General features: G+C 39.0%; 6 protein-coding genes and 1 pseudogene across 11 annotated transcripts in view; 5 read left to right on the forward strand and 2 right to left on the reverse strand.

Moving 5' to 3' along the window:
* The first annotated feature begins 23,931 nt into the window (after positions 1-23,931).
* Positions 23,932-25,563, forward strand: b3galt1b (UDP-Gal:betaGlcNAc beta 1,3-galactosyltransferase, polypeptide 1b). Its single transcript, XM_060877346.1, has one exon. The coding sequence runs from the start codon at positions 24,160-24,162 to the stop codon at positions 25,150-25,152; it is 993 nt and encodes a 330-aa protein (XP_060733329.1). The 5' UTR covers positions 23,932-24,159; the 3' UTR covers positions 25,153-25,563.
* A 3,120-nt stretch (positions 25,564-28,683) lies between these two features.
* stk39 (serine threonine kinase 39) lies at positions 28,684-61,939 on the reverse strand. 3 transcript variants are annotated; one of them, XM_060876642.1, is made up of 19 exons: positions 61,602-61,938; positions 59,337-59,449; positions 58,717-58,825; positions 57,621-57,762; positions 56,800-56,855; positions 55,196-55,305; positions 54,612-54,713; positions 53,996-54,129; positions 53,505-53,553; positions 53,332-53,397; positions 49,410-49,481; positions 48,148-48,270; positions 47,554-47,583; positions 47,065-47,121; positions 45,512-45,573; positions 36,362-36,414; positions 35,987-36,055; positions 35,829-35,893; positions 28,684-30,029 (listed from the first exon to the last, which is right to left on the reverse strand). In XM_060876642.1, exons 1-19 carry the CDS (start codon positions 61,714-61,716, stop codon positions 29,955-29,957), a joined length of 1,602 nt encoding a protein of 533 aa, XP_060732625.1. In that variant the 5' UTR covers positions 61,717-61,938; the 3' UTR covers positions 28,684-29,954. The 3 variants fall into 3 exon arrangements, with proteins under 3 accessions (XP_060732625.1, XP_060732627.1, XP_060732626.1); XM_060876643.1 differs by lacking the exon at positions 28,684-30,029 and adding an exon at positions 31,319-32,278 and having other exon boundaries at positions 61,602-61,939; XM_060876644.1 differs by lacking the exon at positions 49,410-49,481 and having other exon boundaries at positions 28,685-30,029; positions 61,602-61,935.
* A 2,518-nt stretch (positions 61,940-64,457) lies between these two features.
* On the forward strand, positions 64,458-97,665 carry cers6 (ceramide synthase 6). Of its 2 annotated transcripts, XM_060876645.1 has the most exons (11): positions 64,458-64,781; positions 67,866-67,971; positions 71,708-71,838; positions 76,333-76,390; positions 79,502-79,552; positions 80,394-80,486; positions 89,206-89,334; positions 89,991-90,097; positions 93,924-94,080; positions 94,384-94,407; positions 96,238-97,665. In XM_060876645.1, the coding sequence occupies exons 1-11, from the start codon at positions 64,612-64,614 to the stop codon at positions 96,382-96,384; spliced, it is 1,173 nt and encodes a 390-aa protein (XP_060732628.1). In that variant the 5' UTR covers positions 64,458-64,611; the 3' UTR covers positions 96,385-97,665. The 2 variants fall into 2 exon arrangements, with proteins under 2 accessions (XP_060732628.1, XP_060732629.1); XM_060876646.1 differs by lacking the exon at positions 94,384-94,407 and having other exon boundaries at positions 64,462-64,781.
* An 8,395-nt stretch (positions 97,666-106,060) lies between these two features.
* Positions 106,061-107,937, forward strand: LOC132850554 (uncharacterized; annotated as a pseudogene).
* A 2,863-nt stretch (positions 107,938-110,800) lies between these two features.
* Positions 110,801-118,920, forward strand: nostrin (nitric oxide synthase trafficking). The gene is made up of 16 exons (XM_060876652.1): positions 110,801-111,000; positions 111,176-111,261; positions 111,776-111,859; positions 111,970-112,032; positions 112,132-112,213; positions 112,582-112,644; positions 113,067-113,165; positions 114,289-114,414; positions 114,499-114,597; positions 115,974-116,099; positions 116,291-116,399; positions 116,577-116,659; positions 116,744-116,869; positions 116,979-117,216; positions 117,776-117,868; positions 117,957-118,920. Exons 1-16 carry the CDS (start codon positions 110,935-110,937, stop codon positions 118,091-118,093), a joined length of 1,680 nt encoding a protein of 559 aa, XP_060732635.1. The 5' UTR covers positions 110,801-110,934; the 3' UTR covers positions 118,094-118,920.
* A 150-nt stretch (positions 118,921-119,070) lies between these two features.
* On the reverse strand, positions 119,071-124,137 carry spc25 (SPC25 component of NDC80 kinetochore complex). The gene is made up of 7 exons (XM_060876653.1): positions 124,059-124,137; positions 123,502-123,664; positions 122,069-122,134; positions 121,831-121,977; positions 121,612-121,716; positions 121,419-121,517; positions 119,071-119,412 (listed from the first exon to the last, which is right to left on the reverse strand). The coding sequence occupies exons 2-7, from the start codon at positions 123,656-123,658 to the stop codon at positions 119,276-119,278; spliced, it is 711 nt and encodes a 236-aa protein (XP_060732636.1). The 5' UTR covers positions 123,659-123,664; positions 124,059-124,137; the 3' UTR covers positions 119,071-119,275.
* Positions 124,138-130,231: 6,094 nt separating this feature from the next.
* tanc1b (tetratricopeptide repeat, ankyrin repeat and coiled-coil containing 1b) overlaps positions 130,232-144,179 on the forward strand; it is a 112,374-nt gene continuing 98,426 nt past the window's right edge. For 2 of the 3 annotated variants that reach the window (XM_060876648.1, XM_060876649.1), the window contains exons 1-2: positions 130,234-130,326; positions 141,932-141,994. In XM_060876648.1, coding sequence (XP_060732631.1) covers positions 141,934-141,994 — 61 coding nt within the window. In that variant the 5' untranslated portion in view covers positions 130,234-130,326; positions 141,932-141,933. Of the gene's footprint in view, positions 130,327-141,931; positions 141,995-144,179 lie in introns of all 3 variants that reach the window. The other variant, XM_060876651.1, reaches the window with a different exon arrangement.

A 144,179-nucleotide genomic window follows, 5' to 3' on the forward strand; every position in this document is an offset into this window, starting at 1 on the left:
GTGTCCAGAATGTACAAGAGACAACAGAGCATTCCTCCACAAAAACACTTTTGGTCTCTTGAGGGCAGCATAGAAGGTTCCTAGTTTTGTGATAAACATGTGATCATACCACACATTCATTGCCTTGAAAAATAGTTCCCTGAAGCTGGCTGTTGGGGAAAAAATCAACAACAGGGTGGTGTGAAGCTGATAGGTGTTATAACCCTGAAATTGATTATTTTCTAGTAGCACCACTTTTACGTCATTGTACCATTTTACACCACTTGCCAACATTACAGTTTAATGTTTAGTAACAAACAGCATGTTGTACATTTTAGATAAATGTTCAGTTTATAATAATTTAATGCTGTGAAACCTTTCTTTTATTACTTATGTTGTAACAGCTATAAATAGTCAAAAGCTATTTCCTATCTTCTATTTTCTATATTTAGCTATCTTCTCTTTCATTCTCTCTCTCTCTCTCTCTCTCTCTCTCTCTCTCTCTCTCTCTCTCTCTCTTTCTCTATCGCTCTCTCTCTCCCGTTAAGTTCATTCTGTTAATTATATTATAAGATATTATATATTATCAGATATTGTTGTCTCTGAATATTTTACTGCGTCAGAAAACTACATTTGGAGACTAAGTAAGCAAAAAAAACCCTTGCAGCCAGAATTATTGTCCAAGTTGTGGTGTAAAGTTAATGAAGACTTTCTGACCAATTAGATTTCAACAGCGCTTTGGCGTAAATGATTTAAGTTTATTAAACCACCACTGCTAAAGTAACATTTTCTTCCTGAGATTTATCTGGATGTCTGTAATGGCATGAGGGCTTTTATCCTCTGTATGAATGGAACAATGGAAGCATGTTGATGTCGACTTGTACCTAGCGGTGTATGTAATACTGCATAGATGATTATTTGGTTGTCGCAGTGCGTGCAGTCTGCTTGTCGTGCTGCTTAACATGAAGCTAGTGTAGCGTTCAATATTCAGCTTCTTTTCAATTTCCAAACAAATTAATCGCTTCCTCCTGCTGATTCCATCTTCTGGAAATTATAGTTACTGCAGTACGCTGTTGTTTTATATGGAATGGAATATCACATGGTCTCTGCTAAAGCCTTGTTTTATTGACTTGAAGATGTGGGAGTGCTGTATGTTTTTATACGCGGCAACTCAGCAGAGGACTTTTACTAAATTGTGAGCTGTTCGCAATTTTGCTCAAAAGAAATAATGTGCAGGAAATTGGTTTGAGGCTTTGTCTTATTAAAACCAAGTCACTTGGGGTGAGGTGAGGAAGCCAGGAGGAGAACCACAGAGGAAACACACAATGCTTCACTCATTTTTTTTATTACTTTTTCCTATTTGACAAATATCTGTTGTATCAGTTATAGTCAACATCAGCACAGTCCTCATTAAGAGCAATATTTTTTTTCTCATGGTAATATGTCGAGCAGTTACAGAATTCCAGGTATGAAGACATGCTTTTTGAGCTTCAGTGCTTTGGGCAGGGCAGTGCTTAATGGAAACCAGTGTTCAAGTTTCAATTCTATTTTATTTGTCTAGCGCTTTTAACAAAGGGTCAAATTGTCACAAAGCCGCTTTACAGAAATATACAAATTCCAGATATAAATATTAAGTGTCCATATTTTAGAGCAGAGTGTTTGATGATACTATAATTATTGGATATCACACTGGCTGCTACTGTATATGCAGCCTTATTGATCTGACCGTCATATAAAACTATACTGCTATGGCAGGGTTTTTCAGAGAACAGTGGCTCAGCGGACGATGTTCAGCTGTTCTCTGGTTGTGTTGGAGTGTTCTGTTGAATGTATGGAGGCCACATTGCTCCAGGGCAGTGCCAGGTGAAGACACACTCGCATAGCAATCAGCAGCTACACCATCTGCTCAGTCCTAATGAATACATGCTGCAGATGAGACAGAAACTGAGAGAATTAGACACACAAAGGCAAAGAGGGTGATAGAGGAAGGCAAATGGGGAAAAAGATTGATGCAGAGAAAAAGAAAAGGAACATGGAAAAGGTGTTGAAGATGCACTGAAAACTGGGAAAGGAGAAGCAAGCGGCCATCATGGTGAAAGGGAGCGAGGGATACGCCAAAGGCAATTGGGAAGCCTCCAGACCCTCATTACATGTGCACACTGTGGTAGTTTTATCTTAGACAAATTGTACATTTACTCTAATTAGGTTTACACAGACTTATAAAGCACGTCAGATCAGCTTCTTTGTCCGTTTCCAAGTGAAATAAAAACAAGGTAAAAGCCATAGGTGCTTCAGATTATACACACTTACACACGATACAGTGCTCAGGCTGTTTGCAGTAAGTAGTCATGAGGACACCTCTCACAAAGAAAGTTGCCAGTTATACAATTTGTTCAATGAGAACAATGTTTTCATATAATATAATATAATATTTCTCTTCATTTTATCATTTAGAATAAGTAGATAAAATAGATTGTGTGCCTCAAACGAAACAAATCAGGTTATATCTTTGTTTGCAGTGATACATTTTATTACCAGCTTTTAACATCACATCAGAGTTATACAGAATGATACTTAAAAAATATGGCTAAAGACCTTTTTCTCACTGATAAAATGAAAATGAGCCAATAGAGACATTAACCTGGAATGACTTGCAGTTTTTCTGCTCTTTACTGACCCAACCTGGAAGTCCCATCCCTTTTCTCATTTTCTCAGAGCTTTCAGGACTCACAGAGCCACTCACGTTATGTCAAGGTAAAGGGAGAATGTTTTGAATACTTGAAGTGAATGTTTGAAGTGCTCAACCTAGATAACATTAGTCCCGACTTTCTTTTGCCTTCCTGTGCCAGATTACTGTAGATTTTCCCGTAAAAAAAGAATCCACCATTCAGCAGAGTAGGCAAGCAGTCCCCAGACTGCACAGCTGATAATATTATTACAACCTGCTTTGCTTTTGCTCTTCTTACACCTGAAATGGCAGAAATGCACATTATCAATTTTGGATGATTAAATTGTTTGTCATGCTTTTTAAATGGTAAATAAGTGGCAAGTGGTAAAATAAATTGCACAAGACAAGCCACACCTTTACCTTTGTCTTATGTGTATAGCCCCAAGTGTACAAATTCAGACTTTCCAACATACTCAGTATGCTTCATCAGAAAACCATAAACTTAAAATGCACCACAATCTGGCTGATGTAGCCATAAAGCATTGTAGAGATAATATTGTAGAGAAATATAATAGAGGTAATTAGGATAATTGGTGTCTTTTGTGCTGTGTTGCTAAGAAACCAGTTGGTTAAAGGTTAGGGGTGGGTCAAGGGTGCATTCATTTACTATATTTACTACATTAATAGTGAAATTGTGTACACTGAGTTAATTCTAAAAATAGGTCATGCACTTCAATTTTCTCACCTCGAGCACTCAATAGCGCGGCGGTACCAACTCATATCAGCCCTTCATTAGCAGCCGCGATTAGCACTATAGGCTGTTTTACCGTTCGTGTTTGATGGTTCAGCAGAAGTGAAATATATTTTGGGATTTAACTACGTGATTTGAACGCTGTTCTGAGGCTTAACATGCCACAAAGACTACAGAAGAAAATTAATTAGGAATTATTTTACTCTGTATAGCTACATAAGCAAATTTACAGTAGATAATGGATTAGTGCGGCGATTCTGCTACACACTCATGTGTACTCAAGTGCAAAGCCAAGTATTACAATGCAAACAAGTTAGCATTAGTTTTTATTATTATTTAAGTAAACATAGGAAAACCGCTATATTTTTCATATCTGTAAAATAAAATCCAGGGGAGAAATAATCTTAATGAGTACAGAATCTAAATCTGCATTGTAGGACTCCAGAGACCTCTCACAAGGAAAAACAATATGCAGTCGGTGAACGCAGCCATTCCTATCTGCATCAACACTGATCTTTATTAACTGCAGAGCTGCTTATCGGGATTAGGTCTGGGTGTTACATTGTGCCATATACAGACGAGCAAGAATAGGGCAGGGACACTTCCACAAACTCGAATTTGTCTGAAAGCTGTGTTGCTGAATTAGATTGCTTCTTCCTTCAATGTAATCTAAGTTATAAGTTTGTGTTTGCTTGGCATTTCAATTCTAAATTTCACCCATCTCCAGGGGCATGAGGATTTGAGGATGGTGAAGTCTCGAAGTAGATTATGATTTTATAGTCATATACACGCCATTTCAACAGTGACTCTATATTAATGCAAATATCGCTTGTTTGTTTTTATCAGTTTCATAAAATGACATCAGAAGTTCTTGCCATAAGGTCAAAGCAGGCTACAGATGAAAGCAGGACTGAGTGTAACACTTAATGGCTCAAAGCTGTTTCACTGTGTTGTAAATCTGACTTCTCCGCATTGTAAAGTCTGGAAATTCAATAAACAGACGTTTCATAAACAGCTCTATCCTGCTTCCTCTAATAAGTGTTTATTCCACTCTCGTATCTAGCCCAATGGAGCTGTCTCACTGATAAATGTCCAAAGCTTGTTGAAGTTAGATGCAGCTGGACGGTGTTGTCTCTCTAGTTGACCCTGCCATCACACTGTAGAAAGACTGGGGATCAGACTCTGGCTCTTCAGTGTGTCTATTTAAACACACTCCATCTGGCAGCTGTCTCTAGTGCCAATTATATATCAAAGCAGAATAGATGCTGTTCATTTCAGGGACATCACCACTTGTTTGTGTGTAGTCATCCCCACCTCATTCTCTCCCATCTTTCTCTGTCTGTCACTGTCTCTCTGTCTATTACTGCTGTTTTAAGATAATACTCCATAATTATTCTTATCACGCCGGCTGGTGGCACTGGCTCGATAAACGTCCACCATTCTGATTTCTCTCCAAAGCCTTGACTGCTTTGCCTAGTTTGAGGGAGTGACTGTCAACACTGATTCTTTCCAAAAGTAAAAATCTGCAGTATTTTCACCTTGGTTCAAGTCTATTGAAAATTAGACTTCCCATAGCGCAGTCATATTTTTTTCAGGGAATTTACTGTATTAGAGCTCTAGGGAACTTGTAGCATGGATGGGATCACTTTGTGTGAAATTAATTCATTTCCCCATTACTGTAATTGGAGTCAGGGATCTAGTTAGGCATAAAGTGCACTTGGAGCTCTAATGTTTTTACACAGGATCCTTTAGAATATAAATAATGATGATAAATTGAAAAAAATGAAGCGATAATACAGTGGTCTTTTGTCATTTCAATGGTAGCAGAGAAAAGTATTACAGTTACAGTATGCCATGAATTTTTAGACTCCGGGCTTATGTTTATATTTTTTCTTTTTGGTTTCAGAAATAAGCTCAAAAACTTTAGTGAGGAACCAAGATCTATAAAGAACTAATCACTTTTGCCATCACAAGGCATTAACTCACTAGCCGTCTGGGTTCAGGTGCCTTTTTAAAAATGGCTGAAATGAGATGAGGACATGTTGATATCAGTTCATGATTTAATAATTAATCTTAATTATTGTAGTATGATTTAATATATATTAAAGATGTACAGTGAAGCAAAGAGCTATAGATATTGCTGTAGATATTGCAGTTTAATGATAGAGAGTAAAGTAAAAAAAAAAACTAAAAAGAAGCTAACTGATGAGACTTTTATCTGATGAGATGTGTTTAAGCAGATGTGGCAAACCAGCTCTATGGACAGAAATATGTGAACACTAATTATCAGACCTAGATGTGCTTCTTGAACAACACATTCTAGATTTTGTGCCCCTTTGCTGTAAGATCCACCCTTTTTTGGAAGGCACATCACTAGATTTTGGAGCATGGCTTTGAGGGATTTGCTCGCAGATTCTGGGTGATGAGACCGGGTTCCAGTCCAACGATCACTGGAGTTGTGGTTAAGGCTCTGTGCAGGACACTCCGGTTCTGTTATGTTGTGCACAAGGGCATTGTCATGCTGAGCATTTTTGTTTTTAAAGAAAATCTTTATGCTACAACATACAAAGGCATTCTATACAATTCTGTTTTTTCAGCTTTTTGCCAACATTTTGCGGAAGAACCACAAGTGAGTGTGAAGGTCAGGTGTCCACATACATTTGGACATATACAGTATGTGCATTTTGTTAGCTAAGCCATCTAGAACTTATATTGATATTACATATGAATGCTAATAGGGCTGTTGGTTTAAAAGTTTAGCTTTGCATGCTTCCTATCAAATACAACTTGGTAAACAATCTGTAACACATTCTTAACCCATTATAATTATTTAGCATTGACTTTACTTTTGAATTCTTTACCTCTCCCTGACCACGACCAACACTAACTAACACTGTCCCCATGTCATGTGTGTCTGTCTCTATTACTGAACACAGGCAATAAAAATTTCTCATTGGTTAAAATTCATAACCATGCAGCTATGGTCATGTTGAAATAATGGAAATAAAATGAATTCATATTAAAACCCTGCTTTTATAAACTTTTTTAGAACAATATAAATAGCAAACTTTTATTTAAAACTTATTCATTTAAATCAGCTCACTCTTCCATATGATGATATTCGTAAGTCCATCCATGTCGATGTCAAATTGTAAACTGATTCCTTAATGTCAGTCCTGATCTTACTGAAACTTCCAAAAGGATATTGTAGCGCTGTCAATGAAAACGATCAATCTAATGCTTTTCTGCACTAACAGAGGGCTCTAAAATGGATCATTAATGTTGACATTAGCAGCATTCACATGTTTACTTTTAGAAAAGATTGGCCGTCTTATGTGATCATTAAAAATGGCGTAAATTGTATAAAGCCACACTTTAGCAGCAACATTGATTTATGATAATTTGGCATTTTGTGATAAGTGCTGCTCAAGTTGTGTTTGTCTGTGAGGTTCCAGCTGTTTATTCCTGGTGCTCCCTCTCCTGCCCTGTAGCTCTGGTGTACCTGTAATTGAAATGTTTCCCCCTTCATTCCTTTCACAGCCATCCATCATGAGAAACTGATAGATTGGTAATTGGAATGGTGAAGAGAAAAGTGTTTCCTTTAAACTGTCTGCTTAAAGGCAGGAGATATGCAAACAGCATTTCCCTAGACTCTTACAGGAAGGGATTAAAGTGTTTAATAATTAAATGATTGAATTTAAAAAGCCATTGTGAGTGCATGGGGTACAGAAAACTAATAAACTAATGCTTTTTAAGGGTTTCAGGCGATTCAAGGTTCATAATTACATTCAAACTTGTAAGTATTTAATGCATAGATGAAGTGCATTTTAATGCATGGGTTTGTCATCCATTGACAGCAAACCGAGCAATTCTTGTGCGAAATGGTTTCTTAGGGTAAGATATGATTTAATGAAGGTGCTGCTGATTGCATAGTAATACCTGAAGCAGTATTTTTGAAGCACTATGCTTCTTCTGTCTGCCACAGATTATTGGAGCTACATTTCAGGCTCAGTGTCATGGGGTTGCCTTGGTGGATATTTTGGAGGTAAGGGGACCCAAAGGCATTTATCTCATGAGCCGTGTCCTTGGTCGTTGCATCTGTCCTTCCCGAGACATGACAGCCATCAGTACCAAATATATATCATAATATAAAATATGATAGTAAAACATCTATTATAGGTTTTAAACAATGCATAATTCCTCTGAATAATTTACTATGTAAAATAAGTGATGGTGACTGATATCTAGATATATTGCTTAACAGGCAGAGCAGCAAGAAAACCTCAGAAAGGATGAGGATTGTGAGATGTGAGTTTGGATGAAAGAAAAGAACAAGCAGAGCAACAAAAAAAGCAGTTGGAAACAATCAGATGTTACAGAACCATAGCCATCATCTGAATTGAATATAAGTGAGCTCTTACGTTAAGCTGCTATTGGGTTTTAAATCAAAGGTTTTGGCACGGTAACCCATGAGGCTATGCTCTTAAACACATCAAACTTGTACTTAATTTTATAAGGAGGTAATATTTATTTTGCTGAAATAAAATAAAAATGAAATATGTGTTATTTGCCTTGTGTAAGAGAGTAGGTGAACATTTATGCGAAGTGGCTGAAGTAGATGTAGTAAAACAACCTAAACTAATGAGACGTGTGCGTCAGGCCTCGGCTACTACACTCAAATGCAAGGAAAGATCGTTCATCAGCATGATGATCTTAATGAAAGGGGTAGTTAGACTGTTGTAATGCATAGTGAGGTCTGTAGTCTGTCACATGGATAGAAGCAGCCTGGTTGCTAACAGGGTATATCTGAGAAAAGGAAAAAGATTTCTTGCCCTTCTCTGTCATACTGATGTTACCATGTCCTTTAAAGCCTGATGTGAGTGTAGCTGTGTACCGGTCACCCACTTAAACAGATGGATGGTCTGTATTTCTGACACTTTAAGTACATGGCCATCAGAGTGGTGTAGCCAAGATAAATCAAAGATGGGGATAAATGTCACTCTGCCTGCAGGCACCTCACAGAAAAACGGCTTTGGTTGAAGACATGAGGAGGAAGGGGGAAAAGGGAGAGAAAAATGAAGGAGGCTTTGTTTGGCCTGTACTGTATATGAATGAGTCTTTTCCCTCAATGGCTTGTGACGGACAAAATGGGTAATACAGACAGTGGAAATCATAAGCGGTGGTTTTGCGAAATTTCTAAGCAAGGAGTCAGCCTCAGGGTGTAGCATCACAAATAAATAAATAAATAAATAAAATAAGAACAAACAATTCTGCATAGAAGCACAGATTAAAAAATATGTAGTGTTTTTAAATTTGCACACTGTTTACATCAATTAAGGGGTGAAATGTAAAGGTGTATGCTACAGTAGCTACATTTATGCTAGAAACTAGCTAGCAGATTTGTAAACAGGCTCTATGTTTTGAAAGAGATTGTGTGAGAACACTGCATATATTATAATGGAAAAGAACAAACAGGAACTGAACAAGCTCTGTTTCAGCTCCATGGAAAACTCCAGAGCAAGTGGCACATTGAATTAGAAAAGTAAAGTGATTTACCAGGTCAGTCACAAAATGTACAGTAAGAGCAAGATTTAAAAGCTTTGTGCCCCTGGTGTTAAAAAGCCAGGCTTTCACTTAGTCACACTCTGGCGGTGCAGCATGCAGCATGGTACTTTATTTTTTCCTTTTATTAAACATCAGGTTTAATCTCATTAAGGTGAATCAAGCAGTCAAATTCTTAAACTTTTTTCCCCAGTGTGAGATGATACCTCTCCGTCAAGCCCCCTTTCTCCACTGAGTTTAGAAAATGTTTGCGTTACTGAGCTCTAAAGTGGACGAATTTGCTATTGACAATATAATCCTTTTAGGTTTAAATAAAGCTTTGTTGTGTGATGTGAACCATTTCAAAGAGCAACTCAAAAAGGCTTTCACATCCTCCTGAACTGATGTTACACTGCAAGCAATTGCTCTGAGCGGTAAATGTTCAAGACGTGTAGCTCGGCTGATGCGATTCTCAAGGCTTTCCGGCACAACAGTGGCCTGATAGGCCTGAAGTGCTTTTCTGTGCAGGGTTGGGGGTCTCTCTCTCTGCAGGCTTAAATCCTTACACACACACACACACACACACACACACACACACACACACATACTCACTCACTCCCACACTGGCTCATCAGTAAAGCAGCAGCTCTACCACTGTGGACCTCTTGCCGGCTGAGACATTTGTCTTATTCTTTTAGACATGTTTAATGATTTATTTACTGCCTGAGCTGTGCATGACTTAAAATTAGCAGCAAACCAGCTCTTGCAGCTAGCATATCCCAGCAGTTCGATGAAAGCTCTGCACACCATTCCAGCAGCTCACAGGCTTTCTCTCTACTAACCTCTACTAACAACAGCGCTCAGCTTCTGCTAACAAAGCTAACAATACCACAAATAGTAATTGAGAGCATACTTCATACATTATGGATGTCAGTGCTGCACAGGATAAATTTGGTGGTTACTAAATGTTGAACACAGCTACCACTGATGCAGAAGGATGGCTTTAAATAACCATAAACACCACAAGCTATCAGCCATAATCACTGGGGTGAGAGATGGGACAGGGGAGCTGGGAGTACACTATTTGGTAAAATGGAGACAGTAAAAGCACCCCTGTTGTTTTAGAGCAGTGAAACCACAGAGATGCGGTGATAAACACTGTCATTGTGTCCCTTTCCTGTGCACTCACTCTGTACTTATACTGTTTCCAACTGATTTGAATTATACTGCGGTACTAAGGTGTAGTCTACTGTAGTCTTCTGTAATAAAGGCACATTTATTAGTTATGTAGGTTTAAAACTTTATCTTGATCAAATGTATTTTACATTTACTGCTAACCAGTACTGAACAATAAACATACAATCCTTTCAGAAACACAAAGAGAGCTAGATTATAATGTATTGATTTATAATGTAGTCTAAGCTTTCAGATCGAGTAGAGAAGAAAATGTAGAAGAAAGCACGGCACACTGATTTCTGTGCTTTCTTGCCTTTAGTACATGTAAATGCCTGTAAATAGTGTGATTGGTTCTAAACCTGCATTACCCCTGAGTACAATCATGCTTTTTCATTTTTGTGGCCAGGAATCACATAGAGCCTGAAACAGTCAGTGGCAAAAATATCCACAACAGTTCACAACAGGGTCTCCTTCTGCAGGATAAATCCTTACACACACACACACACACACACACACACGTCTGTATCTGGCGTAAAATGGATTTAATTCTACTATTAGTACAAGCAATTGCATGTCATTTAAACACGTCAAAAACAAAGGTGCACACTAGACTAGAATAATGTCCTTTATTCAAACTCCATCTGCTGAAATGACCAAAATGTACTTCCCTAATATACAGCAGCGTCTCCTAACCGCTCTTCAGTAAAATTTCAGCTAGGCCAATGACCACAGAAAATGAGAGCTCATTGAAATTTGCAATCCATTTGCATACGTCAGAGTTTCAACCAGAGGTGCTCCAGCCTCTTTTGAAAATATTAAGTGAATGTCAGAAGTATAACCACAAATAGACAACCTTTCTAAGTGAACACAGGACTACTAGTCAGAACAGCTAATTATGTTTAGTCACTAGCTACTATTGTGTTCACCGTTGTGTTTGCTGCACTGCAGCTCTCCCAATCCAAACCAAATAGTACCATTCAAATAGTTTTTAAAACTGTGAAATAAAACAAACAAAAATATATATATTTCTTTGATGAAGCAAATCAAATGGATTATATACCTTGGCAGAAGTGTGTGGGAAACCACTTATAGGAGCTCATTGGTTAAAAATTGCTGACAAAATGACCTTAACTTACGATGCATACAGTAGATTCAGCATGTATTGTAATAACTGCACACAGTTGCACACATACATTTATTCACATCCTACTGTTCTGCCACCAAGCTATATTCATATACTGTATATATTTTTGTTTCCTATATATTTTTTCCTTTGCTTAAAACAGATAATCCTTTATATATATATATAGATAGATAGATAGATAGATAGATAGATAGATAGATAGATAGATAGATAGATAGATAGATAGATAGATAGATTTTTATTATTATATTATTTTTGTGATGAGAGTCGAAAAGCACTTGACTATATATACATTGTAAGCTGTATAAGTTACAAATAAAATGTAAATATTAGATACGAACACAGGTTTCATATCGCAACATGTCAGCTCAGTCAGCTTAGTGCTCGAGTCTTCATCAGCGATCATTTGAAGGCAGGAAGGAATTAGTGTTGGGTCTGTGGAGAACTCTGTAATTGCGCTGACCTGTTACAGTAGTTCCTCAGGAGCTTTTGGTTGCTTAATTCCAATAAAGTACAAACTGTTGTAAAGAGGATATTATTTACATTTACTGTACATTATTTCCTGTCCAGTGTAACACAAATGAGGATGAGGTTCCCTTCTGAGCCTGGTTTCTCTCAAGGTTTCTTCCTCATATCATCTCAGGGAGTTTTTCCTTGCCACCGTCACATCCAGCTTGCTTATTAGGGAAAATTGTTAGAGATATATAGCAACTTTGTGAATTTGTAAAAGTGCTATACAAATAAGTTGAATTGAGCTGAATATTTCTGACTCTTTTCCACATCTCCACAGACTCGAGGACTCGACTCAACGTGTTATATGTAAAATGTTCATTAGCCTGCTTAGAAATGGAAATTGCCTCCATAACGAATTATCACCATATGGAAAAAGGCAACATTAATGCAGATTTTATGCACTTGTTTTCATGCATCGGTTTCATATGATTTATCAAAACTTTTTGTTCTGCCTAATGTATGCCAACAGCATCTAATTGTCTGATAGATTTCCTGTCGCTGGCTTGCTGCTACAGCAGAAATTCTAATTGAATCCAGTCCTTCAGCGTCACATATATATATACAGTGCATGCTAAACGTAGTGAAAAATGCAGGGATTTTTACAGTTTTTTTTTTTTAATAAAATCACTTTGCATCTAATTTGCTAGGAAAACAACAGAATATGTTCAGAGACTCCTGTAGTGCATTTCAGTCTAAAGGCAGGTTTTTGGTATTTTGTTTTATTTATTTATTTTATTGTGGTGCAAAATTTTGTGAATTCCCAAGTGGAAAGCAGCCTCCCACTGAAGTGACATTCAACAATGTGGCAGGTTGTCACAGGTTAATGGGGGAATGTGTTTACATTTGTAGATAGTTGACATTTATTCTCTCACTTTTTCACTCTTGACAGATGAGTCATCCGTGCTTGGAAATTGCCGAAAAAAAATAAACTAATGAAACGTCACAGCTTATGTAACAATCTTTTGCAGCTAACTTATAACTTATTGTGAAAGCGTTGAATGACAAAGTTTTTTAGTCAAATTGAGCGTGATTGTGGAGGTGGTTAATATAACATGGATGGATGAATGGATGGATGCATATACTGTATGGATGGATGGATAGATATCCTGTGCAGAGAGTGGTGGGTGTTGTCCAGGATAGAGAGCAGTCTGTCAAGGGTCCATCTCTCTGCTACAGTCACCAGTGAGTTCAGCACTGTTCCAACCACATAGTCTGCCCTTATGATAGATATTGTGTTTTAATGCTGTCATATGATGCACTTTTAAGTATTAACATCAAGTTCTTTTATAGTGCTTTTTTAACGTATTGGTGAAAAACAATAAAAAAATAAAATAAAATGAGTAATGGAATAAGTGATTTTCCACTCTTCTAATCAGCTTTCTAATTTCTGTGAGCTGCACTCTGACAGAAGCTCTACCCCTCTGCTTCAACGTTTGTTACACGGTGCATTCTGAGATGCTTTTCTGCTCACCACAGATGTAAAGAGTGCTTATTTGAGAAGAGCGCTTATCCTTCTTGTCAGCTTGAAGCAGTGTGGCTGTTCTCCACTTACCTCTCTCATGTCAACAAAGCATTTCTGACGTCAGATCTGCTGCTCACTGGATGCTTTACTGTGTTTCATAACCACTCTGTAAACATGAGGGACCATTCTGCATGCAAATCCCAGGATATCAGCAGCTTCTCAAAAACTAACCAGCCCATCTGTCCCCAACAGCCACGTCATCGTCAAAGTGTCAGAGATCACACTTTATTTCTTCATTCTGTTGTTTAGTGAGAAAAGTAATTGAAAGTAATGTAAATACTATTATATCTAATATAAAATTACACAAATTACTTATATACTTATTTACATAAGTCTTCATTAACATCTCAAAATCTGCTTGCTACTATCCCAGCTACAATAAAGCATTAAATTGCAAAACGCAGTCACGAACATTATCATTGTTGACATTTGACACACATAAAACACACACACACACAAACACACACACGGCTATTACTTCTTAGAAAAAAAACTAATGTGTGTGTGTATGTCTGTGTGTGTGTTTGGTTTTATTTTATTTTGTTTACCATAATTTTGTTTACAGCCCTAAAAGTAGGCCACACTTCAGTTTATCTTAGGTATGTGTTATTGATCGTGTTTTAAATGCCGGTCATGTAGACATATTGCTGTGCCCTTTGACATTTTGAGATGGATTTGGCATACAGCACTTCATGGCAGATCTGGGATATAGAATATTGAGCATGATTTATAGGCCAGAGGAGATCATGCATTTATTAGATAAAGGTCATTCATTGGTGTTATTCTGTATTTTATTCAAGCTATTATAGAATCCTTAATTTAGGGTGAAAATCCAGTGTTTATTGTGTACCTGTGGCAACCAAGATGTCATGAAAACCTGTGTGTGCAATACACCCACACACACACACACACACACACACACAAACACACACACACAAAGAATCTGGTTTGTAGATTTTATATTGGAGTAGATCGTCTTCAAGCCTTAACTGTTTACAGTATATCGCTCCCTTGTGCTGTTTGCTCTGTTCACACCAGACACTAGAAAGGTCTCTCCCTGCCTTCCGTCATGCCCGGCTTTCTGCCCTCTTCAGATCATTACTGCTGCCAGCAACAATACATCTCCCACATACTGTGTCCCTGCAGGGAGAGGCCGAGGTAACCGCAAAAGGAAAAAAAAACAGCCTGTGTCATCAGGAATTTTACTGGGTACAGATCGACTTTACGACTTTGAGATGAACTGCGGTTTCCTCCTGGTTCAGACAGCTAAGCATGTACCGGAGATCTCAGAAGGCTAACGCTAGCTATTAGTAATAATGACTGCCCAGGGAGGAGTGAAGGCTGGATTCATGCTTTCTTACAGTTCTGTTTTTCTTTCTTCTTTTCTTTTGATTTCATGTGTACGTCTGTACAGTGAAGGCAGATCTGAGATTTGTGTTCTTCTTTAAATGCTCATTATGGAAAGAAGACACATTAAGAAGCCAGACGTCATGCTGGGCTCAACCAGCTTCTTTATCGACTGCCTTTTCGTTCATGTCATTCAGAAAAGTGGCGGTTAGCAAATTTTCTAGCAGCAATCATTCAATTATGTCTTATCACTCGACAACACAGTTGTGCCATGCCGAGAAGACTTATCGAGTCTGGTTTTAATTAGAAAGGGACCGGCAGGAGAAACATAACCTTCATGAATACCTTTATGCATCATTAATTGGACAAAGCTGGACTGCTCACAGTGAAACAGGAAGCAGCTGCAAGCAGAAAATGATCCGACAATGTCACAGGGATAAACTGACTTTAATTACTACCTATGCTACAGTCTATTCCCTTCTGTTAGCATCTATTCCGTTGTTTCTTCAATTATTTTCTGGAGCTCCGGTCTTAACGATCTAATCTGTGAAGAGAAATAATTAGTAGATCAGGGTTTTATTAGACGTCTCGCAGAGGGCTTCGCTGCACAACAGTGTGTTATTTTAAATAATTCATTTGATTTAGGTCTGTAAACTCCAAGCTTTATGTATTTACATACTGTAGTTTAGCATTTTAGAGCTCTGCTTATGAAACTATATGGAAGTAAACACAAAAAAAAGCTTTAGATATGAATTGATTCGTGTGTGGGGGAAAAAGAGTAGTAGTAAGTTTAAAAAAATAAATACATAGACGGTTTATTTAATGCTGCCCCTCTATCATTTCTCCTTGATCCTTCCATGAAGCACTATATAATTTCCATCTTCTGGTGGTTTTGCCTGGTGATTTGAAGCTGCTTGAAATTGTTCAATAGATTGCTTTGTGTCTTCTTTCATGAATATACATGGCAGGTCTGGGTGGCACCTCATGCATGCCAAAAAGAAACAGGGGTGAATGTGTTTAGCACTAAGAGGCTCATTTGAATGATTTCTGCGTTAGTGTATTTCCTGACCACATCTGAAGCTTGGAAATGAAACCATCGTTAAAGAAGACGGGTCAGGAACGAAAATTTGAGTTAGTGAATAAAATTCTAGCTAGAGATTGAGCAGAATTCGATTTTGCGGATGATAAGTCATTTTTTTGCACTATAAAATCTCTCATAAACTTATTACAGGATTGAATCTATTATATAAACTCAAATAGGTGACTAATACTCCTACATGACCTTCTTTCCTGCCATCGACTTTACATATTCATTCTGCGGTTTCGGAGCTTATAGATGATCCTCTCCGTACGTTTCATTCGGCCGTGTGTTTCTGTGCTGACTGGAGCTGGCAGACAGACGAACAGCGCATGCCCCGGGCTGCTCGCTCCGCTCGGGAGATGGATGGGTGTAATGGAGTATCTCTGCTCTGCAATGCATAAACCTGCCAATTGATATACCCCACTTAGATTTCAATTCCATGCAATATCGTACTGCCGAGATTGATACAGCAACCACTGTTGATTCGTCGCTTTTATTTGAGCCAGCCTGGTCATATTTTTCACAGTGCATGATGGTAAAATGAGGGTCTAGCTCCAAGATGTATAGCAAATTGCCCCTTAGTGCACAGCCACTTAGTCTTCATTCCTGCCTTATAGATCAGTCTATAACCTGTTAGACATATCACATGTGTCTTATTTAAAAAGTTGGTAACATTTTTTAAAATGTATTTTATATAAAAATTACAGTGTTACTGTGTTTGTCAAAACTTTTTTCTCTGCATGTTAAAACTGGATGAATGTATTTCCTCTGGGATCAATAAAGTATCTGTCTGTTGGTCTATCTATCTGTCTGTCTGTCTATCTGTCTGACTATCTATCTGTCTGTCTATCTATAAACTACATGCATTATAACCACTATGTATCTAGAGAAAACATTAAGATAAAAGATTATGACAAAAAAAACACTATTTCCTACAATCTTGTAAATATTACAAAAAGCAAATACAATTTTTTAATGAAATAAACAAACAAAATAAATAGTCTTTGTGACATGACAAAAAAACTGATTTCGACATTTTTGGAAATTTGGCAAAATTGAGTTCCCAGAATTGTTGTATGTAATTCTTTCCCGATGTTGTTAATTCTCAACGTGTTCTTATGTTACTGTGTCTGGTCATAAAGCTCAGCGAAATCCTTTAAATCCTTTAAACATTTCCACTAACATTTACTAAATCATGAAATTTCGACTCAGTAGCTATAATGCGCTATAATCACACAGCCATCTGAGCATTTCCAGAGCAGCCCGATAGCCGTAGCCATTACACAATTCAATTCAATTCAAATTTATATGTATAGCGCTTTTAACAATAGACAGCTTCACAGAACATAAAAATGTTATATTATACGAAGATTCAAACAAACAAAAGTTCAAGATTGCTATTAGACTTATATTTAAATGTGTTTCTTATTTATTTCTGATGAACATGCCTGAGGTGACTGCGATGACTGTGGCAAGGAAAAACTCCCTTGGATGGAAGAGGAAGAAACCGGGAGCGGAACCAGACTCAAAAGGGAACCTCATCCTTTCACCAGTTTCCATTTCTTCTCGATAGTCTTGAAAAGAACACACAATTTACATCCATTTTCCAATTGCTGTTCGATCAGAGTACAGCCCTGGATTATTTATGTTTACATGAACAGACCAGCTCTACACGAGACTTACAGCTGCTCCGCCATGAAAGCTGATGGGATGGAAATTATCCACTGCCTTCAGATTACTATAGCACATCTTGTCTCAAGCTCAGTATCCATCTTACATGTTGTGCTTTGATCAAAACAGTGTGTGAAATCTTTGTGTAGAATCAAATATATTTATTCAAGTAGGGTGATTTTTACCTTTAGTTCCTGCTGTTAGTCAGAAGACACTTTCACTTTCCTCTGCTGATAAAACGTTTATTGTGTGCATTTGTGTGTGTTTTTGTGTGTATTTGTGTGTTTGCCTTTTGTTTTTGTTCTATAGGGTTCAGCTTGATATTATTCTCAGACTGTGACCCGTTTGCACTAGAATATAGATTTAGGTTTGATGGAGCACATAAAGCATGTCTATAAGTCTCTCTGGAAATGAGCATCTGCTAGACGCTGTAAATGTTCTAGTGTGATGATTGAAAAACTTGTTGAAGATGGTGGGTGAAAACATCTTTATATAAAGCAGCGGCATGAAAAATGCACCCAGAGAAACAGTTTTCCAAAATACTCATGCATTGGTTTTAACAACAAAAACAACAGAAACAAGAGAAAGAGCCAATATAGACCAGATCTCTGTACAGCTCAGTATCTTCTTTAGAAATACTGTAAGTCAGCTGAGAAGCAGTGATTATAAACACCATGAGGAGCCATTAGGTTGTCTGTTATATATCTGAATAAGTACGGAAACTTTCAGATGAACCAAAGTAACATGTTGAAACAGAGGAATCTGCTTTCATTCTTTTATCCATCGAGTCTGTAAGAATAGTAATGTACTTGTATAAACAGGTACACATAAATAACTTATACAGTTCTTCAGTAAGAAAGAGAACAAACTAATCTATACTAGTGTTGCTGTAGAGGCATTTTAGAGGAAGGTAGAATTTGAGGACATCCTGATGTCAGAAACTATATGTGTAAGTGTCAAAGATAGAGATACAATTTAAGTTGTCACATACACAACCGTACACAGTACGACATGTGGCAAAATACTTTTTTGGTGCTGGTCGTGTTATAAAAATATTTAAATATAGTAATGGAATGAAAAAAATAAAATAGAATAGAATAATGAGAAAATAAAATGAAATTTGGTGTTTGGTAAAAAGGGACCAGCTACACGAGGAAAAATAAACAAAATGAAGTAAATACTGTAGCATGAGCACATTAACTGATATGATTATAGACATATAGTATTGCTGTAAAATGCAGTGTGTGTGTGTGTGTGTGTGCGCACATGTGACCGAGATCAAGAGATTTGGTATAAAGGCTATAAGCCACCAAATTAACACATAAATTTAAATATTCAATTTCCCATTCCTGGGTTTGTGGTTCCAAAATACATGACAGTTGGTGGATATGCTGTTCTATTAAGTGTGTGTGTGTGTTTGGGGGGCTTGTATTCCAGTATGTATTCTCAGCCCACACCCAGTGGTAATGTTTTCTTTTTATGTTTAATTCTTTTATTTTTTTTTAATAATCTCTATATCTGTAATATTAGTTGTGGTCATGTGTTCCTGTAGCTGCTCTTTAATTCACAACTGTACAGCTGAAACTCGATGGCCTGCTGTTTTTAAGCATTTAATCTGAGGTTGGATAAGGAGCAGACATTGGAGAGCAGTATTTTACAGCCACTTACCTTAATCAAATTTGAATAGCAGTAAGGGTGTGTTTGGCAGGTGGTGCTGTGTGTGTGTGTGTGTGTGTGTGTGTGTGTGTGTGTGTGTGTGTGTGTGTGCAAGCTCTGAGGTGTGCTGCTGCTGTGACATGCTGCAATTACTGTGTGAGATCGTCAGAATAGAAGAGAAGATGATGGGGCAGACAGGGCAGTGTTACAGCACAGGTGCTCAGGCACTCGAAACTTCCTGCTGCGCTGTCAGTCACACAAATGAGTCCGTCCTGCATCTGAGAATTTATTTCATAATATTTTGATCCATTATTTATCATATGGTACTACAAATATGATGGATGCATTTTGAAGGTTAATCATTTTTGGAACCTTGTTGTGTGTGTGTGTGTGTGTGTGTGTCCATGTGTCTGTGTCTGTGTGTGTGTATCTTTGTGTGTCTGTGTGTGTCTGTGTGTTGCTGGTAAGAATATCTGATAGTTAAGACTTTTTGGAGCTTTTGGGCTGCTTTCTTTTGTAAGAATGTTTTCTATTTTTAGATTAAGACCCAAAAAAAGACCCAAAAGTTTCCTGAGGTTACGAATTTAAGGACAGTTAATTTTAGATCTGCGTATAACATTAATTCTCTGCAATAATAATTATGGTAATAGAAGGTCTTCACAAGGACAGTAGGACAGACATTTCTGTGTGTGTGTGTGTGTGTGTGTGTGTGTCTCCTCTCTTTTATCATTTCCTCAAGCTTTTATATTACAAAAGGTCTCAGTGCACTAAATCATTCATTCATCTTCAGTAAGTGCTTTATTCTGGATCTGGAGTGTATCCTGGGAACACTGGGAGCCGGAAGGGAATACACCCTGGATGGGTCATTGAAGGACACACACACAAACACACAGACACACACACACAAACACACAGCCAGTCCACATATTTATATAATATTGGGGCATGGGAGGAACATGGGCTCCATGCACACCAGGAGTACTGGAGCTGTGAGTGAGCTGCTGTGAGACCATGTTACCCCAAACTCTGATTTCTATTATGGTTTGGCGAAAGTGTAGTTTTTCAACACTTCATTTATATGCACTGCCTTTTTCATTTCATAAATCTAAGTAAAAAGTGCTTTAATGAAGTTCTCAAAGAAAGGACTGGGCTGATAAATGTGTTCAATTACAAGAGGAGGAAAGTGGACATAATGGGATATGAAATTTGTCTAGTGGTAATTACATACAGTAGGTAATGAAAAAAAAGAGATTCTGGAGCTTGCAGGTCAGAGATCAGGCGTTTCATTACTCATGGAGTGTGAGAATAAACACGGTCCTGAACGTCGCAGACTTCCAGCCACAGTCAATAGCTGAATCCAGGCTTTTACCCAAACTGCTTTTCATAAACATGCCTCTGAATTTGATTGGATTTCAAACACAATCCATTGTGCTGGTGTGAGATGGAAAGTGTCTGTGCTGCTGTTTCTTCTTTCAGCACTGATTGTTTTTGTAACCCGTCAGAATTCTTTATCTCTTTTTACTGACAGAACTGTCTGATAAACAGGCTCTGATTGAGAAAAACATCTGTAGCCCTTCTGCTGTTATCTCCCTGCGTGTGTGTGCTCTTGTGGCACACAGTCTTCCCTTTAATCATACTGGCTGTCCAGTGGGTGATCAGATTGGGTGGATCTAAATCTTTTCTTTAAAGATAATGTGTTGGATTCGAGCAGCTGCCCTCCTGCTGTGCCTTGGCTTTGTGAATGTGACAGACAGTTTTATCACTAACACCCTCGTCTAACTACTACTACATGCGCGTACACACATACACACACACATACACACACACATACACACACATACACACACACACACACACACACCATTGGCAAAACAGAAGATATTAAAAAGATTTTTAAATTGTTTGGTAAAATTTCATGTTCGTTCAGCATCTGTCTTGTAAGATAACATAATAAACATTCCCTTTCTATGTCAAAACTAATCATGTAAAAAGCTTTTCTTATCATGCAGAGTATTTTAGACCCTGAAATCAATGTGTGATGCTCTATAAAGCTTTAGATACTCTGTTCTTTTCTCCTTCTTTTCTAAAAGTGTCTGAATAGAAGTGACACACCAGCATTTATTTTTCCAGCGGGCTTTGCACAACAAAACAGTGGAGACAAAGAGATGATCGAAGTTTGATTAAACATCACTGAAAAGTGTTGGTTATGAAATAACCGTGTTATAAAGATGTGTGACTGTGGCGAGAAGAGTCAAACTTTTGTTTTGCTGTAAATAAACACTTTGTTTACTCCCATTTCAGCTCATGCTTACCAACTCAATCGTGCGTGTCCCAACCCAATTTCCTGAGTTCTATTGAGCATCAAGTCTGATAGCATTTCATTCTTAACCAACACAAACCCAGCGTCACTGTTCTGCACAGTTTAAAGCACTGACTATTTCTCTCTCATAAGCTGTCATTTGTTTTATGGCAAACACAGCGCAACCCACAAAGCATTTGAAACTGAAACAATGAAGCAAAACCAAAGAAGCTGGCAGAGTGAAAGCACAGAGCGATAAGGGCTGACTTTCACAAAGGACAGAATTAAATATTTGCGTAGGGCTACAGAGCAATTTTTCATTTCAGGGCTTCAGCGATGCCTTCGGACTGTAAATTTCTGGACCGAAGCTTTATTTTGTTGCTTTCATTAGTGATCACACATAGTCCAGTTGACAATATTTATGGTCCTTTTTGTGTTTTTTTTTATTCTTTAATTGCAGGAGCAATTTATTCACCCACTGAAACACTAATACATGTTAAGTCAATGTAACACTCAATCCACATATTTAGAATACAAGTATTACTTACAGCAACAGCAGTTTTATATTGAGCACTGGGTCACTGTTATCGGTCGCACTTCCTCGGATGGACTCATTTCTGTACATAACATACCATTAAATGATAACACGCTGATTTACGATTTCCTTCTTCTGTAGCTTTTTTTTTCTTGGTCCAAAATCCATAATCAATTAAAATTTAAAATCATTGCAGTTGTAATTGACATGAAATCGACTCATTAGACGTTTTTACTTAGTATAAAGTAATGAATAATTTTCTGGTTGTGAGACTGATATTAATTAGTCAGAACACTTGGCTTTCGGTATGTAAAGTATTGTGACTGAGTGTTTATCTGCTGCTCAGCAGGGTAATAAGAAATTGGTGGGGTTAGAGCAGGGAAGGTCATGTACAATAACACTAATACACCAGACACAACTCCAGCATTTACGATGGTAAAACGTTCAATATAGAAATATTAATGAAACACTTCAGATTCACCTCAGATTCCTGAATGTCACCTTTTTATATGAGCCAGTATTCACCAGAGTGTGACATGACAGTGGAATTCAGAGTTGGACACATGGAGCTGGACTTTTTTGGCGTCTGGAAAAAATAGTTTCCTATACAGACATCAGTTTAATGCAGAGCTTGAAAGGTACAAAAAGAGAAAGCCTGCAGAATGGTAATGATGAATTTAGACAGAATGATGGAGGGTTTACAAGCCGTGCACACACACACACACACACACACACACACACACACACACACACACACACACACACACACACACACAGTGTGTTTCCTCCAGCCATGGCTTCCTGCCATAAAATTCATGTGTTTAAGATGGTCTGCAATTAAAACATCATATTAGCTAGATTTACTGGAATAGTTTCCAAAACAACACAAATACCAAATAGTCCAGGATCCCTGGATATAGGTACTAATTATATCTGATTACATTACATGTTTGAAGAGCTGGTAAGAATTCAGCTTTGGCAAAACATAATCTCTAGCACCAAGTCTAGTCTTTTACACCAAACCACTGAGGAATTAAATCTTATTCCTAAGAGTTTTCTGTACATCACATGAAGCTTCACACCAGCTTCGACAGTGTAAACCAATTCCACTTACAATCATGTACACGTTTATTTCTGTACAGGTTGTTAGCATTAGGTGCAGCGGCTCGATGCTTTCCGTCAGTTTTTGAGAGCAGGATATTTAAAAGGAAAGGTCATGCAAGAGAACATGCAGCATAATGAGAACAATCTGTAAAAGTACAAAATGAACTCATAACCTCTTCTTTGGGATCTCGACGGCATCCATATTCCTCATTACATAAATAAACTGCTTATTTTAATACACTGAAGTTCTGTTGGATTTGGTTACATTATAAACACAGCAGGATGAACGAGTGTATGTTTTTCTAGTGCATCTCACATCTGGTGCGGTTTTAAACACTGGTTAACGTAGAAGGTTGTGTGCGGCTTTAACAGCTGCTGTTTAGTTGCCGCAACCGACTGGTTTGTTCTTATTTGTTACGGATTAAAATAATTGTGAACGCTGTTGGACTTTAGTATCTGAGGGAAGTTGATAGAAAAAAAAACTGGCTTGTGCCCAACTAAAATAGCACCACCTCAGCATAATTAAGCAGGAAATTACGTGTGTCTGCACAAAAATAGAGCCCTTAATGTGTTGTGTGTATAAAGAAAAGCTGATAGTGTGTGTAGTGACAAATCTGTAGTGCATAGCAACACAATATGTGCAATCTGTCCTTTCTCTAGAGTCTGTTTGTTGGTGTATTTGTGACTAGACTTAAAACCTGACCAACATCTCTGTGGGGTTTATGTTCACTTCACCTTTTGGTTCTAGCTTGGTCCTATGGCAGATTTTTATATTTCCATGAGCTGCAGATTTTTATTTTCCATGAGCTGTAAAGAGTTGGTTCAGAAGGAATAATCTGTACTTTTGACTTTATTAAATGAAAGTGTTTTACTGCATTGGAATGCTAAGATTTAAAGCGTTTAAAATTAATGTGTGTTTGTGTTTTTCAGCTTTTCCATGGAACATGTGGAGGATTCTTGGAAGGAAAATTCAGAGCCTTTTGACAACTTTGTGCAACCGCTACATGAAGAGAGAGAATAGATTAATTTTACTCCAAAGCCATTAGTAACTGACAATTCATATCAAGCGGCACACAGATGCAGCCTTGTGCTGTTTTGCCTGAAGCTCCATTACTAATGGCTAGGATGCTACTTGATGTTCAGCAACCTAAACACACATAAAACGCTCCATAATGCCTTCAAAAGTCTCATGTCTCTATGTGCTGACGGTTGTTTGTTGGGCAAGTGCCCTGTGGTATCTCAGCATATCCAGACCTACAACATCATTAGTTGGGCAGCTGACTGCGCCCGCTCGCAAAACCCTTAAGCCACAAAGAACCGCCAACACCACCTTTAACAACATACGAACCCGCCCGCTAAACCCCCACGCCTTCGATTTCATCATTAACGAGCCTAAGAAATGTGAGACCAACGTGCCGTTCCTGGTGATCCTCATTAGCACAACACACAAAGAGTTTGATGCCCGGCAAGCGATTCGGGAAACGTGGGGCGATGAGAGCACATTCAGTGATCTTCGCATCATAACACTCTTCCTCCTTGGCCGCAGCACAGATGGCATGCTGAATCAGATGGTGGAGCAAGAGAGTCAGATTTTCCATGACATCGTAGTGGAGGACTTTGTGGATTCCTACCATAACTTGACTCTAAAGACGCTGATGGGAATGCGCTGGGTGGCCACCTTCTGCAACCAGGCCAAGTACGTGATGAAGACGGATAGTGACATTTTCGTCAACATGGACAACCTGGTGTACAAATTGCTAAAACCAGACACCAAGCCCAGACGGAGGTATTTCACCGGCTACGTCATAAATGGCTCACCTATTAGGGATATGCGCAGTAAGTGGTACATGCCCAGAGACCTGTACCCAGAAAGCAAGTACCCACCGTTCTGCTCTGGCACAGGCTATGTCTTCTCAGCAGACGTGGCTGAACTGATCTATAAGACTTCTCTGCACACCCGTCTGCTTCATTTGGAGGACGTTTACGTAGGCGTTTGCTTACGGAAGCTTGGCATTCACCCGTATCAGAACAGTGGCTTCAATCACTGGAAAATGGCTTACAGCCTCTGCAGGTACCGTCGAGTCATCACGGTGCACCAAATCTCTCCTGAAGAGATACACCGCATATGGAACGACATGTCCAGCAAGAAACACCTCAAATGTTAGGAACTCCTGAGGGATTCTCTATCTGAATACTATATCTGCTTCGGGTTTTTTATACATAAAAAGAATCTATACAAAATTCTCCTTAACCCCAAAACCCCATGAACAACCTGTGACGCCTTGAGCCGCTTGTAAGTAAAGTAGGTGAAGTTCAGGTCAAGATCATCTAAGAGTGAAGAAGATGCTACTGTTGATGTGCAGCTGTGAAGTACAATGATAAATATTTTGACAGCGTGTGTTCTTGCTGTGCCAGTCTAAATGCATTAGCAAAGGGTGCGGTGTGCTTTATTTGAGTACCTTAAACGCTAATTCATGCATAAACAATCTTCTGCACTGTAGTAATTCAGCTCATCAGCTCAACAAAGGTGCACTCTGAGTTAGATAAAACCAAACATGAATGTCCTTGATGTTAGTTCCTTCCACTGCACATTGTTTTGTTGGATGTAATTAAAGTGTTGATGTAATCAGCACTATTGAGGAGTGATAAAACTAATAATGTTTAAAATATATATATATATATATATATATATATATATATATATATACGTATATATATATATATATTCTAACAGATGCTTTTGTTTCATGTGGAAACGCCTAGGTTCTGTTTGTTTACATGTTGGTGTGTTGAAAGAAGAATGATTCTTTTCTGGAAAAAAAAATGTAAAGATGTATATCTCATAATTTATAATAACAGATAACAAAATTTTATTTATTTCTGTAGTTGATGCTTGGCTACTATCCTTACTTCAGATCCAGCCGGTTCATCTTTGTATTATTGCTGCATATGCATATTATATATTGATTACTTACCACTTAGTACTAAGTATCCTATAAAACTCATTTACTGTATTTGGTAAAAGGCACTGTAAAGACGTTCCTTGGAGGAATGTTTATCATGTGTATGTTACATATTCATCTAGAAGAAGAACTTTACTGAAAATGACTGGACTGTGGAAACGTTATATTTTCTAAAACTTAATCGTGGGGGCAAAATTTAATTTTCCTGTGTTTATTTTTTTATTCACTCATATTCTTGAACAATTTGTGACATTTAATTGTGAAAAGCATAAATACTGGGAAACCTTGTCCCCATGGGAGGTTGTTGTATCGTTGTATTATAGTGTGGAGTTTTTTTAACATAAAAAAATGTAAACATACAGCAGTTTCTTTTTAGTATTTTTCTTTTTCATTACTGTATGTTCATTCATTTGAACTCTGATCCCACTTAGACTTTGCTTGTAAATTTGTTTGGGTTTACTGTATATTAATGCACTCGTGGCTTCTAGGACTGTACTTATTCTGCATCTTATCTGACTGAGGTTTCATAAGCAGCACAAAAGATCCCAAGAGTTTCTCCTTAAAAACTATTAATGAAACTACTGAAAAGAAGGTTTACTACAGATTTCCTGAACTAAGATGGAGAGTTGGCTTAGATTCCATTGCTGTAGCTGAGGGCCTGCTTCCTGAATGAATATTGACCAGTTTTGACCTGTGTGGTAATTCATAACCCAAAACAAAATGTCATACACATTCACCGTCCCTGGTTTGATCCTGAGATTGGGTTACAGTCTGTGGAGAACTCCTCCCACTTCTCAAACTCATGGGCTGGTGAATGGTCTGTGCTAAGATGAGGTGGAAATGGGTTGGTGAACTAGCGCATCTTGTTCTGTGATGGACTGGTGTCACCCCCAGGGTATGTTCCTGTGCCCGCAGTGTCCATGGAATATGCACCAGATCAACCAATGCCCTGAGTAGGATACTAAAGAACTCACTTAGAGTGCTTACTAAAGGTGATGTGTCTTCAAAAATACAAGTTTTTTTATTTTTTACATAATCACCCAAATTGACAAATTGTCTGTTTGAGCAGTTTATAAACATTGTGCACAATATGAACAAGAATCTCATCTGTCATGTCAGTGGACAGACAGACAGACAGAAAAAAGGATGTACTATTTGGTATAAAATAGAAGTTCACCTTTGCGGCTTTCCTGCAGTTGTCATGTGGGAAGAAAAGTTTAGGTAATTACATAATGGAGGTGTCTGCCCCATTAATGCTTCACATTTCCACAAAAGTCAGCTTAGTGGTTAAGGGGGTGGACTACTGATTAGAAGACTGAGAGTTCAAATCTCAGGGCCACCAACACCAAGCTGCCACTGCTAGCCCCTGAGCAAGACCCTTAAATCCTCAATTGCTCAATGAGATGAGATATAAATGAGATAAATACAAGTCGCTCTGGATAAGGGCGTCTGCCAAATGCCATGAACGTAAACCCACTGAAATACTTAAATAATTAGCACGAAGATTGTTTTAAAGCACGATTTCATAGATTGGTGTGAGATTTAGTCCTTCTGACTTAGGAGTCCTGTGGTGTACTGAGGTTTCACAGCCTTAAGACCTTCTTTTAGTGCTAAAATGCTTGGTATATTACTGAGAAAAAAAACCTTGGTGTAATCATTTTAAGATGAATATACCCCACTTTTTCAATTCTCAAGATCCTTTCTGAAAAACAGCCCCTGGTTTAGACTGCAGACTGTCATTTATGTCGTTTCTGAGTATGACATTTTTCCATGCCTTGGGCTGAGTGCATTTTAAGAGCACTGATTTAGAGGTTTCATTATCATTACCACATGTGCATTTCCTCAGAGTAGTCTTTATCTTCTGATTATGCGATCATAAATGGCTTCTGGCTTCCAGCTACAGAGAAGATTGCAGCAGGTCTGCAGGTGTCTGCCAACCACCTAGTGTAGAATCATTTCCATATTAAACATGTGAGGAAGGTGAAATTCAACAGTGTGATAAACTGCTTCAAAGAGCAAAAGCACACTGTCAGTTTGTAGCCAACTTCTCCAATTCACAATTCACCACAGCTCACCTGCCCGAAAGACTCGCCTGCCTCTAACCCTGGCAAACAATGTCATTTGTCTGAAAGCCAAGTGATCACAAGTTAACCCATCACCAAACTCTCTTACTGCCAGTGACAAGTTGACTCAATCTTTGGGATTTTCAGCATGTGGCTATGAGATGCACTCAGAGACAGAGTGGCTATTTCAGACCAGGAATGGCTGTTTTTATGGGACTGTGTGCATGAAGATAATGCTAGTACATTAAAACATTATCGATCCTACAGAATCACACTCGTTTACACATGAAATATATGAGCCAGCTCAATCATTGCACCGGCGTTTGTAGTGCTATACGCAGTGATGAACACCACCCCCCCGACTGGCCTTGCAGTCCAGAAAAGCGTCTACAAAGCTGTGGTGACGAGTGGGTGAGTAATTTAATTTGACTTGATAATAATCTAATTAAACTAATTTGCTTGATGAATTATGTCCAGTTAAGATAAAATCGATCGCCATCTTTAAAAAAGAAAAACAGTGACAGTAATATTTAATTCTAGCGCCTGGCCGTCCGGGGTGTTAATAACCGTCCCTTTATGCTTTGCTATTTTGCTGAAAGAGATGATGTTTAATAGAGTGCAGAGATGCCAAAGAAACACAATTTCATAAAATAATATTTATTGTAATATTAAGCATATGTTTTCAAGTACAGTTGAAAATGGAGTAATCTGGATTTACTGTACTTGGTTCTGGAATCATGACTAATCTCCCAGACAGTAATCATTATTTGGTTATGAACCTCCTTCTGTTATAAAAATCAGACAGATGCATGCTGGCTAATGCAGTGGGATATTACAGCTACTTTTTTTACTAAGCAGCTGGCTTTTTCCCCCCATCATATCACAGTTCAGGTGCATTACAGTTACAATGAGCTTCCTGTTGTAAAACAAAGCTTTTGAGGTGAAATCAGGAGGTTTTCCGGGAGCAAGCATGTGTACATTGCACAATCCAAAATAAAAGTGCTTTAAAGCTGTCATGTTTTCAATATAAGCAGTTTGCCAGTGAAAATACTTTTAAATGGAGCTATCAGCTGCAAAGCAATTCTGCTCGGTTGATCAACATAAAGCAGTCTATGCTTTAAACAGCTTCGGCGTGTTACCTGTGTTCTTAGGCACGGATTAATGAACAAGGCACCTCTAGCAGTCAAGCGTCAACACTGTCCTGAAAAATAAGCAAGTACATATGCACATGGCAGCATTCGGTTCTCGCCTCCTACTTCCTGTGGGGGAAACGGTTTCATTCATTTATAGTGGATTAAATATTTTGTACATACAGTACGGTAAAGTTCACTTTTAAAACAGTATTAATTATAGAATCATGAATAATAATGTGCTTTTTTTTTTCAGAAATAACTTACATTTGGAAGAAAGGAGGACTTAATTTAACCGACCTAACATCAAGGTTTGCAGTGTTCATGTGCGCATCAAAAAAGTTCATCTTTCAAAACAAGGAAAGGAAAAGAATATCTTTTCCCGATAAAAAAAAATAAATAAATAATATAATAATAATAATTTTGCTGAGTGCAAATGTAACACAATTATTATGAGATAAACGCTAATTATTTTTTGTTTGTGATTGCTGGCTGTAGCCACCTGAGAGCATCAAGTTAGCAGGGCTGAGGGGAAAAGGGAGGTGGAATGTTGAGGAAAGACACTGCATGAGCAGAATGTAGGCAAAGGCTGCTGACGGTGTGTGTGTGTGTGTTTAGTTGACAGAGTGCTTAGTTATTGACAGTTAGAAGGTAATTAAAATGAGGATAGAGCTGAGAGAGGAGCTTGAGTTGGGAGTAAGCTGGAGATGGCATCTAAACCCCAGTCTTCACTTTCTTCAGCATTCAGTCTCTCCGATCAAAACCCTCTTCTTCCTCCCATCCTCTTCCTCTTCCCTCAGAAGGTACGCCATCAGGTAACACTGAGCTGGGCAAAGCCAATTAGCTTCACCTCGTCAGGGATCTCTGTACTGTCACAGCCAGATGCCTACACACAAACACACACACACAAAATCAGGTTCAGCAGTTATTCAGGATATATACCATATCCTCCCTGTTTCATTGAATGCCCAATAGTCATGTTCATTTGTATTTATAATCGCTAATCTCAAAGTAATAAATCACACATACACCGTCACTGTTGGAAATTCAGCTTTCAGTTATTTACCACAGTCACAGTTTAAAGAAGCAGAAAAAAAGACGCTTTAATACAAGTCTTTAGGATAGCAGCACCGCAACTGTCAGTTGACACCTAGCAATTTTAGCGTATACTCTAGTAAAGGATGTGGAAAAGATTAAAAGCTAGCTTGTCTCCTGTAGCCAGACCTTCAGACTGACGGTGGAATGTCTGGGACCAGTAGCAGCAATTATTAGCCAAGGACAGCCAAGGACCTTTCTGACTGACATTTATAGCACTCGATCACAGTACATCTTGTTCAGCGTCATGTATAGAGGCATAAAAATGTAACGGTGTGAAAAGAAAATGCTGTAAATTAATCAGAACATATACAATGATGTAACTTTATATCATTTGAAAAACCTAGTGTTCAGCTGCTCCCCATAAACACGACGGCTTCCTTCTTCCATGAGGGAAATAGAGACATGCGTCTCACCGAAATCTTGTAAAACCCAACCAATCGGATGACTACTTCAAAACTCAGAAGTGTTTACAATTTTGTGCTTCATTCTGTATGCATCAGACATTCAGCTAACGGTTCGAGACTAGCACACGGCTGGCATTAAGAGAAGCGTGCAAGTGTTGGCTTTCTTGATTACCTACAAAACCAACCTACTGTTTGTCTTTACTGTAAGTATAGTTTTGGGAAATAGGAAAGGATGTGTGTGTGTGTGTGTGTGTGTGTGTGTCCGTGCGTGTGCGTGCGTGTGTGTTATATGCTGCGGATGAAGAGGTGGAGGAGTGCTGTTGCGTTGGATCCATTCATTCTGCTTCTGCTCAGCACTTTATGGTTCCCACAGATGATGCATGACCCATGCACATCTATTTTCAGACCTGATTTCCTGACTGAAAAAAGAAAGCACAGGCACACACTCGCACTGAGCAACCTCCTGTACTGCTCGAGCTCAAACCTAAAACTCACTTCTAATGAGTTTTCCAAACAAAGCATGGATGATTCCACATTTCTTTAAATCCACATGAATCGTGCTGTTCTAACAAATTAAATGAGGATTCTTTTCATTTACATTCATTTCTAAGTTGCTGTAGGTTTAAAAAAAAAAAAAAAAAAAAAACACGTGTTAAGATAACAAGGTAAAATTATTATTAACCTCAGCAGCTCACACACTGGGCCTTTGTGTCATATTGATTTCTTTTTTTTCTTTTTGGCACTTGTAACAAGAAGCTGTAAGAAACTGATCGATAAAAGCCAAAACTTCCAAAATGAGAGGAACAAAGTAATTCCTGTATTAGCAGGAGAGAAAACTGCAGGTGGAAAATCATAAACAAATATACAATTCTTCGCTCTGGAAAGGCTTGGTCTCTGCTTTGGTATGCAAAGTACAGCCTGTGTGTGTGTGTGCGCAGCGGTGGTCCTTATCACAGCTAACACACACTCTGAGACGCCGCAGAGGGCTGGAGGGGTGATCGATCTTGCTCTCACACACTTTGCCTCACATAGATGGAACAGCAGATTTTGGCAAGACAGCACTAAACAATTTACAGCCAGGCTGGGAGAGTTGTGGGTGTGTTTTCACAAAGCTGAAAGGGCCGGTGATGAAAAACTCATATCTGTTGACACTTTCCCTTTGACTACAGTCAGCCAATAAGGACAACACTGTGCTGCAGAGAGCGCAATGCAATGGCACATCACATAAATCCTCCCGGTGAAATGTTATGAATTACAGTGAGAGAAAACAGGAAAGCGGAACATATTTACTGCGTGTGCACCTGCACAATCACAGATATATCATCTCAGCCTGATGTAGCAGAGTAAATATGTGATTCGCTTTCACAATCTGCACGATGGAGTAACGTGAACAAAAGATGCCCTATCAAACATGTTCACACAGACACTGCTCCTTAGCACTGTACTGCAGCTGCTAGATTTCACTTTATGGGCCATTTTCAGATTTGACATTTTAAGTCCATGAAGATTTACACAAGGAAATTTACACAAGGATGTTCAGACTTACGCAGGGTTACATAGCTGCTTAAATCCATTTTCTGGCCTCCTCAGATTATACAAATTACCTGTGTGTAGTTCACAGCTCCAAGTTTGCCTTTTTAGACTTTTGAATATGTTAGAAAATGAATATTGTTTTATTTAATATTTAATAGGAAATATATACATTTGATTTATTATTTTTACAAAATAAAGAAACTGAGTTTTTGAAAATCACTCGAGACCGCACTGCCTTTTAAATATACCCACTTACTTTCAAGTGCAAGAAATAAATAAATAAATAAATAAATCTGGGATAAAACAATGCAGCCTAAAGAAAGAAACTGCTGTAAATAAGTATTGCTTTTAAAATTGTCAGCAGCAAAAATCAGAGTCTAATCTGAGGAAACAGTGACAATAAGTGTGCACTGTTGCATTATAGTTGCATAACACGTCATGTGACTACTTTTGTACACGAGTTTGAAGTTGACTGGTTCATTCTGAGCCTATGATACCTATGATTATGTTAATGACTATAATTATCATATCAATTAAGTGATTTTGATTAACCCCAAATAAAGCTGGGATCTCACTGTCAAAAGATATCAATCGGGAGAAGGGTAAAAAAGAATTTCCAAAAGAAATGAGTTGTATCATGGGACAGTCAAGGTCATCATGAACAAGTGGAGAAAGTGGGGCACAACAATGACATCACCAAGAATAGGAGGTAACTCCAAAACTGGAGAAAATTTACCAGGGAGGCTGCCAAGAAACCTACAGCAACATCTCAAAAGCACTGGTCCCTCCCTGCATGAGACAAACATCCAAACAACAAATATCTAAACCTGGCTAATTTTTACATAGAAACACAAAAACAAGACCATGTGGCAAAATGTTGTATTGTCTGATGAGGTCAAAGTAAATTTTTCTAAGCAGCCTTGACAGCTTATCACCCAAAGAACACCAAACCCATGGAGGTGCCAGCATCATGCAATGCGGCTGCCTTTCTTCAGCTGGGACTAGGGCTTTACATTTACGGGATCTGGCAGTCACCCATAACCAATTACATTTTATCTCATTTCTACAGCTGAGGATCTTGCTCAGGTGCCCAGCAGTGGCAGGTTTGTTCACCTGGGATTCAAACTCACAAGCTTCTGATCAGTAGTCCAACACCTTAACTGCTAAGCTATCACATCCACCTTTAGTCAGGGTAGTGGGAATCATGAAATCACAACACCTGCAGGCTGCTGAAGATGATGAGATATTGCACCTTCACACATGATAATGATCCAAGTTAACAAAGAAATGGCCATTCCAAAACTTTGAGCTTCTTCTTCTGTAAGCTCAGTCAGAGCCCTGCTCTAAATGCTATCAGCAACCTGTGGAATAACTTGAACAAAGTTGTGCACATGATATACCCTCACAGTTTGAGAGAACTCGAGCATTTGTGCAAGGAAGAGTGGAATAAATTTGCAAAAACAAGATGCTAAGATTCTAGACTTATAACCAAACAGACAAGCAAAAGGTGCTTTGACAATTTTTTTTAAACAGTCTGCACACAACCAGGTTGTAATATCACATTAAAAGTGGAATAAAACCCAATGATTTTTTTCTTTATTCACTGTATATGAAACAAACACTTATGAAATAATGCTAAACTCTAATAGGAGTCTTATACATTGCCAAGATTTTCTTGTTCTATGAATTGTCCAAGTTTTCATCAACTATTGCAAATTCGGTTTGGTTGAATGATATGAACAACGTTTAAAAGATGCCCAATCTAACATTCTCACAGAACCGCCGCTCCTTATAAACGTACCTTTTAGACTTGCACTAGATTAATGGATGATCAAACACGTTAGTTTGCTCTTATCACTAAACGGGCATAGACGTGTGCTTTCAGAAAGAGCTCTTGAGTAGATAAGCTGTGATTTGCCAGAGGAAACGGGCAGCTGCTGGAGAAACATTCCAGCACAGAGGATCAGAGAGTGGAGCGCAGTGCACTACAGCACAGATGTTGTTTACCTCCACTGCAATGCTCAAAGGAGTGATCTAAAGGAGTAATTAAAAATGGTCTGGACCATATTGCACATTCACTGCAATCTATGTAATGTATTTAATTCCTCTTACACACCCACACTGGAACACTGCATAGTCTTGGATCACATGGTGCTCAGAATACATGCATCATAACGACGCTGGAAGTTCGACAGGCGGCAAGAGAGGCATCATAGAAAAGAAAAACATCTTTCTACAGAGGAACCGCAGCATAATTTGTCTACTGTAGCTCCGTATCCAGAAGATCTCCCTACAAAAACATCTGTAATGACAGAGACTACATCATTCATAATCCATATAGAAGTAATGTAATGTTTGGGCTCAGTGGGATTCACATTAATGCATTCTCATTTAACTGATGTGAGTTTAATTGTATAAAGGCTGTCAAAAGATAATGTCAGAATGCAGATATCAAGAGTATCAGAGTTTATACAGGAATAACACTGCTGAAGAGACATGTTGCATTATAAATCAGCACTGAATTAGGTAATACGATGAAAAAGAGTGTTATTTAATGGCAAATTACATCCATTTCTGCACTTTTACTAGCCTCATAATTCAGGAGTCTAGCTAGAAAGAAATGCCTACATGCGGCTGTGAACTGTTTTTCATTCCGGCGACTACAGCTTGCTCTAAAAAGTGCATTGTGTTTGCTTTCTCGTCACAGGCCAGTGCACGAAGGTGCGAACAGCTTAGAAACCTTGTGACTGGAATAGTGTAAAAAATCTCTCAGATGTTCTATGTGCATCATCCACTTTGGGAAATATAATATATAATAGCATATATCATAAATACAGTAAAAAAAAAAAATCTGTATGTCTATAGTAAGAGAGATGGTTATGATGCTCATTTGCCCACAAGTACCCCACAGAGGCAAGATTTCTCTCTGCAGTGTCAATCTGGTTGTCTGCCAGTTCCCACCCATTACGTAAAAGCTAGCAATCAGGGAAGGTCAAGGTCAACAGATTCCTCATTCAGAGTTATGTGAAGACAGCCAACAGAATCTTTTCAAACTGCAGCTCAGGCTGGATCACAGGGCAGCATAATTCTCCATCAGAAAGTGCCATCAGAACTTTTCCACATACATGAGCTCACAGATGCCCATGATCACAAACGTCAAGATCACTGTGACTGACAGAATATAGAGATTATACAGTCCCTTCTGCACAGAGAGCATGGCCAATTGCTCCATAGACACCAAGCCGTGGATTTAAACTTACCATCTCCTGACAATACAGTGAACTTTATTCTATTGTGCCACTCAGAAGCCCATTAAGATTTAAATCATTATAATTTACCTTGCTGTGACCTTGACTATGTTTGGTTCAATTCCAAAATATAATACTAGATACACTGATAATTCCATATAAATCCTAAAAGCATTTCACGCTCGTTCCTGAGATAAGGAGGATCTCCTCCACTTAGTGGCAAAGGGAATGAAAAAAATCCAATCTTACTTGATTTATTTTATTTCACGCTACTGATGTAAGGGTTGCAAAATGCATTTCGAGCTGGCTCATGATTTCAAACACATAAGAATCAAAATGATACACAAATGTTCAATTAGGTCATTATATTTATTCTGGGCTTTATGTGTTTGGAGTACTCACCAGTTTAAAGGTCAACACTTTATAGGTAACTGGGTCTTCTACAATTTTCTGAAGGTTTGCAGCAACTGAAACATACACGTCATACAATGAAAATCTTTTTGTTCTATAAATGCTAGAGGGTTAGTTAAAGTTTAATTTTTAATATTCTGTGATATTACCGACTACAACATCATGTCCATTGACTAGACCAGCAGAAAACAGTTCCTGAGAAACACCGTCAGCAGTATCTATAAGGAAATAACATCACATCAGGAGACGAGAAGAAGAGAATAAATAAAAATACACATGTGTAAACCCCCAAAAATACAAATACACATAGTAAAAATACGAAACCACTCATACAAACAGTTCCTATAATAAATATCAGTGCTATTAAATAACACCAAGAACACACACAAGAACACACACACGCACGCACACACGCACACACACACACAGCTCATCTGGGTGATCATGCCAGTCACCCCATGAACAAGCTGTGTCAATGGGGAGCACCAGGCCTCGCATGCTAATGTGTTCAGAGCAGCCCTCACCTCGGCCTGGAGTGAATTCAAACCGTATGTCATTCAACTCCTTCCTTGAGTTCCTATGAGACACAAAGAGAGAGCGAGAGAGCGAGAGAGAGAGAGAGAGCGAGAGCGATAGAGAAAGAGAGAGAGAGAGAGAGAGAGAGAGAGAGAAAGAAAAAGCCAAAAGACACAGATTAGACTGCATGCCAATCTGACCAAGAGACAGCCAAAAGACGCAAGAGTCAGGATATATAAACACAGGAACTAATAAACCTCAAAGCAAAACACTCCATATTAATAAGTTATTTCTTACAGACATCATCTTAGGTAGTTTAAATGTCTTCTAGGTTTTAAAATCTTAAATTATGCAAATGAAGCTTGAAGCAATATATGCGTACATGCTCAAATGTAATAAAACAAAAATCTACTCTTTTACTGACGTTAGACATGTTCAAGAGAAGGATTTTACAGAACAGTATACTAGAAAATCAAACACATCCAGCAGTTTATCAGCATTCTGAGAAATTATTCTGTAATATTCTTCTACATTGGAACAGGAATAAATAATATTTCATGAAAGTAGATCATCTAGAAACAGATTTCAGGTTCTGAACAAAAAATATCTTTTGATGAACGCCACGTGTCTCAGTTTAAGAGACAGGTTGATGTATTGAATCAAAAAATATAAAAAAATCAGCTATGATCAAAGTCGTTGTTTCTACCTATTTTCTCTTGCCTTAATGTCCCAAACTTTTGGGAAATATGCTATACTGATCAAATACTACAGTTATTAGGAAGAAAACTAGATAACACACTTCAGTTATTAGTCTGACAGAATCCTATTTTAAATTCGACTAAATCCACTTAATAGATTCTTTCTTTCACAATTGTATAAGTAATATTAAAGACCTGTCAAATGCTCCCTGGTTTTACAGTGCTTTCAATAATAATGAAGTGAATAATTAAACAGTAACATGGGGATTATTCATCAACATTTACTAGATGGAAGGAGCACTAGAGCTCTGGTGAGAGTGAGTTTGGATGGTGGCCCAGCCACCCACTAAGTAGTTGGACTAGGCTTAATTACTTGGCTCAATAAAGAAAGACTTTCCTTGAAAGTGTTACAGCAGAGCAAAGCTAATAACTACCTTAAACACCCCACATATACATTCTTTAAATCTCTTAGAACCATCAAGGCCGGCAGGACTGGGAAGCTCCTTCACAAATGCTCACTAGACAGCAGTAAACAGAAGATGTACTTCTAGAGGTGTATCACGGCACAGGTCCGTAGCCAGCCTATTGAAAGGGGCTTCTTTTTTCAAAAAAAATGGACCTTTTTTGCAGTTTTTCTACTCCTTTGGTATTTAATTATGAGGTTCAAATACTTCATTTTAGTGACCTTTTATGCACTAATTTGTGCTGGATTAGCTTGTCTGCTGGTATCTATGCTGCACGCTTTTTGATGCACCTAAATTATTTACTGCATTGTTGTCAAATTGCTTCCTCGTGTACCACCTTTGTCAGTCCATACACAGTTCATAAGTTTAAAGACCACACTAACAACAGAATAGATTTAATGAACTTTACTGAAGCATTAATAATTATTATTTTCATAATCATTTCTTGACTCTCTGTCAATGCCTTTTTTGGTTATTTGTCTTGACACTTATGGATTTAGTACACTGGTCAGTTCCAATCTTCTTGGGTGCAATTATTACATAACTAGTACGTCCTGTGTTAGCTGTGTAGGCATCGTAAATCAATTAATATACTAATCATTCCAAATTTACCTCACCTCTTTTAATTAAAAAATATATATTATATATATATATATATTTTATATATAAAACCCCTCCCCCCATCATTCAGAGGCGATGCTTCACCGTTGCTTTGAAAAGTGTATTGCGAGAACTTTCTCTGAACTACACACGGGACACACACACACACACGTCCAGCTACAATAATGTATCATATTTATTTGAAACAGCAACCCAGAATATTTGTCACAAGCATTGATTAAAACAATGATTACAATAATCACATGAAAAAAAAACGACTTAAATTCTAGACCTTTGGAAGTGAGCCCGAACCCGCCCTGCCTACGGGCTTGCGTCAGACAGGGTTACAACTGGGTTAGAAACAAGTGGCCAGACTTTAAACAACCTTGCTGCATATTTATAATCAACTGAGCTGCTCTCTAACTGAGCACAGTTCTTAACATCTGAGCTTAGTGCTGAAGTGCTGGGTTAGTATAAGATAAACAGACTTCAAAAACCAAACTGCAAAAAAGCCAAATAGCATTTGCTAGAGCTGAAGGGTGTTAAAGCGTTCACTTTATTCTTTAAAGATCACAAGTTTGAATCATTGACTGAGAGTTCAAGAGATTATCTTTAGCCCTGCTCTCACTATCCAATCATGAGCATCAGTCAGCTCATGTATACATAATAGAGCATGTTCTCCAAACTACCTTATTATGTTGCACAAGTGACTGGTGGAAAAGATCCAGTGTCCTCCTGCCTCCAAAAAACATGTAACTAAGTGGATCGGCTCTGCTAATGTGCCTCTAGCTGTGTGTGTGTGGAAGTGTGAGTGAGAGAGAAAGTAAGAGAGAGAGTGGTGCCCATGTGTTTCCTGAATAAGCTCTGTACAATAACCTTGACCAGTATAGAGTTGTTGCTGAAGATGGACGATATTTATGCATAAACTCATTGAGGCATTACACGATCCTGCTTAGAGTTCATTCAGGATGTGTGCATGATGTGTGTGTGTGTTTGTGTGTATTAAACTTCACAGATCATTAATGAAATCTCCACCTCCGGCTGTGTTATGCTACAAACTGCTGATTTAGTAGATTGACAGTTGCATTAGCTTCATTTGCTTCAATCCCAGATTAAGATGACAGCAGTTATCACTGATCTTATTTGAGCCTTAAAATATCCTCTATGACCGCCCACACGCTGATAAATCCAATGTTCTACTGACAATCTTGGAATTTAAGATGGACATTCATGGGAGTATCAGAGCTGGCGTGACTTGATGAAATGGAACTCAATTTTGCGTTGCACTGCAGGCTACAGGGAGAATGTGGGCCACAAGTTAAGCTGCAATCCAAATACGCGTGCAAGGATTTCATTTCTATATTTGTTTACTACCAGACTAGCAGCACATCAGCTACTCAGCTGACAAGCAGCCATCTGTAGGGGCGTGACATGGAAATCTCAGCCAGCAAAGAAGGGATAAAGTGAAAAATTCTCTGTGTTATCTGTCGAGAGTAAGAGAAGGCTGAGTCTCCTCCTCGCCTGTCATAGCCATATCTGACTTACACACCCTGAACCTTCCATCTCAATCTGCCTGCTTTTTTTGCATCAGGAGAAAATGGCAGCCACAGACAGAGATATAGAAAACAAGTGGGAACAGAACAGATTACAGTGTGTTGGGGAAAAGTAGGCTGTAAGGATTAAGATTGTAAGTGAAAATGTCAATAGTTTTGTTTGAATAGTTGAATGATAGCAAGGTCACTTGTGACAGACGTCTGATGCCGCAGGTGTAGACAGTCCTGCTACTATAGTGTCCCTTTGAATTACGTCTTTATAACCTGTTTAATTGGGAACAAACTATAGCAGCACTGTTACATATATAGGTATTGATAATTTTTCTATTACAGAAGCCATGACAGTATTTCCAGCGATCAAATCACATTCTCATACTAATACTGTACTTTTCTGTTTCTATAATAACTGTAGATTACCGTTTCCTGTGTATTAACTCACTCGCTGGATTTTCTATGGTGCACACTCCACATCATTTAAACCTTAATAGAAGATACTCAATCAATGCTGTGGTGTTTACTAAACCAATTTAATTATTACAGAAGGAGCCGCCATTGTCAGCTCTTTGCTTCTTAATTGAGTTAGTTTTCTGGATACAAGAGTCATCAGAACAGAGGACTTGGTCATGTTACAGAGAAAACAGAAAACGCAATCCATTCTGCTCTTTCTTTTTGTGTGATGAACTTTAGGAGAAAGAACAAAGAGAGCATGCTGAGGGAATGATTACATGCTCTCTCTCTCTCTCTCTCTATCTATCTATCTATCTATGCTAAAACAAACGATAAAGTAATTTGCCATTCTTTAAGGAATCATTGTAATTGTAGTCTTTGGGAAATCTTTTCTGTGGTTTAAGAGGGAAAAGAAAATTGTGGTGTGGAGCAGAAACCATTACTTTATTCTTTTTCTCTAACAGAAAGCTCATTATGTGTTATTACTATCATTATATATGCAGTGAAACCGATGGAATACAGCAGAACATCTTATGTAAATTTACATGTATCGACTTGTTATGGCTCATGCAAGTAAACAAGTGTATCTTGACATTCTAGCGTAAAGCACCAAAATCTGATAGCTTTACCGTATTTATCAGCCCTGCACAGGTTCTCTAAAGTTATTTAAGGTTACAATGCAAGTGAACAGTTCCTGTTTTGTTTAGTTTATACGAAGACAATCTTCTTGGAAAACCAGCAAGTTCACAGACAGGCTCATAAAACCTTCCCTCTTTTACACCTGAGCTGTTGCTATAATTCACCTGTAACAGTGTAGAGATGCACAGCAATTATACTTAAAATAATCTGTAGTTGACAGTTGTGAGGTTTTTGCATATGAAAACTGGCTGCTATTTATTAACAGTACTTACATCAGCGACTCCAAACAGCTCAAATAATCTCAGTGTTTTTCAGGCCTAACAGTAGAAAACACTTCTTCCTTTCCCCCACCAGAGCAGATAACTAATCAGTGCGCCGGCAGCTTTATTATGAGTCCCTGAGTACAGTGATGTTTTTTTAAATCTTTAATTCAGGAACCTCATTTTGTGAGTGTAAATGTTTTATTCAACACTTACTCTGTATTTTACTCTTTTCTTTTAAGTACAAATGGGATAGGGTGACTTTGTAGATCTTTGACTATCAACATTTTAAAACAAAATAACAGTCTAAAAGCATACAGTAAAACAATGCGTGAAGGAGTTTTATGTGGTACGTTATTTAGTTGATGCTTAATATGGTGATAATTAAGATAAGAGATATAATGTGCTCAGAAAATCTTACATGCAGTATAGGAGATTATTTGCAATCCTACTAAGTCATGCACACAGGTTTTAGCTGGATCTCCATGTGACTGACACTCTGGCAAACTCTAAGCTTAACCTTAATCTCGCTCTTCTTCACCCAGTCAGTCAGCCCCTCTCTCTCTCTCTCTCTCTCTCTATCTCTCCCCCTATCTCTCTCTCTCCCTGACTTGACAAACACTCTGCTCATGTCTGGCCATACACATATGGCCCCTTGTCAACACAGCAGCACCCCGGTGAACACTTGAGTATGCAGGGTCATGGGGTAAAATAAGAGTCAGTTGATGGGAGAGACACAGGCAAGATTATATCTCATATATATATATATGAGAGAGAGAGAGAGAGAGAGAGACATAGATGCATTGCTAAAACAGATAAACCCTTACACATTAACTCTTATCTGCATCTTCACTCATGTCTAATACAGTAGCACCTACATTTTTAGTTTAACACTTTAAAGCTAAAAAAAAAAAGGTTTGAAAGGCAAATCACACATTCCACTATCTCTGCAAGGTTACTTTTAAAGAGCTGATAAATAAATAAATGAGTCACAGAGCCTATAACCGTGCACTTTGCTGTCTGCGTCCACACTGCAGCTTGTGTATGATCGCAGCAGTATAATGCAATATAATTATGTCGTCCTACTACACCGTATCCAGGCCAGACAGCAGGATAGCTCTGTACTGCACAGACTTGTCAGAAAAGCAGCTTCCAGTTGGCACATGATCTGTGAAATGTGACTAATATGAATCACCCTTCACCAAAAAGAGGTATCACTGGAGCACATCAAATGTAATGTGATGCTCAGTCAGCTGTCTGGCACATTAAAATGCTGCTTATGTGCTAATAGGAAATAAACAGCTCTGCATATGATTCCTGTTAACACAGGATGTAGAGAAGCATCCCTGTCATATGTCTACACAAAAGCAGTCCAAAGCGATTGGTCAAACAGTGGCATGATGGGTAATGGGAGTTGACAGAGCTCAGTGAATCCCATTGAGCATGATTTGTATGGCAGTGGAAATGCATTGAAAGCAAACAGTCCACAAAAAAAATGACTAGGTGTGCGTGTGTGTGTGTGTGTGTGTGCATGTGTATGTGTGATGGAAATTGAAGTGTAGCTTGAGTCTATCATTACGAGAACTAATGAGGCAACTCGAGATAAATATATATAGCACCAGCTCACGATGCTACCCACATATAACGGTATAAACCGCAGCTTGGATGAAAGCTTTAGAGGAGATTCATATATAACCCCATAAGCCGTTAAATACGTTTATGCATTTCATACGTTTAGACTCCCAGCACAGCTTGCTGTTTTTCCTGCTCTGCCACACCTGATTCAACTTATGAACTAATTGCTTGTGCCTTGATGAGCTGAATCAGATGTGCTCAAGAAGGGGGAAAAAGCAGTCCATGATGTCTGGCTACGTATAGTGCAGCCTACAGTTTCTCTCAATGTTCATTTAACACCCACTACACTTCAGTCGCTTTAATACTCATACTTATGTATATGGAATCTATCTACTATCCAGCACTGGCTAGTGAACGTAGATTTTGTAATGGAGGCACAACATTAATACAGACATAAGTAGAAAGGCTATTTGGCTTATGCTACACGGTGACCCATGAGTAATCACACAGTTTATGGAAGTAGAGAGTTGACGGCATTCAGTCATCCAGTCCGAGCGGCTTGGAACAAAGTCTCGGATGTACGAGTCTCATCTCAAATACATCTCTAAAACTACACAAAGGACCTGATACTAGGTTTCTTTTTTCAAATTTTGAGTTTGAAACCAAGTATATCACATGTATTTTTAACGTACAGATGTTATTCACTAAATAAACCCCTTTTCCTCACCCAATGTTTGTGGTCTTTCTATAGAAATGTTTCTGTACACCACAGACATGTTGTCTTTACTTACACTTTGTCTTTTCTGCAAATGTATTAGATTTCATTTCAATAACGTAACTAATTTAATTCAGTGATTGGATGCTAACTGCACTTTAACTTCCTCTGTACTCGTGCTCTGTCAAGGACATTAAAGTTGTACCTGACTTAAGATCTCCATGATCGCTCTGTAGATTTAACCTAGCCCAATCTGGCAACCCTGTCATTAACTGTTTGTCCACTGCTCCTCCACCAAGCAAGAAGTCATGCAAATCCAGCCAAACAGCTTTCCATTTTAATCAGAAGGTGTGATAATGATGCTAGAAAAAAAAAAAGTAGAACATCTAGAAAGACAATAAAAAACAAAAACAAAAAAAACAACATTGTCTTATATCTACCGAACAGCGTCATTTATTAAAGTAATTAGTATTAGTTAATCCAATTCACTTAAAACCCTGACTCTACCTATGAGTTTTATCCTCATCCTTATATATTGGGTTGAATAGAGTACAACTGGAGGTACTTAAAAGAGACCCTGGAGATAGTAAAAAAAAAAAAAAAAAAAAAAAAAAAAAAAGAGAGGAATAGGAAACCACATCCATTCTATTAGATGTGAAGGTCTATTAGATAAGAAGGATGTGATTATACCTGCCTGCGAACATGATTCTACAACGAGAGTCTGGGATATGCCTGGATGTTGTATAGACCTAGAGTATACTGTTATAATATCGACCGCATAAAGAAGCAGCCAAGCAGAAACATAACTATTCATTTATAATCTTTACTCTTTTTCTTTGTGTGTGTGTGTGTGTGTGTGTGTGTGCGCGTATATTTAAAAGATGCCCAATTCAGAAGGTGCAATTTGCATAAAAATACATTATTGTCTCTCTCATTGTCTTCTCTTTATGAAAAGGTTCTGTGTGAGGATGGATGATTATATGCACATAATAATCCCTGTAATCCCTTGCCTGATGTGTGCTTTGGGTTTGTAACTGTAATGAGAATTTGATGTTGTAGACTCCAATTTTCACACCCTGGCCTTTAAATTATACTCAAAGTGGAATAAAAAAAGAAATAAAAAGTTTCTAAATTCAGGGCAATAACTATGAATTGAATCTCTCCAGAGAAAACCCTCCCACCTCTCTCTATATCTTGCTGTCACACACACAATCTCGTGCTGCCCCGAGCCCCAGTGCTACTTCAATATCAGTTATGATCATCTTATAAAACACAGAAAAACTGGGACTGTCTGCCAGCTGAATACGAATCATTTCCAAGCCTGGTGTGCATTACATTTATGTATATTTGACATTTTTCATTTTGATTTGAACACTGAGGCTAATCACTTAGAAAACCGGGCTGAATTAAACTCTGAACAAATATTCCACCTGCATACTAACAAGGATTTTCACTCTGAGCCCTCAGTTCATCAGCTTGTATTGAAATGGAAGTAAGGAAGTTGTCAGCATACTATAAGCTGTTTAATAGTGCTAAAAATACATGGGGTCCCCTGGGTGCTCTTCTTCACCAGAGTGTGTGAAACAGTTGAAAGCTGTTCACGTTGTGATTTGCGAACAAAGTTTAGTATTTTTTTTGGTAGTTTAAGACTGAGACACAAGGAAGTCTCAAGTCAAGAATGTCAAGTCAAAGTCAAGTCGAGTCTTTTTTAATATTTCTCAAGCAAGTCTCAAGTCTCAAATTTGCGACTTAAGTCTGACTCGAGTCAAGTCCCCCTTTTCTGAATCATTTAACTCAAGTCCGAGTCAAGTCTCAAGTCATGATTGTCAAGTCAGTCAAGTCAAGTATTTTTTTAATATTTTTCAAGCAAGTCTCAAGTCTCAAATTTGCGACTTAAGTCTGACTCAAGTCAAGTCATATGACGAGTCCCCCATCTCTGCTAAGTGCAGAGCAATTTAGAAAATCCAGCTGAGCATAATGCTTTAATTTAGTCACTTCCTTTCTGCACACATTCAACCAGACCTGACAGAAAGAGATCATTTTGAAAGGACAGACTCTCTCTCTCACCCAGTCTACAGCATACAAACCACAGTTATTAGGCTCCTACAGAGAGTCAACATGCTTGAGTATTTCAGGTTTTCCCCTTACTTTAAGAGCTGATAAAAGTACAATGAGCATAAAATAAAAAAATCAAGTACTTTTCTCACCTTAGCCTCAGGACCATGTTCACCGCACCATGAGTGCCTGGGTTTTTTTCCAGAGTTTGAATCTTTAAAAAGCATAAAGAAAAAAAAAAAAAAAAGAAAAAAAAATATCACTGTTATCATATATATTCATCTTTTATTGAATGTATATTATGAAATGAAAATGCATAATGTGACAGGGATTCTCCTGACAGCAAAGCATTATAATGTAACATTCTTGCACGTTTCAATCTAAAAACTCAGGCTCGTATCAGAGCAGGAGACAAAAGGCGTCGTACAAAATTCTCTCCCCGTATCCACAGGGATCAGCGTGCCTGTGGCACTCTATCTCTGATCAATTTTAAATAACGGTAATGTCACTGAGAAAAGAGAGTGCTAAGATGAAAGAGAGAGGAGACAGGCAGACAGAAAGAAACATGAGTGCATAAATAAGGAAACAGTAAGGGAGATTGTTATGCCGTTTCCGCCAGCGCTCTCTCCCGTTTAATTTACAATGAGTCGCAGACATGAGCACACAGACCTACAGGGTAATAGCTATGGGTTGCGTTTAAACCCTGTATGTGCACCTCACACCAATTCTCACAAACTGAAATAACCTTTGCTGCTAGACAGGGCAATTGGATTTAGTAGTGAAAAAGTTCATCTTTATAAACCCTTAGGCCTGAATAAATAGCTGTGTTATAGTACAGGGTTTGTTTTTATTATGATTTCCTATTTAGAATTGCCAATAATGAGAAAGAAATCATTTGTCTGTTAAAATATATTAATCCTATCGATCGCTGATATAACTAAACCGGTGTTCAGTGTAACTAAGCTGTAAGCTGTTCGTTTACGATTTAAACTCAACAGTTCCACATTTTTAATAGCTAAACATTATACTAAGTCTAAAGTTTAACATGACTTTTATGTTTTGAAATTTAATTATTTGGCTCATTCAAAAAATAAATAAATAAATAAATAAACGATTTAACAACTAAAGCTTGCAGTCCAAAATGTTTCATTGTGAGGTTACTGTTGCTTAGCAGCCGAAAGGGACGAAGATGGCTGCAGATTTGCTTTTTACTTAATTACAGCGTCACAGGCTGCTAAATTAACACCTACTATGTACATCCGAGACTAGTGTAACTAGACTGGTCTCCAATCTTCTCTACAGCTGTTAATTTAACACCACTTACTGGAGTGTACAGTAGCAAAATAACGACTTGTTAATCTGTTCTGCTATCACAGGTTCTTGTGGCGTTTTTTTCCCTGTTCTTCTCAATTCTATTGTTGAATGATGCTAACTAAGGTAATAAAGCAAAGCAAAGCAAAGCAAAAAAAAAAATAAATAAAAAAAACGCAAAATAGACAGAAAGTAAAAATGGCAGGGAATAAGAGGGAGAGAAAGTAAAGAGAAAACCGCTCAGTAGCTATTCTAAATGTAATTCAGCAAGTGCCAGATGTGGAGATGTTAAAAGGCTTCCTCTAGGCCTGTCTAGGCTGCACAGCCTCTCAGCAAGGGACACGGGGTTCGTGAATCAAGATAAATCACTTCCACTTCCACACACAGCCCTCACCTGGGGATGCTGAATGGACAGACCTTCTATAGGGACATTGTTGGCATTCACTTCCCCCTGCAATAAAAAAAAAAAGAATTACGCACATGGTGAGAAGAAGAATAGCGAAGCCTTCTCTCATTCAGCTTTTGGGAAATGGTTTCTTAGCATTCACAAGCACGCACATACTCATAACTCTGTATATGTAATAGTTTGTTTTGTTTTTCTATAGTAGTAAAATATTCTACATTCGTATATCAGTTCCTTTATTACACAATCAATGCAGGACCCTGACACATGTAATTACTTTATAAAACCTCCTTCGGTGAATAATTAAAATGGGTTATGACCAAACATGGTTAGAGGCACCGTATCTGTCTATCAGCCATGCTTGTGTTTGTTTATACGTTCATAATTACTGAAATACGTTTCTTCCTTTTCAGGTGCCAAAACACGAATAAGTTTAACTATAAACAAGCTGGAGTATGAGGAGGAAAAAGGAACACTTACATGTTGGTTTTCATCTTTGACCCTCCGTGACTGAAACGCAATTAAGAGACAGGATTATATTATGTACGTTTTCTCCCACAAAGGATGATAGACAGATGTAGCTGTTTGTGTAGGAGTGTAATCAGCACTGGCTCATTTGCATTTTATGATAAACAATACACAGAAGCAATGCATCTCCAGCCTCATTAGCGCACGCTGATTTGCGGCTGATTTTCAGTGGAGGGGGTTTGATTTTTATTCCTGACTCGAGCTCAGAGCGAGTTATACATTTCACATGCACCAATCAAAGAGAATAACAAAGCGGAGAGGTGTGTCTCGTCCCTGGTCACGCTGCTTTAAAGTCTGAAGAACCAGTCTCTCGTTAAGGATACAGAAACGTACACAGAGTTAAATATTTACATCTATGCCTGTGTGGAACATTCATAAATGTAAGGGGTTGTAGACTCTGTTAAAGCTACATGCTGTGCTATGGTAATGTCTAGCAAAGGCAAATACATTTAATGGAGGTACAATGAGTGAAATTAACACAACACTTATATTTTTATATCACTTTCCTCATGTCGAATGAAATATACAGAGTCGGCTCACACATACCCTGCCTTGATTGACAGCCGCCTTCCCTTCTTCACTCCTCTCATCCATCTCATCATCACTCCATTCCCAGTCTCCATCCTCCATCTTGTGCAAGCGACCGCTCGATCCTGGCACTCGCCTCACCTAAGCAGAACAGAGCCATTCTCATGCCAGGGTAAAATTTCACTAGCTTTGATTTTACCCTGGACAAGAGCAGCACACGCTCAGGGAGATTCATTCCATTTGGGACACTGAGAATCTGGGCTGATGGCTCATAATTGTTAATCAATAAATGGCGTATCAATTTATTTCCTGAGGTGAGAAAACTGTCACAGTGAATTATAATGTTTCACAAAGGTTAGAAGTGTATTGAATGTTGGTCATGCGTAAAATTTATTGTTCAGCAACAGTGAAATATGAAGTCTCTGGTTACATTAAACATCTTTTTTTTATTATTTTATTTTTTACAAAAACGCTAATGAATGTGTAGGACAATTGATTATAAAAAAGAATGGAAACAATTCTCCACATCCAATTATACATCAATATCACACTGGAAATTTCAATAAACAGCTAACAAATATCTAACTTATTCAATCTGTCTATTAGGCTTTTCATATTTGTATATATATATATATATATATATATATATATATATATATATATATATATATATATATATATATATATATATCAAATACATGAATATTGGTCCCAATTCATGCAATATAAAAATCCCCTGCTAAAAAAAAACTACAATCAAGTGAAAACTGGCTTTGTTCTGATTAAAAGCTGAACAAATCCAAATACTTTCCATGATTAACTTTGACAACCCAAATGTAGGCCCTTAAACTCCAAGCTTATTATTTAGATATTAGACATTATTTTCTATATTATTAAAGCATATTATTCAGAAATTAAACTGAAACTAATAGAATAATGTATGTAGTTACGTACAATAACGATGATGAAAGTATAAAATACCCCCAAATACCCCCTGCTACATGCCACACCCCAAACTGACCCCAGTGGGTTGTGTGAATACAGAGAAGCTTAAAGAAAGAAAAAAAACTGCTACAAATCTTCTACATTTACACAACACCTGAGTGAAGTGGATCAGAGTGAACAAAAGTGACAAAAACAACACACACACACCTCCCCACACACGTACACACTGATTGAAAAGACGGCTACATCTACGAGGCTTAAAAATATACAAAGGTGGTGCAATCTACAAAACTGAAAGGCAGCTACAGCTAACAGTCAAATGATGAAGCATGTACCCTTCTCCCAGCATCACGCGCTCTCTCTGAACACACCGTCAGGCCAGCATCCATTTGCCTCTCCACTGGCACCTTCAGCAAAATAATACAATATATACATATATGTATATATAATGTATATATATTAAAAATGTGTTCATCTCACAAACATCATCTACAAGAGTGTGTGAATATGATGAAAAGGTCAGCAATCCTGGACCTTACACCTACACATACAAAACAAACATTTCATGTGCCAAAACACCCACTACACTACGACTGTCAGCATACAGATTTACTCACCTTTATTACTCACTCTGAAATGCCAAAAGCACAACATGTTCTGCGTAAAACACAAACACAATCCACAAAGCAAGCACCGGTAATAGAAATGAAGCAATGGCTTTTACTCTTCATACCTTGTGCCTGCAATATTTCCATCTCCTCAGCAGAACATCTACATTTCTAGTCAATTCATGGCATAAGATAATTTTACGAGATGTGTTAATTAGGCGCTGGCCACGCCTGTCCAGCCAAATCAAGCTCGAAGTGTAGCTCCTGATGTACTGCTTGACTTAAAACAAAGCACTCATCTGCCCCCTGTTGGCCAAACAGCAACACTACCGCAGAACAGCCCAGGAGCGTGATGGTGTGTCGTGTACACCTCCCTGTTCAGTGTGATAAACACTTGATGGTCAGTTTATTCATTCATATATCAACAGCTAGGTGAGCTAAAAGATCTGTGATCCACTAGAAAAACTCAGTCGAAGCTCAGCATCCACAGCGAAAAATTGACAACTTTACAGTCCAATAGAGATTTTATAGTTCAGTGTCCTCACTCTGCTTTTTCAAGGTTGTCAGACCAGTATATTTTCCCACTTTGTTTTTCAGACTCTAGTATAGGCTGGAAAAGGGGATGGGATGGTATTCATCCGGTAACACCAGTCACTGCAGTACAGTGGCTTTAGTAAAGTCTCACTTGAGCAAAGCCAGTAAAAGTGGGTTGTAAACTGAGAGAGAGAGGAAATTGGATCCGGTTTCAGAGGTGTTCGGGTCACAGAATCCTCAAGTGACAATGTTTTTCTCCATGTCGCTCTCCACTTCCACAATAACTGTACACATTTCTATCAAAGAAGGTGAGAAACGGACACAAAGCTGAAAGACGGAAATGTTAGAAAAGCTCACTATTTCATAATAGCCTCGTTGAACAATGAAACTAATTAAAACACCAGAATGAGCTCTCATTTTATGGTCCATTGCAGCAATGCCTGCCTGTAACAGCATCATCTGCTTAGAAGTCCAATTATTCAGTTCTGCTGCCATAATCATCTTCTCCTTGGTAACATCAAAATTGCATTTCCCAAAGGTTCTCATCCCTGCATACTAAGATCAGCATGACAGCGACTGCTGTCAGAAGCACTCACAGACTCTGTCCCACCCCATCGGATATGACTCTATAAAGCTTTCTCTATGCTAACGCTAATTCACTGACTGTAATCGATTACCCGTTGCAGGAACAGCTCCGCTGAGCCCTCCGGAGGTATGACGAAAGTCATTGTGAACCCTTAGAGTGACAGCGACATTAAATTGGTGTGGTAATGATGAAGCTTTTAGTCTTACGGCACATTATTCATGCTGAGATTTTAAGTACATTCTACCAAGATAATTCCAGTTTCTATTAAAACAGAACCTCGAGCTATAAATGTTATAAATGGACTTCATGTGAATACACGGTCACATAGGTATGTGGCACAGCTTCACCTTCTTTAGCCACACACCTTTCAACAGAGTTACTTCTTGTTCGTTCATTCCATCTGAATTATGCTTTGTTCTTCCTTTTTTAGGCTGAAGGCAGATGGAGAGAATTGTGATCTCAGTCTGATCTCACACTCAGTTAGACTCTGAGTAAAAAGCGGCCTAGCATGCAAATGGTTGTGTTTAAGTGGCGCGCTCGGTTGCCTAAGCAGCCACATTAAACCCCATTTGTCTTTGTCTCTTGTCGGGACCTAGATACATTACAGTTCACTGAATGTACGAGTTGACAGTGCATCCGTTCTGCATGGGCCGATGTTTTCTGCTTGCTCCTGCTTCCTACCTGACTGCATTTGTGCACTGAATAAAAGATACAAAGGCTACACAATCTATAGAAACAAACCACACAAGGTTTGGCAGTGCTGCAGCTGTCTGGGACAGTTACCGCTTAAAATAGACCAGGCAAAAGGTCAAATGACCAAAAAGGGAAGAAAGTCGCAGCTTCTTCAGCAAGGTAGGTTGCCTTTAAATCCGAGACGAACTCATTCACTTATTCCTGCTACGTGGGACTTGATGCAATCACTTGTAACCATGACTCATCACTAAAGCCCAGGATTTATAATATCAGTCACATTATTATTTATATTTATATATTAGAATTCCAATTAATTCATGAGAAATGCTAATTCCATAGTTGTTTTGTTTTTCTTATTTCTTTATTTAATATTACCAACATGTTTTGCAGGTACAGCTGGCTACGGGTCAGTCTCTCAGCACCGACTGCACAACATCAGCTTATAAGACAACACAGATGCTGTTTTCTGCCATCAGGAAAGACCAGAAGCCTTTAATCAGATCAATAGGGAAATAAACTCATTTTAGATTGCAGGCAAAGACTAGATGATTTGTTTTGTGCAGTGTTATACATTATTTGTATTATTGTTGTATTACTGTTATTCTGCAAGTTATATGGTGATAAAAATACTGTGACAGTTTTTTAAAAAAGGGTAATGAAACAGATTCCATGATGTAATGTTGTCCCCCAGTGCTTAGCCTGGTTCCCAGTACAATGAGCGTTTTGCTTTCGTACCTCGTATTGAGTTTGCTCCATATGATTGCCTTCATTGTGCACTCGCTTACATTGCCATGTGCATTCGTTTTGTTCCTGTCCCTCCATTTGTTACCTAATGTGTGCACCTGTTCTGTGTTTAGCCCTTTAATTAATTTGCCTACAGTATATTTACCCTCCTGTTCCTTGTTGACTGTGTTGTTTTCTGCATTATAATTCCATGTTCTGAGCTTAGTGTCTTGACCTTCATTGTGCTGTTCTATCGTTTATGATTATGGATATTCCTCCGATGGCACTGCCTGCCTGCGCTATTGACCTATAGCTATGATTACTAGACACGTCCTTACAAAACAATTGAGCGAGTTTACATGCTTGTGTCCCACCGATCTCTATAGCACGTTACACACAAATTTCTTAACTCGTTTAAATTAATCCCAAAAATAAAATGTACTGACGTCGGTATTATGTTGGGTCTCTTTCTCAAAAAGCCCGTAGGAATGAAGTTACCTTATGTCATATATTACAGTCAGAGTCTCGCACAGACCTACAAGAAGGTTAACTCTAAATATTTATATCTTGGACAAGGCTGCTCAGTAAGTTTCCACAGTGCTGTGACATTATGACTCATCACACTCCTGTATACATGATCTGTAGAGGGCACTGCGATTATTGTTGCTTTTATATATTTCTAAGTACTAAACAAGAGCCTTAAATAAAAGGTTGTGATTAATGTGCTTTAAATAAAGAAAATAAAAAATGTCCACCGAGACAATATTCACCAATTATAAAGCTCAGCCTAAGGAATAAACAAATATATTGTGGATTAAATTGGGTGGTATACTGTATATATTTTTTGTCTACTAGCCATAAACAGCTGCAATCACATGACAGGCGTGTACCTGAACACCACAGAAAGACCAGAATGGAATAGCTGAAAGACGTCTTTCTTCTTTCTCTGTAACCAGAGTGTTTAGACCTTGGAAAATTGCAGCGGTGTGTAGCGTCAAAATTCTAAAAAAGACGCACCACACTGACCAAACCTCACTCACCAGAGCAAGCTGGTACAGACTACACTCTGAGAGCCATAGTGGCTCAGAGCAATGTGTGATGAGAATGAAATACCTTTTTAGCTCTTTGGCTTATATTTGGTCCTTTACAAAGCAGCTTTTCAATCAAGTATTCCCGGTTCTAGAATGGTAAAGCAGAAAAGATTTTAAACTTGGAAGCACATCAAGCTATTTGAACTGCAAGTCACATAAACAAACAAACAAACAAATAAATAAATAAAAGAGTACCTTGGATTTTTGGAAAAATTTACATTTCAAAAGTTCTGAAGCAGTTGGCCTGTGGAGATGGGAAAAAATGTCTGCGTATGTAAACAAGTCATGTCGGCATTCTTAAAATAGTATTATATCATATTATACTTATATTTCATGCATTAACCAGCACGGGCAATTAAAAAAGAACAGCGGATATTTAGCATAATAACATAAGCACAGGACGTATTTTAGAGTACGGCTTCGGTATAACGTCTGGCATGGGCTCATTTATATCAATTTGACCATAATTGAGTTTTTCTACTGGGAGCTTTATAACACTGAATCCCGTTATTGATTGTGACTGAACATACGGCACAAAGTAAAAGCACGGAGAGAGATTTTCTTTTTAGCTCACAAAAAAAAAAAAAAAAAAAAAAAAAAAAAATTTTAATTCTTCTATAAACATTCAAATAAATTTAATAGTTACTTTGTTCTGGTTTTCCAATAGGGAAAATCAAATAATGTACCTCTTAGTTGGGTCCTTTTGAAGGCACAGAGTTATTAGTTTCCTAAAAGATTTCCCATATTTCTTTAGCATCTCTTTATCCTCCACTTCTGTCTCTAAAGTAGGGGGATCGTTCTGCAGTGTCAGCATTAAGACCTACGTACACAGCAGGGTGAGGAAACCAGGGTCACAATAAACAGTCAAAATCAGACGATAAAATATTCGTCTATAATCTATAATAATAATCATTTACACTGAAACACTTTGTATTCCTAAGAAGACAGGGACAAAAGGCATCACAGCACTGCACCGTCACGGTAAGTATTATCTGGTTAAGGATTCAGGAGTATTCACGGCATAGCATAACCTTCACAGTATAACTAGGTCAGTCTTGTTTGTTACAGTGTAGAATCAGACCTCTATATTGTCCCAGCAGTGAATCAAAGAGAATTACTGCTGTTTATTAATTTCCTAAAACATTTGCCACACTTCCTAAATATAATCACCGTCTAGTCAAGCTTAGAAAACATTTACATAGAAATTAATTCAATACTTCTCAGTTTGTTTTCAATTTGCCAGTTGTCTGACTTCGATTCTCTTCTTTTCTCAGAAGCAAAAACAGGAAATTAAACCCTTACCTTCATAGGAGGGTATCGGTGATAAGGTGCAGATCCTGTGGCCAACTCTATGGCAGTGATCCCAAAACTCCAAATGTCCGCTTTGAAATCATAACCTCGTACCTAAAGGCAACAGAGAAATGAACTGAAAACTGAAAAGCCTTTATTATCATCACCACATATACATTACACCACAGTGGAATCCTTTTCTTCACATATCCCTACTGAAGAGTTTGTGGTCAGAGCACAGGGGCAGCTATGATACAGCTCCCCTGGAGCAGGGAGGGTTAAAAGGGCCGTGCTCTATTGCCCAACAGTGGCAGCTTGACAGTGCTGGGGCTTGAACCCTGACCTTCCGATCAACAACCCAAGAACCAAATGCAAAACAGAAAACAAGCCCCATAAAATAGCCTCTTACAGCAGATACAGTGTGGAAATTTTAAACTTATGCAACATTTTGTTTACTGCAAAAGCCTGAAATCCACACAACTGGTCTAGTGAGTTTTTATGGCGGAACTGAGACGTCCCTGTGTGTGGTCCCTTCAGGCAGTCAGTTACTAAGTGCAACAGTAATGCTGATTTCATAATTTCATAAACAATCCTACCTGTTCCATCACCTCTGGCGCCATCCAACACGGAGTTCCAACAAAGGTTTTCCTAACTTTATGTCTGGTTACGTCTCCTCCGGTCGCCAGAAACGCGCTCACACCGAAGTCTGCAGTGAGAATTGTTTACGTGATTAACTGGAAAAGCTGAATCAGTGTAAAATTAGCATAAAATAAGCATACAGTATAGAATTAAACTCAACTAAATTTGCAACATCTTTATAAAGATTCCTCAATTCTATTTGGACATTATGTTTCGATGCATCTAACAGTCATTATTATACTGTAACATATACATCTGAATGCCTGTACTGAACATTCTACATGTGACACGTGCACACAAATTCAGAAAAGCTCTGCTTATTTGAGCTATACATGTTTGCAATCCTTAATACTGATCCGGTGCTGACACGATTCACTAGAACTATAAACCATTTCAAATATTGTCATTTTCTCTCACAGCTAATGAGGAAATAATCCTAAATAACAAACAGTCCTGTATTGTAAATAATCCTAAGTAAGTTATTTGACTTTGCCTGAAAAGCAGACAACTGAAGGCCATCACAACAACGGGTTTGTACAAATGTACTGGAAAAAAAATATATGGGTCAGTGGACTGAAGTGGAAAATATCTCAAATCCGTTTCTAATAAAAATCGAGAGGAAAAGATCTGTCTGATACTGACACTTGCTACATGATTGGTGCTTCCCTAATTTGAAGTACATTAGCTTGCAGCTTGCAGCCTTCATTAATCAATAGTAAACAAGGTCAGCATGGTTACATCAAATCTAAAAATCTAATCAATATGCCTGCACTAGATTTGCCATTTCCCCCACGAGTATGTCCGTTTCAAGCCTCTTTTTCAGTACATATCCTCTGTTATAGCCCTGCCACATATTCTACCTTTTCTACTTATATTTTCTACCTAGCCCCGAGAGAGGATTAAGAACAGACTGGATTTTAGAATTAAATGTAAGTCAAAAGTGTTAATTATGTTAATCATTACCAATTGAAACAGTTTTCATTCATCTTAGAAATGGTTTATTAACTCATTTATAACACATGAATGCATATAACTGGCATAATCTTCGAAGGGTTTAAGCTAAAGCAACAGAAACCTCATTCATAAAACCCATAAATAGCACGTTGGCCATGTGCAGACCGACTTCCCAAACTAATTACTGCTGCATTTTCAAAGCTAAGGAAGTTTAATTAACGTAAAGCTATAAAACAAAACCTTTATAGTTCCAGGAATCCTTTAATCCTAGTTTTAATTGGTGCTGTTCATAAAATAACACTTTAAGTAGGATTAGGTTTGCTACTTGACCACAAAGCATGCCACAAGACTTTGGAAATATTTAAGCATATTCTAAATGTGCTTCTACATACTACAAGGTACGATTATTTTCAGCATGTTTTAAATGATGCAAATACGTTTCCAACACAATGGCTATTGTCATTTTACAAAGAGACAGAAGGATTTTGAACGGGTTTCACGCTGCCTTTTGATGCACTTTGTCCGAACTTTCCAAAATATTATATTTCCTAGAATTAAAAAAAAAAAAACCCTGTGCTCCAAAAAGATGTCGTCTTGGCAAACAAACCTGCTATCTGCACTGAGCCGTCCTCTCCCAACAGGATGTTCCCAGCTTTCACATCCCTGAGGTCAAACATTAAGAACACATGTTTGTTTATTCCTCTGTGACTTCATGACACAAGAGATGTCGGTTAATTATTTTCCCAAAATAATATACACTTAATTGCCAGTTTATTAGCTACACATGCCTTGTATCTACTCTCACGGTTTTCTATCGGGTCCAACCACCATACAGGTCACTCTGTAGATATAGTCTATCATTGCTCCTTTTTCCATGCACAAATTTGTCCCCCTCTACCCTGTGCATCACAAATGCACCACCACAAGAATCAAAATTCATTCAGCTAAAAAATAAAGCCTTGAATCTCTGAATCTTGAGTCTTGAATTAGATATTATTTGGGTGAATTTGGGTTTGGATTATTCGCAGGCAGCAGTGTTTGTTTATATCACACTGTTCACTTACTGGCCAATTTTAGACACAACTATTGTGTTGGTTCACCTTCTGGGAACGTCGTCAGATACCAAAGCTCTTTTTTTCATGCACAGTTTGTGTTAATCATCTTGTGTCATGACTGAGGATGATCAACCACCCAAATAATATCAGATCAGCTCTATTGTAGTTCTCTTCCACTGAAGGGGATGATAAATTGTGCACTAATTGCACTAGGCTTCAGTTACTAATCATATAGTGCATGGGGTGTTATGGTGCAGTTACAAAGAGATGTGCCAAATAAACTGGGATCTAAATGTCATTTCTGTGTCCATTAAGCATTAATAATTAACTGTAAAAACGAGTAAAAACTTATTGATTCACAGGATTTTCCTACCTGTGAATTTGTCCATTTTTGTGCAGGTAATCAAGACCCTCTAAAACCTCTTTTAAAATAGTTGCTATTGTGGCTTCATCCAATACGCCATTTTTGTGCTCTCCTTTGCTACATGTGTGCTTTATAATGTCCAATACTGATCCTGAAATCACACACACACACACACACACACACACACACACACACACACACACACACACACAAAATCAGGGTAAGCTTGTGTGATACTGATTTCCCCTACTCACAAAATTTCTTCGTCAAAAAAGATACATCTTAGATCTTAGTACAAATTTATCGTAATATCAACAGGACAAATATATTTTCTCTGTTGATGCGTCTCTGTTAAAAGTATCAAAACACGTCAGTCTGTATGAGTGCTGTCTAGAGCAGGAGAAAAATCATTTTGGCTGAAAATCATATTTTAATTTTATTTCAAATTAATCTCCATGTCCCTTGAAAATAAGCGTGTCAGAGTATCTTTCAGGCAGCTAAATGGAGACTAGAGATTATGTTAATGTGGGACGGGGAAAAAGGGGCGGGGCAACTCGTTCCAAATTCATGTGTCAATCACCATCTCTTGAGTGATAAACAATGAACACACTCAACAATGTTAAGTTCTCGTTTGGTTGACATAGTAAAATTCACTGGATATCATGGCAATGTAACATCGTGTGAAGATGAATAATTGTTATATGAAGCAAGCCAACAGCAGGGCAGGTGCAAATCCTTTGTTCGGACCACACAGTGATAAGAATAGCCCTGTAAATCACCAGGTTCACCTGAACAGTGTACCTCTATAGCCACGAAGCTCCAGTGTATGCCAATTATTTCTACGAGTGCAGAGGTGGATACTGTTACTAGCAGCATGGATTATATGCGCACCCGGTTGCACTGTCGATTGCTATCAAGGGTGTCAGTGCTCTCGTGTACTACACAAGAGGTAATGAAAAAAAAAAAAATCCTCATATCCTGTCGTGCCCGAGATCGTTGGCTCCTTCTCCACAATCTCCTGAGAAGACGTGTACTTGTATTTGGCCTTGTGAAAATTAAGACAGATGAAGCATTGTAAAAAGCACAAAATTGAAAGTGCTCTTACCTCCACTCAGTAGTTTCATAACCAGCCAAAGCTCATCCTTCACCACAAATGAGGTATAATATGTCACTACATTCGGATGGTTGCACTGACTCATGGCTTGGATTTCTTTCTAAATTGAGACAAAGGACCATGATATTAGTAGTTCAAAAACTTCTGGGTTAAAGCAAACTTCTGTTGACATATACTGTAATACATTTACTGTTTACTGTCTTTTCCCAAACTTCAGTTATCAAAAGCATTGCACGTCAGAATGTCAGAATACAAAATGAACAATAAACAATAATCAGTATGTTCAGGTATATAGAGTATGACAGCCTTGTGAGTAGGGTTGGTGCTTTAACTGAAAGCTGGTTAATTCAACCTTACTACTGGAAATAAGTGGACTTTTGTTTCTTTTTATTTTCCTTTAAACCTCTCTGCAGTGCAGACAAGACCAAGAAATGAATTGTTATAAAAATCAAACTTTAACTATTGGCATATAGCCATCATGCTGAATTTAGGCTGTTAAATTTGAGTAAACTTTTCGTTGAGTGCAGGATTGAAGATCTGCTGCGTTCGAGTGCGCGTCTCTCTTTGTACATAAAAGGCAAAGGCAGTTAAATCACTTTTTCCAGTCTTACCAGTAGTTCCTCCATGCTGGTCTGGCATTTTTCCAGGTTAATCCTCTTGATGGCTACACGTTCTTGTCGAGGAAGGCAGAGAGCAGCCTGGACTACAGCTGTGGCTCCACTGCCTACAAGTGACAAATAAGAAAGGTTTATAATAAAACTCAAACATATGCACTATGTTAAATGCTACTATTATATATTATATATGTGTTAAAACCTGAAAGCCAGTGTGTAATAGGTGAACAACATTCAAAGAATCAGTGACAGCATTTACGTCTGATCTCAGTTTATTGGTTGAATGCGTAAGGAATAAAGCACCATAGGGCATGCTGGTATATAAAAAAAGTAATCAATGACACAGTGGTGTGATTCAACCCAATGATGACTGATGATTTATATGGGGAAGGACAGAGGGGGTGTGGTAGCCTAGGGTCTAAATTGTTGGCCTACCAATTGGAAGGTTGCAAGTTTAAATCCCTTAGCTTCCACCACTGGGCCCGTGAGCAAAGCCCTTAACCCACAAATACTCCGTTGTATAAAAATATAAGCTGTAAATGCAAATTTCCTACAAGAATTTATAATCCACCACACAAGTCACAGAAAGTTATTTTTGTAGAAATAATACATTAATAGAAACTTTGCAGCTGGAACGAATCTCCTAGCTGCTGCTATTGAAGAATAAAGCACCACCTTCTGACCAATCAGAACTGAGCATTCAGCAAGCACTGTGATATACAAGCCTAAGCTGGGGCAACATGTTGTTTTCTTTTTTACGTCTGTCTAATGGGGTTGTAATGTTCACCATAGACACAATGACGCTGTATCCATGTCTATACATTCTAATTTCAATATCAGTGTCATTATTGGTCAAAATGTCACTTTTCTTCTTTCTCTCACTGGTTCACTTATAACACATGTTATGTGATGTTATTCAGTCTTTGTGAACTGTTTCTAAGATTCAAGTCTAGATTCCTGGTTGTCTTAATTTGTGCTTCGTTTATTAATCTGTGCATTACATTTTGCTCTGTGTTTAGTTTATCGGTCAATGTCTTTATCAACTTGTGTTCTGATATCAGTCTGAGTGACTTTTTCCTCATGCGTGTTACAGCTAACCTACATTTTATCCCTGACACACACTCAGTACCTCTGTGAGGTGACCGGTGCTTGTTCTGAGTTATTTCAGCTTCCAGCAGACAACATCGCATATTAATCACTGTACATGAGCAATAAACGAGGCCTGTTTACAAACACTATGCACAGAGTGGATGCGTTCCGTACACACGCACACACACTCTCAGGCACACACACACCGTGCCAACTGCTGCTGACAGATAAGAAGGAGGGGGTCCTGAATGCAGTACTGATTAGGAAAATAGCACAGATGAAGTGCAAACGAGCTGTTCAGCATCGCTCCTGCTTATCAGCCGATATGATGATAGGGCTTTAACACCCCTCGTCTACTGCGTCCAGCTTTATCTGACGGCTCCGTGCCACGGAAAGCGTGTTTGATCTGTCCGTGGTATGGTTTTCAATGAGCTATGACTAAGTGAATTAGGTTAAATTTCCATTTAATAGTCTGGGAGGTCAGCAAAAGTGCCATGTAACAAAACACAGTACAAGTCATTGAATTGATGAACAGGATGTCAAGTGCAAGCATCATCCAACAGAGGGCGTGTGGACGAGAACAATCTGTCACAAAGCCATCAACAAAGTGTCTGAATGTGAATGAAACAACACAGTAATAATAAAAGAGTCATAACAATCATATCAGATATACATCACTGACATATATATCATCTGTAAATAAGTCTAATCAACGTCGTGGTAATATCAGAAGTGGTCTGTAGTTGAATATGAATATGTTTATGTAATAATATAACAGTTATTTAAGCATTGATGCTGGTAATGACGTTAATAATCTCATATTAACTTGTATAACTGTGCAGCTGTAATACTAGGTTTAATGCTCACTTCTAACCTGTAGAGTGAAGCAGACTTTATCGGTATTTAGCCGTAAATCATGACATTTGTAGATAAATGTTGTATTAAAGTCACAGACAAACCGAAGCTCGTGTAATGTGTTATATTGTTGAACAGACTGACGGTGTGTCACATCCGCATAGCGTTAGAGAGGAGCAGAGAGACCTCAGTATCACCGCCTGCTGCTGCTGCTGCTGCTGCTGCTGGTACACGGTGAAAAAGCCGGTACAGGCCCCTCGCTGTCATTCACTACACATTCACAAGCATTACAGCTCCATTTTATCCGCCCGTACTCACCTATAACATCCTGCAGCTCGTACGCATCCTTGACAATCGGCCAACTAGCTGTGGTTCCTGCTTGCGGACTGTGGCCGGTAGCCGGAGCCGCAGATGAGAGGCTTCGCTCCGCCATGATGCTGCGGATGGCTGCGCTACAAGAGATGCTATGCTAGCGGCTAACCGTCACTACAGGAGGTCGCGTCCACATCCGCACTAAATAGGGCACCAGAATAGTGAACGGCATTAAATAAACGTCGCCCTGGTGAGGGTGGTGTTATTAGCGCAAGATTTTCGGTTCTCAGGGTGTTTAGTGGTTTCTGTAACAACGGTTCATAACTCACATTTCAGTTCATAACGATGTGAAACTAATTTAAATCGGATTTAAAGATTAAACATTTGTACGGATTAACAGTGTAACCTACACCGTGTAGATTTAAAGCCACTGTGGCCCGGTGATTTTAAAGAGGAAGTTCATTCAATGTGTGTCTGTGTGTGTGTGTGTGTGAGAGAGAGAGAGAGAGAGAGAGAGTTAATGTTGTGGTAAAATACTGTAAAATTGATAGTAAAAAAAACTGTAATCATATTTCAAAAGTATTATAAGATGTCACATAAATGATCCAGTACATTTCATTTCGCTTGCTCCTTTTTTAAGCAACATACAACTGATGCAGTTTAACTCTGAGCTGTAGGTTAAGGGTCTTGCTTAAAGGCACAGTCTTAACCAATGTGCCACCACAGCTAGAGCAACTAGCTTACATACATTCATCACTCAATGACTAAGACTTTGAGTTACAAGACCTTTAACCTACTGCTCAGTTGTAAGTCACTTTATTTAAGCATCAGCCAAATGATTAAATGTACTGAATTATGTGTTCTTTTTTACTATATAATATCTTAGTATTGTTTACTCAACATTTAACATTTTACTGGCAAAAAAAAAAAACCCACTGGTTTTTATTGGCCTTGGGTTTTGTTACACAGATTAAAGGACCTTGTATTTCTTTGTTTTCCTGCAAACCTCTCTCTCTCCTTCTCTCTCTCTCTCTCTGTCGGTCTCTCTGTCTCCTTCTCTCCTTGTCTGTCTCTCTCTTTGTCTGTCTCTCTCTCTCTCTCTAAAAATAAGATAATCCTGTTGATTACTTAACAACTCATTAAATTTGTCTTACCCAAAATATACTTTTAAAATGACACAGGGAAATAAAAATGCAGAATGAGTACACTGGAAAAATGGCCCATTAATTAATAATCTAGAAATTAGCTTTGACATTTTGTAAAGGTCATGAAAGATATCAGTATGGCATAGAGGTTCTGCTGAAAGTAAAACAACCTTCAAATGTTTTTTTTTTTCCAATTTCCACACCAAAAAACATCTTTTCCTAGCTAAGAGCACGCCAAAGCTGTCACACTTGTAAGATTTACAGGAGGAAGGATCTGTAGTCTGAAAAAGAACCGCTAACAAGTGAGCATGTGTTCAGCTTAAGCTTAGGGAATGTGGACATTGTTTTTAAAATGGATGGCAAATGGATGTCAAGCATAATACTGAACCAAATGATGAGACACCTGTGTGAACAGGTAAGACATTGACATATATCTGCTATCCTGGACTTGAAAAGTTAAACCGTGTTAACTAATTAAAGATGCATTAAGATCAGCCCAGAACAACAGGAGGAAGCATTTGCTCTTTCCAACACACCTGCCCACCTGTCCTCATTTAAACATTACCCCAGCTTCACTTTCCGTTCTGTATTGGATTTTTCAACCCAATGACGGTTCATTGACGGTTTGGGTTAAATCCGTAGACTGAAGTATAAACAACATTAAAGAAACATGTTGCCAAATGCAAACGTCTAATCGTCTAAACATCTAGTATGTAAAGTCTGGTCACCTTTAAAAAACCAAACAAACTCCAGCATGGTCCAGCAGGGGGCGATAAATAGCCAACGTTTACTAACAAAGATTTTCCCAGAGCAAGAGCTCTCTCTCTCTCTCTCTCTCTCTCTCTCTCTCTCTCTCTCTCTCTCTATTTCACTGTATTGCCAAAGCATCACAGCAAAGAGAACATCTTATTAATAAACACATTATTTAGAACACAAGAGAACATAGAAACATAGAGATTAATATATATGTCATAGTAACAATAGTTATCATCAGTTACAATTATAGTAATATTAACAAACAGGGCTGTGTGTGTTACTCACTGTCCCTCAGGTTGTGACAGACAGATACATACTGTCCTGCTAAAATGCAGCTCTCCTTCATTTCTCTCTCTCTCTCTCTCTCTCTCTCTCTCTCTCTAGCATATCTGATTAGGCTCATAAAGAGTTTGCTAAGACTGAGCAAACCCTCTAGGTTTCATTAGTGACTGCTGGTGTAGATACGATAAATAAATGAATGATCATTACAAACAAAAATGATCATTTAAGGATCAGTTAATACGTGGTAACGTGTTGTGTCTGACGTGTGAATTGCACTATGCCCAGCAGGTCCAGTAGGTGATGCCCTTTACTAGGCACTGAATACACGTGGCTCATTATGGACATGCATTTGTTCTAAAGGGAAGCTCTATCCTCAAAACAACTCATACTGGATATTGTCACTTGTGTTGGCTTTCTCTTTAATATATGGCGTTTATACAATACAGTCACGGAGAGAGAGAGAGAGAGAGAGAGAGAGAGAGAGAGAGAAATGAAGGCGAGAGAGAGAGAGATTGACAGGAGAATCCACCTATCAGCGATGGCTAAATGAACCGCAGACTGGGCTGCATCCTAAATGCCTCGATGCCCCTTATATAGGCGCACTCCCTCGTGTACAAAATAACGGCTTGTCCTCTCTACATAGTGGACTTAATTATAAAATAACCGCAATTTGGATCTCGATTTTACTTTACTGTGGAACAAAACCCAAGCCTGCCTCATCGTCCTGACCTGCACACACATCAGGGAAGAGAGAGCTGTGACCATCCATTACTCCTCATTAGGTTAGTGCACAAGAACAGAAAAAAGCTACCAAGATAGAGGATCCAGGGGTCATGGCTGGTTTTCTGGTGTGGTTTTGGAACGAGAGGTTTTGGTTGCCTCATAACGTGACCTGGGCCGACTTAAAAAACACAGAGGAGTCCACGTTCCCCCAGGCGGAGGATCTGTATGTGGCGTGTCCACTGGCCTTCATCATCTTCATCATCCGCATCGTGTTTGAGAGGTACGACATGTTCATCAGATTAATGGCAACAGTGTTTCCGACTAAACGCGTGTGAGCAGTGAGCACAGGGTCCTGCTCTAGTAGGGAACCTGCCACATGCAGACAATGACAGCCCAGATTTAATGTGTGCACTGTCAGAAATAAACCTACCAAACTCCACATTCTATGTCGTTATCGTGTACATTTTTTTAGAGCTGTAATATGCATTGTAGACCTTTTCATAAACAATCTGTGTATGATTGCACTAATGATGCATCTTTAAAGCTTGGCTCTGAAATCACATTAAAAAAAACTACCTGCATCTTTCCAGGTTAAAAAAAACCATCCACACTGATGTGAACAAAAAAATGTCCCCTTGAGCCTGGGATCTTTTTAAATTATTATTATTATTATTATTTTTATTATTATTATTTTTTAATTATAATCATGTATAGTTTGATTTGATTAGAGTGAATAAAACTCTTCAAGTGACCAGCCATAAATATATCAGTCTGATGACCATGAGTGATTGTTTAAACCCACACCAGTGTAATTAAAGACAGACCCTCAGGCTATGCTTCAGGGACATCTGAGTGTCCCCAGGACCCACTGCCCCAGTGTTAATGTACTGCCCCACTGACAAGGAAATGTACATCTGCGACTTCTTTATGTCTGAGAGCGAATTTCAGCCTCAAGTTACTTAGTTAAATATGAACTGCTTTCTGTTTTCCTTTTTCCAACTACCTTTAGCTAGCTTTTCAGGCATTATTATTATTATTATTATTATTATTATTATTATTATTATTATTATTGAGTTTGCAATTCAAGAATTATTTGACCTGAATTTCTGCATTTTTTTTTTCTGTTTATAGGAGCCTTAATATTTCCTGCAATATTTCTCTTAACAGATCAGTGTTTACTTTGTTGCAGAACGTCAAAGTCGCCTCTGATTAAAGCTATACTTTATCTACGACTAAAAAGGGTGTGCACAAAGGAAGATATATTTATTTATGATCCTGGTTCCTAGAGCACTAGTCCTTGCATTGACATCATTAAGTAGAAAATGGATATCTTTGTGTATAAATAATAGGTGTTTTATGGGACAGTTACACGATGTGATTCATCACACTTTGCATTCTCTTTGCTATAAAGTACAAAGTATAAAGTCGCATTGATGTGAATAATTATGTGCATCATAATGATAAAAGATAAAAGATACACACTTGGAGCTCCTTATTCTCCTGCTTTTCATTGGATGGTAGCAATGTAGGGAGATATGATTATATTGAGTATCAGAATGTCTCTCATGCAAAAATACAGTCAACAGTGCAATGTCATTTCTCATTCATTGAGTACAGACACATACTCATATGATAACATTTTGTTCGAGAACACAACGTTTTGCCTGCAACCTTTTACGTGAGACTCTGGCCTTTCTATTTAAGCATATCACTAACATGCTCTATGTTTTCTTGTGAAACGAGTGAATTTCCATTAATTCCCAAGTTGACATAATTCTTTCTGTAGACTTTTTGATCTTGCAGCCCAGCATTCAAGGTCTCTAAGGACCAGTTTATCAGAGACCTGCTGCTAGGAAACCCTGACCAAAAAATGAACTCCATGAACCCTCTTGGTACAGAAATATTTTATAATATAGCTCACTATTCAAGTATGGAGCTCTTTATTTAAATGATATTAACTAATGTTGTTTAATAATAATATTTTTATTTATAAGAAAAATAGATTTTTTTTATTGACCAATGAACAACAAACATGAAGATAATTTAATTTATTGGTTAAAGCCAGTCGAATCAAGCGACCACTTAAGCAGCTCAATAATGAATAAGCCTCCTCCGTATCAAAAAACCATGAACACCCTAACTGTGGGCCTGGCTATAAGAACCACAGGCTTAAATGCTTTTAGCCTTATTTCCCTGTGTTTAATTGAACTTGTTAAAGGTCGTTTATATACAGGATATAATGTTCAAATATCTAAAGATAAAGAACATGCTGTGGCTTTTTCAACCCTAATAACCTGAAGGACAATACTAGAGTGGAAGTCACCTAAACCACCTTTGTATTCATTTTGGCCTAATGACGTTCCTAAAAATAGAAACATTTAATTAATTTAAAAAAATAAATAAGATCAGAAGAATGTACTCTGCTCTGTTTACCCCCCTTTTGTTTTCTCTTATTTATATTTTTCAAGGTTATTAAAGGTCATTTAAAACGGAATATCTTTCAAAGTGATTGTGCCATTGAACAAACAACTATATGCTGTACATAGTTTATATTTATATATTTTATTATAATATTTTTATATCCAAATAATTAATGGACTATAGGGAAAAAGTGCTAGGTGTGCAGAGGGTTTAATACTTTTATCCATTACTAAACTTTTGGCCTCATGTGTGGCCACCAGCAGCTCAACTGTCCTCAAATATTTTCCTGTATGTGTAAGTCGGACTGTGTCAAAACAGGCGTGTGTGTGTATTGCAAGTGCAGACTGATACAATGTGCAGTTGTGCTGCATTATAAATAACACCACCCACTGCTTTCCAAACCCAGATTAATCGTAGCACAAGAATAATAGGATTTTTTTAATGGCATGTGTCCATATTACAGAATTACATTGTTCTGCAATGTGTGCTATTTATTTTTCTCTCAAACTGTTTAAAATTCTTTTGACAAGACTTTGCAGACATGCAAGAACGATTTATAGCATATACTTCTGCATTGAATGTATTGTGGGTTTGTTAGCAGCTACTTCCTCAATGTCTGGTTTCTGATGTTCTTCTTTTTGCCATACTTGGTTATGTTCTTTCTCTTTACAAGAAGGAAAGGAAAATCTTTTCCATTGTGTTCGTGAGAAGATACTCCATCATTGTGAATGGAAAAATGTCATCCTCCTTGAAGAGTGTAGGGCCTTTCACTTTAGTGGCAGTAATGATGAGTTTAATGTTGGGGCTAACCCTGCTGTTTCTTACACACAGCTTCCTCTAACACATAAACAAATGTCTGTTGCTATGTCACAAATAATGCTTAGAAAAATCTAAATTTCTGAGAGGCTTAGACAGGATAATAATGTTGTCTTTTTGTTGTTAGGTTTATTGCAAGACCATGTGCTCTGGGACTGAAAATCCAAGCGAACGGGCCTCGGAAGGCTCAAGCAAATGCCATTTTGGAGAAGGTCTTCACTGCTATTACCATGGTATGTTGACTTTCTCTTGCACCATAGCCAGCGTAATTGCATGTCAGGGTCATTTTTCTGTCTCTTGATCAAAGCAACAATAGATTAACCCCTTAAACATTAATATTAGTATATAGTTTATTGTTATGAAGCATATAACAGTACAATGCACCTCATTCCCAAAGTTCTATATGGCTGATTTTCATTGTACTTGCATGCATATGTTGATGAATTTCGTGCAACTATAAATTACCAAGCACATTCACAGCACAGCTAATTTACATTTACTGCTGCTGTGAAAATCCATAAAAGGTAAAGCTCACAGAGCTGCAAATGACAAAATGACAACTAAATGGCAAAGAAGCTCCTTCTGAGCACGAGTTAAGTGAAGCTCAGCTTTTGCAGATTAACCCTGCCTTCTGTTATAGGGCACAATTCTGAGTGGTGGCTGGTTTATTTGTGTTCGGTTATGAATTTTTTTTTGGATATCAATCGTTTTTTTTTTTTAAAGCATTAGAAGATTTGAAATGACCTGGTTGTGTAAAACATCTGTTAACTTGACAGTTTAATACATTTACTCATTAAGGTCAATTAAACTTCATGTTAAAGCATTTCCTATTAAGTAAATTTAGGATACAAGTGTTTTTCGAACTCACTGGATTTTCCTAAATACCCCATTTCCTGTGTAAATGCTCCTGCAGAAATGATGTACAAATAATTTGTTTATATTCTGCTTGATCAATGAGGCTTACTGTTTAAGTACAAACAGGACATTCTTCTGAAAGGACTGTCTTCACATTCGTGTGGAGTTTATTAGAAATCAGATGTTGACATCAAAGTCTCAAAGATTTAAAGGATTAGTTGATCAGTTTCATTTTATCCGCATTTTTGAAGTCTTTGGTTGATATAAATAGGAGTCTGTTTGATCAGTGGAAAAAAAAGGGTTACAGTTTGTTAATCTTCAATCTTCTTCTTGACCATCAGTCTAAACTTGTTGTCTCTTAAAAGCAATGCTACTAGTGTGTACTCGAGTACAAGATTAACCCCTTAAACTCCCAATACAATGAATTAATCATTTACTACAGTGAAATAAATAGAAAAAAGGATGCAGTTCTAGATTCTGGTCCTACAAATGAGGTGTAAATATGAGGAAAGGCAACCTTGCGTTAGACACCCACACAACACATGAAAATAAAAATAGTGAAATAATAAAACCCTAAGAAGTGAACCTGTACATAAGCTGTAGACAACATGTAGGTGATGTCATTTTTGGTCAGGAAATCTCACTGTGAGATGAATGCAAACTCAAACAGAGAACATTCAGGCTGATTCCAGTGACGACTCTCACTACCTTGGCTGAGTGTCTATTTCTAGGTGGCTGTTGTGTCTGGAAATTGAGGCCAGGTTAATGTTCGCTGTTTTATGCCCCATTTTAACTGCACACAATACACATTCAGTCAGAGCCTTGATTGATGAGAAAGATGATTGATGAGAGAGAAACATGCGTAATCTTTGATGCACACTTTTGCATTAGAAAATGTTTTCATCGAACATTCCTGCATTTGATTAGGTAAGTAGTAAGTATTATCATTCCACAGATCCAGAGTGAATCTAGGGGAAGGGTAGTGAGCATAACATGCCCAGGTCTATCAGTGCCAGCTTCTGCTGATGTGCTAGCACTATTTTTGGCACAGCACTAGAAAAAAAGGTTTCTTGACAAATGTTCAGCTTAATGAGCATAGACTTGGCCAGCATAAGCAGAGATCAGACAGCCTGTCACTGAAGGAGCAGACAAAATGTACAGCTTCGGGGCTGCTCATTCTAAGAGATTAGCTATTTGCTAATTGAATATATGAACAGGGAGGAATATCAGATGAGTCTTGTAATGTGCAGAGGTGGAAGAAGGAAAAAACACACTGACATGAGTCTTCAGTACAGAGTGCTTAAGCGTGTAGCTTGTAAAAATTACCTTTTCTCTGTTGCATCACTCACTACAGAGTTCCAAACTGCTTCTGGAATCAACATGAGCACAAGAACTGGGCATCAGCAGCTTCAGTAAATGTCTTTCTATGACCAAGCAGCTGCACACAAGCCTAAGTTCACCATGTGCAGTGTCAAGCATCAGTTAAGTGGAGTAAAGCACGCCACCACTGGACGCCAGAGCTGTGGAAACATGTTCTCTTTAATGATGAATAACAACTCACTAACTGGCAGTTTGATGGACCAATTTGGGTTTCGGTGCATACAGTAGCAGAACTCTACAGTACCTACTGGAAAGCGTTGTAGCCAAAGAACAAAGATTGATGAAGGAAGAATTATCTGAGTCTGAAAAACAGACTCAGATAATTCTTCCTTCATCAATCCTTGTTCAATCCTTCACCAATCCTTGTTTAGTGCTATAGCATCCAAAGACATTCTTCACCATTGTATGCTTCTAACTTTGGGACAACAGTTTGGTGAAGTTTGTTGAGTTTGGTGTGAAGGAACTCCAGTGATCTCTATCCCACTGAATATGTATGAATGGGCAAAAATTCTAACAGACATGACATACTGCTAAGTATGGTGACCCATACTCAGAATTCATTCTCTGCGTTTAACCCATCCATAGTGCACACACACAGCAGTGAACACACACATACACCGTGAACACACCCGGAGCAATGGGCAGCCATTTATGCTGCGGCGCCCGGGGAGCAGTTGGGGGGGTTCGGTGCCTTGCTCAAGGGCACCTCAGTCGTGGCCGGCCTGAGACTCAGCTGTACAAATGCGATAAATGTAAGACATTCTTGATAAAGGCATTTGATGCCATAAATGTCTTACACTCTGGGCAACAACTAAAATAAATATCTCAGATATATAGACGTGAATGTATTATAGCAAGCAACCATGTAACAGTTAGTCATGTCTTGTGTCTGTTTTTTGCTTAGTAAAGCCTTGATTTGGATGAAGAGCAATGTTAAAACTGAGATTTTTCTCAGCCTTATGTAATTATGACTCAGTGAAATATCAACATCAAATGATTGGTTCCAGTAAACTCTTCAGTCCAATCCTATATGACTGGTTGACTGATGCTCTGCAACTCTGCTCTCATGGGATCATTCACACAAGACTAGCATTAGCCACCAGCTGTCAAGCTAACACAGTAAGACACGTCAGTATGCAGAAATTCAGCCAAAAATGGCAGGAGAACAGAGTCTGTCAGTGACTCAGATGCCTACTGCATACTCTGCTGTAAACCTTTAAAAACAAACACCTTGATGATGTGCCTTCGACAGGAGATGGTGTGATTTATTTATTTTATTTTTGTCTTGCTGAAGAGTAAACAGAAGACGACATTTTTATTAAGTTTTGATCTTTATTGTACCTAATGTGTTTGGTGGTGGTACATCTGGTACATCAATATAGCAATACTGTATATACAGTATAATACTATTGTGCTACTTTATTGTACTTTTAAGATGAAACTGCATCACAATAAAGTAAGAAATAAGACTACATAACATAATTTGTGCCATATATAGTTAGTTCATCCTATTATTTTTTTTACTCTTTGTTGTGTTGATTATGAAATAATGTGAACTAACATACTATGTTGTTGTTAAAATATCAGATTTTGAGTTTGATTTTATATAACTCATATATTTTAAGTATGATTTAAAGCTAAGCGCAGCCGGTTGAGGCGAACCTACAGCATGGTTCTGAATGGCGGTACAACAGGGCTGCTCAGATCACTGATGTGTATTGTTTTGTCTCTCAGCATCCTGATGAGAAGAGGTTAGAGGGCTTATCAAAGCAGCTGGACTGGGACGTGAGGACAATCCAGCGCTGGTTTCGACAGAGACGCAATCAAGAGAAACCGAGCACTCTGACCCGTTTCTGCGAGAGCATGTAAGACTCGTCATGGCAATCTTTTTTAAAAAACCTGCGTAAATAGAAATGTAGCCAGCTGAATCACTACAAACAGGTTGTTGTTGTTTTTTTCCCAAATGGAGCAGATTTGCTGTAATCCAAATGCTTTAAAATGTATTTTTGTTCAGACAAACTGCACTCACTGTGCTGGGCTCAGTAGGAAGAGAGAAAAGTGTATTAAACCTCACAGCTGCTTGTTTAACTCTCTCCAGGAGGTATAGAAAAACAGGGCAGGGTTTACACTCTGACTGTCTTACTTTGCTTTTACAGTAATGAAGCAGTGGGACATTGTGTTATTTCTCTTGATATTTCTTAGTTATTTTGCCAAGTGTGATCACCTTAGTTATTTTGCCTTTGTGCAATCACCTTCCCCTGCACCTCTATATTGCTCTTCTAAAATCATGCACGATATGTAAAACACTCGGGATCAATAATAATCAACAGCAGGGTGATGTGATTCAGCCTGATCACTGTTACTATTCCGAACGGGATTATTTTCCTATTGGAGCGCATCCTGAGGTGTTTATTTATTTTGAACTACAACAATTGTCAAAGATTCTTTTATTTTTCATTAATTTATTAAAGACCAACACCTTGTGCTTTCTTTTTATCCACTTTTAATGGAGGATTTTTTTCACTAGTAAAGTCAAACATTAAATAAAATAACCTACACACACACACACACACACACACACACAGCTTATCCCCTAGAGACTCCTTCCATAAATATTGGTTAAACATCTTTATCAACATTTTAGTGATGATTCACTTTTCTTTGTTAACTCTTATAGCAGCTAACAACTATATACCAAAGAATAAACAGTAACTGAAGCAAGTATGTGAACTGATATAAACCTGTGATTTAAAATACTATTCATTACTACCCTCGGAGCTGTCCTGTTATAGAATACGTATCGACGTTTTCTGACCAGTCAGACAGTTAAACAGTGCTGTGCGCATCACGTTTGCTGGTTTTGTAGCTGAAACAGCTGCTGTCCCTGCAGATGCTATTGAAAGCTATTGTCAGCAGTGTTACTGCCTTCCTGACTGACTGGATACTGAAAACTATCTGACTTGCTCATGCTTCTCACACATTGTATGGCTCTGTTGAAAACAGTTTAGTCATCGGGCTTGGACATAATTTCCGTGTAATTATTGCTTAGTCTGCTTGTATTTGTGTGGTAAGTTGCTAAATTGCGTTCTATATCATTTCCTCTTTTTATAACTGTAACCGAGGCTAAGTGATGGACAGATTGAGGCCAGAGAGAGTTGATTAGGGAAACAGGGCATACAGTCCTTTATTATCCTGCCTGCTGCATTCTCTGTCTGTGGTGAAGTGTGTCTTGGTCTGTGGCACTCAGAACCAGCTTCTACACCTTCATGCTTTCATTCCGCCTTTGTGCTTTTACAAGATTTTCTGTTAAATACTGCCAAATTAAGAGATTTTTTTAAACCCAAAGAACAGGTTTTTAATTATGAGAAAACATGCCTGCTTTTAAGTGTAATTTTGGAGAACTGCATCTTAAAATTTCCCTAGGCAGAAAATTGGAGGTATTAAGAACTATCCTTACAAACTTCAGTATGAGTGATTAATTCACGCAGCACAATTCTTTACTTGTTCGTCACTGAGGTGATTGTGAGATAGTTACGTCTCTGCACTTAACTACTTGTTCACTGCCTCTATAATTCAGCCATTATGTGAAAGTACGGCAGAAAACAGGGGATTAATAAAAACACCAAGTTTAATAGGTACACCTTTGGTACAGGTTCTATCAATATGGACCTTGATACGTGGTGTACGTATGACAGTGGAGTTGAATAATCTGCAGCTAAAAGGTGTTGGGTTGTTATGTAACCGTACCAAACGTATTTCCAGCTCCAAGGTTTGTTAAGGCATTTGCTCTAACGCTCTCATTTCTGTACTGAAAACCTACTCAGGGACTTACAGAGCAGATCACATAAATGGATTAAAAACTGTTGATACGAAAATAAGCTTTCTGTGGGGAATTTGTATTTCACACATTTGGAAGGTGTCTGCAGAACAGAGAGAGAGACAGAGAGAGGGCGCGAGACAGAGAGAGGGCGCGAGACAGAGAGAGGGCGCGAGACAGAGAGAGGGCGCGAGACAGAGAGAGGGCGCGAGACAGAACACCCAGTCTTGGTTTACTCCTTACATAGCAACACATGATTTGCAGTCAGTAGATATAAACATACACAATGCACCTGTAGGGTAGATATGAGGTAGATGGACCTAATTAAATTGCTAAAGCTGTGTATCTCTACTCATAAGACTTGCTGTATCCCCCTCACTATGATTCTCACGCCTTCTGGTCTTGTACGACAGAGTGAATGCTGAAGTGAGATTGGGTTTCTTGACGCCTACAGAGCACAAGAAATAATCGAAGTCGTCATAGAAACACCGTATGACTTTAGCATTCCACAGTGTGCGTGGTCAGTATCAGGTTTTTGACAGAGCACTTAAGAGTGGAGAAAAACAGCCATAAATCATATTTCTACAAATTTATATACTCATATGTTCCTCTGAGACTAGCAGAGGTGTTTACATATCTGCATCTATGTTTATTTTACTTCGTCATGTCAGGTCTGTAATCATATATTAATAGCCCTGATTAAACAGCCCTTCGACTCTCTTTCTCTCTCTTTCTCTCTCTCTCTCTCTCTCTCTCTCTCTTTCATACTGTTTGACTAACCTGTTGCCAAGCAACTGCCTTGACCTATCATTAAGAAAATGCTCATTTGTTTTTGCAATTAATGAAGATTGAGAAAATAGAAGCATTTTAACTGATTTTTTTTCCCTTCATGTTGAAATGCTACGATTAATTTTTTTCCTCTTTCCTGACTTAAAACCCATCATACATGGCCTTTCTTACTGGTGAACCCTCATTCTCTCAGTTAAAAAAAAAAAAGGCTTAACCTGCTATGTCCTGGGAGACCATGAGAAGCAGTAGAGCACAGATTGTGTCTTAAATAAGCATGGGTGATTTCTATGCGACATTCTCAGCCATGCAGTAACACCATGTAAGCTCCTGCACTGCCTCAGCAGGAGACAGGACGTCCTCTAGCATGGCCCGAATCCGTGAAATAGATTCACAGCTGCTTTCTTGCTTTGTCTGCTTGTGTCACAATCGTACAAAGTCCAAGTTAAATTAGATGGTTTGAATCTGAAGCCTCTGGTTTCTCACATGCCAAAGCATGCTAATTTGGGACAAAGCATAGTTTTGCTCTTTTTGTACTTGCTGTTAATCTCTTGGAATCAGACCTTTGGGCGATTGCAGAGCACCTGAAGCTTTTTCTCACTTCTAAATACTAAAGAGTTGTACAGACTTTCTTTATTACGATGATTGTGTTTTCTTTATTACGGATTGGAAAATATGCCGTTTTGCTTTATTGTTCATATGGTAGCTGTGTATTTCAGAGCCGTCTTTATCTATATATCTATATATGTAATACATAAAAAAGATGGCACAGTTATTTTTTTTCTATGAATTATATATATATATTCTATTATAGGGTGGGTTCATAGCAGAAATATAATCAAAAACATTTCTGCAGCACACAATATATATATATAAAACTGACAAAAATACAGTAGACAAAAATCCTGTGCAGTGATTTCAGAATGTGTAAAAAAAAAATTAATGAATCAACAAATATGATTAGAATTTACTGAGTTACAATATTTTGTAAACGTTTTTTTAATCAAATCACCAGTTTCTAATTAATATATATTTTTAAAACGTAAAACATAACACAATATGCACATTATCTCTATAATTTATCACAGTGTTACATCATTGTACTGCCCAGCCCTGCTGTATAATTAAAGTCTAATATAGAGTTTGATAATTATATATTTGTATGTTTGTACAGTGTGTTAAAACTTTTGGGTGTAGTGCTATGTTCCTGTTGGGTAAGCAGGCACGCGCACACACACACACACACACACACACACACACACACACACACAATACACCACAGCAGATGATTATGAAGCATAATTTAGCTTCAGGGAGCCCTTCAGTCTGTGGTGAGGGACTGACTGACTGCAGGACTGATGGGCTTTGATTTGGGAGCTTTGACTTCTTTTCAGAAAAGGTAGAGTTAGAGAGATGAGTGAACATCAGGGAAAAGAGGTCCCATGTGAGCTGTATGTGGGGTAAAAAGAGGAGCCAAAATACAGAAACTGTTTATATAGAATGTGCAAAAATTCCTACACAAGCTCCTTGTTACATTCATGTTACAGTTGAATAAAGATTAGGCAAGAAGTTGAATAGAATGTGTGTTATTCTGAAATGTACCATAGTCCTACCTGAGAAGTTCAGTTTTGTTCTGTATGTTCTGTGCATGAGGTGAATTTGTGCAATCATGCAGAATAAATATTAAAAAAACAATCACACGATTATACAGACATTCCTGCTTATGATTAATGCTTGTTTGGTGTGTCTTTCACAGGTGGAGGTTCACCTTTTACCTGTACATATTTACTTACGGGGTGCGGTATCTTAAAAAGGTAAGATCATAAAGAAAAGGTGGAAAATGTAAAATTGTATACTGTTGTGTGTGTGTGTGTGTGTATATATATATGTGTGTGTGTGTGTGTGTGTATGTGTATATATATATATATATATATATAAAGTATTGTATACAATATTTAATAATGATAGTGAGTTAATAAAACTCAGATTATTTTTTTGTATTTATAGATGCGCTAACATCTCCGAAACAGAGGCAAAATGCCGTGGAGGCATGTAGATAAAATGGAATTGTAAACATCCCCATCACAAATGATAGAATTTCTGCCACTATAGCATTTCGACTCTGTTTCGGAGATGTTAGCGTATCTATAAATGACACAGTGGCAGAAATTATATAATTTGCCGCTCTGACGTTTCTGCTCTCTGTCGGAGATATTTACATTTATTACATTTATAACATACGGATGTTAGCACATCCCTTAAAACGTGTTCCCTACACGATATAGCCTCAAATACCTTAGCATGAAGACAATATGAAGGCTTATAATAGACCATATTTTAAACGCTTCCCTATTTTTTTTTTATTCTACAACCAATCACAGTCTTCAAAACAACACGTCCTGTCTAAGATAAAAGTTGTTGTATTTTCCTTGCATAGAGTTTGGTCCTAAATCACACTCAGGCTAAGATTCCTAGTTAGGAATTTTTAAGCAAAGTTAGGAGCTCTATGAGATCATTCTTACAATGAATACTGGCATTTAGCAGACAACATTATCCAGAGTGATTTTATACAGCTGAGCAATTGAGGGTTAAGGGGATTGCTCAGAGTTCCAGCAGTGGCAGTTTGGTACACCTGGGATTCGAACTCATGACCTTCAGATCAGTAGTCTAACGCCTTCCCAACTATGTGAGCAAAATACAACACAGAATGAAAAAATACCACAGCTTATAATTAGCCTGAAGTATTCATGCATGCAGTTAGACTGTGTGCCTTTTAAAGACATTTCTTGCACAGTCAAATAATATTTAATCTGTTTAATAAAATGAATTATTTATTAATTAAGTCAATTCATCTGTTTATAAGCAACAGATTTTTGGCACCGCCGTTTTATTTAAAGGTTAAATAAATACCTGTAGTTTACTTGAATTGTGAGCAGATGTGCTATGTCTCTGTTGCCCTCTCTCATGGTTTATTTATTCTGACAACATGGCAGGTGGCATTTTGATTTAGATTTTGTGCATGTGAACATACAGTCGATACAAAAAAAATAGAAAATGAAAATGTGAAAATAATATTGTGTGGGAACTAAAGCCAAAGTTCAAAGTTAGAACTTTTTCCACTCTTATAAATAACTTGCATTAACCTAGTTGCAAAAGTATGTGCACCCCCAAGCTAATACTTTGTTGACGCACCTTTTCATTTTATTACACCACTTGTGTTTTTTTTTTTTCTGGTCAGACTATCCTCATGTGCACATCTGGACTTGACAATATTTCCCACTTTTTATTTTTGCAAAAACATTCAAGATCCATCAGATTGTAAGGGCATTTCCTGTGTTTCAGGTCATCTCACAGATTTTTTTGGTTAGACAATCCATGTTTAAACCATTCCTTTGCTGATTGGGATGTATGATTTGGGTCATATTATTTAGACTGATTTTTTTAATAAATATATTATATATATATACTTATTAATATACTTAAATTATCAAAAATATCTTTTTTGTTTGTTCAAGTGTAAACATGGGAGAATACCAGGTCAGTTTACTTCTGATAAAAGAACGCTGGCACTCCATTAAGTCCATTAAGTGTTTATAAGGTATAACTTAAGGTGCTTGTGAGTTTCAGAGATTTACACTTAATATTCGTCATTTTTTTGTCTTACTTAAATGATTAGGCTTGACTATATATGTGACTAAAATCTATGAATCTCATGCAGAAGGAAATTTTAGAAAATTTTTAGAAGACGGAGCTGTGAAACATCTGTCGTAAACCCTCTCCAGCAGCACTTGCTCTCTGTACTACTATGTATTATTCAGCACTGTATCCATAATGCAGGGATTTTTCTCTGTAAGCAAATACATAGTGCAGAAACTTCACAGCTGCTCTCTGTCATTGTTTATGCTAGAACTGTCTTTTACACATAATAACCTGAAGAAGAATTTCTAATGCTAAAATCATGCCTGTTAATTAGGTCATGAATATTGATGGATGTGCTAAAAATCAAGCATGAAATGGGAACAGTGTTTTGTGTAATTGAATATGCTGCCACTGGCTTGGTTTGTGGTTGTGCCAGTATTCATTTATTTATTTATTTATTTATTTATTTATTTATTTTTCTGGCATGATGAACTATACAGAATGAAGTTGTTCTCATTGGCTGGCCAGCATCTCTCCCATTGGAGATATTAATAGTAGCATGGGGTGAAATAGAACAGACATACACTCAATAGCATGCTCGGGAGTGTGTGTAACTCGGTAGTCAGCAGCCGGCCCACAGTGCTTCATCACAGCGGGACGTACTGGATACAAGATGCTTCTGGAAGGCACCAGGCTGCAAAATATTGAGCAAAACAGCATATTGTTGATCATATTAGGATTGCAATTTGCATGTGAATTGCAGTCTCTTAAAACCAATTTGCAATGCTGTCATCGACTGCATATAATTTATTGCTTTTTTTAATGCTATAACCTCAGAACCAAAGATAGGAAACATATAATATCCAGAGGCTCTATGTTCAGCTACAAAACACTAATATCAGGGCAGAGAGGAACATGTGATAGACGGTAAGACAGAGCAGAAACGCATTATTACTGTTCTATGCTTTTTTTTTTTTCTTTTTTCTTTTAGCAAAGCATTCCAGGCTTTAGCTAAACACTACTTTAATTGGGAAGTTACAGATATATTAGTGATTTATATATAGTTATATATTGTCAAAAACCTAGAGAATTAAGCCCCACGTTCCTGTCTGTCCATTAGGATATGCATGTATCAGTAAAGATCTGTCACATACAGCGTACAACACTAATATTAGCAGCATTTCTTTTTCTGTATGCAGTCGTATTTCAAAATGACCTACAAAATGTATGCTTTTTTTTTGTGTATCAATATTATCTTAATCACAGTTCCTGTGTATTTTGTTTAGACTCCCTGGCTGTGGAACACTAGAGATTGCTGGTACAACTATCCATATCAGGTACAATGCTATCATCAATCAATTCAATTTTCACATTTACTTTGACTTGTTTTACATATTTGCTCGTTGCTTTTGTATTGTAATGACGTTGCTGTTCAGGGCGGTTTCACTAAATCGATTGTGTGGTACTTATGCCACGGTTTGGAAAGTGTAGTTTTGAATAAACGTCGTGCGTTTTGTTCAGTCGCTTTAAATAAGAAATAAAACATGTCAGGGTATGTTGTTCTAGGAAAATAATTCATGACAGGGTGAGTCGATTGTTTCCCAACATCACCGCATTCCAAAGCGTTGTTTTCCTTTTCTTAGATTTTTAATGTGATTTGTATCATTTATCCGTTTAGAGTAGTTGTATTTAATATAATGGAACTTGCAGGAAAAACATTACTGTCATTGCTTACATTATAACAGATATAACAGTCATGCAGCTGATAAGATACAGAGACCTTTATTAAGATATGAAGAAAATGCTGACGATGGAGACTCTTTCGCAGGATGCTAAATGAATGTTGACTGTTGATGAATGTTTTATAGTCTTTTAAATCTGTTCATGTAAACTATTTTGCTATCGTTGCTATAGTAACCATAAAGCATTCAAACAAAGTCTTTAATATAAATCTCTAATTTGTCTTCCGGAGCTGTGATTCAGTGAGAAAGTGATTCAGTATTAACAGTATTCGCATGTCTTTTGAGTCATCTCTCTTGTTACTCAGTGGATAGTTAACCAGATGATGAGGTCTTTAACCTTAAGGACTGTTGGCTTCTTATCCCACAAATTTCTTATATCTTTTCATTTGTTTGTCATGTTGGATAAATAAAAATACTGTTTACTTTATTTGCCCAGGCTCTAACGGTGGACCTGCACTATTACTACATTTTGGAGTTGTCGTTCTACCTATCTCTGCTCTTCTCCCAGTTCACAGACATCAGGAGGAAGGTATGAAGCTGGATCTTTCCCTTTTCAAAAGAAGAAGAAACCTTTATTATGTTGGCTTTGTAGAAGCCAACATTCTGTTTTCCTATTTAAGCTTAGACAAAAATGTATAAAATTTAATGCGGCCTAGGGCTTTTGAGCCACATGCACCAAAGTCGGATATGTTGTAGACCCTGGTCTGAAGTTTGTTGCTATTACTTTTCTAAGCGATCCGAGTACCGATACTTCTGGTACCGGGTCTCAAATTGGCCTTTTTTCCCCATAGACTCCCATTATAAACTTTGGAGGTTTATAACTCGGCAAGCTTTCGAACTGTCTACACCAATCTCGGCCAGCTCCTTTAGGGTGATACTCTGAACAAACTTTTAAAATGGTTTACCGACTGGCCTTCCGGTTGTGTCGCAGCCCCGCCCCCAAAATATACAAAATCAAAAAACTTTTTACAACATGGACATGTGACATATCAAAACACTCAGAACAATGAGGAGAACTTCCTCAGGAGAATTCGGATGACGTCACGTGCTCGTCTCCCCTTGCCTCCAAATGTTTTGGCACCCTATCTTTCTGTCCATTCGCCTCCAAAAAGCACCGGCCTTTGCGAATACTTGCCTCGTCAAAGCCAACATCAAAGTTTGTCGTGACGAACTTTACAAATCTAGTTATTATAGTTGAATTCTTTTCATCACATATCCCAGCTTTTGAAGTTAGGGTCAGAGAGCAGAGGCAGATATGATGCGTCACCACTGGAGCAGACAGACTAACAGTGACCGCTTGGTAGTGCTGCGGCATGAACCATGACCTTCTGACCAACAACCCAGAGCCTTTAACACTTGAGCCACCAATGCCCTAAACCTTGTGACTTACACTCCCCATGACCAATCTACATACAGTACCATTCCTAACTTTACTGTAATGATGGAAGAATTCATGATTACCAAATAATTTCATCTATTACAGATTAAAGAGGTTAGGTGACAAAAAGGCAAACGCGTCCTTGTATATGATAGTAGATAGTCTCGTTTTGGATTTGTCATGTGGATTTATCTTTTGTTTGTCATCTGATTAGTTGGTTTTAAATGCCTGTCTGGTCATCGGTTCAGTTCCCCTCCACCACTGACAGAACATCGTTATTAATGAACACTGACTCAGTTCTCTTTTAAACACTTCTGTAATAAATGACTGCTACATTTTCTCTTGGGGTGGTCAAAATGATTAGGCCTGTGGTTGTGTCATACTATTTATTGTATGGCTTTAATTCATGCTGAGTGCTGAGAGACAGTCAAGAACTTACACGGATATGTTGTAGACCCTGGTCTGAAGTTTGTTGCTATTACTTTTCTAAGCGATCCGAGTACCGGTACTTCTGGTACCGGGTCTCAAATTGGCCTTTTTTCCCATAGACTCCCATTATAAACTTTGGAGGTTTATAACACGGCAAGCTTTCGAACTGTCTACACCAATCTCGGCCAGCTCCTTTAGGGTGATACTCTGAACAAACTTTTAAAATGGTTTACCGACTGGCCTTCCGGTTGTGTCGCAGCCCCGCCCCCAAAATATACAAAATCAAAAAACTTTTTACAACATGGACATGTGACATATCAAAACACTCAGAACAATGAGGAGAACTTCCTCAGGAGAATTCGGATGACGTCACATGCTCGTCTCCCCTTGCCTCCAAATGTTTTGGCACCCTATCTTTCTGTCCATTCGCCTCCAAAAAGCACCGGCCTTTGCGAATACTTGCCTCGTCAAAGCCAACATCAAAGTTTGTCGTGACGAACTTTACAAATCTAGTTATTATAGTTGAATTCTTTTCATCACATATCCCAGCTTTTGAAGTTAGGGTCAGAGAGCAGAGGCAGATATGATGCGTCACCACTGGAGCAGACAGACTAACAGTGACCGCTTGGTAGTGCTGCGGCATGAACCATGACCTTCTGACCAACAACCCAGAGCCTTTAACACTTGAGCCACCAATGCCCTAAACCTTGTGACTTACACTCCCCATGACCAATCTACATACAGTACCATTCCTAACTTTACTGTAATGATGGAAGAATTCATGATTACCAAATAATTTCATCTATTACAGATTAAAGAGGTTAGGTGACAAAAAGGCAAACGCGTCCTTGTATATGATAGTAGATAGTCTCGTTTTGGATTTGTCATGTGGATTTATCTTTTGTTTGTCATCTGATTAGTTGGTTTTAAATGCCTGTCTGGTCATCGGTTCAGTTCCCCTCCACCACTGACAGAACATCGTTATTAATGAACACTGACTCAGTTCTCTTTTAAACACTTCTGTAATAAATGACTGCTACATTTTCTCTTGGGGTGGTCAAAATGATTAGGCCTGTGGTTGTGTCATACTATTTATTGTATGGCTTTAATTCATGCTGAGTGCTGAGAGACAGTCAAGAACTTACACGGATATGTTGTAGACCCTGGTCTGAAGTTTGTTGCTATTACTTTTCTAAGCGATCCGAGTACCGGTACTTCTGGTACCGGGTCTCAAATTGGCCTTTTTTCCCATAGACTCCCATTATAAACTTTGGAGGTTTATAACACGGCAAGCTTTCGAACTGTCTACACCAATCTCGGCCAGCTCCTTTAGGGTGATACTCTGAACAAACTTTTAAAATGGTTTACCGACTGGCCTTCCGGTTGTGTCGCAGCCCCGCCCCCAAAATATACAAAATCAAAAAACTTTTTACAACATGGACATGTGACATATCAAAACACTCAGAACAATGAGGAGAACTTCCTCAGGAGAATTCGGATGACGTCACATGCTCGTCTCCCCTTGCCTCCAAATGTTTTGGCACCCTATCTTTCTGTCCATTCGCCTCCAAAAAGCACCGGCCTTTGCGAATACTTGCCTCGTCAAAGCCAACATCAAAGTTTGTCGTGACGAACTTTACAAATCTAGTTATTATAGTTGAATTCTTTTCATCACATATCCCAGCTTTTGAAGTTAGGGTCAGAGAGCAGAGGCAGATATGATGCGTCACCACTGGAGCAGACAGACTAACAGTGACCGCTTGGTAGTGCTGCGGCATGAACCATGACCTTCTGACCAACAACCCAGAGCCTTTAACACTTGAGCCACCAATGCCCTAAACCTTGTGACTTACACTCCCCATGACCAATCTACATACAGTACCATTCCTAACTTTACTGTAATGATGGAAGAATTCATGATTACCAAATAATTTCATCTATTACAGATTAAAGAGGTTAGGTGACAAAAAGGCAAACGCGTCCTTGTATATGATAGTAGATAGTCTCGTTTTGGATTTGTCATGTGGATTTATCTTTTGTTTGTCATCTGATTAGTTGGTTTTAAATGCCTGTCTGGTCATCGGTTCAGTTCCCCTCCACCACTGACAGAACATCGTTATTAATGAACACTGACTCAGTTCTCTTTTAAACACTTCTGTAATAAATGACTGCTACATTTTCTCTTGGGGTGGTCAAAATGATTAGGCCTGTGGTTGTGTCATACTATTTATTGTATGGCTTTAATTCATGCTGAGTGCTGAGAGACAGTCAAGAACTTGAGTGTTTGGGGGAGTGAAAGCAGAGCCCAGATCCATGCACTGTATGGGGCTGTTACTATTAATACTCTCCAGAAATGGGCTTTAAAAGACATTAATATGCAGATCTTTTTACCCATATCCGATTATTTGCTGCTAACGAAATGGAACTAATATTTTGGACTCGTGTAGAGGATCCAAGTGCAACAGCACTACTGACTGTCATAAGAAAAATACACATAGTGGTATGAAGAAGAGAGGACGGAGCTGATTTCTTTCTAGCCCAGACTGTACATACATGCAGATTATCAGTGACTGAGACAAACACCCTTAAGGTTTAGCTGTTGGGTAGATTACGATTTGCATTTGTCACTGACACATCTGTAACACATCATGAGGACTGGCTGAGAGAGTGTGTGTAGCTACAGTCAGTAGTAATGAATGCAAACAAAAATGTTGCTCTATTATGGGTTTTTTTTTCCAGCCAAAATGTGTTTAAAGGGTAAGGGTTAGAAAATACAGAGTACACAAAAAGGGCAAACAACAAAAGTAAGTCTAGAAGTACAGTAGAAGGACGTATAACATGTTTGGTATTTGGCGAAAACACTGACTGAACTTTGTAGTTTATAACAGTTTTGAAATTTCACACATCACACATGCAGCTTCCTTTAAGTGTACATCTGTCTTTGCTTGTGTATACACCATATGGCCAAAAGTATCTGGACACCCATAAATGCTTGTTGAACATTTTGCAAAACCATGGGCATATGGAATTAGTTCCCCTTTTTGCTGCTGTAACAGCCTCTGCTCTTCTGGGAAGGTTTTTAACTAGATTCTGCAGCATTACTGTGAGAATTTCTGCCCTTTCTGACACAAGAGCATTGGTGCAAACAGTCACGTTCCACTTTATCCCAAATTGTACAATGTGGTTGATATCAGGGCTCCGTGCAGTTCACTCGTATTCCTTCGTATCACCGTTGTCAAACCGTGTCTGTATGGAGCTCACTTTGTACACAGAGGAGTTGTCATACTAGAACCTGGTCAGGCACTTTAGCTCCAATAAAGGGAAATCATATAGTTATTAAGTGGACCTAATGAAAACAAATTAGGTTAAAATACTTTGGGTAGGTCTACAGTACCAATGTCACAAATTTCTTATCTGTTCAGCTATATTTAGGCAGTGGGGGAATTGACATCCTTTACTAAATATGCAGCATGTACCATACAGTGAAAGCTTATGTTTTCCAAGAATTTTACAAAACTTTCAAAAATTTCTAGGTGGGATTGGGAGCATTTTTCTTCTAGGCCGAAATGTTTTGCAAAACCGGTACCAAAACATTCAATTCTAGTAACGTTAAGACAACTTTAAGTCCAGAACTAACATTTTCATGTGTAAACTAATTATATAGTTGGCTAACTAACTATCCCCTTAAATGAATAAATCAAAGGTTTTCACTGACGATGGAAAAACCATCAAAAGATTTGTGCATAATGCCAAATTAGAATAGCAGAAAAACAAAAATTCATTAGCAGTTAACAAGCGTTTTGATCAAACTGATGCTAAATAAATTATATCTGGACACCGGTATGTCCTCATTTACTGTAACTAAATACACATTTGCATACTGGTCGTTAACCAAGCAATAAGCGTTAGCACTGTCGGCTACATCATCGTATTATAACAAGGAGTAAAATGCGAGGGTTCAATGCGGGACAGTGAAGGGAGGAGCACCGGGCTGCGCTTAGGAGTGGAAACGGATGCAGAGGATATTTTTCTTCTCAATGATGCAATTTTTTATATGTATCTTGGATGTATCTACCCTTAGATGTACTTTCTCTAATCTACCGCATCAGACAATGATCTAGCACGAAAATTGTAGTGGGACCCAGCACAACTTTACTAGCTCTGGCCTAGCGGCAACCCCTGCTGCTGAATCACCAAGACTTATGGCTTTTTATATTACTCCTGGCCTGCAGGCTGGTCTCAGGCAGTCTGTTAAGTAATTGAACAGTAACAATTTGTGCTTTTTTTTCATGCTGTATTCTTGTACATTGGATTTCAAAATGAGACACGGTCTGTAAAGTGACCAGGAAATTGCTTCACAGCCTAGTGTGGGATGTAAATACCCACAAATTAAACTGTCACTCAACCCTTTAATCTCATTGTTTCATTTCAAATCCAATCAGCTGGAATAGTGAGACAAAAATTGTAACCCTGCATAATTGCTTATAGACTGCACTCTATTTAACCCCCTCAATCTATTTCTCTCTTTCTTTTCCTCACTTTCTGCTCTCCGGTGCCATGCTGTTACTCACCCTTTCATATCTCAGAAATCTGTGTTGATTATTGTCTGTATTATTTTTTTTGTTGTTGTTGTTTTTCTTTCTCCTTTCAGTCATTTTCTTGCACAATCTCCACCATGTGCTGAAGAGCTGCTGTACCCCCTGCCCACTCCAGTATGTTCCCTCCTGTCTGTCTCATATGCTTCCATTCTGTTTCACACCACTGCTCTTCTTCGTCACCTTCATCTTCATCCGACTCCTGTTCAGCTGGTTGCTGTCCTGCTGTGCTACTGCAGTCCTATGAGTCACCAGGAGAGCATGCGCTACATCATCTCTGAGCAGCTTTTACCAACAGGATTGCTGTTCTGAACTTAGCCAAAACATTGATCTAGGGACCTGTAGGGAAGCCTGTTGTTAGTTTCTCGGCGGTTTCTAAGCAGACAAAAATTCACAGTGAGGTCATTTAGATGTAAATGCTATTGGAGTATGTACACTGGAAAAAAGTTCATATATGTATTTAATCCAAATGCATACAACTGTTCCGTGTGAGTGAATTGAGTAAAAGTAACAGTTTTTTTTTTTTGTTTTTATTTTTGCACATATAACATGATTTTTTTTATAAAACCGAACTTGCATCTGAGCAGAGAATCAATCCCACAATGCTGGTGTTTTGCAAAAGACACATTACCGCTTCGTTAGTCTACCATGAGTGTTTTAGTTGCCTAAACTTAACACTATAGTTAGAATTCCCATCATGTTCTTGATATTTCAACAGTGTGTTTTGCTGGTTTACATTAATGCCACATGAATGGATCTCACTCACTACTTCATTCAATCTACTAATTACAAAAATTATTTAAATTAGGTTTAGTATAAAAATCACATTTTCTTTAGAAAATATATATTTTTTTAATCTAAACTATACAGAGTTGTTTTTCTTAAATCTCACTGACCACATTTTTTTTTTTAGTGCAACCCTTTTTTTTGTATTTTTATTTTTAATCTGTTACTTTTGGCCTGCACATCGCTACCTCAACTAATTGGATGTGTTTTTGAGCAACAAGAGCAATATTGTGTAAAAACCTTTACACTGTGTTCCCCTTTACTTTTACAATTAATGTGGAGCACTAAGAGCTATCATACGGTGGCCGGGAAGTGCAAAACACATTAACAAATCCGAAAACACATTAACAAATCCGAAAATAAATTAACAAATCCGAAATCAAATTAACAAATCCCAAAACACATTAACAAATCCGAAAATAAATTAACAAATCCGAAATCAAATTAACAAATCCCAAAACACATTAACAAATTAGAAAACAAATTAACAAATCCCAAAACACATTAACAAATTAGAAAACAAATTAACAAATCCCAAAACACATTAACAAATCCAAAAACAAATTACCAAATCCCAAAACAAATTAACAAATCCCAAAACACATTAACAAATCAAAAAACACATTAACAAATCCCAAAACACATTAACAAATCCGAAAACAAATTACCAAATCCCAAAACAAATTAACAAATCCCAAAACACATTAACAAATCAAAAAACACATTAACAAATCTGAAAACACATTAACAAATCCCAAAACACATTAACAAATCCCAAAACACATTAAAAAATTAGAAAACAAATTAACAAATCCCAAAACAAATTAACAAATCCCAAAACACATTAACAAATCAAAAAACACATTAACAAATCCGAAAACACATTAAAAAATTAGAAAACACATTAACAAATCCCAAAACACAACGACAAGTCAGACAACCCAGAAACGGTAGTGTATCGTTTTTGAATGGAAACTTACCGATCATTGGACAAGACACCTGTCACTCAAGATATACAGGTATGGAATCTTATGTGTAATGTGTAAAGTTCTCCGTTTAAATAAAGTTCTCCGTTCAAGAAAATAACAGAAATAATCCACAGTAATCCATTCCATTCCATCCATTTCAACTTTTCCCTGCGGCAGACTGTTGAACTTCATGTATACTTTGAGTGACAGGTGTCTTGTCCAATCACAAACTATACCAACCGCTTCCGGGTTGTCTGAAATGTCGTTGTGTTTTCTGATTTGTTAATGTGTTTTCTGATTTGTTAATGTGTTTTCTGATTTGTTAATGTGTTTTCTGATTTGTTAATGTGTTTTCTGATTTGTTAATGTGTTTTCTGATTTGTTAATGTGTTTTCTGATTTGTTAATGTGTTTTCTGATTTGTTAATGTGTTTTCTGATTTGTTAATGTGTTTCATGCACCGATTTAGACAACCCGGAAGCGGTAGGTATAGTTTGTGAATGGAAACTTACCGATCATTGGACAAGACGACTGTCATTAAAGATATAAAGGTGAATGAAAGGTGTCTCGTCCGATGATGGTAAGTTTCCATTCACAAACTATACCAACCTCTTCCGGGTTGTCTGACTTGTTAATGTGTTTTCGGATTTGTTAATGTGTTTTGGGATTTGTTCATGTGTTTTGGGATTTGTTAATTTGTTTTGGGATTTGTTAATGTGTTTTCGGATTTGTTAATGTGTTTTGCACTTCCCGGCCACCATACTATCAGCATGTTTTCCAATTATTCCAGGAATAAGTGTTTTTAACAATTTTTATTTTGGCTCATTAGTGTGATTTTTACATTTGTTGAATCTTTCCTTTCTTCCCTTTCTATGTTCACTATAAAACTTGACTTAGTTAATCATTCGCATCTTAGTTAAAGCAAAACTCTTTTATCCTTGAAATCTCTCTTCAGTATGATGGAGATGTAAACATTGATCCAATACAACATAAACTGACCCCTACAAATATATTGAGGAGGTTTTTTAGAGAGATGTGTTTATTAAATGATGTCATTGTGAGTGTCACAGCTTGATGGAGTTTATTTTCACAGGACTGTCTGCTCATGTTCATGCACCATGTTGCCACCGTCTCTCTGATCATGTTATCTTACGTGAATAACATGGCTCGTGTAGGCACGCTCGTCCTGTGCCTCCATGATGCTTCAGATGTGCTGTTGGAGGTAAGAATAATAATGTAGTAATGTTTACGGATGACATCCTGAGATCAGTCTCAGGGTTTTGTAATGATTTCTGTTGCAATAACTGAGGACTTTCTTAAATGTTTCAGAATATTATACTAAAATGTTTATTCAGTGCATGTGTTTGGTACATTATGTACTACCATTATCCATTTTATTGGTGGATACACCGTTACTGACTATAGCTCATCTGAAGCTATTCCCTGTGTAACACTGGAAATGAATCGCCGCAGGATCACCTCTGGCTAGACCGCCTCTACTTCAGCCTAGCATTGTGGTTTGTGTGTTGTTGATATAAGTTGTATCAGATCTGTAGTTGTACAGTACAAGCCTACAGTCACTATTTTTATATCTGTGATCATTATCTTCTTGCACTTCACCAGTGTGTTTAGTTTATGATCCCTGACACTGATACTTATACTGATGCATATTTCTGGTTGGTGGACTTCTCCTAAAGCAGACAAATTATGGTACCAGTACAATAAAATGTAAATACAAATAAGTTGCTGTATCAGATGATTCGCCCCATTTGTCTGAGAAACAGGATGCTTCAGAAGATTTAGGATGTATAAAAAAATGTATATGATGTAATACATTCTGCATAAATATCATATACATGTTTGTTTCTTTGTTTGCAGGCTGCCAAAATGGCTAACTATGCCAAGTATCAAAGGCTTTGCAATGTCCTGTTTATCATGTTTGCACTGGTGTTCATCAGCTCCAGACTGGCCTTATATCCTGTCTGGTAAGAATTTGTACTCTATCCATCTAACTCGCGCACCTCCATGCAAGCTTTAATTTAAAATTAAGATTAACAAAAAGATAAGTGCTAAAAGGTTTCTGTTGTCTTATCAAGGCTTAGCATTAATTAACAGCATTAATAATTATGTCAGTGGAAGTGCCTCACAAGCAGAGTGAAACACGTGTGTGTTTGTAAGCATACGAGTGTGTGTGTGTGTGTGTGTGTGTGTGTGTTAATATGGGCGCTGGAAGACAGCATATTTCTGACAGCAGATGATGCGTTTTGACAGTAGAGTAGTTGATATTTCACATGCTATTGTCTCCAGCACTCCATTCAAATAACATCTTCAGCAACAGCACAGCATCTGGTGGTTACGTTACAGGTGAATTGTTGAATACAGATTTCTATACACTCTGTGACACGTCTTTATCATCTGTGCAGTTTCCCAGCAATATATGAATTCATTATATTTAAGATATAAAGCTTGCTTTAATACCTGTGCAAGGTGTCTGTTGTCACATTTTCACCTCTTAACCTCGTCACTTCGTAACGTTAATAGTGTAGGTTTCTATGATCTCTGTGAAACAAAAATTGGGACGATATTATTCTTACAGCATCTTTACAAATTTATTCTGTCAGTAATGTCTATGATGATGAACTTTTAGAAGCAGTTTTAGTAATTGGCTTGTGTTAGTCTGCATACCTGGAAACCCTTAGGACTCCATCTATTATTGTAATCCCAGAGTTTGATCTCTTATATATTTAATTTTCCCTGTGGTAATGTATCCTGCTTGTTATCATTCGGCATCGCTTCCTGTTCACCCTGGTTTGATTACTGATTGTTCAGATAGTGTTGCGACAGTGTTGCGCATGACCTCCAGCCTCATTGTGCCAGATTACATATAACATTTCTCACTTGCTGCTGCACTTAGCCACTTACATTAGTTGAGAAAAGGTTTTTTTAAACTCTCGGTCATTCTTGGAGACATTTTTTTGGGTCGGTGAGCACCATCTGTTGGCGGTATATCTCTGACCAAGAAATCTGAATGATACACTACTTTCTGCTTTTTCCCCTTGGGATTTAGGTATCTGAATTGTTGCCAAGGGACAGTTACTATGGCTACAGCATAGATCTTTATCAAAAGAAAATGTAAGAGAGGGGTTATTGGGAGCATTGCTCATGTTTTACTTTGTAGTAGCTGCAATGTACTACAGTTCTTGCATGCTTAAAAATGATTTAAAAGAACAATGAAGGACCTTGTTGTGTGTGTCTGAGTCTGTGTGTCTGTGTGTGTGTGTGTGTGTGTGTTCAGGACATATTCTGATTCTCAGCATTGACTGTAGCTAATATTTTGATTCCTCTTGGAGATTCAGTATATTTGGATCTCCAATGTTCCACTTGATAATGATCAGAAAGCATTATGCCTTAAGTGGACTAGGAGAATGAAGCTTTTGTGAATAAGTCTTTTACATCTGAGCACAACAGTGCTGTCATGGGTTTTCTCTCTGTAAGCCTGTTTCCCTTTGCTGTGATGTCACTGTCTCTGATCTGTCATCAGTCCAACTACTGACTCATTCAGACATTAAATAGAGTCATTCTGGGTGCTGTTACTTCAGTCATATTGACACTGAAAGCTTCTCCAAAGCAAGGGGTGGAACGTTTTTAATGAGTCCAGTCTCATTGATGAGATTTACTGTAGAGTAACATCTCATTTCTCACGGATTGAGGGAAGCACGGCAGACGTCTGTAAGATTACTGAATTGCTTTATACCGTTGAATCCTTTAATGGCTTTGGTGGGGTTTAGTCTACTGCATGAAGGTCTGTTGTTCAATCAAAAACAGAATAAAGTAATATTAATAAACTGCTGTTTGGGGTTGTCATATTAAGAGGAGTGTTGATTTGCAGTGGGTGCACCAGACTATGTTAACTCTACAAGCAGGGACCCGAACATTCCTGAAATTCGAACGTGGCTCGTGAAATTGGTGTAGTTTTTGCCATTAGGTTTAGGCTTTGGTGTAGTTTTTGCCATTAGGTTTAGGCTTTGGTGTAGTTTTTGCCATTAGGTTTAGGCTTTGGTGTAGTTTTTGCCATTAGGTTTAGGCTTTGGTGTAGTTTTTGCAATTAGGTTTAGGCTTTGGTGTAGTTTTTGCCACTAGAAAATATACTTTTATAGTCTGGTGATTCTGCTGAGTGGCATCATACATTGTTGGATTGATTCTAAGGTCTTGCATATGAGATTTTTGTTCTTCTTTCCCCATGACAGATGTTAAAACTGCAGCTAAAGCAGAAACTACACTAGACAAATCTTTTCAAGACTAGCACATCCTAGTGCATCTCCAAATGACACATCAAGAGAATAATGATTGCATTTTTTGACATTACACTTTTAATGGACTCGTCTATGGGAAAGCTTGAGGAAACAACTACCTTGAAGTGGTGTTCCTTTGAAGTTCTCTGAGAAATGTAAGTCTAATGGACATCTTATTAACATCAAGAAAAAAGAGTGTCTGGTGAATTAATGACTGCTTATAGTAGCTACTAGAGCTGGTTTTATGTCCATTTCACATCATTAAGGATGCAACTATAAACAGCTAAAAAGTCTTGCAGCTCAAAAAAGCTGCTAAAATAGTAAAACTTTATGGAAATTATACAATTGATTAAATCAAATGAGTGGCAAAAATAAATTGCTGTTTTCTGGATATCACGGCTCTGTACTCTGTACTGCAATCATGACTAAATGTATACAGATCTGCATGGTTGTTTCGAGAGAATATGAGGCTGATGTTTTGTCAGGATCTCTGCTATATTGACAGGGCTGAATTAAGTTTAACTGGCAGTGCATCGTGTCTGTATTATTTAGGATTTTTTTATGAGTTCAGGTTTCCAAACAAAGCATTACGTAAAATCATGTTACCCTCTGATGTTCTGGTTGTATTAAGGATTTCGTAAATTTACCTTCTTTGAGTATTGAGTTTGTCTATGAAAGTGAATATGCAAGCAGGAAGTACAGAATTGTTGCTAATTCACTGCTTCAGGGTCTGGTGCTTGCTTACAGTGTGTGAAGTTTATGTTCTCTACTGGATTTCCTTCCATCTCCCAGAAATATTTAGGTACGTGGACTGACTATTCTAGGTATAAATGAGTGTGATGTAGTGGACTGACGTTGCTTCGAAGGTGTTTGTGTCCTTGAGCAGAATAAAGTGGTTCTATTTATGGCATTTCAAGTCAACCGTCAAGTCAAGAAGCATTTGTCATTTTTAACCATATATAGCTGATGCAGTACACAGTGAAATGAAACATTCCTCCATGACCCTGGTGCTACTGTACATAAAACAACATAGCGATTTGGAATGTTTTCCAGAGTATCTTCCATTCATCTCATTTATAAAACTGAGCAGTTGAAGGTTAAGGTCCAGAGTGACAGCTAGACTGTGCTGGGATTTAAACTCTCAACCTTTCAGTTCAGTAGTCCAACATCTCGTCCCCTCCACAAATTGAAATCTTTAATCATGATGTGTGCTTATTTAGTTATTTATTTATATAAGGATTTGGTATTTGAGAACTTGGTACACGTGTCTCCGTATTCCGTTCTGTTGGATGAGGAATCTGTGCATAGCCTTATGGATAAAATCCTTTAGCTAAAATTCCCTAATGGTCAGTTTTTCTTTTTTCTTTTTTTTTTCTTTCTATAATTCCAGTTCATTCCCTAGAGTTTTGTATTTTGCACCAGTCCCACCTTGGCTGAATTTCATTCATATATTCATTTATTTATAGTCACTGTGATGATGTGAACGTTATGCTTGATTTTGTGTCTGATCTGAACACAGGATTTTAAACACCACTCTATTCGAGAGCTGGGAGATCGTGGGGCCGTACCCATCTTGGTGGGTGTTTAACGGGCTTCTGGTGCTGCTTCAGGGTTTACACATTTTCTGGTCCTATCTCATAGTGAAAATAGCCTGCAAAGCCATCTCCAAAGGCAAGGTAAGAGATTGCAGCCTACACGCGTTCCCATCGTGCATGATTTGCTCTGCATGCTCAAACAGTGACTATTCTCACTGAATCTATCTAATCTCGTGCTGGTTATCACATCTATGCTTCATTGATTTGATTTTTTATTTATTTACTGGGAAGAACTGTTTAAACAGAGTCAGAATAAATGGCTTATACGATAAAGAAACCTATTACACATGCATGTTTAACCTCTGCTAAGTTCATCTTCTGCTCTACACGGCTTCTCTTAAGTGTTATGTCTCTGTTCTCTTTGCTAATCCTGCATTGCCTCAGGTGGGAAAGTGGAATCCTTTACATGTAAGTATGTGCAGAAATGCTACATCAAATCAAATGTATTGCTAGAGTATGTTATAACAAACAGGTAGCATTTTTACAGTCCATTTTATTAATCAGTTCATTTATATTTGATGTTTATATCAACGACTAGGTGTTTATCAGCACCTTGTTTTATATGTCAATCAAGGTGCTTGTAATCATGGAATTTTATATATATTAAAATATTATATATTTCATTCTGATCAGTTAGTCTGACTTGCTCACAAGAAGAACTACAGGTTTTAAATCCTTCAACGATGAATTAGAAGATTTATATATATGGATATATATATAATATCCATCCATCCATCCATTTTCTACCGCTTATCCGGGGCCTGGTCGCGGGGGCAGCAGTCTAAGCAGGGACGCCCAGACTTCCCTCTCCCCAGACACTTCCTCCAGCTCTTCTGGGGGAATACCGAGGCGTTCCCAGGCCAGCCGAGAGACATAGTCCCTCCAGCGTGTCCTAGGTCTTCCCAGGGGCCTCCTCCCGGTTGGACATGCCCGGAACACCTCTCCAGGGAGGCTTCCAGGAGGCATCCGGAACAGATGCCCGAGCCACCTTAGCTGACTCCTCTCGATGTGGAGGAGCAGCGGCTCTACTCTGAGCTCCTCCCGAGTGACCGAGCTCCTCACCCTATCTCTAAGGGAGCGCCCAGCCACCCTGCGGAGGAAACTTATTTCGGCCGCCTGTATCCGGGATCTTGTCCTTTCGGTCATGACCCAAAGCTCATGACCATAGGTGAGGGTAGGAACGTAGATCGACTGGTAAATAGAGAGCTTCGCCTTGCGGCTCAGCTCTTTCTTCACCAAAACAGACCGGTATATCGACCGCATCACTGCAGAAGATACACTGATCCGCCTGTCGATCTCCCGCTCCATCCTTCCCTCACTCGTGAACAAGACCCCAAGATACTTAAACTCCTCCACTCCTCAGGAGCTCTCCACCAACCTGATTATATATATATATATATATATATATATATATATATATATATATATATATATATATATGTATATGTATGTATATATGTGTGTGTGTTGAGACATTTAAAGAATAAAATTCAATAATTAGATGTAAAGTGTGCCTTAAATAGTTAGTGACAATGGGGTTAAATTGCTGGCACGATCCTGTACAATTTTCTTTTATATTAAAGAAAGCATCATTGTATTCTCACTGCCCCCTTTATTAGGAACACCTAAACTTTAACAGTCAGAAAACCTTTATTAATGAGAAAGGTCAGAGGAGAATGTCTGGCCAGACTGACCAAAGGGCTACAGTAACACAAATAACCACTTTTTACAACAGTGGTGCACAGAAAAGCATTTCATAAATCACAGCTCAATAAACCTTGAGGTGGTTGAGCAGCAGCAGAAGAACAATTCAGGTTTCATTTCTGTTAGTGAAAAACTGGGATCTGAGGCTATGTTGGGGTCAGGTTCATCAGAACTGGACAAGCTTCTCCAACTCCAGGCTTTGGAACACTGTTTATTTGTTTTTAATCACACCATTCTGTGTAAACTCTAGAGATTGTTCTGTTTGAAAATCCCAGCTGTTTCAGAAATACTCAAGCCCATTTTGCACCAACGATCATACCACAGTCAAAATCACATTTTTCACACATTTAACGCGTTGCTCTGCTGCCACGTGATCGGCTGAATAAATAATGACGTAAATCCAGATGTCTGGTGTTTTTAATAAAGTGGTTGGTGTGGTGGGTGTATAATCATAACACCTTTGCAAACATGTAATGTGTCTGTGTATAATGCTTAACCATTTTAGATGTCTGAAGCCACTTCTCTTTTCCACAGGTGTCAAAGGATGACCGCAGCGACATCGAGTCAAGTTCTGACGAAGAGGAAGTGGCGCCGTCTGGTCACAAACACCACACTAACGGGACCAACGGGTCTCACGGCACTAACGGTTTCCTGTCATCTACGTGTCACGATGAACACTAACCGCTGAGCGTTGTTTCTGCCTGCTGCAGCCTGCTTGTTAGTCTGTACAGTACTCAAAACATCTGTGTCAAAACAACAATGTCACCCATCTGGTACTGGAGGATCGTAAATGCAGAATAATGTGAATGCAGTCGCATTTCAGTATGATTCAGTACAATGATTTTGTCCCCTGTTCCTCGTACCTGTTTTACTTTTCTTATCTCAAACCATTTATAGGCACTCGGTTGAATATCAATACTATCACTGCTCCGTCCTCTATCTATAGCTCAATCTGGTGTTATTTTGAAAGAATGGAAGCATCTCTCGTGTCATGCTAGCATGCTGCCGTGGTCATGTAGTTTTGGTGTCAGTGGGAGCAGCTCTTTTCTCGAGGTAACATCTACGTATTTATTTATTTTTTTATATCTATATATAGGTTGCAAAATTGTGGTCGAGACGTTCTTTTCGATTTCTTATAGTAATTCACTGTCGGTGTTTTGAGATGGCGCACTATTTAAAGTTCACTCACCGTTTCAGGATTCAGCAACAGCTTTTTACTTACGAGGTGTTTCGCTCGAACGATTTCTCACAATCACAGATGAGGATCTGCTGTCTGATCTGCTCACCTATAAACTGGATGCCATGCATTATACAAACGAGTGACACCACTTGCTATATTTGCACTAGTGAACTATAAAATGGGAATTCTCTAACTGTATTATGTGCTCATGTGTTTTGTTAGGAATTTTTACACATCGTCCTTCACCTGCAAGTATCAAGTATAAACCTGTACTTAAAAGAGTGGACATCTTATAATAGAGTTTTTGGGTTTTTATTTTTTCTTTTGTGTTTGATTTTTACATTGTGTTAAAGAATTGTAAACAACATTGAATACGTTATTTAATGGACTTTTAAGGAAGTTAATGATTTTGCCCTTAGTCATTGATTTAAAATGTAATTCTCCATCTGAGTTGAAATGAACCATGTAATGTGTTATACAGTACTGTAGGTAGGAGCCACAGGTGTATGACAATTTGCCACAGTATTAATATCAAATTCTATTGATCTGAATCTGTTTATCATTAGGTGAATTATGAAAATATCCCCTTTAAATGATCTTTTTTTATTTGACCTTCTCACATGTTGCCAAAATCCTGAACGCAATCCAGCGATTATTATGTTTCTGCTTCTTCAGCTTTGAATGATCTCTTTTTATTGTCCCATTGTCCTGTTCTTGGTATAATGTAACACTTATTCTTTACTGAGCTAAGTGGATGACTCATTAAAATGCCTTTGAAATCAGGGTAAAACTCTTGCTTTTCTTCCTTGTGCAAGCTGTGGAGTAGAGAGGAAGCTAATTAGTTCTTGCTAAGCTAATTGTCTTTCTGTTCAAGCTGAATTCTGAGCTTTGAACGTTAAATGTCCGGGGGGGTTTTAAAAGATTCTGAAACAGCTAGTGAATCGTATTGCCAGGCATTTAGAATAAACTCGACAGACAAAACAATTTGGTTTGTTTATTTATTATACATTTTTGTATAATTAGTATTGTATAAAACTATTTCGAGATTTAATTTTATTTCAAAGCACATTTTATTAGATGCTTTCTTATCTTTTTGCATATGTTTATTCATCTTCATTGATTACTTGTATCTGTGATTAACTGATAATTTGGGTAATTGAAAACGTTACGGGAAAAAAAAAAGATTATTATAATTGTGTGGGCACTATATAGGCAAAAGTTTGTTGACGTGATCATCAAGCTTTGTGGACATCCTGTTTAAGATTTAATCTCCTTTTGCTGTTACAGTATTCTCCACGCTTCTAGGAAGTTTTCCCACTAGACCTTTGAGCATTGCATGGGGGAATTGGTGAGTTATATCAGGTGAGGAATCCTTCAGCACAGTCAGCTTTCCAGTTCATCCCAAAGGTGGGGTCATAGTCATGGTCCTGTGCAGTTCAACACTAACTAACCATGTCTTTATGCACCTGGCCTAGTGTGTAAATGTGTGAGCGAGCATGTGAGGAAGTGAGCGTGTAAATGTGTGAGCATGTAAATGTGTGTGAGTGAGTGAGTGAGTGAGCATGTAAATGTGTGAGCGAGTGAGTGAGCATGTAAATGTGTGAGCGAGTGAGTGAGCATGTAAATGTGTGAGCGAGTGAGTGAGCATGTAAATGTGTGAGCGAGTGAGTGAGCATGTAAATGTGTGAGCGAGTGAGTGAGCATGTAAATGTGTGAGCGAGTGAGTGAGCATGTAAATCTGAGCGAGTGAGCATGTAAATCTGAGCGAGTGAGCATGTAAATGTGTGAGCGAGTGAGCAGGTAAATGTGTGAGCGAGTGAGTGAGCATGTAAATGTGTGAGCGAGTGAGTGAGCATGTAAATCTGAGCGAGTGAGCATGTAAATGTGTGAGCGAGTGAGTGAGCATGTAAATGTGTGAGCGAGTGAGTGAGCATGTAAATCTGAGCGAGTGAGCATGTAAATGTGTGAGCGAGTGAGCAGGTAAATGTGTGAGCGAGTGAGCAGGTAAATGTGTGAGCGAGTGAGCAGGTAAATGTGTGTGCGAGTGAGTGAGCAGGTAAATGTGTGAGCGAGTGAGTGAGCAGGTAAATGTGTGAGCGAGTGAGGGAGCAGGTAAATGTGTGAGCGAGTGAGGGAGCAGGTAAATGTGTGAGCGAGTGAGCAGGTAAATGTGTGAGCGAGTGAGCAGGTAAATGTGTGAGCGAGTGAGTGAGCATGTAAATGTGTGAGCGAGTGAGTGAGCATGTAAATGTGTGAGCGAGTGAGTGAGCATGTAAATGTGTGAGCGAGTGAGTGAGCATGTAAATGTGTGAGCGAGTGAGTGAGCATGTAAATCTGTGAGCGAGTGAGTGAGCATGTAAATGTGTGAGCGAGTGAGTGAGCATGTAAATCTGTGAGCGAGTGAGCATGTAAATGTGTGAGCGAGTGAGCATGTAAATGTGTGAGCGAGTGAGCAGGTAAATGTGTGAGCGAGTGAGCATGTAAATGTGTGAGCGAGTGAGCAGGTAAATGTGTGAGCGAGTGAGCATGTAAATGTGAGCGAGTGAGCAGGTAAATGTGTGAGCGAGTGAGTGAGCATGTAAATGTGAGCGAGTGAGCAGGTAAATGTGTGAGCGAGCGAGGGAGCAGGTAAATGTGTGAGCGAGTGAGCAGGTAAATGTGTGAGCGAGCGAGGGAGCATGTAAATGTGTGAGCGAGCGAGGGAGCATGTAAATGTGTGAGCGAGTGAGGGAGCATGTAAATGTGTGAGCGAGTGAGGGAGCATGTAAATGTGTGAGCGAGTGAGAGGGCATGTAAATGTGTGAGCGAGTGAGCAGGTAAATGTGTGAGCGAGCGAGTGAGCAGGTAAATGTGTGAGCGAGCGAGGGAGCAGGTAAATGTGTGAGCGAGTGAGGGAGCATGTAAATGTGTGAGCGAGTGAGGGAGCATGTAAATGTGTGAGCGAGTGAGGGAGCATGTAAATGTGTGAGCGAGTGAGGGAGCATGTAAATGTGTGAGCGAGTGAGGGAGCATGTAAATGTGTGAGCGAGTGAGGGAGCATGTAAATGTGTGAGCGAGTGAGCAGGTAAATGTGTGAGCGAGTGAGTGAGCATGTAAATGTGAGCGAGTGAGTGAGCATGTAAATGTGAGCGAGTGAGCAGGTAAATGTGTGAGCGAGTGAGTGAGCAGGTAAATGTGTGAGCGAGTGAGCAGGTAAATGTGTGAGCAAGTGAGCAGGTAAATGTGTGAGCGAGTGAGCATGTAAATGTGTGAGCGAGTGAGTGAGCATGTAAATGTGTGAGTGAGTGAGCATGTAAATGTGTGAGCGAGTGAGTGAGCATGTAAATGTGTGAGCGAGTGAGCAGGTAAATGTGTGAGCGAGTGAGCATGTAAATGTGAGCGAGTGAGCAGGTAAATGTGTGAGCGAGTGAGTGAGCATGTAAATGTGTGAGCGAGTGAGCAGGTAAATGTGTAAGCGAGTGAGCAGGTAAATGTGTGAGCGAGTGAGCATGTAAATGTGTGAGCGAGTGAGTGAGCATGTAAATGTGAGCGAGTGAGCAGGTAAATGTGTGAGCGAGTGAGTGAGCATGTAAATGTGTGAGCGAGTGAGCAGGTAAATGTGAGCGAGTGAGCAGGTAAATGTGTGAGCGAGTGAGTGAGCATGTAAATGTGTGAGCGAGTGAGTGAGCAGGTAAATGTGTGAGCGAGTGAGCAGGTAAATGTGTGAGCGAGTGAGTGAGCAGGTAAATGTGTGAGCGAGTGAGCATGTAAATGTGTGAGCGAGTGAGCATGTAAATGTGTGAGCGAGTGAGTGAGCATGTAAATGTGTGAGCGAGTGAGTGAGCATGTAAATGTGTGAGTGAGTGAGCATGTAAATGTGTGAGTGAGTGAGCATGTAAATGTGTGAGTGAGTGAGCAGGTAAATGTGTGAGCGAGTGAGCATGTAAATGTGAGCGAGTGAGCAGGTAAATGTGTGAGCGAGTGAGTGAGCATGTAAATGTGTGAGCGAGTGAGCAGGTAAATGTGTGAGCGAGTGAGTGAGCAGGTAAATGTGTGAGCGAGTGAGTGAGCATGTAAATGTGTGAGCGAGTGAGCAGGTAAATGTGTGAGCGAGTGAGGGAGCATGTAAATGTGTGAGCGAGTGAGTGAGCATGTAAATGTGTGAGTGAGTGAGCATGTAAATGTGTGAGCGAGTGAGTGAGCATGTAAATGTGTGAGCGAGTGAGCAGGTAAATGTGTGAGCGAGTGAGCATGTAAATGTGAGCGAGTGAGCAGGTAAATGTGTGAGCGAGCGAGTGAGCATGTAAATGTGTGAGCGAGTGAGCAGGTAAATGTGTAAGCGAGTGAGCAGGTAAATGTGTGAGCGAGTGAGCATGTAAATGTGTGAGCGAGTGAGTGAGCATGTAAATGTGAGCGAGTGAGCATGTAAATGTGTGAGCGAGTGAGTGAGCATGTAAATGTGAGCGAGTGAGCAGGTAAATGTGTGAGCGAGTGAGTGAGCATGTAAATGTGTGAGCGAGTGAGTGAGCAGGTAAATGTGTGAGCGAGTGAGCAGGTAAATGTGTGAGCGAGTGAGTGAGCAGGTAAATGTGTGAGCGAGTGAGCAGGTAAATGTGTGAGCGAGTGAGTGAGCAGGTAAATGTGTGAGCGAGTGAGCAGGTAAATGTGTGAGCGAGTGAGCATGTAAATGTGTGAGCGAGTGAGTGAGCATGTAAATGTGTGAGTGAGTGAGCATGTAAATGTGAGCGAGTGAGCATGTAAATGTGAGCGAGTGAGCAGGTAAATGTGTGAGCGAGTGAGCATGTAAATGTGAGCGAGTGAGCATGTAAATGTGAGCGAGTGAGCAGGTAAATGTGTGAGCGAGTGAGTGAGCATGTAAATGTGTGAGCGAGTGAGCATGTAAATGTGTGAGCGAGTGAGCAGGTAAATGTGTGAGCGAGTGAGGGAGCATGTAAATGTGTGAGCGAGTGAGGGAGCATGTAAATGTGTGAGCGAGCGAGGGAGCCATGTAAATGTGTGTGAGCGAATGAGCGTGTAGATGTGTGTGATCGTGTAAATGAACAAATGTTTTAAACTCATGGTATCTTAAGTATGTAACTTAGTGAGCCAGGATTAATGTATTCAATGTTAGAGATTTAAGCACTTATGTACGTCGCTCTGGATAAGGGCGTCTGCCAAATGCTGTAAATGTGTGTGAGCGTGTAAATGTGTAAGTGAGCGAGTGAGCATGTAAATGTGTGAGCGAGCATGTAAATGTGTGAGCGAGTGAACTCGGAAATGTGTGTGAGCGAGTGAACTCGGAAATGTGTGTGAGCGAGTGAGCTCGGAAATGTGTGTGAGCGAGTGAGCTTGGAAGTGTGTGTGAGCGAGCGTGGAAATGTGTGTGAGCGAGTGAGCTCGGAAATGTGTGTGAGCGAGTGAGCTCGGAAGTGTGTGTGAGCGAGTGAGCTCGGAAGTGTGTGTGAGCGAGCGTGGAAATGTGTGTGAGCGAGTGAGCACGTAAAAGTGTGTGAGCGAGTGAGTATGTAAATGAGTGAGTGAGTGAGCGTGTAAATGTGTGTGAGCGAGTGAGCTTGTAAATGCGAGTGAGCTTGTAATTGTGTGAGCGAGTGAGCATGTAAATGTGTTAGCGAATGAGAGAGCGAGTGAGCGTGCAAATGTGAGTGAGAGAGTGAGCTTGCAAATGAGTGAGCGAGTGAGCATGTAAATGTGTGAGCGAGTGAGAGAGTGAGTGAGCTTGTAAATGTGTGTGAGCGAGTGAGCTTGTAAATGTGTGTGAGCAATTGAGCTTGTAAATGTGTGTGAGCGAGTGAGCTTGTAAATGTGTGTGAGCGAGTGAGCATGTAAATGTGTGTGAGCGAGTGAGCATGTAAATGTGTGTGAGCGAGTGAGCATGTAAATGTGTGAGTGAGTGAGCATGTAAATGTGTGAGCGAGTGAGCATGTAAATGTGTGTGAGCGAGTGAGTGAGCATGTAAATGTGTGTGAGCGAGTGAGTGAGCATGTAAATGTGTGTGAGCGAGTGAGTGAGCATGTAAATGTGTGTGAGTGAGTGAGTGAGCTTGTAAATGTGTGTGAGCGAATGAGCTTGTAAATGTGTGTGAAAGAGCGAGTAAGCTTGTAAATGTGTGTGAGCGAGTGAGCTTGTAAATGCAAGTGAGCTTGTAATTGTGTGAGTGAGTGAGCATGCAAATGTGTGTGAGAGAGTGAGTGATTCTCTTTCATCATCTCGTGTTCAAGATCCACCCATGGGAAGAGCATCCGTTCCTGACCTCTACAGAAGCATCCAATTGCACCAAGTCTGTCTTGACAGCCAAAGGCAGGTAGGGTAACACCCCTTACCCGAGTGCATAATGCACCTGCACGCGCTACCTTTCCTCAGTTAACAGTCGCTTCTTGCGACTTCTGCTCCTACCTCACAGCTCCCTGGTTTTTTGGACTGCACTTGTTGTCTTTAGGAGGACATATCGGCTGATCAGCCTCCGCTGGACGTGCTCGTCCTCAGCCAAGTTAGCTTCGCGAGCCACCCACGCTCGCACCCCCTTTTTTTTCTGTGGGCTGCCTGCCTGCCTTTTTGCCTTTTTTCTTTTTCCATGGCGCTTTCTAAAGCGGCACCGGTTACTCCGGTGGACAGCCTATCGCGAGCCTGCCCGGCCGCGTGCTGCACGCTCATCGCCGCGAGGGATTCCCATCCGTCCTGCATTGTCTGCACGGGGCTCAAGCATGCGCAAGAAGCTCTTGAAGTCCCAGAGAACTGTAGCCATTGCCTGGCGCTCCCAAAAAAGCTCCTGCGTCACAGGCTCAAAACGGCCGCTGCCAGTGTGTCGATTTCGGGCTGTCCGACTTGGAGGGGGAAAAAGGCGATGCCGCTGCGCACCCGGGGGCCTCCTGCGGTGCGACTTCCTCTGACTGGGCTGACATTTGTCCTTCCCCGTTTGAGGATTTGCTACCGGCCAACGACCGTTTCCCTGACGGACCGGCAGGTTCCCGGGGACGAGGTCGAGGCTGGCCTTCTCGATGGCTCGGATGACGAGGAAGCCATCCCATCTTCCGCAGTCCCTCAGGTTCCCTCCACCCCGCCTCAATCGGTACTGCTGGAGCTTTGTGAGGGTGCTGCCGCACGGCTCAACATCGAATGGCCGGCTCTCCTGAATGCTTCGGATCAGGAGAGAGATGTATATGACGGCAAGCTTCTGAGGCCTCCTACCGGCCCGAGAAAGCAGCTTCTGCTCGTCCTCCCTGCGTGTGCTAAACACGAGACATTGCTGGGGAGATCCGCTTGACCTGAAACACGGTCTCGCGGGGCTTGAGGTGAAGGATATGGTGGGTCTGGGCATGGGCGACCCCCAGCACCCCACCCAAGCCCGTCCTCCCGGGCAAGATGGATCGCTTCTCCGTGTCGATTCATCAGGCTTCATATAAAGCCTCAGCTCTTTCTATCCGAGCTCTCAATGTCTCCTCGCTGTTGTCCGCGTATCAGGCGGAACTCCTGCTTGATTTGGGTCAACAACTGGAGAGTGGGTCGCCATCGCCCGAACTCTGGAAGGAGGTCATCACGGTCAATGACCTCGTTCTCCGCAATGCCCGTCAAGCTGTCCAGGCGAGCGGGCGCTCTATGGCTTTGTCGGTGGTTAGGGAACGCGCGCTGTGGCTTAATCTATCTGGTCTCCCTGATAGTGAGAAGCGTTGCATTGCAGGAGTGCCGGTTGAGCCGGGTCAAGCTCTTTTTGGCCCGGCCGTTGCGCTGATGCAGCAGCGCTGTGACGATAAGAAGAAGGACGAAGCTTTCAAGACGGCATCTGGGCGGCCACCTAACACTCCTGCTGCGGGACGCCAGTCCCACTACATGAGCAGGACCAACAAACCCCGTGGGAAACCACAGGCTCAGCAGAGCGGACCCCCCCACCCCCCGCTAGGCCCTGGGGTAAGGTGTCCTTCGCCGCAGCCGCAGCTAGGAAGCCTCCCAACCCTGCCCCTTTGGTCCAGAAACGAAAGCGGCCGACCTCATGTTTGGCCACAGGGGGTTTTCAGTCCGTGTTCATGGGCGGCCAGCCCCCCGGACACCTGTTCTACCCTCCAGGTTCGCCCGTCCAAAAGGCGGAGGTTCTCTTTCGGCGAGGTCAGCCCCCCTTGCAGGCAAGGGTTGTTCTTTGTTCCACACAGGCTTCATTGTTCCCCGTGTCATCCGGAGTGTGTTCCCTTGTTCCAGAGGGGAAGGACGTGGGATTGAGTGCAGAAGCAGTGTCAAAAAACACCCCCCTTCACACTCCTCTCACAGTTTCAATAAAGGCTACGTCCCCAGTTTCCCACAAAAAAATGAAAACTTCTCTGGTTTTGCCACTGGAGGGCGCCATTGCGCCATTAATGAACAATCCGGCCGGATCGGCTTCCGGCATCCCGCAGAGTCACGTGATGGGGCCGCTCGGGAGTCACGTGACGGCCTGGCTGTCGGTCTCATCCCCCGATTGGGTGATTCACACAGTCACGAGGGGTTACAGACTTCAGTTTGCCAAATCACCTCAGCGGTTCAACGGAGTGGTCTGGTCCCACACGGACCAGAGCTCCGCCCACATTCTGACAGACGAAATCTCATCTCTTCTCCAGAAGGGAGCGATTCGAGTTGTAGCCCCGCATCTAAGCGATCAGGGGTTTTACTCTCGCTATTTCCTGGTCCCGAAAAAGGACGGCTCTCTCCGTCCTATTCTGGATCTCAGAGTGTTGAACAAACATTTACGGAAATACAACTTAAAAGCTTAAAATAAAGCAGAACGATTGGTTTTACTCGGTCGACCTAAGCGATGCTTTTTTTCACATAAGCATCTATCCTTATTACGAATTCACGGTTCTTCCGTTCGGGCTCGCATTGAGTCTGAGGACGTTCTGTCTGTGTGCGGAGGTGGGGCTTGCGCTGCTGAGAACGGCGGGTCTCAGGATCCTGACTTGTATAGACGATTGGCTTATTATAGCCGATTCGAGAGAGAAAGTGATTCAAAACACTGCCCGTGTGCTCTCACACGTCGCTGTGCTTGGGTTCAGAGTCAATGTGACAAAGAGCAATCTCACTTCCGCTCAGGATGTTATATTTTTGGGCTTGGAGCTGAATTCCGTTACAATGCGCGCGCCTGTCACAGAATCGCATTTCTTCATTCAGGAACTGTCTCGCGCGGTTCAGGGAAGGAATGCGGATACAGTATCGCACATGTCTCAGGTTACAGGGTCTTATGGCTTCGGCTATCCATGTCTTGCCTCTAGGTCTTCTGAGAATGAGGGCTTTCATGAAGTGGATTTTGTCCCTTCGTCTCAGCCCGTTGCGCTGAGACGTTCTTTGCCGTTATGTCACGGTGACGCGAGCGTGCATGGCCGCGCTACGCCACTGGAGAGCTGCGGAGTTTTACGCGCATGGGACCCCTCTCGGGGCGATCATGCTGCGGAAAGTGGTAGCGACAGATGCCTCTTTGACAGGGTGGGGAGCCACTCAAGAGGGCAGATCAGTGAACGGTGTGTGGCCGAACTCACTTCATTCAGCCCATATAAATTACTTGGAGCTCCTCACTGTGTCGGAGGCTCTAAAGCATTTCTTGCCCCGCCTGCAGGGACATCATGTGCTGCTTTGCTGTGACAATACGACAGCTGTAGCACATATCAACCGTCAAGGCAGCATTTCCTGTCGTTACGGGCGACTCACGTCCCGGGCTTTTTGAACAGGGGTGCAGACCTTTTGTCGAGGGGGAACCTACGGAGAGTGGCGGCTCCACCCTCAGATAGTGAGGCTGCTTTGGGAGAGGTTCAGTCAGGCTGCCATCGATCTCTTCGCCTCACGCGAAAACACCCACTGTCCTATGTTCTTCTTGCTTCAGGACGTGGACACCCCCCTCGGCGTGGACGCCCCCCTCGGCGTGGACGCCCCCCTCGGCGTGGACGCTCACCTCGGCATGGACGCTCTGGCTCATCCGTGGCCCAGCGCGCTACTCTATGCTTTCCCTCCGCTCTGCCTGATATCTCCGACTCTGGCCAGGGTCGCTGTACAGGGTTTATCTCTGATCCTCATAGCTCCCAGGTGGCCCAAGGCACCTTGGCTAGCGGAGATAATTCCTCTGCTATATGCGTGTCGTGGCCCCTCCCATTGTGCACGGACCTCCTGGCCCAAGCGAACGGGGAAATCTTTCATCCTCACCCAGACAGGGTGGCTCTCTTGGCCTGGCCCGTGAGAGGGTGAATTTAAACACTCTGGGGCTTCCCCCGCATGTTATTGCCACAATTCAGAACGCCAGGGCCTCTTCCACACGTTCACTCTATGATTGCAAATGGCGTGTGTTTGAGGAGTGGTGCAAGGAGCACCAGCTTGTTTCGTATCTGTGCTCCGTCGCTGATATTCTGGGTTTTTTGCAGGACCTTATCGATCGTGGCAGAACCTTTTCGACGATTAAGGTCTACTTGGCGGCTATCGCTGCGTGTCACGCCGGTTTTGGCGACCCTATGGTGGGACAACACCCCCTTATCCATAGATTTATGAAGGGCGCGCGCCGCTCCTTGCCAGTCACCAGAAGTGTGGTCCCGGATTGGGATCTCTCCATGGTGCTTGAGGTGCTGGCCCAACAGCCTTTTGAGCCCCTGGGGGATATCTCCCTCAAGCTGCTGTCCTTCAAGACGGCTCTGCTCCTGGCTTTGGCTTCCGCCAAACATGTCAGTGATTTGCATGCGCTCTCAGTTCATTCCTCGTGCACCAAATTCTCGCTCTGTGGAGATAAGGTTTTGCTTAGGCCTAACCCGGCCTTCATGCCTAAGTGCTTTCCAGCCTTCACTGTTGATGTGATTGAGCTCTCCGCTTTTCACCCTCCTCCCTTTTCTTCTGCGGAGGATCAGAGGTTGAATGCTTTGTGCCCTGTGCGTGCCCTACGGGTGTATATGGACAGGACTAACTCTTTTCGAAGGAGCGATCGGCTCTTCATCTCTTGGGCCTCGCCGAACACGGGGAAACCCATCTCTAAGCAACGCCTCTCTCGCTGGCTTGTGGGAGCCATCTCCTTAGCGTATGAATCTAGGGGCATGCAGCCTCCAGGTGGCCTACCGGCTTGATGTTACCCGTACCACGGTGGCTCATGCGGTCTTAAGTGTGGGCTCTTCGTAGCCACGTGCTACTAGGCCCACACTCCTTTCAACCCTGTCTGCCCAGCCTGGTTATGCATGTTTCAAGCATATAGTCTCCCCCTCTCTTGACGCCCAGGTTGGTCCATTCACATGTTTATAAACATGTTCTTTTCCTGCAGGCGGCTCGCTTGTTGGACATCAGTGGGGTGTCGTGTTTCTCTTTGGCTGGGTTGTTTACCCCGCGCAGTATGTTATGTCTGCTGCTTTGTGACATGCCGAGCACCACCTTTTTGGCCGTCCTCTGGCTTACAGGGCCTCACTGTGAGTGTATTGGGCAACCAGGGAGTTGTCTATATCTCCCATAGGTGGATCTTGAACACGAGATGATGAAAGAGAACAATAGGTTACTTTCGTAACCCCGGTTCTCTGAAACATCGAGTGGAGAGATCCACCAAGTTTGCCCCGCTTGCTGCACGAGAAGCGAATATGCTCACTGAGGACAGGTAGCGCATGCAGGTGCATTATGCACTCAGGTAAGGGCCGTTACCTTACCTGCCTTTGGCACGCGCTACTGTCTGTCAAGCCAGACTTGGTACAATTGGATGCTTCTGTAGAGGTCAGGAACGGATGCCCTTCCCATAGGTGGATCTCTCCACTCGATGTTTCAGAGAACCATGGTCACGAAAGTAACCTATTGGCTTGTAAATGTGTGTGAGCGAGTGAACTTGTAAATGTGTGAGCGAGTGAGCGTGTAAATGTGTGTGAGCGAGTGAGCTTGTAAATGCGAGTGAGCTTGTAAATGTGTGAGAGCGAGTGAGCGTGTAAATGTGTGTGAGCGAGTGAGCGTGGAAAAGTGTGAGTGAGCGTGGAAATGTGTGTGAGTGAGCGTGTGAGCGTGGAAATGTGTGTGAGTGAGCGTGTGAGCGTGGAAATGTGTGTGAGTGAGCGTGGAAATGAGTGGGAGCGAGCGTGGGAGCGAGCGTGTGAGCGTGAAAATGTGTGGGAGCGAGCGTGTGAGCGTGAAAATGTGTGGGAGCGAGCGTGGAAATGTGTGGGAGCGAGCGTGTGAGCGTGGAAATGTGTGGGAGCGAGCGTGGAAATGTGTGGGAGCGAGCGTGGAAATGTGTGGGAGCGAGCGTGTGAGCATGTAAATGTGTGTGAGCGAGCGAGTGAGCATGGAAATGTGTGAGTGAGCTTGTAAATGTGTGAGTAAGTGAATAATGTGTGAGCGAGTGAGTGAGCGTGTAAATGTGTGAGTGAGTGAGCGTGTAAATGTGTGAGTGAGCGTGTAAATGTGTGAGTGAGCGTGTAAATGAGTGAGTGAGTGTGTAAATGTATGAGTGAGTGAGTGAGCATGTAAATGTGTGAGTGAGCTTGTAAATGTGTGAGTAAGTGAGAGAGTGAGTGAACGTGTAAATGTGTGAGTGAGCGAGTGAGAGAGTGAGTGAGCGTGTAAATGTTTAATTAAGTGAGAGAGTGAGTGAGCTTGTAAATGTGTGAGTAAGTGAGAGTGAGTGAGCGTGTAAATGTGTGAGAGCGAGTGAGCGTGTAAATGTGTGTGAGCGAGTGAGCGTGGAAAAGTGTGAGTGAGCGTGGAAATGTGTGTGAGTGAGCGTGTGAGCGTGGAAATGTGTGTGAGTGAGCGTGTGAGCGTGGAAATGTGTGTGAGTGAGCGTGGAAATGAGTGGGAGCGAGCGTGGGAGCGAGCGTGTGAGCGTGAAAATGTGTGGGAGCGAGCTTGTGAGCGTGGAAATGTGTGGGAGCGATCGTGAAATGTGTGGGAGCGAGCGTGTGAGCGTGGAAATGTGTGGGAGCGAGCGTGTGAGCGTGGAAATGTGTGGGAGCGAGCGTGTGAGCGTGGAAATGTGTGGGAGCGAGCGTGTGAGCATGTAAATGTGTGTGAGCGAGCGAGTGAGCATGGAAATGTGTGAGTGAGCTTGTAAATGTGTGAGTAAGTGAATAATGTGTGAGCGAGTGAGTGAGCGTGTAAATGTGTGAGTGAGTGAGCGTGTAAATGTGTGAGTGAGCGTGTAAATGTGTGAGTGAGCGTGTAAATGAGTGAGTGAGTGTGTAAATGTATGAGTGAGTGAGTGAGCATGTAAATGTGTGAGTGAGCTTGTAAATGTGTGAGTAAGTGAGAGAGTGAGTGAACGTGTAAATGTGTGAGTGAGCGAGTGAGAGAGTGAGTGAGCGTGTAAATGTTTAATTAAGTGAGAGAGTGAGTGAGCTTGTAAATGTGTGAGTAAGTGAGAGTGAGTGAGCGTGTAAATGTGTGAGTGAGTGAGAGTGAGTGAGCGTGTAAATGTGAGTGAGTGAGCGAGTGAGTGTGTAAATGTGTGTGAGCGAGTGAGCATGTAAATGTGTGAGTGAGCTTGTAAATGTGTGAGTAAGTGAGAGAGTGAGTGAACGTGTAAATGTGTGAGTGAGCGAGTAAGTGAGAGAGTGAGTGAGCTTGTAAATGTGTGAGTAAGTGAGAGTGAGCGTGTAAATGTGTGAGTGAGCGTGTAAATGTGTGAGTGAGCGTGTAAATGTGTGAGTGAGCGTGTAAATGTGTGAGTGAGCTTGTAAATGTGTGAGTGAGCGAGTGAGTGAGCTTGTAAATGTGTGAGTAAGTGAGAGTGAGCGTGTAAATGTGTGAGTGAGCAAGCGAGTGAGCAAATGTGTTGTGTATGTGTGAGCCGTGCAGTATTTTGTTGTCCCATGCTGGGTGAGTATTATTCTAAGAATATACAGTAATTAAATAAGTTAGACTGTTATTTTCACGTTATATCGACAGAACTGAAAGATACAAGTTTTTTTCATTCAGATAGTTTACGTTTTCAAACAGCAACCCCACAGAGAGCGATAGTTGTAGTTATCGTACGCTTCCATATCTAATGTGTGCACTCTGTATGTGAATGAATGACTGAACCTCTCTGGCGTAGAGGTTTTGTATTAGGTACGGCCACCCAGGTGATTTCCGTACACATGCTTTAAGGGAGATAAATGGTCAAAGTGCAAAGCAAACCGCCAGCCAGTGTGAAGATGAAGGAGCCGCTGAGCACCTGCACCGTGAGTGGCTTCAGCTATTGTCAATTCCACACATAACATAGCATTTAAAAGCAGTCTAGTACCTTTTTCTGTTTAAAATCATACTCATTTGTCCACTTTCTGTATGTAAAGTGCTTTATTATAGTTACAAATCCTCCTTTGTTAGATTATGTTCTGATTAAGTCACGTGTTACAGTACAACCTGCTCTACCAGGACCTCAAGAGATTCTCAAAAAATGGAGAATATTTCTGCAAAGAACTTGTAACAGTATTCCAGCAAAGGTAATAGTCTATTTAGGCACTTTGACTCTCTTGGGTGATTTCTTTTACACCTTTATGTTTGCAATAAAAGCCTGAAGGTTTGATGCATTTGGTCATAAAGTGCAAATTGAAGTGAAAATCGCCTCTCCCTTTACAGACAGTTTTGCACTTTTGAGGTCAGGGCTTGTGGATTGAATTTTAATTATACCTGAAGTTATTCTTTTACCTATATGGCCAGAGTTGATGTCCTTGGAGGACAGCTTGTAGATCTCAAGACCTTTTAGTGTTTAGCTTTTTTAATGTAGCGGCGGTCCAACCAGGAGTGGGATTAAAGCCGTATTGTTGGAGGAAAGCCACTGTTAGTGTTATATTTCTATTTAATAACTTGGTGCGGTGACGGGGTATATCCGTATCACCTTGCCAATGCTCTGTATCTTGCTTCCAGGGGTCACCCTCTAAGTGTGTAGTTCTCAGAAATATTTGCTTTATGTTGCAAGTTAAGAGCGAACAGATAAGTGTGCTTCTATAAATACAGATCCGAGCTGGAAATCAGCTACGCTAAAAGGCTGCAGAAACTTGCTGGAAAACTCCTTAGTGTGTCCAAAACAATGACTAGCAAGTAAGTGTGTGCCTATACTTCACAAGCCTAGTGCTTCGGTGCTCAGAAAAGCTAGTACACAAAGAGGTTTGTTTTACATTGAGTATGTCATGTTCTTCCTCTCTCTAAAGCTCAACATATAATGCCTGGTCCCTTGTATCAAACGAGATGTTCTCAACAGCAGAGGCACACAGGTAAGATATAACAGTAGTAAATGTCTACATTCATTGTTTTTCATATTTATTGTTTTGAGGGTTTATTCACATTTAATGCTAGACTAAGTTTATTTTCAGAACACTAGGGCAAAGTCTTCAACAGGATGCTGTTGTGGAAATCCGTCAAATGCTGGATGAACACACCAAGAGGAAGAGACCAGTGTGTGACACACACACACACACACACACACACACACACACACAATAGCAATATATATAGCTAAGCTTACCCTTCCACAGAGAAATGTGTGATTTATATGTGAAAAAGGACCATCAAAAATCATCATGGAAAAAATTATGTGCGGGTAATAATGATGTACTACATGTAAAAATGTGTAAAATTCACATCAGGCTTGTGAGATCAGAGAGATGTGAGAAAATTTCTTTAAGTAAGTTTTGTGTACGTTTGTGTGCATGTGTGTATGTGTGTGTGTTTATACATATATATATCCCAGATAAAATTTATTCAGTGTGTAAGAAACAAGTGATCTCTATAAGATAATGCCTGTTTTCCTTATTTAAGTGCAGCTGGAAAATGCAATTGAAAAATCAAGGAAACTTGTTGTGAACAACTGGAATGAACAACTGAAGGTAATATAGTGTATAAACGTTCCTTTTTTTAACCTACCAGTTTTCTTTCCCTTTTTTCCCTCAACCAGCTACATTGAGACCTAAATTTGGGCATAATGCTTTATGTACTGCAGAGCTGGAAATAAAAACAGCCTTATCGCAACTCTGCAGTACAACTAACGTAATCATTTTCAAATAAACCTTGAGTTGTTTGGCAGCAGTTCATGAGTGATGTACTGTAAAAGACAGTGCTTGGGAAGAATAAGGCTGATTCTGGATATGGAGACTTCTGGCTTCACAGCATTTCATTTCCACAGTTTTATAACACATTATATTAATGAGTATGACTGAACAACCAGTTTTATAAGAGTAATATGTTTTCTTCAAGACCACATGATCATTTTTCTCTCTCTTAGCAATAGAACATATGCTTCTTCCCGCAGGCAAAGAAAAAGTTGACTGCTTTAACCCGGGAGCATGAAGCACTCTTTAGCTTTGTGGAAAAGAACAAACACATCTGCACAGAGAAAGAGAAGCAGAAGGTACTTTTTTGTATTGGTGTCAGGGCTGGAATTCTCAGATTATCATTCTAGACACTGCTTATATGTAAATGTTGAACTACAATAAAACAAGGTACTTTAATTATGCTGATGACAAACATTAATCGTGTTGCTCCACAGCAGTGTTCTCACAATTCTCAAATCTGATTGGTCAGAAGGTCAATTTCATATTTCTCATTTCTATAGCAACACCTTTTAGAGGGATTTGTATATCGAGCACAACACACATTAAACCATGTGTAATTACTGATACGGTAAAGTTTTCACTGTGGAGACATTTTTTATATCCTAGTGTCAGCGCTTTTCTACAGTCAGAGGTTAAGCTGTGTTTCTTTACGTTTTCTGATGTGTCTTCAAGATGGAGGCCTTCACACTTTCTTGTTAACAGACAAACTGCATTTTAAAATGTTCTTACTAATGAGAAAGAGAGTGAGAGAGAGAGAAACAAAGGGAGAGTGTGTGTGAGAGAGAGAGAGACAGAAACAAAGGGAGAGAGAGAGTGAGAGAGAGAGAGAGAGAGAGAGAGAGAGAGAGAGAGAGAGAGAAACAAAGAGAGAGGGGGGAAGAGAGAGAGATGCCCGTGAGGGAACAGCTGTGTTTATAAATGCTATACAATAATCAATAATGGGAGTTTTGCGGATGTTCCACATCATTAAATGTTGAAAAAACTATAAACAACTTTGACAAAATACTGAGAAGAGATAGTTGCTGCTATTGGAAATGTAACTCTTCTTATTATTAGTTTTATGTGAAAAATTCATATCATTTTCACATGAATTCCTAACAGAGAAGGTAATCTGAGCATTCTAATAAGGTCATAATTCTACAAGAAATAATAAATAACCCATAATCTTCTAAAGTTGTGATGAAATCATGATGTTCTTACAGCACTGCAGAAATGACATTGGTCCTAATTTTATATCCTCGTAGGAATATAAACATCATTGTTTCTGTAATAGTAATTTTGGCAAATTTCTATACAGTATGTTAGGGAAAATGTGTAAGATGTGACATGGATATTTTACAAACCCATCTCCTGGCTCAGTGCTACATATCTGTTCTTAATTTAGTTGAGAATGTGTTGCATTCAATTGCTTTTCTTCAGATGTTTAACAGATTGAGTAAATCAGCAGAGCTTCAAGTGAAAGCTGATGAAGACTACTTCAATATGAACCTGGACAGCCATCAGATTAGACTGAAGTGGGAGAACACACTTAAAAGCTGCTATCAGGTCATCTTTCTTTCATCATTTCTGTTGAGAGAACGGTTTAACGGCTGCTGCGGGTGATTTGACTGAGCGAGTCTTTTATTTCAGATTGTTCAGGAAACTGAGAAGCAAAGGATAGAAACTCTGAGCAACGCTGTGAATAGGTACAATCTCTATATGTGCAGCTACAGCCAGACTCTTATTCATGTGAGTCAGTGCGATGTCATAAGACAAATTTTTATTTCTGATTAAACTGCTGATGCAATCACCAAGACATCTCACATTCATTGCCATATTTATTTGAATTCATTTCAGCTGTATTTGTATAAAAATAAACATTGTGACGAAACAGCTTTACAGAACGATATACATTCAGGAGGTAAATTTTAAATAGAGGAATAGAGGATTCCTAATGAGGACACCAGAGGCAGCAGTGGCAAAAAAAATTCCCTGAGATGATGTGAGGAAAATGTGCGGTGTTGTGGGTTTGAACCCCAGGTACACAAAGCTGCCACTGCTGGGTCCCTGAGAGAGGCCATTAACCCTCAATTTCTAACTGAAAATTAAATAATTAAATAAAAAACATTTTAATTAAATAAAAATGTATGTTGCTTTGGATAAGAGCATCTGCCAAATGCTATAAATCTAAGAAACCACAACCAGACCCAAAAGGAAGCCCATCCTCATCTGGGTGACCCAAAAATGATTAGAAATTATTTCCATTCTATAACTCTGTACAATGTGGCCATAAAATGTTATTATTTAACCAGAAAATTAATTCTAGTTATAACATGACGTCCAAGTTCACTTGTTCACTGATGGAGACCTGAGTGCAAAACTGTTCACTGCAGCTGAAGTTCTAAAGCTGTCATAACTAATTTTAGACCTAAGCCATTATACCAAAAGTGCTTTCAGTCCATCTTCATGGCCTCTAAGTGTCACCATCCACAGTAATCTCATGTATATTCAGGCAGTCCATGTGAGGCCATCCTTAGCAGCAGAGAGTGATGAGAGACATGAGAACTCCAAACAGAAGTAGGTCATCAAGATAGACCAGACAGATCTGGAGAGCAGAAGGGGTCAGGATGACTGCTATCTCAGAAATATATGCTCATAGTGTACAAAGACAACATTCCTTCAATGCACCGTGTATTCGTTTAAGTTTATAGAATATAGTCATAGAAGAGTCTGTCACTGTCACCTCGATCTTGCTCATTAATGATCTAAATATAAATCCATTTCCTGTAAAGCTGCTTTGTGACCATGTTATTGTTTAAAGTGCTATACAAAAGCTGAGTAGTGTTATACAAAAGCTGAGTAGTGTTATACAAAAGCTGAGTAGTGCTATACAAAAGCTGAAACGAATTGCATTAAAGTTAAGCGAATTTAGTTTTTATAAAATCCACCCATTTGTGTAGCTAATTTGCACAACAGAACATGTCAAAACAAATAGTAAGCAGAACATACTGTAAAGCTAATGTTGGCATTGTAATGAATGAAAAAATGTGTTGCTTTATGGTTTCCTGTATGCAATGTGTCTGAATTAAAAAATAAATAACTCAATAAATTGTGGTGCTCTCTAGAATCAGGAGCAGATTGAGGAGGCTGTCAGGAGAGTGGATGTGGAGAAAGACATTCAAACTCTGGTGGAAAACACCTGTGTTACAGCAGATGATAACAAAGCTGAATTCCTCATCGTTGATTACTTTGTGAGAACGTTTAAATCCAATCTTCCTTCCTTTACAGAATATTGTGAGAAATAATTGCATGTTAGAATACCAGGGTTGTAACAGTGAGCAGAGTTGGACGTAAAGTGAACGTTTTTCCTCTATATAAAAACAATGATTATGGTCACGGTCGCTTATTCAGTAATGCCTTTCTGTCTGTTTGTGCATCGCAGGAGGAAGAAGGAAAGACAATAATGGAAAAAGAAAGACGAAGAAATGCGTTGAAGACGAAACTCCAGCGACTACAAGAATTCATTCTTAAAACCAGGAAAGAGAAAGAAGGTGTTAGTTGTTTATTTTTAGTCCTAAACTTTATAGATTTACTTAGGAAAGAAAGATTAAACTAACTTAAAATGGGAGTCTTACTACTATCTTACATTTTGACATTTCAAATCTCAGTTATTAGCTTGATCAAATTCTTCCCTAAATGTTCATCTGGATTTCATCTTTACGTTGAAGGGCTGGAGAAAATGTTGACACTAGATGCTGAAAATATCTCGTGTAAAAAACCCCTGGAGGAACAAGAGCAGCTGCTCGAAGAGGTATTAAAGGAATAATAATCTGTATGTTATTTTCATGTTAAACAATCTGACGGCAGTTAGCATTGGGTTTGTTATTGTTTGTAGTATGTCTTAAAACTGGACCTTTTGGAGGCCACGTACTGTAAACTGAACCAATCGATGATGGACTTTGAGGGGAAGCCGAAACCTTTCCATCGTTTCAACGACAGCATCACAAAATTCAAAGAAAAGGTACAAAGACTAGTGTGTACACAAATCTATATACTTGGATTTCTGAAATTTAGATAAGGATTTAGTATTTAATATGTATTAATAGTTATCTTACATTCCTTTTATTCAGGAGGTTGAGCACAGTATAGTGAAGCTGTCTCGCCCAGTTCGGATCAAAACGACGCCATTTAGATCACGGCAGTCTTTCAGGACCTCGGTCATTTATAAAGCCTCGGTGAAAAATAGCGTCGAGTGTCAAGACTCGGTTCCTTCTGTAGAGGCTAGTGGTGGATCAGTCAAATACACACATAAGCACAAATCTGAGATTAACAGACCATCTTCAAGGTCTCAGGAGGAAGCCAGGGAAGGTAAGGATCCCTTTAAATGATCTCCTACTCTGTAATAGTTTCCATGTATAAATTACGTTTTTTTTATATCCGTATTTGGATCCTGTTTGGCTTTAGGAAAATAATATCTCTGTCCTATTTTTATGTCCTTCGGTATTTTTCCAGTAACTGACCGAATGTTGCATTCAGATAGAAGATACAATTCCCTTAATGGTGGAATGAACTTCCAGCTTCAGTCTGGAATCCATCAACTTTTAAAGAAAAAAAAACGCATTTTATGAAAACGAATCCCTAACTTCGCCTTACTCCAAAAAAAAAAAAAACCAACCCTTCTACTAGTGAATGGCTTGATGGCTAGCACGAGAAGGGTTGGGGATTTCATTCCTGCTTTCAAACACAATACAAATTGCCAGTAAAGGACATGGTAATAAAAACTGGTAATATAAAATTACAAAGATCAAGTTAGTTAAGTTAGATCAAGTTATATATAATAATAATAATAATAATAATAATAATAATAATAATAATAATGATCAAGTTCTTTCATGCTGAATGTTTACATGGTGATTCCCTCTTCCAGGTGAAGGTGAACTCCAGTTTAGCAGTATAGGTAAATGTAAGGCTTTATACGACTTCTCGTCAGAGAAAAGGGATGAGTTAAACATTAAAGAAGGTACATTTAGAGCTACTACAGTCATCTGCTCCATTACAGACTGAGCGTATCTGTGCATAATGTACTTTTTTCCCCACTGTTCTATAAGGAGATCTTCTCGACATCCTTCGAAAGGACAACAGTGGATGGTGGTATGGAGAACTGAATGGGAAGAGAGGTCACTTTCCTTATAATTATGTCAAAGAGTTGCCTGTTTTGAAAATGGCAAAGTCTTCTGATGCGTAAATCACGAAAAAACAAGATTTCATTATGTACCAGAGAACTTAGAGAAGATAGTGTAAGAAATTGCAGTTAGGGGAAGATTATCCATTACATACACAATTGTGCAGATAAAAGTCCAGAGCTTTAGTTAATGTTCACATCAAACAGAATTAAACAAGAATGCGGAGCTCCATGAGATCTCTGCAGATTGGTTGTGAGGCTGGTATGTGCAGTCCAGAAACTGCTGATCTACTGAAATTTTCACACGCAAGTCTCTAGATACAGAATTATGTGAAACTGCATTATGTAGAAACACCTCATAGATTAGGGAAGAATGGGAAGACAAGTTTGAGCTAACAGACGCCTGCAGTAACTCAAACAATCCAGCCAGATTTTCTGACCCTAACATCCAGCCACTCTCAATTGAGATTAGATGTTTTTTGTGGTGTTCTGAAGTTCTTGACCAACATCTGTGTGGCTTTGTTTTGTGCTGCATCCACACGATTGTCTGAAAACAAATGACTAAAACAAAATAAATCCAATACTACACTCATCAAACTGGTTACTGAAAGGACAATGCTGTCAACAGCATTAACAATAATAATAATTATAGAAATATGAAACATACAGCAGTATAATAAACATCCTTCATTCATACACTATCAAAAGAAAAGCTATGTATAGGTACAGATACTGCAGAATATATAACACCGGTCCTTGAAATCCATTTATATACATTACATACATTTTTAAAGTTACCATTTACAATAAGTTTGTTGTATGGGAACAGCTAATATTTCATTTAGAATTTGAAAAATAAAGTCTGATTTTATTGGGGACTTTCCATCTAACTTATTTCTATCAGCTCTGTATTGTGTAATTGCTGTGTACTGTGTGTGGAAATGTATTAATGTATTTATAATGATTCACAAACACCTTTAGCAGTCAAAAATCTTTTGCTCTTTACCTGCATACAGTATAGAACGAATAACATAAGGCAATTACGACAAACATATTTTATTATGTAAAGAAGACCAAAAAGAATTATATACAGGTATCACAATAAGAAGGTTAAAGTACGATACTAATAAAATAAGCACACAGTCACACCGGATACTGCGTCTTGATAGTAAAATGCTGGCTGCATTAGAGCTTTTTAACAGTTAAATATATACAGAACTGAGCTGATTATTAATCTCTGTGAAGTCAGGCAGTCTTTGTAGTATTATGTAGTGCCACAAACTCTTTCCTGACATTAGCCAGAAATGCAGAGAGGTTGTTGGTCTCCTGAAGTTGACGCTCAAGCTGATCCATCTTCGCCAGGGGAGGATCACAGGAGACGACTGAAAAGGAATATCATATTTTAAATAAATCATGTTGTGCTTTGAAATCAGTCATCTTTTATTCTGGGTTACAAACCAGTTACTCTGTAATCTGCACCGGTGTCGTCAGTATCGCAAGCTGTGGGTGAGTAAAAATGTGGACCGTCTGAAGACTTTCAAGGGCATGTTTAGGGAAAAGTTGCCTTTACAAAACATACCCCACGTGTGTACTGAATGTTCTGTACTTTGTAGGCCACGGGTCTGTTTATTTATTTCCGGTTTCCCATGTTCACTTATGTATAGTGCTGCAACAACTAATCAAAAGAATTGATAATAAAAATAGCTAACAATGAACTTCATCAATAGTTTCTTTGTGTTATCAAGCATGCTGTAACACACTACATCACTTCATACAAGTAACTGATTTACTAAAGTTGAGGCTCTGGGTTGTTGATCGGAGGATTGGCGTTCAAGCCCCAGCACTGCTAGGCTGCCATTGTTGGGCCCCTGAACAAGGCCCTTAACCCTTTCTACTCCAGGGGTGCTGTATTTTGTCTGAACCTTCACTCTGTCCCCAACCTCCAAAGACGGGATATGCGAAGAAAGAGTTTCAGTGTGCTGTATTGTACATGTGACAAAAATAATGGTATCTATTCTACTTGAATAGAATAAAAAGTGATTACTGTTATATTTCAACCGGATATTTTTTTTTTATTGTATTGTATACAAACTATTTTTTATACACACTCTGAGCACTTTATTAGGAACACTATACTAATACTGGGTGGATTCTCAACAAGATGTTCTACCAAACCCCTACATGTATTTCACTAGATTCTGGTCCATTACTAGTGGAAAGCCACTGAAGACGACTTTTGCTTTATGACATGATGCATATAGATGTATATGGTCGTAAAAAGATACACACAGTCAACAACAGATAGTCTTGTGGGATTCAACTGATGATTGCCTGGCTTTAAGGGGCTCAAAGTGTGTCAGGAAAACATTCCCCACACCAACTCCACCAGCCTGAACTGTTGATACAAGGCAGGTTGAGGGTCAATGGATTCATGCTGTTGGCACAAAATTCTGACCATATCATCTGTCTGCTTAAGCAGAAATGGAGATGCATCAGAACAGGCTATCTTCAGTGGTCCAGTGTTAGTGAGTGTGTCCACTGCAAACACAACTTCCTGTTCTTGGATGACAGAAGTGGAACCTGGGTAGATGTTCTGTTAGCATAAATTAATCCGGGCCATTCTCCAGTGTTCTATCCAGTGGTGGCAGAACTGTGAATCACTGAATGTTTGTCTTTATTGCACAGTTCTGAAGGAAACACAAGACTGTTTTGCGAGTGAAAACGCAGGTAATCAGCAGTTACACAAATACTTAAACCAGCCTGTCTGGTACCAACACTCATGCTACAGTAAAAATCCACTGAGATCAATTTTTGTGACGTGAACATTAACTTAAAAGTCCACAGCAACATCACTTATGTTATTAAGCTTACTTCAAAGTTCTGTAGTAGTATTAGTTGATTGAAATGCTGCAAAAAGCTAAATTTTAATGTATAAAAACCCATCTAATCAATTAACTAAAAATGTCAACCATCAAAAAACTTTCGTTTGCTTGTTTTTGACAGCTAAATCCTTTTGTTCACTCTTTTTTTCCTTTCTTTCTTTTATGTTGCTCTTTACAGATGGTTACCTAGTCTAACCTTGTCTCTTTAATTATATAGCCTTAATAAAATAGGTGCTCTTATTATTCACACAAACCTGAGGAAACCTGTATCAGCTGAAAGATGTTATTCCAAATACGCATGTAAAGTAAAATGGCAGAAAAGCATGATGTAGCTTCACACAGTAGCAGAAATATACCACTGTTCTGCGCAATGACGTGACAGCCGCGCTTGGAACTATAAAAAACTCAGGGGGTAAAATGGTGAACATCGGCTTTACACGTATTTCCACCTCATCGTCTCAGGCTACATTTTTGTGCATGTTAGTAACACAAGCGCACTGACTTACTTTGGTACTCTCCATTCTCATTTATCCTTAAAAGAAAGGTGAAGGCATTTTGTGGATTCTTGTGGTTGATGTTTCTGAAGATGAACTGCAGCTTCTCACCTTCACACACACATTTTGCACAAACATTAATAAATGATATCTTCCAGGTAAAATAGGTTTTAAAAAAAAATAATAATAAAAACAAAAAGCTTACCCTGGATTTTTCGGATCTCAAGGCTTAGCCATTCCTGGAAGATCTCTTTAACTTTGTTCAAGTTCTTTAGTCGGTCCTTGTTGGCTTTGTTTTGTGAGTGAATCACTTAAGTGAAAAACATACAGTAAAAGCAAAAAAACACACTATGTGAGTAATTGCTGTTTAACACAGATCAAAGAGTGTAACATGTAGAAATGTGTGTACAATCAGATTCCATACATTCTCTGTTCTTGGCCTGCTCTTGCTTCAGCTTCTCAATCTTTTGAATAAGGTGTTCTTTATGGCTTTCTTTGTCCTGGATCGATCCCAAGATTTCCGGTCTTTCACCATTTCTCTCCCTCATGTTGGAATTCAGATGTTTCAACTCTTAAAATGGAAAATATTCCCTGAGTTTTGAACATTTCAATTAACAAAACAGATTCCAGACAGAAACACAGATGCTACCGTGAGCACGTACCTTCTGTATAACCCTGTATGGTTTCAAACATGGTCTCATCTTCCCGGCACTTTTTCGAACATGTATCTATAGAACCAATCAATCAATTAGTCAATCAATAAAAGAGATTCAAGTCAGAGTGATTAACATCACAATTCTATATTGTTGCAAGCTGAAGGTCCTGCTGTACTGTCCTGGTAAGGATGCTTCAGCTAGTTCAGAACAAGGCAATATTACATTACACAGCATATGACTCCAGGCTTACTTAGTAGCTACAGCTACTTCTTTTTAAGTTCTCACTTGACTACAAATGTCCTGCTTGAAACATTTAAAGCTTTAAATGGCTTAGCTCTGAGGTATCGGGGGATGGAAGATGATTTTAAATGTAGGAATAACGTCCCATTAAAAACTCTTTATATCGGCTTCATTTGGCCTATTACTGCCATCAATGATCTTGTTAGCCACACATTTCATGATCTATAGTCGTCCTGTAGCGTCATATTGAATTCAATTAAATTTATTTGTATAGCGCTTTTAACAATTTCCCATTGTCTCAAAGCAGCTTTACAGAAGCATGGAAACAGAAGAGAGAGAAAAAAGAAATAAATATATAATAAGAAAAAATAAATAAATGAATATATACAAGTAAAGTTTAAAAATAATTTATAAAAAGATTAACTCCGAATGGAACCCATCCTCATTTGGGTGACACTAACACTAACTCTAATACAGTAAAAATCAAATCATTCATTCTGAGTTGTTAATGTTTCATCATGAATGCTTTATTTAAATCTTTTATTCATGTTGTGCTCAACTTAATGGACAAGATCTAATGGCTGTGAAAGCCATAGAATATGATTTATCTCCTTATTATATGAGTCAAAGCACTGAGTGAGCTCTCGTTCCCTGTGGTTTGGGACACAGTCATGTTTGAAGAGAGCACTGTAATCAAGATAGAAATAAAGAGGGATGGAGAGAGAGGGGGGGGATGAAAGGAAGGAAGGAAAAGAATGAAAGAAGCAAAAGAATGAAGGAAAGAAAAAGAGAAGGAAAGAAAAAGAAAGCAAGAAAGAAAAAGAAAGAAGGAAAGAAAATGAATGAATAAAATGAAGGAAGAAAAATAAAACTAAGAAGAGTAATGAAAAAGAAAGAAAGAAAGAAAGAAAGAAAGAAAGAAAGAAAGAAAGAAAGAAAAGAAACGGAATGAATGAAATGAAGAAGAAAAGTAAGAAGAGGAATGAAAAAGAAAGAAAAAGACAAGGAAAGAATGAAAGAAAAAGAAAGAAGGAAGGAAAAAAGAAAGAGAAATAAAAAAAGGAAAGAAAATGAATGAATGAAATGAAGGAAGAGGAAAGAAGGAGGTTCCTTCAGAAGTGCTGATCTGTAGTGAAGTGACTTAAACCATGTTTGTATAGAGATGTTTACTAATGCAAGAATACGGGTGGGTTTCTTACCCACAACAGACTTCATGTACTGTTTGTGAGCTTGACAGAATTCCACTGTAGCTTCGTTCAGCATTTCGCCCATTGCCTGAGACAACAGTTTAGTCCTGATTTCCTCCAGCTTGCTGCTGAACTTTTCCCCGACATCCAGATCTTTAATCGATGCCATTTATATCTGGAGAGAATTAAAAGCAAACTGTTTTATTAGCTACAAAATATTGCCTTTAAATCACACTCAAATTTAGACAAGTCCCACCCCTGTGCTATGATTGGATTGTTGCTCATACAAACAGGCACAACGACCAATAGGTAGTCTCAGCATGAATCCCTAGCCAATCCGAACGCAGTAGCACAATGCTACTAGCCAATCCGAGCGTAGAGCGCTGAACTGTCAGCAGCTCCTAACGGTAAAGCTATATGCTAAAAGCTATATGCTAACTTAGCTAGATAACGAGCTCCAAGATTACAGTGCAGTTCTAATATTTTCCCCTAAACAATACAGCTAATATAGTTACAGAGATTGGATGTAAAGTCCAACACATAAGTCTGACAGATCTAAAGTTCTCTACCTGTTTACAGTCCGAACCGATATTACAGCTTCTGGTTTCAAAAATACGCGCCCAAAGGGAACGTAATCCGGAAGTGACGCAGTGACGTAAATAACACGTACAGGAAGAAATAAAGCATAGAAAGAATTGTTTATATAATTGCTTATATTATTATTTATTTATAATTATAAATTAATAATTATTTAGTATAATATTATAAATAATAATATTAGAGTTCGTTAAAACCTCTCTTTATATCATATGTAATAGTTCTCTCTCTCTCTCTCTCTCTCTCTCTCTCTCTCTGTCTCTCTCTCTCTCTCTCTCTTTCTTTTTCTTTCTCTCTTTCTCTTTCTCTCTCTCCCCGCACCTCTCCCTCACACACTGTGTATGAAATTATATTGATCTTTGATATTAAGCCATTTTGTCAACAACTTTCTTCTCTGTTTTTTTCTTTCATTTTTTCGTGTTTTGAACATTTAATTAGAAATGTCTTAAAGTAAAACACAACACACCTGTAATGTTTTACAACCGAGTAAACCCACCTTCACAAATATCGCCCTAGTCTCAGCTCCATCAGCTCCTACACGCTGCCGCCCCCTAGAGGATTTACTCTGTCACGACACGCTGTGATTAGCAGCTCTGTGCTCTCTGTGTGTGTGTGTGTGTGTGTGTGTGTGTGTGTGTGTGTGTGTGTGTGTGTGTGTGTGTGTGTGTGTGTGTGTGTGTGTGTGTGTGTGTGAATTTCTGAATTGAAAGTCTTATTACATATTAATGTAGAGTGCATGCAGTATACCTTACCCTAAATCCCCTGTAGTACACCATGGCAGGCCTATGACTATATCATTTTATATGAGGGTATCTTTTGTGCTCTAACTGCAGTTACATTCATTCATTCATTCATTCATCTTCTACCGCTTATCCAAACTACCTCGGGTCACGGGGAGCCTGTGCCTATCTCAGGCATCATTGGGCATCAAGGCAGGATACACCCTGGACGGAGTGCCAACCCATCGCAGGGCACAAACACACACTCAACAATTACATTCAGTCGAACAGAATTTACATTTATAATAAAGTTATGTTTTTTTATTATCTCTTTGCATACATCCCTCTTGAGGCAAATGCAACAGAAGCAACTGTGTTAGATCTCTTCAGCTTCTCTGATGCCTCTGTGATAATTAGAGGTTAAGGGCCTTCATCAAGGATCCAAGGCTAGCAGGCCAGAGCAGCAGCGTTACTCTTAGGCTCCAGGATATTACCCCTAAAACCCCAGCCAGCTCTGAGCTATGATTTCTGTGTCCTACACTTATCTATTCTAAAAGCTACTTTATAATTAAACAGTTATTTGTTTTTTGCTTTTAAATATCAGAATCTCTCTAAATCTCAGAATCATATCCATATTCTCTAACTGCGATTGTACTTAAAAGTTTATTCCTGCAGATGTAATGATGTAATATGCCACTAATAAGTCTTCATTTAAGTGAATTGTGGATGGAAATGTATAGAAAACTATTAGTCAGTTTCCACAGAGCAGCCAAGCAAGTTTCATCAATCCTCCATGTGACTGAATTCCAAAATGTGACCCTAAAACATGAATCACAGAGATTCAAATATTACCAAATACCAAAGATACCAAATATTTAATTCCTAAATTCATCTCCTTTTACAAAATAATAGTAATAATAAAAAAAATGCTGGGTTTTTCATTTCCTGTTTCAAACTATTTGAGAAAGCCTTCATTTGAGCATTAATTTTTGACATCATACATTTAGAAGTGGGGTTCTGATATTTGAGCAAGAGGGAGATAACAGGGGAGACAGCAACATACATACATACAGCAAACAGGTGGTTAAGATGTTGGATTACTCATCAGAAGGTTATGAGTTCAAATCCCAGTTCCACCAAGCTGCTACTGCTGGGCAACTGATCATGGCCCTTAATGCTCAGTTGTATAAAATGAAATAAAAATGTAATTCATAAGGGATAAGGGTGTCTACTAAATACTGTGAATGTAACTAGCACTTTCTCCCCTGTTTGTTGTATGAGTGTATTTAAAAAAACAACTTTGTACAGTGTTTTAGGCTCATGGTATCTTAGGTGTGTAACCTAGTGAACCAGAGTTCATGTATTCAATAATAGAGACTTAAAAGCAGTTTTGTACGTCACTCTGGATAAGAGATTCTGCCAAATGCTGTAAATGTAAATGTAAGATAGCAGTTACTGACTTGTCAAATTATGGTCAGAGAACTAAAAGCTAAGAACAAGAGGCAATTTTCATCCATTGAAATTTAATGACCTCTTCTAAGAGCTTGCTATTTCACGAGAAAACAACTCGTTTTGATGGCTCTGTTCTTTTCTTTTAGCCGAGCAATAATCATCTCTCACAAACCGTCATCTACAGAAAGATGGAAAAGGAGCAGAAGGTTACTCCTCATACTAAAAGATATTACAAGCATTTCATATTAGTTTTATAAGCTTTAATTTTAGTGCTCTTGCTGGTGTTTTATACATTACTGAAAAATGGAACATGTTTAAATTAGCAGCATATATTTTAATATAACAGTGTGAGAAATTTAGGCTTCAATGTAGATATGTAATTTTAACTGCCATGTCTACACACACACACACACACACACACACACACACACACACACACACACACACACACACACAGGATCTTAAATCATAGACAGCAGATTCTCTACTGTTTTGACTGAGTATTCATGGATACTGGTCAAAGGCCATAAAGGTCCTGAGGCCAATGGCATCCCATTGCATGATGGGAAATTCAGTGGAATGGTTTGAGTTACAGCAGGTTACAGTTAAGCTTTAAGAACACAGTTAAGATCTGCACTTGAACAGCCATTGGTGGTTCCAAACGTACACACACAACACACTTCTTTTACGGTTTCTTTTTAGCTTTACAGTAGTTACTGAATTATTTGGAGCGGTTACAGAACAATACGTGCTGATGAACAACTTATATTAAGTAATAAGTTTGGAGGGATAATTGTGTGTGTGTGTTGTGTGTACGCGTGTGCAAGTGTGAGCATGCGTGTGCAAGTGTGAGCGTGCGTGTGTGTGTTTGTATGTGTGTGTGTAAAATGATTGTCACTTAACTGGTTGTCCAACTTTGTGTGTGTGCAGAACAACAATCACAGAAAACTTACTGCAAGTAAACCAGGAATTATATCTTATCTTATGAGTTACTAAATATTTAATCATTCTGCTGCATCATTTTGATGCAGCAGAATGCATGTCATATAGTCGGACACTACAGTCTGCAGTTAGTCACTGCCTATTCCTGCTTAATCCAAATAAAAGGAATTTACTTGTTTTAAGGCAATGAGACTTCTGATAGCCATCTATTTACAGGTTCTTTTTACAATACAGATCTTTCAAACATTATTCTGATGAAGTACTCGAGCAGTTCATTTAAATTCATTCATTTATCTTGAGTAAGTGCTTTCTCCTTGCCAAGGTCATTGGATCTAATGCGTATACCGGGATACAGGGTACGATACAGGAATACACCCTGGAAAGGCCACAGCAAAAGGTATTTGTAGGAAACCATAGAAGTTGGATTAAACCCATGCTACATAAGGAGGAAACTCCACACAGACACTGAGCAGGTCCGAACCAGGGCCTTTGGTGCTCAGAGGCAGTAAAACTCAATCATTCCTGTACATTTTTTAAATCTCGGTAATGACAAACATTTCTTAAGCTCTGCACTAGAAAGTAACAGGCACAAACGATGACCTGTTGAACCAGTATAAAGATCAAGATAGTTGTTAGTAGAGACTTCAAAGTACTTCTGTAAGTCGCTCTGGTTAAAGGAACCTGAGAAATGTTAAACGTGTAAATGTAACTGTAAGTGTTGTAGTAAAATGTTCAGGGGATCAGTATCACATGTGAATTTGAAAAATAACAATAAAACTGTATACACAACAGCTAAAGTCCCTTCATATAAAGCTCTCTGTCTTACACACCAAATGTGTACAAATCTCTGAGACTGTGTGTTGGTTTAGCACTAATTAAACAAAGTGTAGGAGAAGCACTGGTGTGGAAATTTGCTCACAGACTTATCACTGTCATCCACCAGCTGCAGATCATCACCGCTCTAATAGACAGCTAGAATAAACATATTCAAATATTGTGATGGCAGAAAAACATGGGTGGCCAACATCAAGCCTGTCAGGGCTTTACCACTAGAAACTTTTAACAGGTGTGTGTGAGTATGTGGGGTCAGTCAGGGAATTGATTACACTGAAGGATTAGCATAAAGACACTTAACACTGCGCCTGTTCCTCAACAAGGAGGCATCCCATCTGTTTATGAGTCTATAGGGTGCTTTACTGAATTGCTCCAGGTGTGTGTGTGTGTGTGTGTGTGTGTGTGTGTGTGTGTGTGTGTGTGTGTGTGTGTGTGTGTGTGATGATGAGATATGAAATGATAGTCACACACTTGTTGTCCACAGCACATTACAGCACTCCTATTGCTAATAAAAACTATAGGTGCTAAATATCTAATCATTAAGACATTTTGCTGCAGCAGAATATTTTATTTAAACAATGCTGACATACACAGCTTATATCTGTTAACATCATCATGTTAATCAACATAATCCCTCATCAACACTTTATTTTCAAATGATTTCACTAGTTTTAAAGCTGAGACTGTGTTTCAAACTGACATATAAAACCATGCAGGGCTGGAATCTTAACATTAAAAAAAGGAAGAGGAAAAACACAAATAGAAAGTCATTCCTTATGTGTCGAAAATCAAAAAGTTACTCATTTCTTTATATTAGACAGGTCTACCAAACCCCACTTTTTCATTTTTTCCTATGCCTTAGTGGTCTGAATGTTTGCCTCGCACCTCCAGAGTTTAAGGCTTGATTCCAGTCTCTATGTACACATGGTTTGTTCGTTCAGTTCTTCTGGGGTTTTCTCTGGGTACTCTGGTTTCCACCCTCAGACCAAATGCTTGCTTTGCCATGTTGATTGGCAGCTGTACATTGTGTGTGTGTGTATGTGTGAGTGTGTGTGTGTGTGTGTAGCTAGATATTGATAATGAGTATCAGATATATACCAGTAAGCTATATACAGGTTTATGGATAAAAGTTACATACTAAATGTACACATGCGAAAAAGCTTTTATAAGAAAAGAGTTTATGAGAAAAATGTAGTTTATAATAACTGTAATTAACGTTTTTATCCATGTGGTGGCAGTGTTGACATTACTACTTTATCTCTCTCTCTCTCTCTCTCTCTCTCTCACACACACACACACTCGCAAAACACACACACACTCACATACACACTCAGCCTCACACACACACACACACACACACACACCACAATTAAAGCATGTTCAGTTCTCTTTGATTTGTTCTTACTACATCTCCTTATTGCAGACATGTGCTGCACATCTGCTGTTAGGCTCTGGTTCTGTATTAAAGTCTGTCATTAAACACACCACATCAGTCACAGTCCCTCTGCAGGAGCCCAGCTGTGAGCACTGATCTCACTCTATAACTGCAAAGGTCAAACTACATTAAAGGCTTCTTACACTTAGTACCTCAAGTCATGACCTCATAAACATGCTCTAGCAATCCCCTGTACAATGGCCTTCTCCTGAGGTGACGATGCCAAGGGCCTCAATTACTTTAATAATAAAAAAAAGTCTTATAATTAATAAGTAGTATTCATCTCTTCCCATTATTCTCTGTATATCACAGACAATGCATTAAATATGATCTGGAAACACTATATTCTCTTTCTCTTTATTGTCTCTTATTTATTTCTATATGTTTATTATAGAGTTTGAAAAAGCATCTACGTTTCAGATGACGTCATGCAGCTGGCGCGGAGTGGGAGGAGCCACCCGCGTTGCCTTCAAGATCTCTAGGGCTGTTCGAATCCAAAAAGCAGGAGTCGACTCCCATGCTAACTCCAGATGTTGGGAATCAATGGAGTCGACTTAAAGAGTCACATCCGCACACGTTCTCGTTTCAAAAACGTCTTGACACATTTCGAAAGTTTGCCTGTAGCTCCTAACCAACAGAAGTTGTTTATGGTATGAGGGATTTTTATTTATTATACTTTGAGCGAGATTAAACTGAATCAACTTCACCGACTCTTTTGTGTTGACTCTTGTTTTCTAACGCATGGGTTCAGAGAGTCGACTCTTATCAGGATTTACTCCTAGCCCTTGAGAATTCAAGCAGAGAGGTAACGCGCCTGGGAAACTTTTCCTCTGTCGGATAATTCATGACACAAAACAGGTATTTTATTATTTAATTTTAAGAGCTATACACGTCTAGAATGCATGTACCAATGAACTGTTGTAAGTTTTATTAGGCTTTAGGGAGCAGATATATATATATATATATATAATGTGGATTAAACTCTATGCTAAATGTTCATTTTATGATGTGAAAATGTAACTAGCTTGCTAACTTAGATTGGACATGAGGAATGTGCCGGGACTTGTCTGTTAACAAGGGAAGTAAGTTCTCGGTTTGGAAACAGTGTTTGTAGTAAAATTAAGGATGATTAAGTTTGACTAAGTTAATGTCAAAACTTTGCAGTGTTGAGCTTCGGAGCTACAAAGACCGTTTTTTTGACAGTTTAAAATTGAGCCGTTTTTTTTTTTTAAATAACCGTCACAACGGTCACTTTCTGAACAGCATACAAGTCTTAAAACCGCTAAAAAGTTCTGTTTGTCTGCATATATTTTTATTTTATACACTTTCTCTAGCCAGTGAGACGCTGAGGTTAATTACAGAGGCGTCCTTGGATACCAAGTGGTACAACTTCAGCTGTGGTTTGACCTCAGTGATCATTTTAGATGTTTATTTACAGAAGTTAAATATAAACTTAGGGACTATTTAAGGGGACTGTAGATGATGTAGAACTTCTGAACTGTAAGCTAAACACTTTTTCTTACAAGTAGCACCAACCAGGTGGTGTGTGAAAAGCTGAGACTGTATGAGGTTGTGATGTGTAAGTGTTCACTGCTGAGATTTATTAGGGAGGATGAACTGGAGAGATCACAATGAGACAAGTTGGATTGGTTTTTCAGGAGTTCTGGTAGTTTGAAAGATCACCAGCAGACTGAATCTTTTCCACATGGCATGGGTCTGAGTCATTGGGGCTGTGTGTGTGTGTGTGTGTGTGTGTGTGTTGACTTAAGGCTCTCCTCTTCAGTGCAGTACAATTTATCATTACAGATTAGAACTGTATGAGTTTCTGGTGTTTTTCATGTTTAATAGGTTTGGGCATTATTTTTTTTTGTTTTTGTTTTTTTGTTTGTTTTTATGCACATTATGTTTTCTTTTCTCGTTCTCATTAAATGCATTTTTAGATGTTTAGCGAACATCCATCTATCCATGTTCTGTACTGTTTATCCTACACATTGACTGGAACCTGGAGCCTATATCAGTGGACTTGCGGTGCAAGGTGTGGGACGGACTGGACTGAGTATCAATCCATTATAGACACATACAACTTTTTACATGGACAATTTAGAGATGCCAGTTATCATCAAATCAAGAACATGTAATCTCTCTCTCTCTTGCTCTCTCTCTATGTATGCATGCATGTGTGTGTGTATTTATCTATCTATCTATCTATCTATCTATCTATCTATCTACATATATATTAGGTAGATAGATATAATATAGTAAAGCTTCAGGTTTCTTCACTATCAGCTTTCTTAATATCGTTGATTAGACACTACAAATAACTTGATTAAACATGTCATTGTCAACATAATGATGCCTCTCTGAGGAGACTGGGTTTATTTACTGTTTATGCACTCACTATGTCATTGTAACATTCAGAGATAAAGGTTTAACTAAAGTCTCAGACAGTGGAAGGTTTTCAGAAGTGCTATTAATTCAAGAATGAGGGAACAGTTGAAAAAGATGTTGTTGGAACATACGTGATAAGTGATAACAGGTTTCTACAGTGTTGACCAGACTATAAAGGATGTATTTCTTTCAATAATAGACAGCTTTAGGATTGATTTTTTTTGTTGTGCTATACAAGAGATGCATCGCTGTGTCTGTTGTAAAGAAGTTCTCACACTACTCTATCATTGATTCTTTACTTTAATTCCTAGTCACATAACTCTGTTTGTGGAGTGTTTTGAGTCCTACTTGTGGCTGGTTTTATTCAATCGTTGTGCTTTTAGTACTCCTGGTACAGTTGTTTTAAAAATGATTTCATGTCCATCACATTACGCTTCTGAGGACACTATATAATGATGGAGCTTTAAAGCTTGTTACACACTAAAAAGTCATTCTTGTCTCCTAGAGCCATTGAGTCTGAACTATTATCTACTACTTGAGTGGTTCCCATGGCCAGTTGGCAAATAACAGGTGCTGGCATTGAGCACATGCTGTTGATTTTGAAGGAAGAGAACAGGGGCACTGACCTGACAGTTACAGCCACTACAGTGTATTCATTGTGTGACAGATGAGTTCAGGTTTAAATCCTGATAAGACAGCCTTCATGGTTGACTGATGATTTGTTGAGATTGACATTACTACCGGGTTGCAATATGATGATGTGTTGAAATCATGGCATGATTGACAGCAGATATCTTTAACCTGCTTGATTTATTTATTTTTTGGGATGGTTCTTGCCATTGTCGGCAGATCTACACTAGCCCCGTATGATAAGTCGGTTAAGACAAATACTATGCCCAAGTAGAGCTACTTTGCCTAAAGCAGCCTAAATAGCCATATGAATGAAACTTAATGGCTGAGTTCTTTGGCACTTTCATTCACCAGCACTAATAAAACAGGGTTTATGTTTGTCAATGGACTCATAGATCACATGAGGGACGTTTTTATGATGCCTTGGTTGTCTTGGCGACTCTGGTGGCCTATAGAGAACAGCACGATTAATAACACAGCCTGTGGCTGGAACTGGTGAGTATGCAGTTTTCAAAAGCCATGCTGTGTGAGGTTCAGTAATAATATAAGGGTGCATGCAGAATTTAGTGCCACAGCATTTAGCGGCCATAAACCCTGTAGTTAGGCTTGGCTATGTGACTCCTATTGACATGATCTGTAAACTATTTGCATTGCGATGTCTTAACCATTCCTTAATGAATAAAGAATAAGCATCAGTGGCTTGGTGATTTGTGCATAGAAAATGGAAACGCTTGTGATAGATGACATAATTGATGGGTTTAGATAGTATTTTAACAGATAATAGTTGAACCATCATGCATGATGTATGAAACACCAAATCTGACCTGATAGCTCGGATTCTAAATTTCATTCTCCCGTTGATTGTAATGGATGACATTAGATAGTTATTGATACCAGTGATGGTCCAGAGCTGAAGGTTTGTGTTCATATTGAAAGGTCACTCAGTCGATCACTGAGTCTGTGATATTTGCAGATCTTGACCTGTGAACCTGTTCCCATGCAGGGTTATCTACCGCTTGTCTATATCGGGGTTTGGTTATCAAGTGGGATCAGTGCTTTAAGCTCATTCCTTTTCCCTGCATGTTGTTGGATCAAGCGTGAGTCAAAAAATGTTTGACATTTTTTGCTAACCTTCCTCATTGACTTAAGGTTAAACAAACCTACTGAACAGAGTAATGAAGTTTACTCTAATAAGCAAGAACTAGAATTTCTTCTCAGCCAGTTAAAGTTTAAAAGTAATCAAATAGTAGGAAGTTCCTTGTTTGGAAGCCTAGTTTTATTTACATTCTCTACATTTAGTGTTGTTTCTTTTGTAGGTCCAGGTGTGCTGTGCTTGTTTTGGTTACAGTATTTTTTTTGTCTTTTTCTTGTTGCTGAATTTCAACAGGGAGCAAGATAGCGAATGTGACAGAAAGTTGCCGTAGCACCTCTCCTCTTCAGGCAAGCAGGGACACCTTTACATTTTCCTTTCATTATACCTTTTCTTTTCTTTTCTTTTCGTTTCTCTTTCAATCACTGCCAATGTGTTCGCTCTGCCACACCTTGAGTGCAATGTAGGACAGTTTATGATTATTTCCAAGCACTTGTTCTTTGCCCTGATTGGCAGGATTATTATTCTACTTTATGCAGGTGTGTAAGCTAATATCTGCTTTATTAGCTAATGGACAGATAAAATGTTGTGAAATTAGAAAAAAGAAAAGTGAGGTTTTATATTGCATGCTACTGTTTGTATGTTAGAATTTGACTGTTCTGTCACGTCAAGTTGACTCTGTTTCCACAGCCTTAGTTCTAACAGTAAATAATGAGAAAACGTGTCTCAACTCAGACTCACTATCTTACAGATACAAGGAAAATGACACGCCCTTTAACAGAGTTGTTCCTTTTGCTCCTGTATAACGTTGTTGTAACGAAACCTCTCCCAAAACCTGTTCGTTTTATGAACACAGATGTCATTATCTGCTCTGAACATCTAATGGATGGAATTAAAGTTTAGGTTAATACAAGTCACCGTAATGCAGCTACCAAAACTGGCCAAGAGATAAGAGTAACAATTTTGAACATTTATTTTTCTTTCTCTGACGTTTTAGGATGAATTCTATAATATACAGTTTCACTTGCAGCTGTTTTCACCATGTCAGCTTCAGTGAAGATATTCTAATGACAGACCTGCAATTAAACAAAGTCATTATGTTCTCCTCACATCATCATCCATGAACGTGGACTTGACAGATTGCATAAACAGAAACAATCGCTCTGTGTAATAGAAGAAATGTTGTGTCTAGAGAAAACACATGGACACAGGATTGTTTGGAGTGGTTTGTAAAAGTGGATGGAATGTCCATTCTTCAAAATGAGCTTTAGGATTTTTTTTTTTGCTCCATTAGGATCAATGATAGTCTTTTAGCATTGCATTAGCTGTAAAAGACTGTTTGCTTAATCATTGACATTTATAGCTCTCTCAAATTTTCCTGTGCTCTATCTTGCTCTTTTGGTTCCCAGCCACGGATGGATGTAACGCTGGATTTAAGCTTACAGTCTCCCTCCTAAAGGGCGAATGAGCTATGTTGGTGGCTTTCAAATGAGTATCATAGGAGTCACATTGCACCTCTGTTAGACACTAAAGAATACTTTTATGACGTGTAATATTTTGTCTGCTGAATGTAAACTCGGGCTTTAGTCATACTCTAATGCTTAGGAGTTTAATCTTTTTAGATGGGTATGGGGATTTAAAAGACACTTTGAATAACCTAAAAAAATCGTTAAAAATAAACCTTTAGATTTGGCCAGTAAATTGGACAGGAGCTCTCAGGCTTGCACTCAGGAAATAGGCTGTACGGAGCACATCTAATTAGCATCAGTTACAAACACATGAGATTGCTTAGATCCAGATCAATGCTTTGTGGATACATTTTCCTTTCCAGCTAAATTAGATACAGCTCTTTTACACACCACAGACAACTGAGCAATCTATAAAAACTGCCTGACTGTAAAACGCACTCTTTGACTAATAGCTCATCCCTCCAGGGAACATCATGATGTCATGCTAATGGATTTGTTCTAACACGAGTCAAATGTTGTTCTTCTGATTTCTTTCTCCAAGTAAAAAAAATCAAAACACTCGCCAAACTACTTTCAATGATTTAACTGAACAGTAGACTTAAAAGGAAATAATGTGAAACATGTCATTTGATTAGTTTCTGTTAACATCGATGGGCTGCAAAATAAAATATTGTATAGAAGTACAGTATAAAAATATCAAGTCTTTTATTTTAATACGTGCAAGTAAAATGTTAAAACCACTATTATTTATCAATGTTATTTAATGTAATTCTGTTTTTAGCAGAAACATGAAATTCAAATAAAAGTAACAATCTTCTATGGCATGATTTGAAAACTTTACTTCTAAATAAAATATTGAACCATAGCACGTTGATTAATGTTTGAGAGCTTTAATTCTGACATTGTGTTAAAGTTGCGCTCATTCGATTTTTACTGCAGCTTGTGTAAAAGTTTCACACACTCGCTGAATGCCTCTGAAAGCCAGGGAGTGTGAGGCGTCCGTTTCTATGGTAATAGTCAATGAGTCCAGTGAGTGTATGTAAATCTAGAGAGATTTGACACCCAAACGCTTCAGCCGAGCTCATGATGAATGTGAAATGGGACTGACGAACAATTCTGACTGGCATGTTCAGGCATATCGGACAGTGTTGGATTTCAAATCCTTGTGTGAAAGTGTCTTAAATCACGATTGAAAATGCACTGTGACTTGTTCACACTCATTAATCAGACAGATCTGTTTCATATTGAGTATAAAAGCCTGGCCTGCAGCGTGAACGTGCTGTAGTTCATGTCCGACACAAGAACACAAAGCCACTTTTACAGGATTTGGAGCCTAGTAGAAAAGCACTGCTGATATATTTTCTGATATTTTACTGCTCATCTGCCACTGGACTGGGAACAAAATCCCTGGATTTGAGAGGAAAAAAGCAGAGCTTGTGGAGTCAGATACCTGACGTGCTCTTTTCCTGTTGTAGCCCATATGCCTCATGTTGCAGTGTATTCTGCTTTCTTAGATGCTTTTCTGCTCACCGTGGTTATTTTAGATTCCTTAGCCTTTCTGTAATCTCGACCCGGTCTGGCCATTGACATCTCTGGTGAATCCGGTACCGCCTCCAATACTGACGCTCCCTACTCACTATTCTCTGCAGGCAAAAAGTGTGAAAGTCCCACAGTCTAACAATGGTTTCCAAAAAGCATTGAACACCAACACATTTGCCATGATGTTTAATGCGAACATTTCCTTTCAGATCAGTGGAAACTGTGAAACATCATCCTGTCAATAACATGTTTTTTGGTTGCTCATTTTCCACTTCAAGGTGAAGAATTCATGCTTTCCTGCAATCACCAATCATTTAGGAGAACATTTCTAATGGAATAAAAATTAGCCACGTTCATTAACTTGCCCTTATTTATTTGGCAAATATATTCTCAATTCATTTGATAAAGGCCCACAGCTTGTTTAATTTTAGTCCCCGGTGTTTAAACATGCTTTACTTTCAGAAGTGCAGAAAAGGGTCACAGATCTTTGTTTGCTGTTGTGGTTGTCATGACAACTTCTGCCAATCCTGAAGAATCATTCATGTAGAATAGGACTGATGAAAAGAAGTAGTGGTTTAGTCGAGGGAGAGAGCAAATAAGACAAACTGAAGTTTGCTTCGCTTTCCTATTGTTAAAGCTCAACACACACACATGTGCACACACACAAACACACACGCCCAGAACATGTGAGCGGTACAAACTGGAGGATATCAACTAAACAATGCTACATCCTCTTAATCGGCACCTTCCTGCCTCTCCGATGCTCCACATGTCAACTCTTGAAGCTGAGCATTTAACCTTATGGTCAAGCAATAAATTCTACATAACCAGAATAAATGGGTTTAGAACATGTCAGACTTACAGATTTTATTTTTCTTAAATCAATAATCTTGCATAACTGTATGTATGTATGTATGTATGTATGTATGTATGTATGTATGTATGTATGTATGTATGTATGTATGTATGTATGTATGTATGTATGTATGTATGTATGTATGTATGTATGTATGTATGTATGTATGTATGTATGTATGTATGTATGTATGTATGTATGTATGTATGTATGTATGTATGTATGTATGTATGTATGTATGTATGTATGTATGTATGTATGTATTCCGAATGTGATACACTGCGTGTGTGCTTGCTTCCCAGTTTCTGTGATCTACCCACTCAATACTCGCAGCTCAAATGGCAGTAGAGGCTTTGAGGCAGTAATTCTCTTATCTGCACATAAGGGATAAACTCCCTCTGTTTCGCACTCAGGCTGTTTGCTCTGAGATTCTCTTTGTTTTCTGTTGAAGTTGTGATTCTTGTGTCCTGTTTTGATGTTTGATTTTTTGTGCTGTATTTGTGTTTTAATTAAGTTTCAGGGTCACATATGTTGGCAGTTAGAGTTAACAAAGGATAAAGTCTGCTTGCTCTCTCGCGCTGTAGTTGAATCTATGCATCTGTTCACCGTGTGACTTTGTTTACTTTGCTATGGTATGTAATGTACATTCTTCTCTCTTCTCCGTGTCTTCTCATGGATGGTCTGTATTCAGCACGGCCCACAAAAATCTGTAGCTCTTTTAAAACACAAATGAGCCTTAGCTTGTCTGCATTTTCAGACGAAGTGACAAGCTCTTCATTCATGTGTTTATATTTTTTTTAAAGAAGATTATGCAGCATAGTCGACCACACAATATTTTTTATCTACACTGATTTGAGATCTCAGGTGTGAAGTAAGTGCGGAGAAAATTATCTATTTTGGAAGTATTTTGTTGTGCTCAGTGCTGCTGAAACATGAGTCCAATTTGTAAAGTCTGTGTGAAGTGTGTAAAGTGAGAACATTACTACCCTCAGCCCATGTTAAATTCCTTCAGCTTTGGAGAAGAGAGAGCGCGAGAGCTAGAGAGCGCGAGAGCTAGAGAGCGCGAGAGCTAGAGCGAGCAAGAGCTAGAGCGAGCGAGAGCTAGAGCGAGCGAGAGCTAGAGAGAGGGAGATCGAGAGAGAGAGGGAGATCGAGAGAGAGAGGGAGATCGAGAGAGAGAGGGAGATCGAGAGAGAGAGAGAGAGAGTTAACAATGTGTTGAGTAATAAGGCTTCAACAAATTTCTACTACTATTTCATATATATAAAATTGTGCCTTCCAGCTAAGAGAACTGAAAATCATTCAGTACAACAAGAACCTACAACCGCTTAGTTAAAGAAAAGCATTACCAAATATTTAGCTATTGATAGACATGTGAGAGCAGAGAAGCGTGACCTGTAACTGATGCGGTACTATTTTTGTTATTTGGTAGTTTGTTTTGGAGATTTGTCCATGGGAACTGCTATGAGTTCTTCAGTACTGTATGAATGCTTGGCATTTCCTGTCCTTTACTTGGGCTAAATGCCGTTCTGACAGTGTTCTGATAGAGAGGATAAAAGACTGGCACCCTGCCAATGCACTCATACCCAGGCTTATGTGTTACTGTTCATGAAAATGGGCAGTCTGCCCATTTTCATTTTTTAAAATGTTCAGAAATGAAATCCTATAATGTGTTTGCAGTGTTATCTAGAATATCTCTACCAAAGGAGTTTTTAAAATGTCAGGTAGCTTAGTACCTTTTCCTCAGCGCCAACATAGTAAAGCTTCACGACTATGTGGAACATAAGGAGAAGTATATAATATATAACCAACCAAAAGCTGAGCAATCCTTCACTTTAGATGAGCTTCTACCACAGCACTGTTGAATACTGTGATTGCAAGGTTTATATTAATGCACTCTTTCTAATACTTTATGGTTTCTGTAGCAACAACCACCACTTGGACGTTGATGTTGTGAAGGTTTCTGAGGGATGATTATTTAGCATTTTTGGAAGTCTGTAGTGTCAGAGGTGAAGCTGGGAGGTGAAAGTCTTTATAGCTTTAATGTTTATCAGGAACATGACAAGCTAATTTTTTTTTTGTCTCATTAACAACAAACGAAAAATAAAGGAGTGTCTGGTGAGGAAATGCTGTTTATTGCTTTTATAAAGCTATGTAAATGAGAACAAGAACTTAAACATTGCTATAAATGAATAAAAATATGTTTGATTCACCAATTGCTCTGGTAGAAGAGGATTAAAACAATTCAATTACAACAATTAAAACAAGGTGTGTGTTTCTAGGGCATCTGTACAAATTAGAATTTAAACAAATTAGCATATTCTGTTGTAAAAAGAGAAACATTGTGTAGAAGTATTATTTGCTGTTATGCGTGTGTGTCCGAAGCTGCAGTTGCTGTGTGACGCGTTCCAAAAAAAAAAAAAAAACCTGGACGTGCACCGAGAGAAGGCCGTTAAAATCAATTTCCTATTTTTGTTTTCGAAGCTTATGTTGGTTGGTCCAATCTGTTCGTGCAATAGATTATCGAACAATAGAATTTGTATTAGTAGTTTGAAGAGTAAAAAAAAAATTGGTCAGTCTTAACGCAAATTTACAACTGGCAAGTCGGTCGGACTTAAAGCAAAAAAAATTAAAAATTTGAGTCGGTCCTAAATTGACAGGGTCTGTTGGGTTACGGCAAACAAGAATATTTTTAAGGATGGCCTGAGGTGCATATAACTGATTGGAAGGATCAGGCCAAGTGCAGGCCAAAAGATCTTACATTTTATATAGTGTTTTTTGTTCTTGATGCAGATGACAGAAATGTTCTCATTTGTTTTCAAATTCAAAGCACCGTCTGAGGTGTTGCAGCTCAGCTCATGATGCAGCGGCTTAGGGTGGTGTCTGTAGTTCTCCTGTAGGTCATGAGGATGGATGGGGAGGTTTGTTCAACTTCTGAACGTTGAGATAGTGGACAACAGACAAGACATCATGGAGTCATCCATGCTTTCCCTTTACTCTCTAGCTTGTGCAGAGAAAAGTATCTATATACTTCCTGATGTAATCAGGTTGGTGTTCATGGTGTGCATGAGCGTTTTATTTTTAGATATAACAGTACTGTTTATGGTTATTTATATAGTACATCGTAGAAATGCCTACAAGAACCATGATTTGATAAATATATTCACTCAGCCCTACCCCATGCCCATATTCTAGTCACTGTGCTCAAAACAGTCCTGAAGTGCTGCGAAGGTGTGGCTATTATATGGGTAAACCTTTGTGGACCACTGAACATTGCACTTGTTGGGCATTCCAGATGTAGTCCCACCTTTGTTGTTGTTATAACCATTACCCATTAGATTTTCAATCAAGGCTGTGGGGATTTGTGCTCATTCACTTACCAGAGCGTTAGTGAGTTCCGGCACTGATGTTGGGTGAGAAGACCCGGAAATGTATTTGCTTTTCAATTCATCCCAAAAGTGCTCAGTGAGGTTGAGGTCAGGGTTATATGGGGTTGAGATCAGGACCACTCTCATGCTTCTACTCCACCTCTTTGTGCACAGGACTTTAGTTCCTGTTAGTGAGGGAAATCTTAATGCCACAACATACAAAGACCTATACAGCTGTGTCCTCCTGGCAAAAGTTTGGGTTGTAATGATCAGGTGTCCATATAATTCTTGGCCATATTGTGTAATTTAATCAGTGCATACCTTCTCAAATTGAGGAGTAAATTTTGCATCCAACAAAATAAACATCTACGAATTGGGGGGGAAACGGAATGGAAAATAACTAAAAACTGCCTTGAGTTTAGAAACCACGTCAGTAGTTATGTATAATGCAGACCTTTAAACCTACAAGCGCTACCTTCCTTCAAATATAACACCATTTTCAGGTTTGTCTCACTAGTGTGACAGGTTTGTGTCAGATAGGCCGACACAAAGGTGTGTTTTGACAGCATGAGAATGAAATAAGCCAATGCCCGTGCCTGATGTCATGGTGCATCTCCTTCTAACCCTCAACATTTTTTGTAAAATGATGTGGCTCACTATCAGAAGCAGTAGACCCATGTAGGATTTTGAGTGCACTTAACCATAAATTTCACTCCCTACCTTGAAGACCCCGATTAGACCTGTAGCCCAGATGGATCTCAACCTGTCACACAGGATTTCTTATTTAATGCATGTTTGTAATGGGTTTCCTCCTATGAATGAATCTTTTGACCTTTCTAAAAATGAGCAAGTATGTTTGGCAGAAATGTTAATATTATCATGACAATGCTCAAGTTCATCCACACAGCATCAATCCAGTATGGAATGTTGAGAATCTGACAGCTTGTTTTCCAGCATAACAAGAAAGCGGCATGGAGCGTTCCTATCGAAATATTGGCGCATTCTTTCCTGGATTCTCAGTGACTGTAGGAAACATCTCAGACATGTATCCTATGAGGAATAATCTCAAAGGAAAGAATGAATGTGTTCATGAACTCATAAATGGTTTGGTTTTTCTTCACAGGTATGTTTAAGGCAGTGCTGAAAATGAACAGAGACGGAGGGAAGGGGAGCAAAAAGGAGACAGGTATGCCGAGTGAATGTTAAATAGATGGTGGGGTTTAAGGTGTTATTCAGAAGCATTCACATGAACAGAAAAATGTGTGAACAATTAACTGTAGGCTAATTTTTCTGAGCACAGATGAACTTAGGTCAGGAATCAATATTTTTCTGGCAATCTGACTATAATAATACAATAAGGCCAGCTTTCTGTACATAAATTAAACCTAGTGTTGGAGGCGATAAGCTAACATAGTAATAAGCGTAAGTAATAAGTGTGGTGAGTGATTTGTCTTTACCTCATCAGAACATTAGAGTCAGTGTTAAAGCTTTAAAAAGATAAAATGTCTTCATGTCGATACACCATAACTCATTTTATGGTCAGGAGACAACCCTGCGTTCCAGTGTAGTGTTTACGTTTAAGGGTCTTTTGTTTTTTTTTGTTTTTTTTCTGAGGCAGAATTACAACCATGAAAGTTGCATAATTTAAGTTCAAACCTAGTAGTAAAGGTGTTTGATGGGAAAATGTGGAATTGTTCCCTCTCTGGTACTGCTTTTGAAATAGCTCCCACACTGCATTATGCACAATAAGTAGTACACCTAAATAGTAATGTCACCCCTGTTTGGTACATCAGTATGCAGTATGGGATGCGGCCCAGATATTTAGACCTCAGAGAATGTAGTTATCTGCTCATGTTTACTATTCTTTATTAGAATACAAAAATATAATTAGTCACTGTAATGGGGTACCTCTCACAAAAGGAAAACCTTTACAACTATGTGATCAAGAAGCATTCCCAATTCCTTTCCTTTTGTCTCTATTCTTTTGTAATATTCTTTTAGTTGTTAAGCATTTACAAAACAATGCAGTCCAAAATATATATATACACTGTTCATCGGACACACATACACACACATACACACACACACACACATACACACACACACACATACACACACATATACACACAAATACACACGCACACACACGCACACACGAACAAGCATATATATAAGATATGTGGTTGTTTTTTTGTTTTTTCCCCCTAACCCTGATGCTAGTAACAGAGCCAATATGTATGCACCTTCATTTGTAGCTGGTTTCAGGTGACAGCTAACTTGGATTTATTATCTGAAGCCTGAACTATTGTAGAGAAAAAAGGTGCACATGGGTGGAAAGGCTTTTTGCCATATTTCCTCTGGCAATGAAATGAAACTTCATTGAATTTAATTACTATTAAACGTTATGAGCGGCATATAGGATTAACTTGATTTTTCTTTTTATTCATCTGATTACTGACATTTTTCCTTCAACACGTCTGAACAGTAGCAAACAGAGAATGAGACCGGAGACTAGCTGGGCAAAGAAATTAGATTTTTGTTGAAACCTGATGTGGTTGTTAGTTTTGAGTGCAAAAGAGTGAAGCTGTAGAACTATGGAGTTAAAATTATAGTCTGGTTTGCTTTGAAGACATTCATTTAATGAGTCACATTTTACAAGTTAATTTAATAGTAACATTTAAGCGACAGGTTCAAGCTCTACGATATTTTTGTCAAAAGCAGCAGTGAGTAAAAATTCACTATTGTAGTGCTTTCACATGCTTTAACATGTCAGCAGTGAACTCACTGCTGCATCTGAATGACTAAAACAGAAACCAGACCTAGAGTTGGACATCTCTGTTCTGACCTGACTGACTCAGCATCCTCCATAACTGGCTGAATATTTGCTTAAGCTGGTTTCAGCACAACACTAATTATAGAACTGTCTGTAAAAGTCTGTAATTTTGCAGCTTCTCAGGAGATGGATCTGTTTTGTTCTCTGACTAGTCATAACAAACCGGCGTCCATGTCTCAAATGGCAGTGAAGAAACTGCCTGAAGATATATGGGTTAAATCAAAGTTTGTGTACTTGTTACTGGAATTGTCTGGAGCACAAGGGCCTGGATTTGGTCCCAGGCTGTGGATATAAGCATCGCATCACATCCTATTCCGTCCCATTCTCTGTCCTGGCTCCACTCTTTTGCTTTCCCATCCTTCAAGGGGTCACTTAGCTCTGGCCTGCTTTGAAGTGCTTCGGGAAAGAATGTCGGTTTCCTTTCTGTGATGTGATATTATGGTCTTCCTCTTGAGAGTTTCAGTCATAAATGTTACTGAGACATGCACCGCTAATACGAGATCAGAGAGTTTGAGGCCACATAATGTCAAAAAGGAAC

This window comes from Tachysurus vachellii, chromosome 8 (assembly GCF_030014155.1).
Source record: "Tachysurus vachellii isolate PV-2020 chromosome 8, HZAU_Pvac_v1, whole genome shotgun sequence".
Lineage (NCBI taxonomy): Eukaryota > Metazoa > Chordata > Actinopteri > Siluriformes > Bagridae > Tachysurus > Tachysurus vachellii.

What these genes read in the sequence shown, in the direction of transcription:
- b3galt1b (XM_060877346.1), top strand. Translation starts at nt 24,160, where the DNA reads ATGCCTTCAAAAGTCTCATGTCTCTATGTGCTGACGGTTGTTTGTTGG.
- stk39 (XM_060876642.1), bottom strand. Translation starts at nt 61,716, where the DNA reads ATGGCGGAGCGAAGCCTCTCATCTGCGGCTCCGGCTACCGGCCACAGT. An exon ending in CCAGCATGGAGGAACTACTG is followed by an intron (nt 58,826 to 59,336) that starts GTAAGACTGGAA and finishes GTCTCAATTTAG; the next exon opens with AAAGAAATCCAAGCCATGAG. An exon ending in TAAGCCAAAGAGCTAAAAAG is followed by an intron (nt 49,482 to 53,331) that starts GTATTTCATTCT and finishes ATTTTGCTGAAG; the next exon opens with GTGCCAGTGGAGAGGCAAAT.
- cers6 (XM_060876645.1), top strand. Translation starts at nt 64,612, where the DNA reads ATGGCTGGTTTTCTGGTGTGGTTTTGGAACGAGAGGTTTTGGTTGCCT. An exon ending in TCTTCACTGCTATTACCATG is followed by an intron (nt 67,972 to 71,707) that starts GTATGTTGACTT and finishes TTTGTCTCTCAG; the next exon opens with CATCCTGATGAGAAGAGGTT. An exon ending in CTGGCCTTATATCCTGTCTG is followed by an intron (nt 90,098 to 93,923) that starts GTAAGAATTTGT and finishes ATCTGAACACAG; the next exon opens with GATTTTAAACACCACTCTAT.
- nostrin (XM_060876652.1), top strand. Translation starts at nt 110,935, where the DNA reads ATGGTCAAAGTGCAAAGCAAACCGCCAGCCAGTGTGAAGATGAAGGAG. An exon ending in ACTGGAATGAACAACTGAAG is followed by an intron (nt 112,645 to 113,066) that starts GTAATATAGTGT and finishes TTCTTCCCGCAG; the next exon opens with GCAAAGAAAAAGTTGACTGC. An exon ending in CAGAGAAAGAGAAGCAGAAG is followed by an intron (nt 113,166 to 114,288) that starts GTACTTTTTTGT and finishes GCTTTTCTTCAG; the next exon opens with ATGTTTAACAGATTGAGTAA.
- spc25 (XM_060876653.1), bottom strand. Translation starts at nt 123,658, where the DNA reads ATGGCATCGATTAAAGATCTGGATGTCGGGGAAAAGTTCAGCAGCAAG. An exon ending in CATACAGGGTTATACAGAAG is followed by an intron (nt 121,978 to 122,068) that starts GTACGTGCTCAC and finishes TTCCATTTTAAG; the next exon opens with AGTTGAAACATCTGAATTCC. An exon ending in GCAGGCCAAGAACAGAGAAT is followed by an intron (nt 121,717 to 121,830) that starts GTATGGAATCTG and finishes TTTTCACTTAAG; the next exon opens with TGATTCACTCACAAAACAAA.